The 113,104-nt window shown below is 37.3% G+C and overlaps 7 protein-coding genes and 1 long non-coding RNA gene across 13 annotated transcripts; 5 read left to right on the forward strand and 3 right to left on the reverse strand.

Annotated features, from left to right (window-relative positions):
* Window positions 1–9,176: 9,176 nt before the first annotated feature.
* LOC136253329 (uncharacterized) lies at window positions 9,177–10,334 on the reverse strand. The gene has a single exon (XM_066045974.1). The coding sequence runs from the start codon at window positions 10,145–10,147 to the stop codon at window positions 9,302–9,304; it is 846 nt and encodes a 281-aa protein (XP_065902046.1). The 5' UTR covers window positions 10,148–10,334; the 3' UTR covers window positions 9,177–9,301.
* A 13,574-nt stretch (window positions 10,335–23,908) lies between these two features.
* Window positions 23,909–62,484, reverse strand: LOC136252407 (uncharacterized). 2 transcript variants are annotated; one of them, XM_066044837.1, is made up of 10 exons: window positions 62,274–62,484; window positions 61,641–61,693; window positions 49,661–49,724; window positions 39,714–40,208; window positions 39,408–39,599; window positions 36,054–36,248; window positions 35,818–36,006; window positions 33,230–33,424; window positions 25,856–26,035; window positions 23,909–24,437 (listed from the first exon to the last, which is right to left on the reverse strand). In XM_066044837.1, exons 2-10 carry the CDS (start codon window positions 61,644–61,646, stop codon window positions 24,001–24,003), a joined length of 1,953 nt encoding a protein of 650 aa, XP_065900909.1. In that variant the 5' UTR covers window positions 61,647–61,693; window positions 62,274–62,484; the 3' UTR covers window positions 23,909–24,000. The 2 variants fall into 2 exon arrangements, with proteins under 2 accessions (XP_065900909.1, XP_065900911.1); XM_066044839.1 differs by lacking the exon at window positions 61,641–61,693.
* LOC136252412 (uncharacterized) lies at window positions 62,478–69,385 on the forward strand. The gene is made up of 2 exons (XR_010699544.1): window positions 62,478–62,616; window positions 69,015–69,385. It is a non-coding gene; the product is annotated as an uncharacterized lncRNA (long non-coding RNA).
* Window positions 67,768–72,842, reverse strand: LOC136252410 (uncharacterized). Of its 4 annotated transcripts, XM_066044843.1 has the most exons (11): window positions 71,976–72,842; window positions 71,667–71,774; window positions 71,534–71,615; window positions 71,246–71,358; window positions 70,969–71,112; window positions 70,536–70,672; window positions 70,223–70,490; window positions 69,020–69,437; window positions 68,844–68,962; window positions 68,196–68,582; window positions 67,768–68,142 (listed from the first exon to the last, which is right to left on the reverse strand). In XM_066044843.1, the coding sequence occupies exons 1-5, from the start codon at window positions 72,745–72,747 to the stop codon at window positions 71,009–71,011; spliced, it is 1,179 nt and encodes a 392-aa protein (XP_065900915.1). In that variant the 5' UTR covers window positions 72,748–72,842; the 3' UTR covers window positions 67,768–68,142; window positions 68,196–68,582; window positions 68,844–68,962; window positions 69,020–69,437; window positions 70,223–70,490; window positions 70,536–70,672; window positions 70,969–71,008. The 4 variants fall into 4 exon arrangements, with proteins under 4 accessions (XP_065900915.1, XP_065900913.1, XP_065900912.1 ...); XM_066044841.1 differs by having other exon boundaries at window positions 69,020–69,338; window positions 71,534–71,774; XM_066044840.1 differs by having other exon boundaries at window positions 67,769–68,142; window positions 71,534–71,774.
* Window positions 72,843–73,301: 459 nt separating this feature from the next.
* On the forward strand, window positions 73,302–75,455 carry LOC136252411 (uncharacterized). Its single transcript, XM_066044844.1, has 14 exons — window positions 73,302–73,640; window positions 73,696–73,725; window positions 73,785–73,832; window positions 73,945–73,985; window positions 74,160–74,252; window positions 74,314–74,364; window positions 74,419–74,463; window positions 74,511–74,552; window positions 74,608–74,658; window positions 74,710–74,766; window positions 74,841–74,873; window positions 74,924–74,956; window positions 75,005–75,227; window positions 75,274–75,455. Exons 1-14 carry the CDS (start codon window positions 73,508–73,510, stop codon window positions 75,372–75,374), a joined length of 981 nt encoding a protein of 326 aa, XP_065900916.1. The 5' UTR covers window positions 73,302–73,507; the 3' UTR covers window positions 75,375–75,455.
* Window positions 75,456–86,887: 11,432 nt separating this feature from the next.
* Window positions 86,888–100,084, forward strand: LOC136253459 (opioid growth factor receptor-like protein 1). Of its 2 annotated transcripts, XM_066046143.1 has the most exons (8): window positions 86,909–86,984; window positions 88,216–88,241; window positions 89,453–89,652; window positions 89,983–90,066; window positions 90,124–90,196; window positions 96,781–96,926; window positions 98,446–98,757; window positions 99,720–100,084. In XM_066046143.1, exons 3-8 carry the CDS (start codon window positions 89,581–89,583, stop codon window positions 99,888–99,890), a joined length of 858 nt encoding a protein of 285 aa, XP_065902215.1. In that variant the 5' UTR covers window positions 86,909–86,984; window positions 88,216–88,241; window positions 89,453–89,580; the 3' UTR covers window positions 99,891–100,084. The 2 variants fall into 2 exon arrangements, with proteins under 2 accessions (XP_065902214.1, XP_065902215.1); XM_066046142.1 differs by lacking the exon at window positions 88,216–88,241 and having other exon boundaries at window positions 86,888–86,984.
* Window positions 100,085–103,243: 3,159 nt separating this feature from the next.
* On the forward strand, window positions 103,244–109,094 carry LOC136252796 (uncharacterized). Its single transcript, XM_066045363.1, has 12 exons — window positions 103,244–103,369; window positions 105,461–105,545; window positions 105,592–105,681; window positions 106,529–106,627; window positions 106,684–106,785; window positions 106,956–107,290; window positions 107,677–107,733; window positions 107,799–107,878; window positions 107,931–108,078; window positions 108,146–108,189; window positions 108,249–108,276; window positions 108,347–109,094. Exons 1-6 carry the CDS (start codon window positions 103,244–103,246, stop codon window positions 107,264–107,266), a joined length of 813 nt encoding a protein of 270 aa, XP_065901435.1. The 3' UTR covers window positions 107,267–107,290; window positions 107,677–107,733; window positions 107,799–107,878; window positions 107,931–108,078; window positions 108,146–108,189; window positions 108,249–108,276; window positions 108,347–109,094.
* Window positions 109,095–110,637: 1,543 nt separating this feature from the next.
* LOC136253002 (TNF receptor-associated factor 4-like) lies at window positions 110,638–112,252 on the forward strand. Its single transcript, XM_066045590.1, has one exon. The coding sequence runs from the start codon at window positions 110,700–110,702 to the stop codon at window positions 112,116–112,118; it is 1,419 nt and encodes a 472-aa protein (XP_065901662.1). The 5' UTR covers window positions 110,638–110,699; the 3' UTR covers window positions 112,119–112,252.
* The last annotated feature ends 852 nt before the right edge of the window (window positions 112,253–113,104 follow it).

The following is a 113,104-nucleotide window of genomic DNA, read 5'->3' on the forward strand; positions in this document are numbered from 1 at the left end:
TGATTTGTTTCTAGCTGATCTCTCTATATAGTGTAACTTGATTGTAGCTGAACTCTCTACAGGATGGTTTCTTTGTAGCTGATCTCTCTACAGGGTGACTTGTTTCTAGCTGATCTCTCTACAGGGTGACTTGATTCTAGCTGATCTCTCTACACGGTGACTTGTTTCTAGCTGAACTCTCTATAGGGTTATCTGTTTGCAATTGAACTCTCTAAAGGATGGCTTCTTTGTAGCTGATCACTCTACAGGGTGACTTGTTTCTAGCTGATCTCTCTACATGCAGGGTGACTTGTTTCTAGCTGATCTCTGGATGACTTTTTTCTAGCTGATCTCTCTACATGGTGACTTGTTTCTCTCTATAAAGTTATCTATTTGTAATTGAACTCTCTACAGGATGGTTTCTTTGTAGCTGATCTCTCTACAGAGTGACTTGTTTCTAGCTGATCTCTCTACACGGTGACTTTTTTCTAGCTGAACTCTCTATAAGGTTATCTGTTTGTAATTGAACTCTCTACAGGATGGTTTCTTTGTAGCTGATCTCTCTACAGGGTGACTTATTTCTAGCTGATCTCTCTACAGGGTGAACTTGTTTCTGGCTGAACTCTCTACAGATGATTTGTTTGTAGTCGAACTCTCTACATGGTGGTTTCTTTGTAGCTGAACTTTCTACAAGGTAACTTGTTCTAGCTGAACTCTCTACAGGATGGCTGAACTCTCTACAGGATAATTGTTTTGCAACTGAACTCTCTACAAGATGGTTTGTTTCTAGCTGATCCTCTATAGCGTAACTTGATTGTAGCTGAACTCTCTACAGGATGGTTTCTTTATAGCTGATCTCTCTACAGGGTGACTTGTTTCTAGCTGATCTCTTTACATGGTGACTTGTTTCTAGCTGATCTCTGGATGATTTGTTTCTAGCTGATCTCTCTACACGGTGACTTGTTTCTAGCTGAACTCACTATAGGGTTATCTGTTTGTATTTGAACTCTCTACAGGATGGTTTCTTGTAGCTGATCTCTCTACAGGGTGACTTGTTTCTAGCTGATCTCTCTACAGGGTGAACTTGTTTCTGACTGAACTCTCTACAGAGGATTTGTTTGCAGCTGAACAGTCTACAGATGATTTGTTTGCAGCTGAACTCTCTACATGGTGGTTTCTTTGTAGCTGAACTCTCTACAAGGTGATTTCTTCTAGCTGATCTCTCTACAGAGTGATCTGTTCGTAGCTGGACTCTCTACAGGGTGATTTGTTTGCAGCTGAGCTCTTTATATTATGATGGTTTTTTTGTAGCTGAACTCTCTACAAGATAACTTCTTCTAGCTGATCTCTCTACAGGGTGACTTTTTCTAGCTGAACTCTCTACAGAGTGATCTGTTCATAGCTGAACTCTCTACAGAGTGATATGTTTGCATCTGAGCTCTTTATATGATGGTTTTTTTTGTAGCTGAACTCTCTACAAGGTAACTTCTTGTAGCTGATCTCTCTACAGGGTGACTTGTTTGTAGCTGAACTATCTGCAGGGTGATTTATTTGCAGTTGAACTCTCTACAAGGTGATCCTTCTAGCTGATTTCTCTACAGGATGACTTTAACTAACTGAACTCTCTATAGGGTGATCTGTTCATAGCTGAACTCTCTACAGTGTGATTTGTTTGCAGCTGAACTCTCTACATGGTAGTTTCTTTTGTAACTGAACTCTCTATAAGGTGATGTCTTGTAGCTGATCTCTCTATGGAGTTATAACTTTCTCTATAGAGTTATAACATGTTTGTATAGCTGAACTCTGGTTTTTTTAATTGGTTGCTGAACTCTCCAGCTACACGGTGACTTGTCTGTACTACAGAGTGACTTGGTTGTAGCTGAACTCTCTACAGAGTGACTTACTTGTAGCTGAACATTGTATAAAGTAACTTGTTTGTAGCTGATGTAGATGAACTCTCGACTGGGTAGCTTTTTTGTAGCTGAACCCTCTACACAGTGACTTGTTTGTAGCTGAATTCTCTACAGGATGACTTGTTTATAACTGAATTCTCTTCAGTGTGACTTATAATGCTCTGAATCTCTACAGCGACATATTTGTAGCTGAACTCTCTACAGGGTGACTTGCTTGTAGTGAATTGTCTATAAGATTAACTGTTGTAGCTGAACTCCCTACAGAATAATTTGCAATGTAGTATAATTCTATAATGGAGTAAGTTATAAACTTAGCTGAATGCTCTATTAGGGTGACTGTTCTATTAGAGTATCTTGATCTCGCATATGCTACACGTAGTTGGCTTTGGAATCATAACTCAGTAGTATGTAATCCGATTCTTCTGCACTACTGCAAGAACTTTCTATGATAATTATTCCAGCTACACACCGATTTTCAGCTCATTGCTCTAAGCGGTTTGCCTGGTAGGCGTAAAAACTACTAGTTTTTTATTCATAAAAATCGATCGCGTAATTGTTACACAGGTTGGATTTTGTGTCATATCTCGATGGCCCTTAACAGGGGCGGATCCAGAGTTTGGAAAGAGGGGGGGCACCTTTCTGAAAAACAGTTGACCAAAAAAACTTGCTGAAAACCAGTTGAAGACCAAAAAAAAAAAAAAGGTCACAACAATAATAGCTAATTATCCTTACCAACTATATCACGTCTGTTATGTAAAATAAAATCCTATTTATAGCTTCATAGGTAAGCTACACTGCCTCATGAACATTGTGACTGCTTTATTAGAGTAATTTACTGCTCTATTAGAGTATCTCGATCTTGTATGCAATTTCTTGAAGGGGGGCGGGGGGGGGGGGGGGGGGGGCATTTGCCCCAAATGCCCCATCCTGGATCCGCCACTGCTTAACTGGATTCCTTTCAAACCACAAAACGGCACTCCTACGATAGTTACTCCATCTACATAGCAATTTTCAGCTCCTTCCTTCAAGCGGTTTACCCTGTGGGCGTGACAGACCTTCGACCTTATTTTACGCAAATAATCGGTAATAACTCCGTGAATGTTCATCGGAGTTCTACCAAATTTGGTACTGAGATTCGCCTTAATGAGCCCTTTACGTACCCCAAATTTCAGCCCGATTGGAGTACGAATTCATGTATTATGGCGGATTTTGCGAAGTGTGCGAAAAGAAGAAGTAGAAGAAGAAGGGAAAAAAACCCAAACTTTGGCCGCTCGTATTTCGGAAATGGCTGGAGCAATTTTCTTCAAATTTGGAATGTGGACTCCCCTATCTAGCCGACAGTTCTGTAGCAACTTTGGTTTCAATCGGATAAGGAATCACGGAGCTATAAAGGTGTGAAAATCGCGTTTACTTTCTTCCTGTAAATATACTTACGGTGTGGCGCGCCGGCTTCTTGGGTCGTACGACACACTACCGTGTGTCTTGATCATGAATTATTAGAAATTTTTACTAACAGAATAGAAGAACATCCATTATGCTGCAATAACTCAGGGAATGATTTTTAGCAATAAGAATTGAGGAATATTCTAAATTAAATGGATGAGTTCTATGTATAACTGGTGCAAAATATAAGTTTGGATTTCACCGAAGCATTTCAAGCCTAAAAACAGCGAAAAAGATTGAGTTACTCTAATAGAGCAGTCACATATTCCAATAAAGCAGTTAACTGAGTCCATATTTCTAATGTAGCAGTCACTTTTGTGAAAATCCTAGCTAGTGTGCTTGTGTTAGGCATAAATTTCAGAAGATTAGCTAATATTAGAAAAAATTGTAATTTGCATAAAACATTCTCCTTTAAAGGTAACTTTGAAAATTAGCAATTGGCAACTATGATTTCACCCTGACTAGCACTTTTGCACCAGTTGGTGGCATACATTGACACAGTTAATTATATCAAAGATAACTTTGCTCAAAATTGGGCCTACATAATTATTATTAGAAAGCTGAGAACATGGAGATCAGTGAAAATCAATGCTTACATTTATACAGATACCTACATGTTAGTCAATTAGCAGTCTGAAAATAACAGTCCATATGGTGCAAATTTCTCCATATGTCAGCCTCTTATTTACAACAAACACTATTTCTATGTTCTCACGAATCCATTGATAGCCTCTATAGTGCTAAGAAACTTAATTTGGCAGATAGTTATTGCATGAAACAAAGTGATTTATTAACATTAAGATGTAGGGTATAGCTACATATAAAAAAATCACAGCTATGTATCTATGTACATATATGTATTCATATTATTATCTAATACAGTTAATTCAAAGATATCAGCCTAACAATCACCAGCACTGTTACTGTTGTCATTTTCGAGGCATTATACAGTGCGATAGTACTATATATTAGGGATCATGCAGGAGCTTTACAGTTTAAAGTATTACCCTAAAACCAGTCTCTATTTCCCTTCATGACAGCTTAGCAGCATTGATTAGGCACAGCCAAGCTCAAACATGTCTTCAGACTAACCCCAAACTCTTTCTATATCATTTTAAAAATCTTGAATTTTATGCTGACTGACTGACTGACTGACTGACTGACTGACTGACTGACTGACTGACTGACTGACTGACTGACTGACAGCCAAGTATAACTTGACATACGGACTTGATTTTGCTAACCGCAGACATACAATACATGCATCATGGGCTTCCCTTTGTCTTTGTGTTCTAGTTCTCTGCTGACAATGCAAGGTGTCAATTCACATTATATAGCATGATACGGCTTAACTGTGGCTGTGTAAGCTTATCGTCAATATTTTCCATAGCAATATGATTGTTAGTTGAGACACTTCTCATGCTGTTCTTTGTTTGCAATGCTGTGTAATAGAAAAAGCATAGCTGAACATGAAGTGTAATGGCTACCTCCATTTTGCTTCATAATTGATAGTTGGGGCATGCGACCAGACATATATTTGTCAGGTGCCCTTCTTCCTTTTGATGCAGTATATGCGTGGGTTCACCAGTCATAATTCTGCTACAAAAACAGTCCTACATTTTTAAAATCCCTATACTTCAGTCTAATACAGTAGTGAAAAGAGAGGTTGCATATATGCTGCAGTGGACATGTAATCCCTAATTCAGTTGTGGTTATAGACTGAATGAAGTATAGGGATTAAATGTCCACTGGTATATATGCAGATGTATAGGCAACCTCTTTTCTTTCACTCTTCTTTCACTCTTCTTTCACAACTTCTTATATAGCAATTCCCTACTTTTTGATCCCTAATCAACTTCAAAATTTTCATTTTTCCTTCTACTTGTATGTTTAAATCTTCATGTGTACCACACAACTATGCAAGGTAAATTGTTGCAATAACACTAGCATTTAGCATGGAGCAGTTACTTGTAAGTCTGTCATTAAAAACATGTTGGCTAGGTATTTTATTACTGTGCCAAATGTCCTTGTTTATTTTTGTCATCTTCTGGATAAGAATCACTCCAGCAACAATGGCAATATTTGGATTATTTAAATATGTGTGATATGCAATTATTCTGTCACTGGAAAGCAAATTTTCATTGGATTCACAGTTAGGTAACAGTGGATCCTATAATTTTCAAAGATTGTGTATCAATTTTAACTTGTCGGTGCATGTCTATCTGGTGCATAAAATTGCTCTTGGTGATCAGAGTAAATTCACTGTTGCCAATTGTTTATGTGAAAAGGAAACTTCCCTTTTAGGGGAGAGGTAATTCCAATTACTGTAATTTTAAAATGAAAATTATTTCAAAATTCATATAGTGCTAATTATGCTAAATATACATAACGTAAGCACATCAGCAAAAAAAATTGGCTCAAAATTTAACTGCTTATAAGTGACTGCTTTATTAGAGTATCTAAATTTTCAGCTGTTTCTTAGGTTTGAACTTTTTTAGTTGAAGTTAAATTATACTTTGCACCAGCTATACTCAGAATATATGTTCACTATATTATTATTCCTGAATTATTGCTGTACAATAGGTGTTCTTCTATTATCCTTTGTAAAAACTTTCAATTATTCATGATTAACTGTCTCACCTCTAATGAATAGAGGTGTAAAAATGTCACTAGAGAACTAGAGAATATGTTGAGTGCATTTATTAAATTTTATGTCAAATTAAACTTGATATGTTAAGAATTTTCTTACATTTTACTATCTGTCACTTTGGAATTAAAAAATGCTGACCTTGCAGGAATCTGTGCAACTGTAAACATTGATTTTCAGATTCCTCATGCTCTAAGCTTTCCAAAAACGTATAGGTTTGCTAATCCCCATAAACTTTGAATGAAAGTGTATTTTTTGACATAGTGAACCTGACTAAATCCTTATTTTAACATGTCTAATTGTGACCAGGCCTGCGAAAACAGGGCATGTGGGCACAAACTACACCCCGTCACACTAAATGTCATAACTCAATACTGGAACCGAATATTTGCATTCTGTAACTTGTATCATATTACTAATTAAATGCTCACTAAGTGTTAAAAATTTCATTGCCATAGCATATTGGTATAAAACATGATGAGTCAAAGAAGTTTGAAAAAGTAGGCAAAAATCATGTGCCCACATGCCCTGTTTTCGTAGGCCCAGTCACAATTTGTGTCAGAACTTTTTACAGAGCAATTTATGGATCAGCTGGTTAGTACACCTATACCAGTGACTGGGATACAACTATTTACATATGAATGCGTTATTTATCAAACCATTTAATGATGAAAAAGATGTGACTCTGCTGCAAAAAGACGTTGACGGAATCTTCATAATTATAGGCACAGAGGTGGCAGATAAATTTAAGTGTGTTTGCTGAATTTACAAGGCATCTCTCTTCACTAATAACTATGTTCTAAACAATCAGATCATCTAACCCAATGACGCATTCAAATATCCAGGGACATCTCTCATCAATGGTATTACCAATTAAGCCACCAGAATGCTGAGCTTTACAAAAAAAAATGGATAATGTAACAACAAGATAAAATCAGATGCGTATACAACATGCACTTGTATTAAGTATGCCACTCAAGTCTGGGATCAACACATAATTATAAATTTAACTAAACTGGTGCAGAGGCAAGCAGCAAGATGAGTCCAATCAGGTAGTTTCCAGAGTAGTGAAACAGCAATGTTGACTGTTGAACAACCTTGATTGGACCACAGTGAAATAGAGGTGTAAAATAAATACATTATATATAATATCCCTTTTGGAATTGTCCACAAACAAGAACCAGCTGCAGCCATAACAATACCTTGTTATTTTTACTACAACCCACCAACAATAGACAACAGCTACCACCCACTTAAATTTATACTGCCAACAGCCAATAGCTACCACAACCATGGAAGAGATTTTTACAGAATTGCTTGTCAATGAGAAAGACCTATCCCCCTCGATTATGACAAAGACTTTGTAATTGTGACCAGATTTTACAGAACCGAACCAAATCGCACATCAGGCAAAATCAAACTAACACCACCAGTGGATAGCTACACTATCGTACTACAAGTTTTGACCCTCAACACTACTCAAACTACACGAGGCTGGTTTTAATAGACGTCTTTTCTGGGTGGTGTGGAGTGCCCAAATGGCGGTTTCAGGCCTTGCGAAGGACCTGGCTTGGCAAGAATCAGTGGTTTACTGGTGGACAGCCTTATAATGTTGGCCAGACGTGTTCTCTGTAGATTTTGCTACGTATCAGCCACTAAGGAGCCAGCACAGCCCTGTAATCTCGTGTCTGGACTCCAATCGTGGTCTGCCTCCATTTTGAGGCCTATCTTTTGCCCTCCCCGCCACCCCCAGCCTCCACCCCCAGCCTCCACCCCCAGCCTCCACCCCCAGCCTCCACCCTCAGCCTCCACCCCTTTGTGCCGGAGCACTCGTGATACTACTTCGCTCGTCCAACTGCTCAGATTTTCTATCTTATTTGGCGGGAAACTGTACAAGCAGCTACAAGTACTGGAAGTGGCTTGAAAGGTAACAGATTGATGCATCTTCTGTGTAAATTTCATACGCGTGCTTGCTGTCCTTGGAAAGTTATGCTGGCTTCAATTCTTTAAAACCGTTTATCTCGAAACTTCTAATGTGCGATTTGGATCGTTTTTCCAAAATCCAGTCACAATAATAATTATTAATGGTGACTTTGTAATTAATGCATACACATTAGCTAGTTAAATGTAATACTTGCCCAACCCATAATCATCCTGTACTGGGGATACCCCCCAGGGGATACAAAATTCATATTATGCCACTTACACAATTGTGACTGCATGGGTCTGTGAAAACCAGTCTTATCACTCATGTCATTAACACAGCAAAAAAAATTAACACAGCAGATTACCATTAACACAAAGCTACATGAATAAACTATCAAATTTCATTACCAAAATCAGCTAGACTTGAGTGGTATGCTTTTGCTGGCTGCTTTTCCCAAGCACAGTGGAGAGCCATACGACCTGTACAGGGCCCTAATGGAGCTCTGGGCAAACTGAAAAAGAAAGAAAAAAAAGCCAACCTGGGATTGGCTGTACAGCAGCAGCATGGCTGGTGTTGAATAAAGACCTGTGCTGTAAATATACTTTGATTTTAGCCAGTTTTGAGACCTGAATGGCCCATAACTTGGCCTATAGCTAATTCATCCCTACACCTTCCTTTTCAAAATCTTAAACAGCCTCTATAGGCGATAAGACTGGTTTTCTCAGACTGGGAAATTACAAAACAGTTTCCACTTTAAGTTCTACCTGTTATGTACTGGGGTGTAGCTTGTACTATTTTCGCAGGGAAGCAGTAAAACCCGGAAAATGGAATAATGGAATAATCAAAAATTAGATTCTAACTAATTAAAAGTATGCTTTCTATAGCGTTTTACACTCCTTGCTTCATAGCAACTCTACAGTCGCTTCCCATTTTCACAGGCCCAGTCACATTTTCATGGTCTTCTTGTTTGCTTGCTGTGTTAAAAAATATCACATAGTGTGGGTTAAATGATAATTATACTTTAGTAATTATGTCATTTCTAATGACTTAGTTCTCTGTGGAGCACAATTCCCTTTTCCTTCTATGCAGCCATATACTGTATGTCATGATAAGCACTTTGCAGACTACAGTAATGTATGATCATGAATAACCTTTCACTGCATATGAATGGTTCACTCTCAGCAGTACTACTGTCATTGTAAGACATAACATGAGCTCCCTCCTATATGTCCTCAAGTATTAACTTCTTACAAAACAAAATGCCACACATAGTTGACTGAAAGTCTAACCTTCAAGGTTCAGGTAGTGGTGCACCCTACATGGCTACTTGCACATATTAATTATCAAATATCTACATCACACACATTTAGTACAGCATACGGTTGGTGTACTTCATTGTATGTACAGTATTAATTGGTCGATGAAGACTGCTTCATCCAGGAAATCTTGGTTAGTACAGATCCTCACCTCCACATCATCCACAGTAGCCATATCCAACTCCTTATAGAACCATGGTAGGCTGGAATTATTACAGCAAGTATTACCAGTAGGACAGTTTAAACCATCCCACAAAGGGTCGGAGAAGTAGTATTCAGATACGTTCCACCTTCCACTGTTAATACCAGATTCACAGTAATGGTCAGGTCCGACAAAAGAGGTCGGTTGGGGTCCAGGATTAGCAGCACATGGGCAGTTACCAGCATTTGTTGATTCAATACCATCATGGATTCCAGCAACATACGACCAAATGTGTTGACGTGGATTACCATGAGTTATTGATAGTCCGTCTGTATGATTAGCCCGAAATGCATCAGGTGTACCTTTTTGGTAACCTCTGGCCATTCCACAAACTTTCTGGTAACTTATTTCTTTAGAGGAGAACAGTATGGGATGGCATCCAGCATTGTCACTCGGTGATCTACAGAAACTGATACCATCATGTGAGCTCTTATTCCATCCAATTGGGCATTCATCTCCTCTGGTTATGTTAACACTAGCAATTCTAGTCCATCCACCAATATTACCACATACTACTCGTTGCTCCATATCACAGTATACATTACGAGGAGGATTAATAAGCCAATAATATCCTGACCTGTTGTGAGTTTGTTGGTTCCAGTCATAGATCTCCTCACAAGACTCTCCAGGATTGAAAGGATGACTAAACTGATAAGTATCACATTGTTCAGTAGCTGTTACTAACTTGCTAGTACAATACAATATTACTAGTGCTAACATTCTTGAACATTCTGAAGGCAAATTCTTTTGGGAAATGTATAGAAGCCTTGAGTATATATAGTACTTACCCAGTCACACAGTATAGTTTCAACTGTTTATGTATCTGTATAGACTTAAACTTTGTACTAATATCAACGTTGAAACCGGGTCACTACTGCTGACCCGGATGCGAGCCCGGATGACCCACTGACCGGGATTAATTAAAGCCGAGGCGTGTGATAAGAGCTATGTTTCGGCTAGTCTCGAGCGATCGAGCGAGACTACGTTTTGAGCGTTCGATTCGTGTTGAGTCAATATTGCAACTTCAGCCTAGCTGTAGGTTGAAGACCAAAAAAAAAAAAAAAAAAAAGTTTCCACGTCGTCAAACGAACAATTTCGTTTCTCACGTGATCCAATCTGGTAAACCGGGTCCGACGGATGACCCGGAGAAAATGTGACCCAGTTGACCCGACCCGGTTTCAACGCTGACTATAATATGTGTGCATTATATGGTTGTATTGATGTTAAACCATGTATGACAGTGGTGATGATTACATAGACACACTGTCTATACATGTAATCCATGTTGTAATGACTCAGTGATGGTTTACTCAAGTGCAAGTCCAGATGCATTCATAGCTTGTATGCGATGCCCTTCAAATATTATATGGACAAAATAAACCATTTAGACTTGAAGTGTAAATGTGCAGATAAAAAGCAGCTTAAAAGTGTCTGCTGAAATAAAACAGCAATGCTTCAGTCATACAGCGAAATTGAATATAATTAATACAGAATAGAGCCACTAGACATTTCCCTTTTTCTAGCCTGTCACTCCAACATCTTGTTTCTTCATAACCAACAGATTTAGTCATGAATTTGATGAATACTCCATTACAGTGTGTGAATACTGGCAGTCATCATGGATTTTGTTACTACATGCTTTTAAACAAGGCGGTTTTAAATCACCACTCAAGTGGAATACAGTAGTACAGTAATGTTATTGTGGTGTAGTTTTAGTCCATGCATAGCTACTTCTCTTACTTTGTGTAATTAAAATATTTCCAAAAGTACACAGGAATTCCTTGAATTGTACTGAAGCCATCAAACTGTGAACTCTTCCTCAGTTATCTCATCACTCACACTTTTTAATTACTGCATGTGTATTAGGGCTGGGGGATAGTATGTGCCTATCGGAATATCGGGATAGTATCACTATCGGTATCGCCTATATCGCTTGAAAATTTACTATCGGACAGTAATTAACAAGTATAATATGGAGAAATATCTGCAAAATACTTTAAAATAATAACTTTTGGAACAAGAAGAAGCATAAAAGGCTGTTTAATATCTTATGTATAAATACATGCATGGGTACATCCTTCCTTACAAGATTATATTATATTATTATTGATTAGCAAAACCCATTGGGTAAATCGCTAATGTACAAAAACAAAATTTTAGTGTCTATGCATTTTGCAAACGGTTCTTGAAAGTAAGTAAGTCTATATTGTCAAGATCTTCCATATCTAAATTGTTCCAGTCTGGTATTGATCTTGGTAAGAAAGAGTTACTATATCGATTTGTTCTGGCATACAACTGTAATAGCTTCAAGGGATGGTTTGCCCTGGTACTTGTTGCAGGAGATAACACTGGCAGATACTGATTTGGAACATAAATTAATTTGTTTACAAACTTAAACAACAGCATCAGACGTGCCTGTTTCCTACGATCTTCCAGTGTTGGCCATTTTAATTCCACTAACATTTCAGTTATGCTGTCTCTATGATTCCTTCTCCAAGGTCTATTTAACACGAAACGTGCAGCACGATGTTGTATCATCTCTAACTTGTGAATGAGTGATTGTTGATGTGGATCCCAGATAGAAGAGCAGTATTCAATAGATGGCAAGACGATCTGTTTATATGCATGTTCTTTTAAGTGAGGTCTTTGCTTTACTACAGATCCTGATCTGGTTCAATCCTGCCAACCTTTTCCTGGTGTAAGCGACCATGACATAGTCAGGGGCGTACCTACCATGTAGGCAGGTGAGGCAGCTGCCTCACCAAATATTGAAGTGAGAAGCTAGTAGTGGACTTTTTGATACTTGAAACTTAATGTTACAACAATTTATATGTTATTTAGTGCAAGTTACCATGGAAATTAGTACGAATCCATCCATAGCAGATTACCCTCGCTACTGCTTCGTTACAAACAACAGTTGGCACTTATTAGAATTTTTTGAATGGTTAGGCGGTTCTTTTTGTTGTTGTTAAAAATGGATGATCAGAGCGAGGACCACATTGAGTCACAATCATAGGCGTAGCAACCCTGGGGGCAAGGGGAGCTGGAGCGCCCTTGTGATTTTATGATTGTAAATTCAAAAACGATCGAGATACTCTAATAGAGCAGTCAGTTACTCTAATAAAGCAGTCACAGTATTCAGAGAAGCAGTGTAGCAAACTATGAAGTTGTGAATAAGGGTTTTTATGTGCTTTATCAGTGATACAAATTATTATTTAGCAGAGGGCAGCCAGTCTTAGTAGGTTTTGACTTTTTTTTTTGCTCTTCAACACTAAACTAGAGCCCCACTATCTAAAAATATCTTGCTATGCCTATGCTCATAACAACCAAAAAAGAAGCACCAAAAGACTATTCTACATTTATGGGGTGAGTTTAGTTAATTCTAGGTATTAACTTTATTATAATCAATTCCAAAGTATTCCATTATAAGCACACCGACAATGCTAGTTTGCATATAATAGGCTAGTAATAACTAACTAATCTAGAGAATAGCTAGTTTATGCTTGTAGGGTCTGCTGCTCATTCTTCTCAGCCTGAGTCAACACCTGAGCTTGAACAAAGTGCTTCTTTGACAGTTCATAACTCCAAGGGGGTTACAGAAGGTACATAAGCTATTGTACATTCAGCTATATTGTACATAATAATTGTATTAATTTTCATTGTATTAATTTTCCAGTGCACATTCTTTGCAATAATTATTACCATAGTATGACTAAAATTGCCTCCAGGTTCAAACTTGAAACATCTAATTTGTAAAAATTTCCCTGGGGGGGGGGGCATGCCCCCAGACCCCCCTAGAAGGCAAAATGCTTTGCATTTCACAGAGTGTGCTTCGCACACTGTGTGGTCACTTCTACTACCCTTAGCAAAATCCTACATCTGCCCCTGGAGTCTGCCTCACCATAGATATTAGAGTACTCTAATATCTATGGCCTCACCTATTTAAAATTTCTGGTTACGCCCCTGATAGTGTTATTAAAATTTCAACTTCAAACTATTCCTCCTAAGAACAACAGAAGAAAAATATACCTTTACAGCAGGGCAAATTGGGATGCCATATGTGAAAATATTGTTACCATTTTGGATCAGTATTTTCTACAAAATCAAAACTCTACAAAAACTGTTGAAGTAAACTGGTCTTTCTTTCACACTCACATTACAAAATTAATTGATGAACACATTCCTAGTAAATATGTATCTAACATAGGGTCCGCAATCCGAAAAATCAACTTCTACAAATCAATCCCCCTACCATTGTGGGATGTTCATTGTAGTATCCCATTGCTTGATCCACCATGAAACCGGAGGCACGATTATTGTCTTCACAGAAATATTGTTTTCAGTATTTCGCAAGATGCAAACTTTATTTTTAAAATTTCGTGCTCCACACATAGGACCGGATGAAACTTGCTACTTAGCCAAATGGTATCCAGAGTTGTTGTAGTTGAAAAGTACTTACAGAAATAAGTAAATGACTCGCTGGGTGCCCGGCACAGGGTTGCTTTTTTTGAAAAAACAGACAAAGAGATACAAAGTTTCGAATTCAAACTGCCCTACCACCCAGGGCAAGAGAAGCCAACTCTTCCTCATAGTGTTTCGATACGGTTGGGTGCATAGTCTGTCTATGCTGTTAGTTTGGAAAAGATCTGAGACTTCTCACCATCTGGGTGACGAACGTCAAAATTTTCTGCAGCATCAAAGAATTGTGTCGCGCTTTCTAGCCAATTCCAGCGCCTCTGCAGCCACAACAATCATCAATTATAAACTAAAACTATGGCAAAAGATGTCCCTGAACGTTTGGTAGCAGCGGTTGTCAATTATTATTTCATCCACGGCTTCCACGCCTCGTTCTAAGCTATGCATCAAGGGAGGCAGCAAAATCGTCCAAATTTGACTTCACCTCTTACGCTCCACAGCGGCTTCAAATCTTCACTAGATCACCCTACATCACCATTATGCTGCAAAACATCCAAAAATAAACCGAAAAAAGCACATAATCGGTCATTTTTGATTCGAGCTGGGTGGAGCTCCTGGTGAGCTGCTGGTATACTGCATCATATGAAATCACAGAAACACCAACTACTACTACTACCAAACGTTTTGATCCATCATTTATCATCATTCTAAACAAAATTAAGTGACCAGTGTGGCATCAGAAGTACTGGAAAACACTTTGGTACCATTGAGAGAATCCCTTGAAATGACGCACGAAAATTTTGACGTTCTTCACCCAGATGGTGAGAAGTCTCAGATCCTATCCAGACTAACAGCATAGACAGACTATGCATCCAACCTTATCACATCACTATGAGGAAGAGTTGGCTTTTCTTGTCTTGGCTGGTAGGGCAGTTTGAATTCGAAAATTTGTGTTTCGTTTTCTGCTTTTTGAGAGAAAGCGACCCTGTGCCGGGAACCCAGTGAATCATTTGCTTATTACTGTGCGTACTTTTTAACTACATTAACTCTAGATAATATCTAGCTAAGCAGCAAGTTCTATCCTGTTCTTTGTGTGGAGCACGAAATTTTAAAAATAATATTTGCATCTCACGAAATACTAAAATCGATATTTCTGTGAAGACAACAATCGTGCCTCCGGTTTCATGGTGAATCTTGCAATGGGATACCACAATGAACATCCCACAATGGTAGGGGGATCGATTTGTAAAAGTTGATTTTTCGGATTGCGGACCCTACAGTCTGACTAACAAATACAAATCGTCCCTGGATGTCAGCTTCTCTAAAGAGACTCATCAGAAAAAAGCAACGACTTTATAACGTTGCAAAGCATTGCAACAGTAATACTAAATGGATGGAATACAAACACATTCGTCAAAATGTGCGCAATCAAATGAGACAGCAGCACACCAACTATCTTTCCAATGCTTTATTCTCTGATGACACAAATGGTAAAAAGCTCTTCTGGTAAAAATCAGAAGAAAAACAATATAACCATTACTAGTCTTAAATCCCAAACTGGGAGCTTAGTCTTTGACTCTCAACAAAAATCAGAAGTACTTAATCATCAATAATATTTCAAACTTTGTTTACTACTGAAGACTTAACAAATTTCCCTCACAAAGGCCCATCCGACTATCCGCAAATTGACGACATTGAGATTACTACCTTAGGTGTATGTAAGTTACTATCAGACTGCAATCCACACAAATCAGCTGGTCCTGACAATATCCATTCATGTTTTCTGAAGAACACTGCCAATGAAATAGCACCTATGTTAACACACTTATTTCAATCCTCACTAAGTACTGGAATCATACCATCCGTGTGGAGACAAGCTTATGTTACACCAATATACAAAACAGGATCAAGAAGTGATGCCAGAAATTATCGTCCTATATTTTTAACATCCATAATCTGCAAAAATTTAGAACATATAATATGTAGTCACATAATGAATCATCTTGATACCCACAATATTTTATTGAAACATCAGTACGATTTCAGATCTAGACACCCATGTGAAACACAACTCCTAACCATTATTGACGATTTTGCTAAGGCTATAAATGACAAAAAACAAGTTGACACCTGCATGCTTGATTTTTCCAAAGCGTTTGACAAGGTACCCCACCAACGACTCCTGCAAAAACTTGAGTTCTATGGTATTACTGGTGACACTTTATCGTGGCTTGCAGCTTTCTTATCAGATCGTTCTCAACAAGTAACTATAAATGGTGCATTATCTTCCCCATGCAAGGTCAATTCTGGAGTACCTCAAGGGTCTGTACTTGGCCCAACACTTTTCCTTGTGTACATCAATGGCATAGCTAATGGTATACAAAGCCAACTTCGTCTATTTGCAGATGACTGTATAATAATATATAGAACCATAAACACTCCCGAAGACCATACAACATTACAACAAGACTTAAACCAGCTATCCAAGTGGGCTACAACCTGGCAAATGGAATTTAATATATCCAAATGTAACATTTTACGAATATCACATCTCCACACTACAAGTAACTACACCTATACAATGTATGAAACTCAACTAAAGTCAGTGAAAGAACATGAATATCTTGGAGTCTGGATCAATGAAAAACTGTCATGGCAAACTCACATCCTGTATACTTGTAACAAAGCAAATCGAACACTGGGATTCCTACAAAGAAATCTAAGAACCTGCCCTACTTACTTGAAAGAACAAGCATACAAACAACTAGTGCTTCCACTACTTGAATATTGTGCTCCTATTTGGGACCCTCACCATCAAACAGACATCAACAAACTAGAGTCAGTTCAATGCAGAGCAGCAAGATTTGTTCTCAACAAACCATGGAATAATAATTTGGACAGTGTAACTGTGATGCTAAATGATTTGAAATGGCCAACACTCCAAAGTCATCGCAAATATCTTAGATTAATCCTACTATTCAAAGTTGTAAATCATCTTCAATTAATACCTGAACAATATTTACCCTCACCCGCAAGACTGACATCAACTAGATCAAATCATCCCTGGCTGTAAATTTTACCACATTCAAACCTCTTGTGATACTTACAAATTCTCCTTCTTCCCCAAAACGATACCTGAATGGAACAGTCTCCAAATCAATAACATTAATAACCTATCTCTTGCAGATTTTAAACTTGTATTAACTAATAACTAAATAAATTTTTGTATTAGCGTTTACCCCTTTAGGGGCTCTGCTAATTAATAAAATGAAATGAAATGAAACAACTCTCTTTGAAAGCAACTAATAGGAAATAGGTAAATTATCACTATCATTTTACTATCGTCTATTGTGAACAGTGTCTTGATATCGTTCGGACAGTGAAAATTTCACTATCGCTCAGCCCTACTGTGTATAATTATATCTATCTTTTTAGTAGTTACCCTTTTCTGTTTTGTACAGTAACTTAAGAACTTGTAATTTCCTCGTATATAGCCATATTCTTTTTACTGTGTCTTAACCTTTGTATTCATTGTGTGTATGTTATACTTCAGTAAGTTCTGATATTGACTGACTTGTGAGTAGGAGTGACTTCTCTCGAGTCTGAGCTTTAGTTTGGTGACCCTGACAGACAAACGGTTCCTGTTTTTCATGATGTCCCAACCCAACAATGCTACCATCTGTTTGCAAAAGTTGTATGCCCAATATATGTACACTGTTTAGTGCAATGTTTCTAAAAACTCCAGGATCCTACATTTGAACAATTCAATCGTACAGTGTTTGATGTCCTGGCATAATTAAGTTTATCTCACCCAGGTATCAGAGCCATATCCAATGCCTGATGGCTTGTTTTTTCTGGCCAGGAATGGACATATGCTGGTGGGTTTTCCCACATATTCAGTGTCAATGATCCGAGATTCATTGCCATGCACAGTGTCACACCACTTGCAACATTCAATGCTCCAGATGCTTTAGCCTTCTCACAGGTCCCTAGTGGGATGGCATTTAATAACAGATGGCTATTTTGACCAAATGCACATTGCTGGACCTATTAGGACCACTACAAACATCACAAGGTTACTTACGAAATGACAGCGTAGAATTAAACTTGTGTTCACACATTTGACTTTATATACTTACCTCCCTCACACGTGCACTTGCATGACATATTCCGGAAAGAGGTTATTTTCTGTCTAAGTTACAAAGCTCAACCAACATAATACACATTCATCAGATGGCCAGAACCAGAAGCCAATAGATATATCACATCTGAGACTGTAGCATAAGCCGTTCATTGGTGGTTGGATTGCTAGGTTTGGCATGTCATCAACTATCACCACTGACAGAGGACATCAATTTGAATCTTCTTTATGGACACAATTAAAACTCCTTAGTATACAACAAATTCGAACAGCATCTCATTTGGTGAGCTAGTAGAGTGATTTCACTGTCAATTGAAGAGTATTTACCAGACTGATACAGTACCTCCCACTGGACCAAAGCATACTCACACCAGGACCTAAAGTACACTGCTGTTGAGTTAGCACATGAGACTACTTGCCAGGTGAATTTTTCATCACATAAACACAATATATACAATTTATTAATAGTTTTTGGGCTTTAAACAGACATCATAAACATATACTTTGGACATTTCTTACAGGTAACGTTCTTCATTGTCTTGACAGATTTACATAGACAGCAAATTTTCATCTGATACAACTCTTACCTCAGACATTTCTCTTTCATCAGACATTATTACCACCACACATTCAATGTCGACACCCTACCATCTACATCATCACAGCAAGGTAACTAAAGGTAACTGTCATTGTAGGACAGTGTCTGTCATGTCCATTGGCTAAGGCAAATAGCTGACTACAGATTACTCACCTAGCAGTTCACTGGGGGAGGAAATTAGTACATAGCAATATAGTTGCACTGAAGCCATCAGACTGTGAACTCTTTTGCCCAAACAACTTATGCACACACTTTAGTTGCTATTGTGTGTTTACTTTTAGTAGTTAACCATTTCCATTTTGTAATTGCAATTTCCTTTACCTTACTGTATTCATGAACTTGTAATGGCCTTGTAATGAGATTCTTTTATTGTGTCTTTGTCCTTTTCTATACAATGTGTGTTTTGGTACTTTACTATTAACACCAGTGTTGTTATTGGTTGACTTGTGTGTTGTAATATGATTTCTCTGAAATTCGACCAACATCCTAATACAAGTACTACAGCTAGTTAACTGTTATAGTATGTACATAAACTAAAAATACAACGCCAAAAGTTTTCTTGATTAAGTCAAGTGCTGGTTATTTAGCAACACAATAATTTCATCAGGTATCTGCAAAATGGTAATACATAGATTGCATGAAGGGATGTTGACAGTAGTGATAATATATGTACTTAGATTGTGGAATTCTTCCAGTAACTTTGCTTTGCTATTTTTGCTGAGCAACAATGTCACTAGGAGCTTGAGGTGCTTTGTGCTGGCATGCAGTAAAAAAGAGATATGTTTCCATTTATGAAAAGAACAGAGCCTAAAAATGATGTGTAGAGCTTTTTAGTAGGTGACATCATTTAAAAACTTGTAGCTATTATTGTGGAATATAATTGTGACTGGATTTTGCAAAACCAACCATATGGGCGCAAGAACCAAAAGTGAGATAACACCAGCATGAAGTTGCTGCACTGTCAGGCTAACAATTTCAATATGAAACTCGCCTACAACTTGTCAGGTCTGCTTTTGGTGGACAGTTTTCTGGCAGCCTGTATAACCACGCCAGATGCATGTCTGTACAGGTCTGTGAACAACAGGAAAGTGCTTTGGGGTGTCCATACACTCTGGACAGATGAGCAGGGAGCTGTATGTGCGATGTATGTCTGTTTTGTGACATTTCAGTCAATTTCCTGCCTCTGATGGGCTGTTTTGTGGTCTGGTGCCTTCAATTACCATCCTCGTCCATTTTGTAGTCTATCTCTTGCTCGCGCCGCCACCCCCCACCCCTTTTTGAGGACTCGTGATACAGAAACACTGGTGAAAAAAAACTTATCTAAAATGAAACTCTACAGTAATTACCTTGGCCACCAGGTACTTTTAAAGGTTATGAATTGTTCCACCTTTAGTGAAATATACATACGTGTAGCTGCCAAGGCTGGTGAGTAACAATGCTTTAAATTATTAAAAATACGCTTTTCTCTGAATCAACAATGTGCCCATAGGGGTGATTCTCCAAAAGCCAGTCACAATTGTGCATTAAATGTGGCACTGCAGGATGTGCATACTGTGGGAGTAATCATTCAGACATACATGGGTGGAGAGCAAATTGGGAACAAAAAATGATGTATTTATTCTGTGAATGATATCGCACTAGAGAAGGCTAAAGGCCTGTGAATACAGGGAGCCAGAAATGTGTATATAGCTGAAACTTGGTGACATTGGATTGGGAATATCAAACTTCTTCAGTTTGCTTGGAGGAACTGATCCTTTTGTCTTAACATAAACATTCAATTAATGATGAATAAAATTATTTCTGTTTGGTTACTGCCAATTCAGGGGCGGATCCAGGGAGGGGGCTGAAGCCCCCCCCCCTTCATATTTAGGCTTTACTTGATCAATATGTTGAGTAGTAGGCATGAGGCTATTATGCTCCAATAATTGAGCATTATGCTTTTGAGCAGTGCTCAAAAAATCACCTATTATGCTTTTGAGAATTGCCCATTATTCCCAAAATTATGCCACCACAATCGGCTAATAATGCCAGTTTATTGCTGTATCAGGCCATTTTCATTGATGTTTAAGCTTCAAATAGTCTTGAATTCTTTAGCTGGTTGCTGTATTAGAGTATTTCGTTTCAATGTGACTGCTTTATTAGAGTAAACAATATTCAGTGACTGTTCTATTAGAGTTTCTGACTGCTCTATTAGAGTATCTCAATCTTTTTAAACGGAATTTTGTAATCTGCAGATTTTCCTACTGTTAAAGTTTTATAATCACCTCAAAATGCTTGCATAATTCCTGATTCCCACACATACCTATTATGCTCGAAATTATGCCGGCATAATCGCCGCATCCCTATTGAGTAGTATAATGAAATTTTGTCTTAGCATAATTATATGATCACTAATAATACAAATACTCATAAAACCACCTTATAAACATCTTTCCAAGGTACTATCAGTGGATTTATGCTAAAGTTTATGCAACAAGAACCCGAATCAGCATTGGAGGTGTACAAGATCGAGATACTCTAATAGAGCAGTCAGCTAACTACTCTAATAGAACATTCACTGGAAACATGTAGTTGGTTCTGTTATGGAATTTTTCCAAATCTGCCTGCACCTAAACGTACAATGAAGTGCATTGGTCTGTTTAAAGGGCTTCATTCATCTACTTGTGTAGTTAATATGTATGGCAATACTTAATTCAGGTACACAATTTCCATTGAAAATACTCTCAGATTCAATCCTGTATTGTTCAAATTTCAAAATGTTTCACTTTCAACATTCTTATTCTAACATGCACCTATTCAGTGTTGTGCAATTGTGAGAGGGGTGCATCATGTACTTGGTTGTCTGTACCTACCCAAACTTTTCCATTAGCAAAAAGCTTCAGAGAGCAATACCTATAATCTAAAGGCAGTATATAAAATATCTACAGGCAGAAAATATTATGAATTTTATGTGGAAATATCTCCAAATTGCAGTATTTTAGCATCTATTTTTCAAAATTTTCCTGGGGGGGCATGCCCCCAGACCCCCCTAGTTCCAGCATGCAAAGCTTGCTGGGAAGTATGCTTCGCACACCTCTACCCAAGAGATTAAACCTTCAGTTAGCCCCCCCCCTTTTATAATCCTAGATCCGCCCCTGGCCATGTGTCTTGTATTCCATCCATTTTGTTCCAGTGGAGTGGCCAGTAATATTCATAACTATGCATATATACAGTAGAAACACTTTGCACAGTATCATGAACGTACATTGTATAGACTGATGTATGAACTTAGTCTGACAATGAATCATGTTCTAGAGGCTAATGTGTCATATTTGTCACCAGTATAGTGGTGCAAAAAAGTTTACAATTTCAGATAGTCACCTAGCCACTTATGACATAAAGTGGCATCTACATTATTATTGCTGATATATGAGTATAATAATTTTGAGACATGTACACCCTGCAGTTACCCATTTTGGATTACAGCACACATATAGTAATTTTACCTTCTAAAAGCAATAACTGTATATATGCTTTAATTATCATGAATATAGTATAATGGCAAGTTACAAAATTAATATATTTAAATATAATAGTGGCTTGAGGCTATAATTATGAATTTAACTTTCAGTGTATAGATTTTTTTTTATTTGAGCCTGCACACCATAGGCAGTGGAAATAGGGGAGGGGGCATGCCCCCCCTCACTTGGACAATGCTTGCAAGAAAAGGTCGAGATACTCTTATAGAGCAGTCAGCTACTCTAAAACAGTTGCCTTAATTTCCTTTAAAAGCTGTAAGTAGCTAAAACATAATAAAAAACAATAGTCTAAAATGGGCTTCTATCTGGGCTTCCAGACCCCATGAATAACAATAGTTAAATGCTTCAAATTACATTAGGTAAATTTCATTGTCAAAGTTAACCCATTAATTCTATCAAAGTTCTTTGATTTGGTTACTAAGTTATGCGCTTATCAATATGCAATGTCATGTCCTACATATACAGTACCTACCCCAGGTCTAGAAAATATGGTTAATTCTGGTTGCAAAAGCATATGCCCCCTCTGGGGATGAGTTAGGGTGATGAAATTCCTTACAAATCCTCACCCATTGCCTGACCTGGGGTTGGTGGGTAGTGTTGTTCCAGTACTCAGTACTGGAACTAAAATAAGTATAGTTCCAGCCCTTTTTATTCCAGTTTTAGAACTAAAACTGGAACAATAATTTTGCTTTTCTTAAGACTGCATGGAACTGGAACTAGAACTAGAACTATAAAGAAATTTCATCAAGTACTGGAACTAATACTGGAACTGGAATTGTTCATATAACCATACTTTTTGCCAGTTAGATTTTATGCTTTTACAAGACCGCAGAATTTTTTTCTACTGACAAAAACACAATGTAGACTAGTATATAACTTCATGAAAAGCTGTATGTATTACAACCATGTATGCATGTGCTAAATAAAACACTGCTTGAAACAACTGAATAGCTAATACAATGCTGGCTCAGTCACATTGTCATGTCTGGGTTCAGTGTTTGATAATTAGCTATACAGGTCTTTTTGTACCATGCCACCATTCAGACTCATTGCACCTCAAAGAATTTGAAATAGTGGTATTATATAGTTGTTTCTCTAATAATTAACTACATACATGAAACAATTAAATCTGGCAAGACTAGCATATAGCTTATTAATGAGTGTAGTAGAAACTTTATTACAGATATACTATAATGTTATAATATGGAGGCATCGGTTTATTTATTATAGTCTGTTTGCATTCACTTGAGTCCTTTCTTCTTGTTAATAACTCTTGTTATATGGGTCAGCTGCCCAAAAATTTATAATTAGTAGGACGGTGAAGTGTTTAAGTGCCAGAATTGTTTATGCTGTTTATCAAAAAAGTGCTTTGATATGGGCAACAATGAGTTGTGATGCTTTGAAAATATCTCATAGAGATGATTCAGGTGCGCAAACATGTTTACAACATGAAAACATGCTTGTTCCAGTACAAAACCATTGGGAGTGAACACATGGTCACCTCTTTGATATTTGGCAGGGGTTCAGGTGAATGCGTACTGACTATAGTATTGTGTTTAATTTAATTAGCAAATTATTCTGATCTAACAGCTCAGCAGTTTTAACTCTATAGAAATTTAAGAGTCTATTCTGTGTGCATGCATGCACGACCACATTCACTACTTGTTTATTTGATGGTTACACTTTTTATTTTGCTAGCTGCGTGTCTCAGTACTATCATGCATGTGTCTTTATTGTGAGTGTCAATAATGAAATACATACGTAATAGCAGCATGCACTCATAAGCCAAAATGCAGTGGTGGACCATGTTAAATATATAACATATCACATGTACATAATAAGTGTTTACATAAGCATATGTATATATATATATAGCTATACTACAGTAATATTCAGGGATCTACTTTTTTGTTTTTACATTACCATAAGCTGGTTTAGTAGTAATGGTAACATCAGAGCCTGGAGTAGTTTTGGTGTTAGTTTCCATCCTTGTGACTACTCCATATGATGGATTAGACTCCATAGTAATGTCACAACCCATGTTACTATTACCCTCTCCTCTGATTACTCCATATGGCTCCATGTAGACATGATTTTCTCTGTCATGATGTGATGGGTGATTAGTGAATTCAGTGGGTCGGGCATAATCATACTGATCTTTAGTTACATTCCTGTTAGGTTTTTTCGAACCATATGATTGATTAGATTCTATAGCAATATTAGAACCCTGTCCTGTGTATGACCCATATGATGGATTAGAGTCCATCTTGATAGTATCATCACGGTGCAATTGAGGTAACACTATCTCACTATAATGTTCTTCCTTTGTGTTCTTTTCTGTGTATTCCACAAGTGGGAGAAATAATTCATTATAATAGAAAAATATTTTGCACAAACAATGAATTCCACTTTATGGGACAGTGTAAATGTGTCTAACCTAATGTTAAATGCAAGGAAACACTTGGAGAAGCACCATCATTAACTTAAAAATCATGAAAACCCACTTTTTGGTCTGCCCTCCTCCCTGCCTGCCTGCCTGCCTCCATTTGCGGCAAAAATGTGAGTTTGAATTTTGTGTGAAAGCTAGGTTATCTCAAACTTGGTCACAAATTAGGAATTTTAAGTTTAAAGAAATAAAAAAAGTAGTGAAACAAGGGAGGTGGCTAACACCTGAAGGTACGTATACATGTGGGTTTTTAATCCCTGACTCAGTCTATACTCATGGCTGAGCTAGGGATTAAATGTCCACCAGTATAAATTATTTTCACATGCAGGCAACCTCCCTTGTTTCACTCATTTGATTTCTTTGATCCCTAATCAAACAAAATTTCTGATTTTTCTTTGAACTTGTTTTACTTTTCTTTAACATGACTGGTGAATCTGCTCATACCACCACACTAGAAGAAAGAATGACACCAGGTTTATTGTTGTCATTTGAATGCATGCCCTATTAATTAAGTGAAGTGGCCATAACGCTTTGTTTTCAGCTATGTTCAGCTCATTACAAAATGAAGAACACTTAGTCTACAAGAAAGACTGCTGCTATCAATCCAGTCACAACGGAAAACTCAGACAATTTGCAGGGAAGCTGTCGCATGGAACAAGCATGAATCAATGCCTTGCACTGTCAGCAAAGATAAATGGGACACAAAGGAGGACACAGGTAAGTCCAGGAAGCATGTATTGACGTACTGTGGTATGTCGCACCTGTCTGGTTCAAGCAATGTTGAACAGAAAAAATCAAGTTTGTATCCTTTACCATTACTGAGTTACACTTGTTTGAAGGCATCAGTCAGACAGCCAGTCAGTACAAAATTCCACCAAGTCATTAAAAATTGTAGCAACCCATTGGAAGAATTTCAGGTGATACTGAAGGCACTTTTCAGCTTGGTTATACCTAACCAATACTGCCAAAGTGCCATGAAGGTAAGTGAGGCAGGTTTGGTCAGAAAAGCCCCAAACTTTCATGATCTGGCCCTAATAATACAGTTACTGTATAAGGTTACCCTAATGATCGGTCAATGGAAGTTTACCATGCATATAAATACCTCAAATTTGGACTTGGGCTATATTAAATATAAACTACCTCTAATCTCTGACTTGGTATGTATAAAAGTGAAATGCTGTACATATTATGTGCTGCAAACACACATATTTACATATGCATCTCTTAAGTGTGTGACTAGCTGCAATCTTATCATCATCTACACCATGAACGGCCTAATAATTATTTACGGTACATATTATAGTCTTACCATCATATATGTTGCTAGTAATCCCAGCCTTAACAGGATATGACTTCTTCTGATGTGATCGTCTTATATAAATCAATACAATTAACACTACTATAATGATGAATACAATAACTGTCAGTCCTCCTACTGTTCCACCAACAACAACACTAAGTGATCCTTCACTGTCACTTGCTTGAGATACTGGATGATTTAAAAAAATTACACTAAATTTACTGAATATGTTACCTAATTTTAAAAACTGTCGATATCCGCACAATTTTCAAAATGCATTTTATTTGTTCTTTGTTTTCTACAGGAACAGAGGAATGGACTAGCTAAGTTTCAGCTTCATAAGTTAAGCAGCGTTGGAAATACAGCACTAGACAGCCGGACGAGCAAATAAACTGATAATGACTGAAGTTATTGAGAAAAAAATCTACAGGCTCTTACATAAACCATCATAACTTACTGATACAATAGCGTACGAAATTAAATTTTTGCTCATTGTGTTCGCCATGAATTTGTGCATCCACCAATGAATAGATTTTTCCCAGGCATGCTTCTGTGTTCGAGAAAAAAAGCAAATTCACTGAAAAACGATCGTCGGTAAATTCTTTCGTCAGCGAAACGTAAACAAATGTCTATAACTTTGAAATCCTTTCGTGCATGGAGATGAAACAAAGATTTTTGTACTCCCTATGAACAGGAGAACACGATGATGCCCAGGATGTATCCATTGGAGGCTTAATTCGCCCACCAGTGAGGCGATAAAAACTTAAGTAAATTTTTTTTCTGGAGCTTGCGTTTTTTCCCCATAGTTTGGGTCCGCAACGCGAAAAATCGATATCCTCCAATCAACTACCTAACTATTGTCATGTGTTAGGCTAAGTGTAACTTGAATAACACCAGCGTGGCAGCCAAGTTTGTCACTTTTTTCTGGTAGAAAACGATACAGATGTCTTAAAATCACGTGATTTTTCGTTGCAGCAGTTCGTAGGGTTCTTCGTATGCCACGATATTCACTCTCAACATTGTTCAAGTAGTCTATCATCAACTCAAAGTATTGGTGGTTTGATTTTATTGGTTGGTTTCTGGTTGCAGCACGATCTGTGCAGCTTTTTGGCGACAGACAAAATGTTTCTTCCTCTGGAGCACAGGACAAGCAGAGCAGCAACTGCGCCGTGGGTCAGCAATGGCCAGTACTAAGTAAAGTACCTGCATGCGGAGTATGGTTATAATTGAAGCTTGTTAGCCATCTGGCTGAACCATCTATATGCTGAAATTCGGCCAAAATGACGCGATTTTTGTAAACAAACCAGAGGCGTAGCCAAGGGGGGGCAAGGGGACGCATCTGCCCCCCCCCCCCCATCACCGTAGTGGTTGTTGTTTTTTTTTAACCTCCGTCACAAGCTTACCAGTATTAAACTGACACGCAAAAGACTAAATTATGTGCGCTACTACGCGGTATCACCAGAGGTTGCTAGTGAACGCGCACACACAACATTCAACTCGCTCGTGAATCCACCGAATGAAAATATTAGAGACACACTTCTAGATTACTCACGTGATAGAACATTTTCGAATCTGAAGAGTGCCCCGCTCTAAGGACCTCGCCGCGGCAGGAGTCGCAACTCACAAGTGACAAAGGAGACCAGATGACGCTACGAACCTACTGCCTACGAGGTGATAAAGTGTTAAATGTACCAAGTTTAGTTTCTCGAGTCGATCACACTAGATTATTATTATTATTATTATCAAATTTACCACAATGGAAGGCATACACAAAAGGCAAAGCCTGTACAAGGTGTCAGCCACAAAAAAGAACACTACAACTACAAAAATATACAACAAACAAATAATTACAAAACTGCACAACAATACAAAAACATCAATTAACACACACATAATGGTATAATGAATGCTGGAAGGATTTTGGATTTGGATCATTGAGGATCGATCTTTGTACGGCAGTGTAGTCTATTTTTTACTTTATCAGTCAGTCAGGCAGATCAGTCACAAGCTTTCAAGTTCTACTAGCAAGAAAGACAGGTGGGATCAGTTTCATGCAATACGTGGCATTTGATTTCGCCGAGTGAAGTGAGTGAACGTGTCATCCTGTCAGCAATGTGCTAGGACTGCAGCAAAAGCTGTGGCTAACGTAAAGTAATTTGTATTAACACTAAAATATTAACAATATAGCTCTACCGGACTGTGGATGAATTTGTTGGAGTACAGTTGTGGCACGTTCGATGATGCTCGACGAATTATACCTCCATTGAATCATTGATACGTGATAAGCAATCAGTACTGAAATAGTTACGTAGCTAGTTGTGTAAGCTGTAATAATACAACACCGTATGTTGGCTAGCCCACCATTGGGTCATTAACCCTTTTTGCAATCATGAATAATTTTGAGCGTTTCGTGGGGGCATGCCTGCCCCTCCATCATGTTCTGGCTAGCTACGTCCCTGAAACAAACACCAGAATGGTTGATACATCAGTGAGACAGTCCAACTTCTGGAGGCATGGGTGCCTCCACCACTGTGGCTTACAAGCGCCTGGCCTTCCTCCTATCTTGTAAGTGGAAATCACCCTACTGTAGGATGATGAGCTGGCTTCGCTGCCGTCTTGGCTTCTCCTTATTGCACTCTGCCATCATGTGCATAAGGGGTTCTCGTTCTTCCTCTGGTCATCCCTTTAAGGGTCATGCTCCAGCATCAGTTGACCTTGCACTGGGGGAGGGGCGTCTTGGGGCTGTTTAAGCCCAATTTCCTTTTTTTCTATTCTGTGTTCTGTAGGTTCTGTTTCTGTAGGTGTAGGAATAGGCTAAACCCATTTTATAGAACATCTTAGTGTAGAGTAGAGTGTGGTGGATGGGAGTGCCAACTAGGGCTGGTTCTTATTTTAAAAAAAAAAAGAAAAAAAAAGAGGCAGTCTCCAAAAGCAAGGATAAGAAGCTTATAAACACCTAAGAATACGGCTATCTCGCCCAGTAAACACATAGAGCAATCCAATGCATGAAATAGGCACTCACGTGATCGATACTCAAATCTCGGAAAATACAACCATAATCCATTCCAATGACCTTACAATCACTTGGAATCAAGTGACAATCAGTTTGTGTGCATTAGGTTCAGCATCTCGATTAGCCCAGCAGTCTGAGACTCTCCCTATGATGCGATCACAGCATAAAACACACCTGCACTGGCCCAGACCATGCCTGAGCAAACAATTAACACAAATATTTAAAAAGGAGCACACTGCGTGGTTCCTATTCAGAAATGAAAGCAACTTCATGGGTATTTCCGCAATTTGAATGTCAATCACGTGAGTGTCTATTTCATGCATTGGATTGCTCCGTGCGTTTGCTGGGCGAGATAACCGTATTCTTAGGTGTTTATAATCTTCGTATCCTTGCTGTTGGGGACTGTCTCACTGATGCATCAACCATTCTGGTATTTGTTTGCAAAAATCGCGTCATTTTGGCCGAATTTCAGCATATAGATGGCTCAGCCAGATGGCTAACAAGCTTCAATTATAACCATACTCCGCATGCAGGTACTTTACCTAGTACTGTTCATTGCTGACCCACGGCGCAGTTGCTGCTCTGCTTGTCCTGTGCTCCAGAGGAAGAAACATTTTGTCTGTTGCAAAAAAGCTGCACAGATCGTGCTGCAACCAGAAACCAACCAATAAAATCAAACTACCAATACTTTGAGTTGATGATAGACTATTTGAACACTGTTGAGAGTGAATATCGTGGCATACAAAGAACCCTACGAACTGCTGCAACAAAAAATCACGTGATTTTAAGACATCTGTATCGTTTTCTACCAGAAAAAAGTGACAAACTTGGCTGCCACGCTGGTGTTATTCAAGTTACACTTAGCCTAACACATGACAATAGTTAGGTAGTTGATTGGAGGATATCGATTTTTCGCGTTGCGGACCCTACCATAGTTTTTAAATGCGTTTTATTACAAAAGTACTAGTGTATATATATCAACGGTTTTCCAAATTCGGTCACATATATGTAATTAATCACACCACTATAATCATTGAAAACTATACACAGCCATTACATATGTACATTACACATTTCACTTGACAGAATTTTCTACTGACAGACTGAGTTTCTTACTGATACTGTCAGACATGCATAACTGATACTAAGCTTCCACCAGCTGTAGAAGACTATATGTGACCCGGTCTGCGAAAAGGGCTCTTATAGCCTTTCCAATTGCATATATATGGTAACCCATAACTTGACTGGTGAATATGGTACAAGCCTACAATTTGGTCACTCAACAACCCTAACCTGGCAGTAGCTGTGGGTGTAATTACATGGTGATAGCTTTAGTAGAGTAGGAGTTATGATTAGCCAAACATGGATAATTGGAAAGGCTATAAGAGCCCTTTTCGCAGACCGGGTCACATATTGTTTTATAATAATATCACTCCATGCTGTAGGATTTACAAAAACAAACCATGCAATTTGAAATTGATTGCACTCCTTCCTATTGGAACTAATGTATGGCAAACTAAATCATTAAGTATGCAATTACAATTACTAAGAGACCACTTTAAAGAGGTTTCAACTCTCATGCTTTAGGCACAATCCTCATGATTTAGACATAATCTCGTGATCTCTTATCCAACATTTATTTTGTAATCTCAATCTGATAGTTTCCTCTGGATTATTCACTGACTACTCTTCACTCCAAGGTTTTTGAATATACTTGAAATTTGCAACTCAAGACCGCGCAGCGTGCTCAGGACTAAAAACTAAACTCTACTATATCAAGGGGTGCTCAATGTGTTTGAGGAAATTAAATTTCTAATTGCTCAATGTACAGAGTGTGCACTATGACATCATCAGTTATAAATAACTGTCACTATGGTAAAATTATCATGCAATACGGTCAGTATGGGATAGAGAAATTCAACAGCTTTCTTTTGTTGTGTGAGTTAAAGTGTTTTTGTGTGGAGTTTAAAATACATGCATTTTCCATTGGCGAAGGAATGGCAAGGAATGATGAGATATTTTGTAATATTGGCTTTGATTCTATGGAATACTAGAGAAGTTGTAGTATTACAGAGTTTATTTGATTACTTTTGTAATGCTCCCATAGAGCTCACAGTAAACAATTTCAGATTATCATACAGTACAATAGTACTGTATAGTAGGGACAGCGGCGTGGCTCGTGATATAATATAACCCAAAACCTGCCTCAATTTTTCCTCAGAACAACATGACAGTATTGGTTTGGTAAAATTAAGCCACAAAGTGTCTTCAGATTGACCTGAAACGTTTCTGTCAAGTTGCTACAGAATTTTTAAAGAAATTATTCAACAGAATTTTCTAATGCCTGCCTGCCTGCCTGCCTGCCTGCCTGCCTGCCTGATGCCTTCAGTCAAGCATAATGGAAAACTGGCTACAGCTATATATACAGCCCTAAATCTTTCACAGAAACGTTTCTAGTTCACTTAAGAAAAAACCTTTGGTGCATTGATAAACATACAATGAGTACACTATTGTGTTACCTTTTATCCTAAAGGTTTTTTTACCATGGCCATCAGTCAAGGTTCTCTGCTGATAGCATTAATAAACTACAGTAGGGCTTCCATCTACAGGTGTACATTGCATCTAACTATGCGAATTGCACCAAACTATTTGAACACACGTTGCTCAGTGTTTCAACTCATATTAAAACATATGTATGGGATTTGTAAAATCGAGCATTTCCAGGTGGTCAAAACTAAAAGTTTCCAAAACACGGAGTTTTATCCAAATATATTGCAATCTATTAACTGTTTTATATCCTTTTCATAACCTCAGCTTGGTACCACAGGCTGATATCAAACAGTATATGGCCATACCATTTAAACGAATCCAGGGGAAATTTTTGAGCGCTGCCCAAAATTCCACCTTTAAAAATCATCCTAGAGATATCTTATGAGATGAAAATCACCTTTACGGAATATTACTACTGTAGTCCATATAATACATAAAACAGCATTAAACACAACAAAACACTAACAGGTGGCTGGATATAGAATTTTTTTAAAAAGTATGCCAAAACTTGAATTTTAGACAGACTGATTGCTGCCTGACTGAATGACCACAGCCGCAAGCCTGGAGGCTAAACAAAGCAGTGCAGGCCACCATTTTACACCACAATAACAAACTCACCAATGGGATGTGCCTCTTGGGGTTCCAACAAGTGTGTGCCCACTGTGTCTTGTCTTTTTTTTTTTTTTTGAATCAGGCTGCTTGTCTTTCATCCAACGAAATCATATCAAGGCATTAATTTTCTGTATCAACACATTAGCATAATAGATGCCAAAAGATTATTTAAGGCGCTTCAACAATGCCACTGTATGGAGGTACTGGTACTAGATAGCTTTCATGATCACCGCTGAGGTCACAAGATCACACCCATTCTTTATTCTATATGGATTGAAACCACGATGACACACCCTTTTAATGCTAGCTGTATTTCAGTGACCACACCTTCAAGTTTTAAGGCTGACTCAAGATACTCTAATAATCAATCAAAACCACGATGACCATGTCCCCTTTTGTGCAAGCACATATCTTTGCAGGCTGACTCGAGATAGATACTCTAATACAGCAGTCACCCTAATAGAACAGTCACATTTGTATATATACGTAGCTAGCTGTATGCCTTAACAAAAAACTAAACAAACTAGTATATTAAACGTCATCAATTTAAAAATGAAGTAGGGATCCAAGTGATAAAAGCAGTGAAACAAGTGATGAACGATGGTAGCTATTACAACATAGCTCGGTGAGAAATCCCTACTTTGGCATTGAACACAAAATGATTGCTATGCCATGCCAAAGTAGGGATTTATCACCAAGCTATGCTGTAATAGCTACTATTGTTCATCTCTTGTTTCACTACTTTTATCGCTTGGATCCCTTCATTTTTAAATTTATAATTTTTAATATAATAGTACCAATAAGACTTTTCTATGCAATATACAGTACCTTGATAATCTGACATTTCCACTATTTTAACTTATATAACACATTTTCTTGTCCTTATGAATATTGGGTTATAGAGGTTTCACTGCATATATTATTAGTTCTCGGTCATTGATTCTTATGATTTCTACTAGGCCTGCGGCACATACAACTAAGTACAATCACAATGGGATAACCTATATACCAATACGGCATGTACGCACAGTGCATAGATAGCAAGGAGCGTGTGAGTTGGAAAGATACACATACACAGTAACACAATTCTTGAGGAATTGACTGATGTATAAACATGATCACGCATAGAATCATAGATATGTTATACATTCAAATCTTTATGCCATTATAAAGCAAAAATTTCAATAGTTATACAAGTAGTTGCATACCTTCAATTTGACTACAAGAAGTGTCACTACCACTCCAGCTCCCATCATTCTGACAGGTCTTAGTGTCACTACCAGTTAACTCATAACCAATGTTACATGTGAAACTACAAGTGTCTTCGTAGGAAGGAATTCCATTATCTCCCAGTGAACAAGTGATTGTTCCATTATTAGGAACAGCAAGTAATGGACAAGCAACTAAAAATTATAACAGCAAGTACATGATATGTATACATAAGATATATATATCTAATCAAAAACAGCCAAGCTGTAAAAAAAGGAGTGCGGCCCTTGAAAAGGCTATAATGAAAAAAGATGTGAAATCCAAGGTGGCGGCCAAGAAATGGCTGTGATGGTAGGTTAATGGTAAAAATTTTAATAACGACAATTCAGGTGAATTTTGTGCCAAGACCAAGCGGCACCAAATTCACCTGAATTGTTGTTATTAAAATTTTTACCATTAACCTACCATCACAGCCATTTCTTGGCCGCCACCTTGGATTTCACATCTTTTTTCATTATAGCCTTTTCAAGGGCCGCACTCCTTTTTTTACAGCTTGGCTGTTTTTGATTAGATTTCACTTCTTTTTGTATTTGCATACCCCAAAGCCGGCCTATGGCCAGCTTTGGGGTTTTTTAACCTATATATTTTTCTTTACCACAGGAAAAAGAAAAAGATGAAGCAGATTTTATAAATACTTTAACTCATTCTGATTTTATCAGTAAATGTACAAATTATATATATAATGCATATATCAAGAGTTCATTATATTATGAACTCTTGCATATATTTATTATATGCCAATTAATCCCCACAGGATAATTTACAGCTGGTCTCTCTACTAGGTGGCTTGAAATGTAGCTGAACACTCTACAGGGTGATCTGCTTGTACGTAGATGAACGCTTTACAGGATTCTCTCTACAGGGTGACTTGACTCTAGCTGAACTCTCTGCAGGGTTATCTGTTTGTAGTTGAATTCTCTACAGGGTGATTTGTTTGCAGCTGAACTCTCTACAAGGTAACTTCTTCTAGCTAATCTGTCTACAGGTTGACTTGTTTCTAGCTGGTCTCTCTACAGGGGATTTGTTTGTAGCTGAATTCTCTACAGGGTGATTTGTTTGCAGCTGAACTCTCTACATGGTGGTTGCTTTGTAGCTGAACTCTCTAAAAGGTGACTTCTTATAGCTGAACTCTCTACAGGGTGATCTTTTCATAGCTGAACTCTCTACAGGATGATTTGTTTGCAGCTGAACTCTTTACATGATGATTTGTTTGTAGCTAAACTCTCTACAGGGTGATTTGTTTGCAGCTGAAATCCCTACAGGTGATTTGTTTGTAGCTGAACTCTCTACAAGGTGATACTTCTAGGTGATCTCTCTACAGGATGACTTGTTTCTAACTGAACTCTCAACAGGGTGATCTGTTCATAGCTGAACTCTCTACTGGGTGATTTGTTTGCAGCTGAACTCTCTACATGGTGGTTTCTTTGTAGCTGAACTCTCTACAAGGTAACTTCTTCTAGCTGAACTTTCTACAGGGTAACTTGTTTTTAGCTGATCTCTCTACAGGGTGATCTGTTCATAGCTGAACTTTCTACAAGGTGATTTGTTTGCAGCTGAACTCTCTGCATGGTAGTTTCTTTGTAGCTGAACTCTCTACAATGTGACTTCTTCTAGTTGAACTCTCTACAGGGTGACTTGTTTCTAGCTGATCTCTCTACAGGGTGACTTGTTTCTAGCTGAACTCTCTACAGGTGATTTGTTTGCAGCTGAACTCTCTACTTGGTGGTTTCCTTGTAGCTGAACTCTCTACAAGGTAACTTCTTCTAGCTGATATTTTTACAGGGCATATTTGTTTGTAGCTGAGTTCTCTACAGGGTGATTGTTTGCAGCAGAACTCTCTACATGGGAGTTTCATTGTAGCTGAACTCTCTACAATGTGACTTCTTCTAGCTGAACTCTCTACAGGGTGACTTGTTTCTAGCTGATCTCTCTATAGGGTGACTTGTTTCTAGCTGAACTCTCTACAGGTGATTTGTTTGCAGCTGAACTCTCTACAAGGTGACTTCTTCTAGCTGAACTCTCTACAGAGTGATTGATTTTTTTTGCAGCTGAACTCTCTACATGGTGGTTGCTTTGTAGCTGAACTCTCTAAAAGGTGACTTCTTCTAGCTGAACTCTCTACAGGGTGATCTTTTCATAGCTGAACTCTCCACAGGATGATTTGTTTGCAGCTGCAAATATTTCAAAGAGGCTCTTCTCTTCAAAAATAAATTCCCAAGTCCTGCCATTTTTTTTAAGCAACTTGCCTTAACATGATCAAACATTTTGGCGTGGACATGTAATTTCTTGTACTTTGGCTAGCTCAGTATTAGTGATCCTAATGGCTAAACAGTATCTTTCCTGCATCAATAACATATAAACAGCTGGCCTGGAACTGCCACTATTGGTAACTGTCTGCTGCTGTTCTAGCATAGCCATGATTGAGCTGGTGGCTCTCTCAGTGGACAAAGGTATATTGTGTATACTTTACCATCAAGGGAAGGACAAGGAAGTAATTGAAATTATTACCAAATATATACAAACACACCTTTTCTACACATAGTCTCAGTACCACTCCAGCTCCCATCACTCTGACAGGTCCTAGTGTCACTACCAGTTAGCTCATAACCAGTGTTACATGTGAAACTACAAGTGTCTTCATAGGAAGGAACTCCATCATCTTCCAGTGAACAAGTGATCATTCCATTATCAGGATCAGTAAATGATGGACAAGGAACTACAAAAAACAGTATGTTGTTTCCATTATGATTATTTAAAACATACCTCTTCTACACACACCATCACTACCACTCCAGTTCCCATTACTCTGACACATCCTAGTGTCACTACCAGTTAGCTCATAACCAGTGTTACATGTGAAACTACAAGTGTCTCCCTCATAACCCGCTCCTACTCTACCAGAAGTACATAATGTTGTCTCTCCATTTGATGGTGCTGTGAGGTCATCACATTGAATATCTATGATGATAAGTAAAGAATAAGAAACACAGAGTGAAAAAATAATCTGCAATACATAGCTATAAAACCATTCACAGTGGCTATATACTATGTATCACATCTATACTTCAATCCACTATCTAAATTCAGAATACAAATATAGTGCATTGATGGCCTTTAGGTAGTATCATACAGTATGATAGCACTGTATAGTAGGAACCACGCACTGTATAGTAGGAACCACGCACTGTATAGTAGGAACCACAAAGGAGTAGGAGTGGCTCATGAAAAACATCACCCAATAGCCAGCCTCACCTTTCTTAGATGATGATGAGGCAGTATTGGTTAGGCAAAACAAAACCCAAACAAGCCTTCAGATGGACCCAAACTGCAGTTGCTACGGAATTTTCAAAAAAAATATTTAACAGAATGTTTTACTGACTGAATGACTGAGTAACTGACTGATAATGCCTTCAGACAAGCGTAACTTGACAATGGCTAAGGCTATGGGCTTGATATTTTCACTGTTCAATGTCACTTCAGCCTGAGAGGTGCCTTTTGGCAGCATAAGCAACCAATTATCAAACGAGGTTCATACTTTACTGCATAAAAATCTCCAGGAAAGTAGTGTCAGCCTCAAATTTTCACCAGGAGGTAGCACCGTTCGCATAGAAAGTTTGACCAATAATTTCCGATTAGTGTCCGAGTTATGAGTGGATTTCTGCACTCCATATAATATGAATTATCGAACACTGGAACCTATTATCGAATGCCCATTAATTTCCGTTGATCAATTATAAACCGTTTAGCACCTTTTCTATACTGGTGACCTCAGTGCAATCTATACACTCTTAACTATTATATCAATATCTTAACTGAAGTACCATGACATTGTAACTGAAGTATAGTTTTGATACAAACATGCACTTGTGAGTTACAACGGTGAATCGTTTAGTATAAAATGCGTACAGTAAAAATCAGCAATAACACAGTAGTCTTATCATCCTTGTTCACAACAACCCCTTCTTTACAGTCTTCATGGATACATCTTTCACTTGGAAAATGATAAACAGTTGACCAATTCTTCTGCAAAAGTCACACTAGAGTTGTATTTCTTTCATGGTGATTCCTGTGTTCTTTTTCTTCATTTCTTCCTGGGTGATGATGAGTATCAAGACTTTTGTGGTGTCCACACATAAACTCCAAAGGATGGAAAGCTCATTAAAAATAGGCTACACTAATGGAATTCCCCATATAAATACCTTACAAGTATGCAGAATAATATTGTAAACTTCCGAAACGTTACGTGATTTCAATGTTTGATAATAGGTCACTTATGCTACCACAGTACGTATAATGCATTCTTCATGGACTTACGAGTATCTTCCTTTGTGTCCCATTCATCTTTGCTGACAGCGAAAAGTGTTGATTTGTGGCAGCATGTGATGGCTTCTTTTTGAAATGGAAATCGTCTGTATTTTTCATAGTGGCTACTGTACTTTGATTGCAGAGGTGCTATTTGAACAGTACTTGAATTGTATTGCTGTGTAACGAGTTGAACATAGTTGACAATGAAGTGTAATGGATCCTTTACTTTTCAGACAATAATTCAGCTCCATTATTTTTATTTCTTTTGATGCAGTACGACCAGTCATAATAATTATTTACAAAAAAAGTTAACGAACAAGTAAAAACTGAAAAACAGTAGGGATCGCTAGGGATTGCTAGATATTTGGATTGTCCTTCATGTAAGCTTCAAGGCAATGTACTTTGTTTTGTAATTGGCGCTTAAATCCTGGGTGAAACTAATAAGCTGCAGTTTGGTGTACACTACTTCACCAGTCTTCACGTACATAATTGTACTATTAATAAAACAATGAGTGAGTTATATATTGAGATCGATGTACGTATTAACCTCCCCAACAGATGAATTTTGTGTTTTAGTGGCACTTAAAGTGCATCCAACCTCCTCTGGATTGATAGGTTAACTGTAGCTATAGTTTGAACTGTTCAACCCACATTTGAATGTTTGTTCATTTGATGAATGAACAAACCTTTGAATTCACTTAAGTTTGTTTGGGCCCTAGCCTGGACACAAATTATTAACATGCTTAAGGTTACACTAGTGAAATAAAACTTATTGATTTAGGGTTCCCGTGAAAAAAGCAGTGAAACAAGAGATGATGAAGGAAAATCCATAGCTACTTGGAATTTTAGCAATGTGGGAAAATCCTTACTTGGCATTGTATAAATTTGTAATGCTAAGTAGGGATTTTCCCACATTGCTACAATGCCAAGCTAGGGATTTTTCATCATAGCTACCATCATCTCTTGTTTCACTGTTTTTTTTTTTTTTATCACTGGAACCCTACTTCAATTTTAAATTAATTTAATCTTGATTGTGCCACTCAGCTATTATACAGTAGATCAAGCTAGTGAGCATGGCACAATTCCTTGTTTTCCTATGGAGCTACACTGTAGATCGTTGTCGTGGCATGTTCTGATCTTTTAAGAGGTCATGGCAATTGTTTTATATAAAAACACAGCTTAGCTGCTACCCAATACTATAGTCTGTTAAGTGCCTCAAAATGGCTTAGTGGCATAGCTTTAAATGGGCCCTTTAAATGTGCTGCTTGTAAAGTGTTAATATGGAAAGTGTTGATACGAATGATTAATGACTTAGTATGGTTTGCTGACATGAAAAAGAAGACTACCATTTAATTGATAATAAAATGAATGGCAAAGTGCAGAAAGTAGATATTTGTTAGAACTACAAAAGGCACATCATACTAGTGAGTTTGCTGTTGTGATGTAAAATGGAAGCCATGTACTGCTTCACTAATTTGGCTTCTAGCTTTGCAACTGTGGTTAGGCAGGCAGGCCAGGCCAGGCCAGGCCAGGCAGGCAGGCAGGCAGGCAGGCAGATGAAAATTCCCGTTATGGCTACTTTTTTTGAAACATATCCAAATGCCAGTAAGTGTTATGCTGTAATGATGCTGAATGGAGTAAGACTATAATAATAATTTTAAAGAAGATTTTTGCTGCATATTTCCATGATGGTTTTTAGATGTGGTTTAGAGCATGTCATTTTAGGGGGACCCTACTTAAACAGTAATAATGTACTGAATTCAAAATGTTTTCTGCAATGACTACATTGTTAACTATAGCATGATATTGTACCAGTACATCTTGTCTGAATACCACTCCAGCTTCCATCACTCAGACAGGTCCTTGTGTCACTACCAGTTAGCTCATAACCAGTGTTACATGTGAAATTACAAGTGTCCCCCTCATATCCCACTCCAGTACTACCAGAACTACATGATGTTATCTCTCCATTTGATGGTGTTGATAGATGATCACATTGAATTTCTAACAAAAATAAAATATAAATTATTAATTTTTTATAAATTCTGTAACAGTGCATAGCAATTTTAGCAACACTAAAAAACATGGTGTACATATCTACAATATGCACATATTTACCTAGTGTAAACTGGATTATTGGTTTTCGTGCACTACTAATGATGTCAGCATCAATAAGATTAAGTGTTATAGCAGAAGATCCATTGAATACATATAGCATATATCCAGCTGTTGTAATAACTTGAATTCTATAACGAGAGTTGCGTAGAAGGTAAAATGCAATAACATCTCCTGACTGAAATAGTGTTCTATTACTGCCAATGAGAAAAATGTTTGCTTCTAAAATGTTTGCCCCTGGAAGTTGAGAAATGTGACGTGGCAGTATTTCCACAGAAGTGACTAAACTATAAAATAGTAAACCTGGCAATGGTCTCCATATTTCAACATAAGTACTTGCATTTCCATTACCATTAGATGTTATCCCAACCCTGATATTGGTTACTCTACCATTACAAGTAAAATTGAGATGTGGAACAATTACTATTCTGTGATCACCAATTTCATCACTACCAATTTGCTGTCTATCATCAACATCACCTATGCAAGTCTGCCCACCTAAACCACACAGAAGTTAAGAGCATGCGTGCCACATTAAGTTACATGTAAAATTGAATAACCTGGCTTAACAGTACACATTATGGTCAGTGACGGATCTAAAACTTTATAAAGGGGGCTTCCAGTTTATAGGTGGACATATATATGGCCATCATTATTAAATTCCTTGTTTCCCATCACCGCCCGCATCAATTTTTAGGTAGCTGCACGTGAATGCAATATATCATAATAGAAGGAGGCACAGAGTGACCAAGCTTTAAGGTAAATGTATTAGCTGTGCATATAAACATAGCCGAAGGGTGGAAATCCCTCCACTCTTGTTCAGCTAGGTGCATGGGTGTAGAGTCCTGGCAGCCTTCAAGATCGAGAGACTGAAATAACAAGAGTCAAGTGTATAATAATCAACAATGATAATCACCTCCGGCCCACATCAATTTTTGTTCCATTGGATAATGGGAAACAAGCAGTATAATAATGATGGACTATATACTCATGGGTGAGTGTGCTTCACCATGCATACGAAGCATGCATGTGCTAGGGGGGACCCCCCAGGAAATTTTTGAAATTTAGATGCTCTGAGACTGCATTTGGTATCAATTTTAGTGTGAAATTAAAATGTTTATGGAGTCTACGGAGTGCTAAGCATGCACGTGCACATCGCTTATTATAGGCGCACGTCACAATAATTAATTAAAATACTCAACTGTTGCATAATCATTTTTCAAAAGGGGGTTTCTGTGGAAACATTGAAACCTCACTAAATCTACTACTGATGGTAGTGTAATCAGTACATAATTTTGTGACCGAATGTGCGAAAACCCAACACAATTGTGCAAGCCTAAATTTTACAGTATGAATACAATGGGTGAAATACTGTATAAACTTGTGTATTATTAATGAGCACCAGCCTATTATGCTTTTCATTTTACCTATTATGCTTTGCTGCAGTGCTCAAAAAGTTTACCTATTATGCTCACAATTATGCTCAAACTTAAACTTTTGCCTCAACTTTCATGTTTAATTAACAGTTTTGCACTTCAAGTCTGTATATGGATAACGATAACTTTTGGCTTGCGAGAAATTGTTCAAAGGTAACCATTTAAAAAATAATTCATTTAGCAGCTTATTATATCAAATGTTTAAATTGTGTAGCTCATTGATTCATTAGAATTATTAATGAGGGTACACACACTACTACTTCAATTCTTTATAGGAAAGTACACAAGAGAGTAGCTAAGTATTTATGTCAATCTTTTTCACTGATATAATTATAACAATTTACAGTATGGCAAAAAAATCTACCCATTTTGCTAGTATTATGCTTCATGCCTCAAAGCATCTATTGTGCTCCAAATTGTGCCAGCATAATAAGCTGGTGCCTAATTATTAATGCTTTGTTCTTAGTGAAGAAGAAAGGGTCTAATAATAAAAACCTGGAAATCATCTTATTCGCCTACCCAAAAATCTTTGTTTTGCTACAGTACACTCAGGATCCATAAGTTATGGTTTTTTTGTTTACATACATCACATCAAAGCAATCGATCATTCTTCCCTGATTTCCCTTTTGTATAAATACAAGGAAAAATTTACACAGCAATCGATTTCCCTATTGATGGTGAACATGATGGTACAAATTTGATCTCCATATCTCATTGTGTTCGTACTGTATGTTAACACCGAGCACCTGTAATTTATTTTCCCTTACTTGCTGTACAATTTATCTATCTGTTGTAGCTATTTTGTAGGGTTTTAACTCCCAAGGTTATTGCCAAAATAGGTGCCCACTTGTCTGAGTAGATTGTAAATATTCGGGAAGTCAAAAATGTGCAATAATTGTGTTGGGTTTAGCAGGTCCGGTCAAATATGTCAATGTTTTTTAGCTTGCTGGGTGATTAGCCATATTCTATACAAAAAGTGGCTGCTGTGTCTCACCGTAGCATGGCCAACAGCATGTACTGTTAGGACATAGTTGGGGTCGTTACTTTTTAAAAGTAATATATTACTTATCAAGACACAAGGTAGTGTGTTGTGTGACCAAGAATGCTGGCACATCGCACTGTGCATAATATATTGAGAAAACATGATTTTTACATCTGCATAGCTCCATGGTCTTTTCTCCAAAGCACACCATTTTTGTATTATAGCTGTCTACAAGGCATGCAAATTTTATTAAACTCACTCCAGTTATTCATGATATATGAGTGGCTAAAGTCTCATTTTTTTTCATTTTTTCTTCTTAAGGGGCCTAGATTATTCTTTTGCTGTTACTTATTTGCTTTTCTAACCATCACAAAACACTGCTCCAATAGTTAGCTAGTCTATGTACACACCAAAGTTCATGTTATTCCCATCTTTTCACGCAAATAAATGTTCATAGCACTGCATGTGGACACTTATCAGATCCTAGTATGTGAATTCACCAATTCACCTTTATATACTCATATCTGTACCAAATTTCAAGGTAATTGTATTATGTACTTTTGTATTTTGTAACAAGTTTTACGAAGTGTGTGAACAGAGTTACAATGGTGTAGCAGACTTATGGTAATATTTCATGATAAAAGTATGACATTTGGCACAGAATTACAGTATGACAGGCTCTCAGAAAGATTTTTGATATAGGGCCATCCCAGATTTGACCTTTGGTAACCTTTACAGCCATTCTACTGAAAATTAGTCATTTTTATCTTTATCTCTCTTAAATTTCAATTAATTAAAGATCTCACTACAAACAACAACTTGGCTTTTGTTTGAAGTCAATAGCATATTTTATTCTAAGTTTGCATACCATAAAGTGATTATAATCCATCCACCCAAGTACTTTAATAGGAAGGTGATTTTCAATGCCTTACTGCTACTATTTAGATCTGGTAACACTGAAGTAAGTGAATACTACTTACTGTAAAACCTACATGTTTGTTTGTTGCTATGGAAACCTTATCACAGTGTCATAAATGATATTGGATACACAATAACTTTTATCATAAAATTCCTGGCACATACCCTGCACCACTGTGTGTGCCTGGCCTCCTGAAATTGTTTTCATACAAACAAGCCTAACTGGAAGCTTAATACAACAAGCCAATAATTATACAGAGTACTTTTAGCATTAAAGATTTGCTTATATGGATGAGGAGAGACAATAAATTTATACAAACAAGCAAACAGCGACAGACTATCTAAACCAAAACAGCCAAGCTGTAAAAAAAGAGTGGTCCCAAAAAGGCTATGGTGAAAAAAGATGTGAAATCCAAGGTGGCGGCTAAGAAATGTCTGTGATGGTAGGTTAATGGTAAAAATTTTAATAATGACAATTCAGGTGAATTTTGTGCCAAGACCAAGCAGCACCAAATTACCATTAGGCCTGCGCCTATTATGCCAGCATAATCTTGAGAATAATAGGTCATCAATTTAGTGAGAATAATTCCAGAATTATAGGATGGTTACAGGTATAACTTCAGAATTATCGGACGTCCACGGGAATAATCGGTGGAATTAGGGGATGTGTCTCTTCTTGATTAGCTAGAAGAAAGAGTTAAGGTACTACAAATGATATAAAGCTGACATTATTATACGAATTCTGGCTGAAAGGGAGCTGAAAAGTCTCTAAAAGATAGATATACTCTAATAGAACGCTCAAATACTCTAATAGAGCCGTCAGATCGTTTCATGTTAACAATCTGCAGCCATGTAACTGCATGGTTATCTGCAATTCTGAAACTTGTACATCTTATGCCAGTGTATCTTTTTCAAATCTTTGAACATTGTTATCTACCTAACTTTGCAGCTTTACAGTAGCTATACAGCATATTATTATATAGCACACTAATAATTAAATACACCTGAATTAATACTGTAGATAGCTATTCCAACTCTGTTGTAACTACTTATAGCTAGAAAAAGATGTTTAAGGTGGAATGCTTCACATCATTATGGCTATTAATAATTCGGACAAAACTACTTATAGCAGCATCTTGAAATCTAAGCGACTAGCCACAGAAACTGAATGAGAATAATTATGGAATAATAGGCTAGATACAAGAATAACAAAAAGAATAATAGGAGAATTTTTTGGGAAATTCTGGAAAGAATAATAGGTAAAATTTTGAGCATAATAGGCTCAGGCCTAATTACCATCAACCTACCATCACAGCCATTTCTTGGCCGCTGCCTTGGATTTCACATCTTTTTTCACCATGGCCTTTTTTGGGGGGCTGCACTCTTTTTTTACAGCTTGGCTGTTTTGGTTTAGATATCATTTCTTTTTGTACATATTTGTATACCCCAAGGGGTTTTAACCTATCGTTTTTCTTTACCACAGGAAGAAAAAAAAAGATGTAATCATAATCAAGATTTAAAACAGATTTTTACTACTTAAACTATTTTTGATTTCATCAGTAATTATACAAATTATTATTAATTGCCAATTGTTTCCTACAAGATAACTTGCTTGCAGCTGATCTCTCTGCTGGGTGACTTGAAATGTAGCTGAACTCTCTACAGGGTGATTTGCGTGTAGCTGAAGTCTCTACAGGATTCTCTCTACAGGGTGACTTGTTTCTAGCTGAACTCTCTATAGGGTTATCTATTTGTAGTTGAACTCTCTACACGGTGATTTGTTTGTAGCTGAACTATCTACAGATGATTTGCTTGCAGCTGAACTCTTTACATGATGGTTTCTTTGCAGCTGAACTCTCTACAAGGTAACTTTTTCTAGCTGATCTTTCTACAGGGTGACTTGTTTCTAGGAACTATCTGCAGGTTGATTTGTTTGTAGCTAAACTCTCTACAAGGTGATCCTTCTAGCTGATCTCTCTACTGGATGACTTGTTTCTAGCTGAACTCTCTACAGGGTGATCTGTTCGTAGCTGAACTTTCTACAGGGTGATTTGTTTGCAGCTGAACTCTCTATAGGGTGTCCTGTTTATAATTGAACTCTCTGCATGGTAATTCCTGTAGCTGAATTCTCTACAAGATGATTTGTTTCTAGCTACACGATCGATCTCTCTATAGGGTAACTTGTGTGTAACTCAACTCTCTACAGTATAGTTTCTTTGTAGCTGAACTCCCTACAAGGTGACTTCTTCAAGCTGATCTCTCTACAGGGTGATCTGTTTGCAGCTGAACTCTCTACAGGGTGGTTTTTTTGTAGCTGAACTTTCTACATACAAAGCGACTTCTTCTAGCTGGTCTCTCTGCAGGGTGACTTGTTTCTAGCTGAAACCTACAGGGGGATCTGTTCATAGCTGAACTCTCTATGGTGATTTGTTTGCAGCTGAACTCTCTACATGACGATTTCTTTGTAGCTGAACTCACTTCTTCTAGCTGATCTATCTACAGGGTGACTTGTTTGTAGCTGAACTATCTGCAGGTGATTTGTTTGTAGCTGAACTCTCTACAAGGTGATCCTTTTAGCTGATCTCTCTACAGGATGACTTGTTTCTAGCTGAACTCTCTACAGAGTGATTTGTTCATAGCTGAACTTTCCACAGGGTGATTTGTTTGCAGCTGAACTCTCTACATGATGGTTTCCTGTAGCTGAACTCTCTACAAGGTAACTTCTTCTAGCTGATCTCTCTACAGGGTGACTTGTTTTTAGCTGATCTCTCTACAGGGTGAATTGTTTCTAGCTGAACTCTCTACAGGTGATTTGTTTGCAGCTGAACTCTCTACATGGTGGTTTCTTTGTAGCTGAACTCTCTACAAGGTGACTTCTTCCAGCTGATCTCTCTACAGGGCGATTTTTTTGTAGCTGAACTCTCTACATACAAAGCGACTTCTAGCTGGTCTCTCTACAGGATGACTTGTTTCTAGCTGATCTCTCTATAGGGTGACTTTTTCTAGCTGATCTCTCTACACGGTGAATTGTTTCTAGCTGATCTCTCTACAAGGTGATTGTTTGTAGATGACTTCTCTACAGGGTGATTTGTTTGCAGCTGAATTCTCTACATGGTGGTTTCTTATTAACTGAACTCTCTACAAAGTGACTTCTTCTCGCTGATCTCTCTACAAGGTGATTTGTTTGTAGCTTAACTATTTGCAGGATGATTTGTTTGTACCTGAACTCTCTACAAGGTGATGTCTTCTAGCTGATCTCTCTACTGGATGACTTGTTTCTAGCTGATTTTTCTACAAGGTAACTTGTGTCTAGCTGAACTCTCTACAGTGTGATCTGTTAAGTTTGTAGCTGAGCTCTCTCTTGTTTCTAGCTGATCTCTCTATAGAGTTATGACCTGTTTGTATAGCTGAACTCTTTACAGGGTGGTTTGTGTGATTGGTTGCTGAACTCTCTACACGGTGACTTGTTTGTACTACAGAGTGACTTGTTTGTAGCTGAACTCTTTATAGAGTGACTTACTTGTAGCTGAACATTGTAAAAAGTAACTTGTTTGTAGTTGATCTCTATAGGGTAGCTAGCTTGTTTATATAGATGAACTCTCTACTGGGTAGGTTCTTTGTAGCTGAACTCTCTACACCATGAGTTGTTTGTAGCTGAATTCTCTACAGAGTGAGTTGTTGTAGCTGAACTCTCTACAGGGTGACTTGTTTATAGCTGAACTCTCTTCAGTGTGACTTGTAATGTTCTGAATCTCTACAACTATGTATTTATAGCTGAACTATCTTCAGGGTGACTTGCTTGTAGCTGAATTGTCTATAAGATTAACTGTTTGTAGCTGAACCCCCTACAGAATAACTTACAATGCAATATAATTCTATAATGGAGTAAGTTATAAACGTAGCTGAATGTTCTATTAGGGTAACTGTTCTATTAGAGTATATCGATCTCGCATTTGCTACACGTAGTTGGCTTTCAAATCATAACTCAGTGATTTGTAATCCGATTCTTCTGTACATCTGCAAGGACTTTCTATGATGATTATTTCAGCTACACACCGATTTTCAGCTCATTGCTCTATAGTGGTTTGCCTGGTAGGCGTGAAAACTAATAGCATTTTATTCATAAAAATTGATCGCGTAATTGTGACACAGGTTGGGGTTTGTGTCATATCTCGATGGCCTTTATCTCAATTCTTTTCAAACCACAAAAAGGCACTCCTACAATGGTTACTCCATCTACATACTGTAGCAATTTCAGCTTATTCCTTCAAGGGGTTTACCCTGTGGGTATGACAGACCTCCGACCTTATTTTACGCAAATAATTGGTCATAACTCTGTGAATGTTTATCAGATTCCTACCAAAGTTGGTACTGAGATCTGCCTTAACGAGCCCTTTAAGTATACCAAATTTCAGCTAGACCGGAGTATGCGTTTGCAATTTAAGGCAGATTTTGTAAAGTGTGCGAAAAGAAGTAGAACAAAAAACGAAGAAAAACCCCTAACTTTGGCCGCTTGTATCTCAGAAATGGCTTAAAAAGTGATTTTCTTCAAATTTGGAATGTGGACTCCCCTACCTAGCCGGCACTTCTGTAGCAACTTTGGTTTCAATCGGATAAGGAATCACGGAGCTACAAAGATGTGAAAATTGTGTTTACTTTCTTCCAGTTAATATACTCATGGTGTGGCGTGCTGGCTTCTTGTGCCGCACGACACACTACCGTGTGTCTTGATTTAGCGATCACTACAAGTATCATCAAATTCCTTCTAAAAGTGTATACTTACACTTTACCAGGTTTTTTTTTCTGAGCAGGAGGACAGTTTACATGATAGCAAGTCCTTCTCGAGACCAAAAAAATCATGCATGTACAATTGTTATATATATATAGCTTATGAGTTTGATTCAGTGGTTCACTAATAGCAAGCAGCTAAGCAACAAATTTTAATGAAATCGTTCACTTTGTGATAAAAGCACCAAGTGGAAGTTGAATAAGATATACTAAATTGTTTGAGATACAGTGCCATGTCAAAATCATTGCCCTAGAGCATGTTTTGAAACTTTTAAACTACACTGTAGGTTATAAGCCTATTTCTAGCTAGTCAGAAAACCATACAAGTGCATCCAAAATCTTCGTTTTTGCTTAAATAGCATGGATGTATCTCAAATTTACAGCTGCAATCAGAAAATGTTTCAAAATGTAGTAAAATAATCTGTTTTTGAACACTTCTAATGGAGCCAATATTTCAGTGTTAAAAGTACAGGTACAATGCAATAGAAATACTACATTGCACATCTATGGCTTCATATACCATGGCCCTGCATGCTTCTTAACATTGCTACCTAATGACCTGGATGGGCACCTCTCTTGATCAGCTTTTGGATATGACCAGCCCTTGCTCATCTATTCAGATGCCAAGTTTCAGTATAATACCATTGAGCCAGCTCAGAGCATTTTATGGCTTCCCCAATACATTTTCTATTGATCATACTTTTCAGGTTCTTTGAGTGTGATATGATTGGTAATGTTAATGGCACCGTACCTAATATGAAATAGTATGAATTAAGCAAATGTTGTACCAGGTTTGGTACTTTTATCAAAAAGTGAACGATTTTTACACTTAGCCACCCTACTATCAGTTAGTTACTGGAAAATGCCATTTAATATTTTTCAAAAAATTGCAACTTGTTGAAAGAATTTCAGATCGATCTGAAGGCTTGCTTGGGCCTAACCAATACTGCTTCATCATAATCAGGGAAAGGTGAGACTGGTTTTTGGGTGATGTTTTTTCATGGGTCATGCCCAAACCTTTGTGGTCCCTACTATACAGTACTATTGTACTGTATGATATCACTATACTACAAAAGTAATGCACTTTTTCAAAGTAAGGACCCATTACATATTACCAGTCCATGAAAAGTGATGCTTTCCACAGGCTGTATGTGCACATGTGCATGCAACGTTGGGAGTAACACATTACATATTAATAGATTACTAGTTTTTATACCAAAAAGTAATATACGTAATCAGCTTTTATAGATCAAAATAATACAATATAGTGAAACTCTCTAACTAGACATGCACCAGAGTGGATAATACCATCTTAAGTTATACATGGAAGTATTATGTCATGTGACCAAAGAACTCTGTCTATATACTGTACAACACGAGAGTGCTACGTATTATCAGTCATGAAAAGAATAATTCAATGCTAATATACTCATAGCTCCATATCTGTCCATATGTTTCATGCTTAAACTAAAAAAAAATTCACAGTAGATTTCTCCTCTAGATCTAGCTACAGTAGTCCACATACTGATTTTGACCACACTTCTTTTAGCTATTCCCAGGTAAGGATACAACATATTATCACACAAAAAAATTTTTAATAACTTTTTTGGTCTCTTTATACAGCATTATTAAAACACATTACTTTGTCTTTTACAGGAACACTATTAAAGAGAGCCCAGAGATATGTTTAGTACCAATGTTGGTTATAATCTGATCAGAGCTATGGACACTTAAATGTTGACACATCTACTGTGTACAATGCAGAGTTAAAACTAAAGAAAATAAGTCTTAAATATACAGTAAATGATACCACATGTCATCCTTACCTGAATACGCCACAGCACACATCAACACTATCATACCATAGATTAACTCCATATCACTAGCAGGCTGTAATGTGTATTATGCATATACATATATTGTAATTAATATGACAAGTATACATGCTGTAAAAGATTCTAAATACCAAAAAGGATTCAGAAAGTTAGGCACCTCAGACCTAAGTGGAAGCATCTCCACTGAGTGTCATATGGCCAATACATTCTGGTGTGTGACAGATATGTACGTGTGTATTTTACAGGAACCAAGAAAATGCTATTTTCATACTTTTGTACCTTTGTAACTGCTGAACGGAAATAGCCCATATTTTCAGCAAAAATTCCTCAGGCTGGGACATCTTCCATTCCAAATTTGAGCCAGTGATTATTGAGATATGTGCTTTCAATTATTGTTCTTCTTTTCTTTTTTCACAACACTTACAAAATTTGCCATAGCTTGTGAAAGCCTTGTTGGATTCGTTTTTGAATTTGCAGGATGTAAGGAGCATATTATAGCACATTTATCGTCCAGTTTGTGTACACATTGGTAGAAGTAGAATAAAGTTATAAGCAATTTTCCAAAATTGCAAGTGTGTTTTTTGTCACACACCTACAACTTAAGAATCAGCAAGCAGATAGGCTAGCCATCACAGCACGGACCTTTTGCGATCAGGGCCGGTTCACTTTTTTAACATTGGGTGGGCCAAATTGTTATATACTCAACAGTGGTAAAAGTCACTGTAGACTGCGCTTGCTCATGTGAAGCATGCGTTCTCTAGGGGGTCTGGGGGCATGCCCCCCCCAGGAAATTTTTTGAAATTTAGATGCTTGAGAACGAAAATTATGACAATTTGACAGAAAATTTGTCAGTATTCACTTAGCTAGTATCCAGTTTAAAAGTTATCCACATAGCTACTGCTCTATTACAGAATGATATTTTTGATTTTTCAACAAAATTTAATGTCAAGAGATCTTTAAGTGGTTAAAACTTATGTTACAAAGTGACCAAACAATGACAGTCTGTGTTTGCTGTCAGAAACAAATTCTTCTGCAACTTCTAGCAAATCTATCTTATCTAGAAGTTCTTGATGTACATGCAAAAGCATTAAATTGTTCAATCTTTCTTGGGTCATTGTAGTCCTTAGGTATGTCTCAAGTATTTTCTTCTCCCTGATAGCCTTCTGGCAAGTGTGGCAAAACACTGCATCGAGCTCTATATCATAATGAAGAAAGCTAAACTCAGTAAACCACGAATGTTGGCAAGAGCGATTCCTTAAACCATATGACCTTGTGGGAAACCTAAAAGTAGTAGGAGGATGAAATGGTTTATCCAGTTCAATGTCAACACGTGTTGTCACATTGGTAGACGTTGACGCCATAACCTAAATAAAGGCCAGGGGCGCTACTTTACAAGTGTGAGATAACAATCATGAATGGTCTGATTCAAAGAACAAGGCCTCCTACAACAACTACAACAGTCTACAACTACAACTATGACAAACAATGTCAACAGCAGCTGTTACAAGGAGAAACATGAGTCAGCTGGTTCGCCAGGTTCGGTGACGATTGGAAACCAGGCATCGGAATAAAACTAGTATGTATTGCTCAGTTAAAATATTTTAAGGGCAGGAATTATTGGGTGGGCCATGGCCCACCTGGCCCACCCTGCTGAACCGGCCTTGTTTGCGATTTGAAAGTACTGAGAGTAGTAGTTAAGGATGTATAAAGCAAAAACCAAACATGTGAAACATGGGTAATTGAGACACTCAAATAGAACAGTCACCAAGAAGTAAAAAAAAATTTAGACCGGAGGATTAGTTCCTAGGATTACACTGTAGGTCACATCTCCTTGCCACAACATGGCCAGGAGGTTTTGTGTAGGGACCCGCCGATTATGCTCATAATTTTACCTATTATGCTATGCTGCACTGCTCAAAAATTTATCTATTATGCTTAAGTTTATGCTCAATAGTTACATATTATGCTCAAATTATGCCCAATTATTTATGCCTCAGTTCTCATGCTCTGCTAATAATTTCCAGTTTATGGGTAAATAATAAGTGGCTGAAGCACAAACGTACTTGTCAAAATGCATATCACAGGAAAGATCAATATACTCTAATAGAACAGTCAGCTATGTGATTGCTTTATTAGAGTTACTGAATGTTCTATTAGCGATCTTTCTGTGGTACTGTACCTATTTTTATAAGCAAGACTTCATATACTTTTACAAAATATTCTACCTATTATGTTAGCATTATGCTCAATGCTTTCAGGTATCTATTATGCTCATAATCATGCCAGCATAATCGGCGGGTCCCTACTTTTGTGATGAACGGCTAGTACTCTTTGGCTTAGCTGTGAATGTAGTGGTTGTCTTTGTTGGGTAAACTATGTCTGATATCTGAGCAAAAGCAGTCCTCATTCGTTCACATTGACTCTCCAACATCTTAATAGTATCTGCTTGTTGTTTCCTTTCTGTCTCATGAGAACGTCGTTGTTTATCAAGCTCATGATAGTAACGATTCCTCTCTAGCCGATATCTCTCCTTTGTTTTCTTCACCTCCTCCAGCTCCTTGCTGTTGTTGTCAAATGCTTGTTGTAGTTCAGCCATTGTGTCCGTAATATCATCTGTGTTGGTGCGTTGACGGAGTCGTTGTAGTTCTCGTCTTAATGACAATAATTCCTCTCTTTCTTCCTTCATAGTCTGCTCTAGCAAGTTGTATTTCCCTCGTAGCACTTCAAAGTTATTTCTCTCCATCTTCGCCCTTTCTTCTAACTCTTTCTCACAAGCACTCGGTGCCATTTTGCTCTGAGATAACAGGTCATCGTAGTCTTGTGCCCAACGTTGATTTCTCTGGCACAAGCACATGACATGGTACCTCCTTGCAGACACCAGTTTATTGACTTGAATTTGTAGAGACACTAGTCCAACAGCTCCTAGTGCTGTAACCACTGGCTGTGTGCCCATCTCTAGGTTTCTTGCATGGTTCTTCTGAAGTGATCAATTATTGGTTTGTCTTAATGCTGGCAGTAATTCTTTCCTCACTAAAGATAATTGTGCCCCATGGTCCAGAAAACCTCTAGTTTTCACTCCATCTACTATAAAGTCTACCTTATAAGTTGGCCATCTCTTAGTACAAGACTGTTCTGGGGTATCTTTACATTTTGGTCTATAACTGTCACCATGCGCATCCATGGGTCCTTCTGTACTTTACTGCTTTCCTCTGCAGTTTCCTAGCTAGATAGGTTTTCTGGGCTAGCCTGTTCCTCTTCTGTAGGCTCCTCTACTCTAAGCTCTTCCATTGTCACTCTTTTTTTTTACCCTTTAGACAGACTTTGGCTAGGTGGTCCTTCTCCTGGTAATTGAAACACTTAGTGTACTTCAGACTCATTTCACTCCCCTGTCTGGTTACTGTTTCTTTCATCTGATCCTTCTGAGTTGCACCTGTCTTTACCACTGGAGGATTGTTTGGTTTGTGTTCAATGATTGTTCTTCTTGGTTGACTCGTGGCATCTCGCTCCTTGCCACAACAGCTCCTCTCCTGAACAGTGGCCTCTGTCCTAAGTAGCTTATGAAGGAAATCCTGCACTGACCCCACTGTTGTCTCTTTATTCTCTTTCTGCAATTCTATGGGTGCCTTGCTCCATATTATGGACTCAAGAACTTCATTGGTGAGCTTGGTGGGGGCCATCCACTGGTAATCACACATGGCATCAAGTAAACCCTGTGCTGACCCAAACCGAGTGTACTATAACTTGTGGCACCTCTGATATGCTGTACGTGGGTCTACGTGCACTCCATATTGACCACAGTATACATCACTACAATTCTGCTTCAGGATTCAGTGGTTAAGGATATGGACTTTCCTGGTTCAAACCCTGGTAAGTTTCATTTTCTGTGCACATTTTTTACTCTGAGATGACTGCTCTTTAGAGTATCTCGATCCACAATTTTACACTTATTTAGTTTTTGCTTATAACTCTGTACCATTGCTTTTCAAACCATTAAAAAGGCACTGCTATGATGATCAGCCTATGTGTCCACCAATTTTCAAGTTAATCCCATTCTCGGTCTACCCTGTATCCATGACAAAAACTTGATCTTTTTAAAACATTCCTAACTCAGTGGATATTACTTTTATCAGCAAACTTAAGATATTAATTTACCTTTATGTGCCCCTCATTTGTGCTGCAGTTTGTGACAATTGAGTTACTTAGATGTTTGAGTCTTATAAAAATTTTTGCAAAGTATGCAAAAAGAATTCAAAGTACCTGTAGACTCCCACTGAAGAAGAAAAATCACAAATTAATTTGAGCATCCATAATTGCAAGCGGATGGTACAAATTTAATCCAAGTTTCTCTATAGCCTACCCTATGTGGCGGACAGCTACAGTATAATGAAAAAATGGTATGCTTTGAAGAAGGAGTCATGGAGCTATGCATTTGTGAAATAAACTTCCTGTCAATATACCCACAGTATAGAGCGCCAGCTTCCTTAGCTGCACAACACACTACCATGTGTCTAAAGTACAAAAATGTTGAAAACAATGTTCAGGCTCACTCAAACCAGGGACTGCTGTACCCATGCAGTCTACACTGCATTATGATTAAATGTCAACTAGTATGTCTGCTGGTGTAGGCAAATGTACAAAGGTAAGTCCATGATGCATGCATGCATTATACGTACTGTGATATACGAAAAGAAACTTGTCGGGCTGAAGCGTCCTGCCTGTCTGCTTGCCTGTCTGATGCCTTCAGACAAACATACATAACTCAATAATGGCTAAGGCTATGGGCTTGATTTTTTCACTGTTTGACATCCAGGTAGGCAGGCAGGCAGTCAGCCAGTCAGAAAATTCCATTGAATATATATATATATTAAATGTAGCAATCTGTTGAAAGCATTTAGGGCCATACTAACCAATATTGCCAAGATGCTAGGATTAGTGCTCGAAATAATGTTTGGCAATTGGACGTTATCCAGACAATACACAGAATGTTTGAATAAGTTTCTATTCATCTGGACAAATTGTCCAGACAAAAGAGAACCAGTGAAGATACAGCTGGAAACAGTTGCGGAAGCACTAAATTGCATACATGTAGTAGCGAAGAAAAACGGTGGAGAAGTGAGTGTCTGAAAATGATAAAAGTCTTCAGATAATACGATGGTTGCGGTTTGAAACAACATCTGGTGATCGGGAGCATGTGACCATGCTAGACTGCGAAGTTTGCTGGAAGTTAAATGATAAGTTATGCTCGATGTGAAACTATAGGCTGGCCTTTATTGAATGCATGACCAATACTCTTGCTTTGACCATCAAGGATCATGCGGCAACCGATATGCACAAGCGAGCAATGGTATTGGAGGCCAAGGAGGCAGCCAGTAGCTTGATGGAATATGCACATATTGCAAGGGCAATGGCTCAAGTCAACCTTTATGAGACTACTAAGTTGAAGATTAAAAGAAAAATGGATATTGCTTACACAATCACTACAAACATTTAAACCTTGCCTTCACTAAGTTGGGAGTTATTGTGAGCTTGAAATTATTGACATAGCTATAGCTATGACTGTTTATGACCATCATATCACTTACGGTGATTATCAGTTTAAAAATACATGTAATAGTTGTATCATGTACCCAAGTGATTTACCTGATATGTACACCCAAGCTCAAGGGCCGTCAGGCCCGAGAGCGTGGGTGTGCATATCAGGCAAATCACGAGGGCACGTGATACAACTGATATGCACCATTCCAATGCAGGCCAAGAGCCTGTGGGCAACTAATCACCTAAATCAATACGATACCGACCACCGAATTCATTATATAGACCAACTTGTGAAATTCGATTATGGGACAGCAACAACTAATGTTGTGACTACATTTGTTAACATAAATGGGAAAATCCTACGGATATCACGGAAACACTCAGTTTAACAATTTTACAAATGTTTCAAAGTTGCTACATCACTTAAACACTGTTTACACAGTTTTCTAAACATCTAGAGGGGTAGGCTTCGCTATAGAGTGGTTACCTCATGATATACGAAAAGTGGGCGTGGTACACAATCAAATACATGGACAAGCACTTGTAAATTACCCATGCCACTAGTTCTCACCTTGAACTTTCGTTTGTCAATTCATAGGGTGGTAAGGGAGTCGAATTGCCTCCGTCTGAGTGCTGTAGGATGGAAAATTGACTTCATGGTTTTCATCGTGCGAGCAATAATAAACTCCCACAATCAAATGCTGCCAGGATTCTTATAAAAACAAACCAATGTTACCTCACCAGATATCAAGGCCATGGTTTAACTGAAATAAACCATGGCCAGCCTAGTCTGGTGCCGCCTGCCCTTCGTAAAAAGTAAGGGTCTGGTGAAATACAAATACACTGTACCGAATCATTTCAAAAGGAATTCATTTAGACAACGAACATAATGCTTGTTACGTCAGATGATTGCACTTCAATTCGAACAAAAGCATTGTGTTGCCAAGGCGATTTGTGTGAACGTCATTGGCACGCATTAATTGGCTACTGCCGAATCTGGGCAGTAGAAATGATTTATGCATCTTTGTGTGAATTTCATATGCATGCTTGCTATCCTTGGCAAGTTATGCTGACTTGAATTCTTTAAAGCCGTTTATCTTGAAACTTCTAATGTGCAATTCGGATAGTTTTTCCAAAATCCAGTGACAATTAATCATACATCTGTAATTCCGTATATGGTAAATGTTTGTAAGTGATTCACAGACTAAACCTACCCTTTTAAAATGCTTCCAGATGTGATCTCAGAAATTGTAATTAAAAATTTTCGTGGAGGGGCATGCTCCCAGACCCCCCTAGAATCTTTGCATGCTGAAGTACATTTTGAATGTGACTGGACAACCACAATTAATGACAGGTCATTGGTAACTTTGTCCAGACATTTTGGATGGTATTGTGATGCTGGTTTTGGGTGATATTTTTGGTCAGTATATATACATATATATTCTGGTGCAGTAAAACTAGAAGTTTCATTTATAGGGCACAGAATAAGTGAGGTGAACAACTAACAGTAGCAACAGAGTGGGAAAGGGTTTGGGCGTATAGGTGTGGAGGCCCCTGGTTTGATATTTTTTGAGATGGTATCAATTTTGTAATGACTTGATGATGCTTATTACAATTTGACTGGCACTTGCACCCATTATTTGGTCACCAACTTTAATTCACCCAGACTTTTTAAGGCCATATAATTTATAGGTGCAGTTGTTTTGCTGGTGTACATAAATTCAATGAAAGTATTAATTCAAACTACGTAGGTAGGGTCTTGGGTTTAGAGTAATGCATGCTAATGGAATCGAGGTACACCCCATGGTGAGTCACAACCTTCAGTGTCATTAACAAGTGCGTTGCACATTACTGTCACGAAGGACCTCCATCTGGGCCCCTAGCAGATCAAGGAATTTTGTGTTGAAATAAACTCCAGTTAAGAGGCAATTTTCCATTGGTCTTTTGCCACCAAGTGAATGTATAATATTGGCCCAGTTTGGTTGTGATTTTAAACAATTATGACAGCAAGATGAAGACAAACCACTAGTGATGGTGGCCGATTGGAATAGTAGTAGAGTAGAATATCCATTGGCAAGAGGGTACAGTGGTGAGTAAAATTGAGGAAGTGAGCCCAGTGGACCAAGCTGATCCTGAGGCATTAGTACCTGATACATCCGTGAGGATATGTAAGAGAATGGGAGAGGATTGTTCAACAGATGAGAAGCAAATGCTGACATGGCTTTTATTGACAAAACACCCGGTGTTTGCCCTATTGATGGTGAACTTGGCAAGACAAAATTATTCATGTACAACACAAGATAGAGATGAAGGAAACAATTCCCTTCAGTCTCGTAAATTGCCATATGATTTACGTGCAGAGCTGGAAGCACAGTTGACCAGGCTGGAGGCAACAGGTCGCATTGAACAATTATCTAGTCTGTATGTATCAGCACTAGTATTGGTCAGAAAGAAAGACTACTGGGTGTGTGTTGATTATTGGGGTATCACTGACACAATCCCAGATTATTACCCCATTCATTGAATTGATGACTTGATCAGCACAGTTGGTAGGCAGAATGGCAAGTTGTTCATTACCCAGGATTTGATGAAGGGGTATCACCAGATAAGGATGGATCCTGATTCTAAGTGTAAGACAGCATTTACGTGCTACATGGCAGTATCGGAGGATGCCTTTTGGATCAACAAATGCTCCTGCGACGTTCCAACATGTAATGAATCAACTATTCAATTGTAATGTATGGAGCTTTGTTTTTGTATACTTAGATGATCATTAATTTTGTTAATTGTGTCCAGGTATTTCCATTAGCATCTAGAACACATGGAGAAGGTACTGACAAGACTAAAGGAGGCTGGGCTGAGACTTAGACCTAGTAAGTGTGCCTTTGCACAAGAGCATGTAGAATATCCGAGTCCTAAGGTAGAAGCTGTCCACCCCAGTGTTGTAGAGATGTGAAGGGCTTTCTGAGACTCGTGAATTTTATAGAAGGCATGTGCCAAATCTAGCTGCTGTGGCTAAGCTGCAGACAGCCCTAACCAGGAAGGACGCTACTACTGGAGGAACTGTGCAGTTTAATTGGAGTGTGATGGTTGTGAAAAGTGCTTTAAAGAGAGGTTAACAACAACACCTGTGTTGTCCACCTGATTTGTCGAAGCCTTTTTATGTATGGACTGATGCTAGCTCATAGGGTTTTAGTGCTGTGTTAGAACAGTTGGATGATCAAGGCCAGAGGCACCCTATTGCTTATGCCAGTAGGCAAACTAACCCAGCAGAAACTCACCGCAGAGTTAGACATAGTGTACTCTGTACAACATTTCAAAATGTACTTGCTTGGAAATGAGTTTACTGTATACATGGATCACCAGGCATTAGTCAGTGCATTCCTGGTGCATTTAAGGAGTCAGACCAAGGGCTGTTTGCATGATGGTATCAGAGGTTGGCCAGGTTCTTGCCGAAGATGAAACTGGAGCACCAGGGGCGTAGCCAGGATTTTCCGGAAGGGGGTTTGGAGTTTTAAGTGCACAAATACTTTTTGGGGGAAAGTATGGGCACTTCCCCTGAACCACGTTTGAACAAAAATGATGCATACACAAAATGTATCCTTGGGCAGTGACATCAAAAGGTGCTGTTTGTGCATCTAGCACCTACACACTGCTGTTTATGCAGCTTATAGAAACTATAAACCTATTATAATACTAATCTAGACACTGACATAATATTATACTGACAGCCAACTTCACTGAATTTCTTAGCAGACGGGCACATTCCAATTCCTTATAGTTCGCAATACTTTCTCCCAGGTAGACTATACATTATTTGTCCTCCTGTTGACTTGGCTTGTACTCCAATATATTATGCACATCACATGCCCACAACATGTGACAAAACATTCGTCATGTATATATCCACACAAAAACAGCCAAGCTGTGAAAAATGTTATTCCTATACTCGGTTTACCCTGTAGCTGTGACAGAAGTTTGATTTTTTTTTACGTGAATAAACACTTGGATATTCCTCAGATTCACAGCAAACTTGGTACATAAATCCACCAGTACATGCTCTTCATTTGTTGCCAGTTTGTAGCACTGTATCTTCGAAAGTTCAAGGCTTCTATAGCTGAAACTTTGGTTGACCATTCCTTTGGCTATCTAGATAAAGACAATTTAAATTTGAAAAATGTGCTAACATATGGGGTTCTTGCAGATCCAGCCACAATTGATCACATGATGCATTACTTGATTCATCGTTGATCCAGCTTTTAAAATAATGAGATGTGATCCTCAAAAATAGTACAGAGTCGCACCAGTGTGCATGTAGCTACTGGAGAGCTCAGGGCGAAAAGATTTGGTGTGATTTTCAATTTATAAAAATTCTGCTTCTGAAAGGGGGGTTCATCCGAAAAATCCGAACCCGCCCTGGCTGTGCCCCTGAGCACAAATCTGGTATGTTAATGCTGCTAATGCTTTATCCAGAGCCTCATTACCAGATGAGCAGTTTACTGAACAGCAGACAATTGCACAAGATGGTGTAGTGGTAAATGTGACAGCCAGTGCCAGATCCGGTATGGAACAGGTGCAACAAGAACAGAGACAAGATTCTGTCTTGACCAAGCTGATTGACCACCAGAGACAGGGAAGATCCTAATGAATCCCGACACATATTGACTCAATGCAAGAAGGGATGCTGTATTGTGGATGACATCTTGTATTACAAGGGGACAGACATGCCAGGACGACGCTGTTCAGTAGTCCTCAGCCACCTGAGGGGGAAGATTCTGGATGAGCACCATGACTCATGTTTCACTGGACATTTTGCAGTCTATCTTGAAACAGACACGCTTTAGTCTTCCAAAACTATCTGAGCAACTATGCAGTAGTAAATAGGAAGGCCAGGACTGTACCAAAGTGTTTGTTAGACCTATTAACCTGAAAACATGGAATACCAATGTGAATAATACATGATAGGACAGCAGAGTTTCTGCACAATGGAAACAGCACAGCTAGATCAACTGCCTACCTCAGAAGGACACCCTCAGACCGATGGTTTAGTTGAATGTTTGAACAGAACATTAAAACAGATGTTGCAGAAGCTAGTGAGCAAACGGATAAGGATTGGGACAAGAAAATTTGGTCCTATGTTGTTACAATCCACACAACACCACACTCTACTCTTCATCAAGTAAAACACCTTGGTGCATATCAAATCTACCAGAGCATTATGTTTTAATATGCCCCAAGTCAGGTACCCTGTGTTAGAAATTGACATCAGGAAACAGCTAGCCAGAGAGCTGAAACATGCTCGAAAATTAGCAAAGAAGAGCAATTAAACTGCACAAAGGACACAGAAACAATATTATGATAAAGAGGCTAAAGATGTAGAGTTATAAGAATGGAGATTTTGTAATGAATGTGGAACAAAGGTTTCGGTTAGACAGAGCCTACAAGGGACCATTTGGGATTAAGTCATTGACTACTACTAAAGCTGTCACTGTGTCGAAGGATGATGAAAATGCTGAAGAGAGGAATGTTTCCAACGGCTGTCAAAGTACAGACTACTGGAGATGGCTAAAGCCACCCCCTGGGTGGGACACTCAGGGAAGCTTAAGAAAAGAAACAAGTAAGGAAGAAAAAGCCACATGTACAAGGGTCTGCACAACAGGAAGTATCTGTTGTCAATTTGCCAGAGGCTGTTTCCACTGATTTATCACATTCCAGGTCCACTACTTCTGTAGGAGTGGATGTACTGTGAAGTTACCTGCCAGGTTTTGAAAAACATTTTGCCCTGAAGGCTCAGCTTGGAAAAATGGGGGAAGTTGTAAGGTATGAAGTGATCTGGAGAGACATGGAGCAGAGCAGACAGTCATGGAAAGTGCGGGAAGCGGTCTCATGCCAGGAGAAAGATTGAACACTGTCTTGCTGACAATATTTAGGGATCGTAGATAGAGAATTTGTGACTGTTGTATGATTGACACAATTATTTGTGAATTAATAAAACCAGCATCACAACTACATAAAGTTTGGTTTAAAAAGTTCGGAACAAATTAGGTGATTAGTCCAATTAAGATCAAAGCAATTAAGCAGCTGCAAAAATATATTATTGTTTTTGTTGCATGATAAAATGAATCTTCCGTAGACTGTAGTAGCAATTCATGATGGAGCATTGAACTTTTGTTGTAAGCATACAAAGTTTCTGGATTAATTATGGAAAGTTGTTTATTCAACCACTGACTTTGGCATCATTTTGACAAGCTATAGTTTACACTATCAGTGTTCACTACATGGCTTGTTAGAATCGTTTAAGTATAGGAGACAATCTGGCAATGAATCTGCTAACATGTCACAGGATATAAGAATTGTCAGAATGCTCCATAAAAATGTTTTGCAGATGATTGAGTCAATGTGTATTGTCGACAAATGGATTTTTTTGCATACCAACCTTCATTTGGTATCATCCTGTTGGCTGAGAGCTGTTCTTGAGGTGATCATGACCTACAAAATTCAGGTCATTACCTACCCCTCAGTATAAGGCGTCAACAGATTAGACCACTCAAGAAAATTCATCGTCTTCCCACATGGTCATTCATTTTTGCAGTCAACTGAACATTTATTCATTATCTGTCCTGTGATTGCATAGCAGTAACTAGTTTAACATTCAGAAAGCCCATTTAGCTAGCTTTTCACTGTTCAGGTTCTTAGTTTAAATATTTCTACTGTATTCTCACCAGTAAGTTAGTTATGAATTTCGATAATCAGTGGAAATATCTATAATGGATAATGAAACACCCATATGCGTGTAATTTTGAGGTCAACGAAATGGGAAACAAGGAATTTTCATGGAGTGGCCTTATAGAAACGATTCAAATTTAACCAGTGAACTGGAGCAAATCTCTGCAAACTTCTTATTATGTTATTTAATAAGCATCTATGTCAGTATTGAGGATCTCTCAATAGAGGGTTCCATATGACCCCCAATCCTGTGCAGCTGTAGAGAGTTAGTCCAACATGAAACTGACAGCAGTGTAATAGCAAAACGTCGATTTTTACAATGCAACCCTAATTACGTACTTACTGTAATCCTTAAGATGCAATCAGTGAAACAAGGCGGAAACACGGTAGTTGAATCGCGATTCAGGGCTCACTCCTCTCTGCTTTCTAGTTACTCACTGTGTTCTCTATGCTCACTGTGTTCTCTATGGTATGTTGTAGCAATCAGTATCTTGATCAATATTGCAAATCGCCGAGTCTCGCGTAGCCCTGTAGCCAGACCCTCCTAACGCGCAGGGCGCTTATAGAATAGTGCCTAACTGAGACCATAGACGAACGAGGAGTTGAACTCCTTGGTTGAACCCGAGGTTGAACCGCTGACTGCTGTGTGGAGTGTTGATTTTTAGACTCAGGCGTTAATAAGAAAGGTAATTGTAAACCTAGTCTGGTCATAGATAGTATATTCTACGTACCATAGAATATACTATCTATGATCTGATCAATGTTACTATATAGTTGTGTGGCATGTCTCCTAGCTGTGTAGCCGGCTTAATTATGATTTTCGCTTAGGTTCCCTTGGCTAGTGGTGAAGCACCTCGTACAGGCTCTGCCTTCTGTGCAAACCCTCCAGTGCTCAACTGGTAGACTTGGTAATAATAAAATAAAAAATGACAACCACACGGCAACCACAACAGATTCTTAGATGTTATGTTGAATATATTCTTGATCCCAAACTGCTTTTTTTTACTTTAGATTGTATTTAGGTGGGGTCTGTTGTAGTTCCTATACTGAGAGAGTGGCTTAATTAGAACCTTCAATATTAGGCCAGGCAAACTGAGTAGTAGACTCGAACAAATCCCATACATATGTTTTGATATGAGTAGTAGACTCGAATCCAGACCCGTATTTTCCCATTAGTATCAATTTTTGATGCGAGTGGGCAGTCATTTTTCATTATTAATTATGATAAGAAGCACCCAAAATCACAGCAACAACAGGGGCAGGGCATCTGTTTATTGTTTTACAACTTGGGCCAGGCAAACTTGATTAATTGTTTCTCATCCCCACCCACATCCCTTTTTACCCCACACCTCTAAGTTCATTATTGCTGTTATCAATCACGCACACATGTATTTTGGTTCCAAGGAGGCTGACTATCATTTTACAGTTCACTTGCACCTCACAAATGGTGGTAAAACATAACTACTACTAATTAAAAGGCTGTAGCTAACCTTTATAGTAACAGACAGCTTGATTTGGAGTATTTTCTTTAATAATGAATAATGAAAAATGAACTTCCACCCGCATGGAAATCCGAATTTTTGTGGATGAGAAACAATTAAATCAAGTTTGATCAGACAACATCATAGAAAGGCAGAGGAAGTTGGACATATTCAGTATTCAATAAATGGAACAATGAAGCTTTACTCTTCTCAATAAAACAATACCGTAGAGTCTGCTTGTTAGGCGCATATGTCTAATGAAAGTTCACGAAAACAAAAAATTGTGATTAATAGCTGTTAAGTGCATGCGTCTAATAAATATAAATTGTTGTGATTATTATAGATTCACTCTCTTGGGGTGGTATAAACTGTAGTCATTACACGTACCAATACCATATAGCCTAAATGTTTCGAGAGGCAAATATTTCGAGGTTAAGCAATGTTGCTAAAATAAAATTTTCGCGGATTTGCAAACCCTCCCAAAATGTATTAGATTATATGGAGGTCTAAATATTTCAAGGCTAAAATTTTTGCTGGTAACCCCCAAAACCACAAAATCAGCGAAAATTTCCCCCTCAAAATGTTTAGGCTATACGGTATTTTGAGTCCAGTTTTTGTGCACTGAATCCTTTGTGTCAAGCATACAACAGAAGACCGCTTCACTTAGTAAGTACAGTAAAGGCACATATTTTGGCTTTGTACTTCGTGAAACTTCGTGCTGTACACTATTAGCAAATCTCTAGCATTCTTCTCTTGTATAGGTTGGAGTTACATGTTCATCCACATGCGTTTATCAACCATGATTGAGTACGAGAAATGGGTATGCTCTTAATAGGTAATATTATGTGCTTAATAATATATACGTGTGCTTAACAACCAGACTCTACGGTATTTACATAGTGGTATGTCCCTGGGAGCAAGGTGAATAGCATCATCACTTTTTCTTTCACTGCAAAAAAGAAATCTATTGGAAGTAGTATGACTGATAGGATCACATAGTGATCTGCAATACCAATAATTATTGTCAATGATCTTAGATGTCTAAACTTTGCCAAAGAACCCTAGGGTACGTGATGTCCAACTTTACGTACCTTATATGGAGCAATGTCATTAGCAGGCTACGTATTTTGTGGTTTCAGTTTGTAATCAGCATAAAGCATCTAAAACACCCAAGTGATATAACGTGGAATGAGCACACACACACACACACACATGCACACACACACACACACACACACACACACACACACACACACACACACACACACACACACACACACACACACACACACACACACACACACACACACACACACACACACACACACACACACACACACACACACACACACATCATTCACTTGGTCCAAGATAATGTTTTGCATATTATCATTGTACTCTCATTAGGTGATTTGTTGACTTATTTTGTTGGCTTCTTTGAAACTTTTTTGGCCTTATTTGCCATGTTTTGTCCTATAAGCCTTCCATTTCTACTTTTGTTTCTAGATTCGTCACCAGGGTGCCCCCACTAAAACACTGCTTAAAAAACCATCATAGTACCATACACTAAAATGGCCTTTTTTGAGAATTTTATTAAGAACTTTAAACATAATCTCTATTCCTTTTGTAGTACATCAGTTACAAAACTGGATGGTGGTGCAATACCAGTGGCATCAATAATATCATTGTGCATGTACAGGTGTAGATTACTGTCGGCAACCTTACCACACTGCCTAGTAATACAAGCATAGCACAAAAAAAGTTATGCATAACATAGATATGGTTGCACTGTAAACAAGGACCAATGTATCATAAAACAGGTCATTTATAAGGACCATTAACTGCAAAGCAATGACAATGCAACAGATTAAGTGTTAACAACATGGGAGGTGGGTACCTAGTAGTACTAGATATATTTATTAATGTTCATTGATGTGCAAAACAGTTCTGTTGTTACACCTGCAATATGTGTATATATACCTATCTGTTTAATGTCAAGGTAACAACATTCTTATACTGTATTGCCTCTAATTATGGTTTCATTTAGTGACTGGGTAGGTACATAACCTCATAACCACAGTAGTTTTAATAGACATCACTTCAACTGAAACCTTTGGTGTCACAACAGTAGCCATTTCTAACTGAATAACCTCAGATTAGTCTTATGGGTGGGCCAACAATGTGGATAAAGTAGTCACAGTCAATTAATGTATGGTACACTGTAACAAAAAAATAGTGCAATTGATTTAAAAATCCAGCAATAAATTACAAGATAATACTTAAAGTGTTTTAATCTCTCATGCTTATCTTGAGTTTACGAGCTACACAACAGACTATGAAGTATGGTTTCCATGTCTTGTTTTCTACAGCAAAAGTATACAACTGATTGTAGATTGATCATTAAGGATCATGGTCATGCAGCCCTGATTATTAATGGTGTGGCAGCGTGTTCGGACATGCATGGTTGCACTATAAGTGCAACTACAAGTATCTACTCCTTCTTACACTACAAAAGCATTTCAAATAATTTTATGGTATCTAAATAAGGAAAGTGCCAGTATGGAAAAATAAATGCATTGGTATGATTTGCTTTCATGAAAAAGAAGACAACTATATGAAGATAAAAGGAAAGGCAAAGCATGAAAAGCAGACACTTGTTGGAACCAGAAAAGGTACATGCCACATGTGAGACTGTGAGTTTGTTATTGTGGTATCATACAGTACGATAGTTACTGTATAGTAGGGACCACAAAGGAGTAGGCGTGGCCCACGGAATAATATCACCCAAAAACCAGCCTCAATTTACCCTGACAACGATGAGGCAGTATTGGTTACGCCCAAAGAAACTTCCAGATTGACCCAAAACGCTTTCAACAAGTAAGTTGCTACGGAATTTAAAAATAATTTATTTAATGGAATTTTGTATTGACTGATTGTCAGACTGATTGACTGCCTGATACCTTCAGACAAGCGTAACTTGATATCGGCTAAGGCTACGTACGGGCTTGATTTTTTCACTGTTCGATGTCGCTTCGGCCCGACAGGTGCCTTTTGGCATATCGCAGTATGTACAATGCATTCTTCCTTTGCATCCCATTCATCTTTGCTGACAGCGAAAAGTGTCGATTTGGTGGTAGCACGTGATGGCTTCTCTTCGTAACGGAAATCGTCCGTATTTTTCGCAGTGGCTATTTTCATTGCAGAGGTGCTTTTCGGACAGGTACTGCTGTGTAACGGGTTGAACATAGCAGACAAAGAAATGTAATGGATACTTCACTTTTCAGACAATAATTAATATAACTGGGGCGCGTGGCACCAGTTCTTTCTTTCGGTATATGCATGGATTGCAGAGGTGCTTTTCGAACAGTTCTTGATCTGAAATGCTGTGTAACCGGTTGAACATAGCTGACAACGAAGCGTAATGGATACTTCACTTTTTAGATGATAATTGATATAGCTGGGGTGTGCGGCACCATTTCATATGTGGTATGCATGGGTTCACCAGTCATAGTAATAATTATTTACAAAAAAAGTTAACAAACAAGTACACAGAAAAAATTGGAATTTTCAACTAGAGTAGGGACCATAGCACATCGATAAAAGTACTAAAACAAGTTGGAGTAGGCACGATATTAAATCACAGTAAAACAGTAAGAAGTGTTATATCCCTACTGTGCTCAAGATACCATAATGGAAATGCACAGTAGGGATATAATACTTCTTATTGTTTTACTGTGATTTAATATCGTGCCTACTCCACCTTATTTCAGTACTTTTTATCGATGTGCTATGGTCCCTACTCTAGTTGAAAATTCCAAATTTTTCTTTGTACTTGTGAAATAGTGGCCGTGTACTGAATTTAGCCTCTAGCCTTGTTACTGCAATCAGGCAGAGTGGCATACCAAAAATCAAGGTGGACGATTTAAAAAATCAGTAGTTTCCCTTCTGTAAATATTTTCTTGGATTTGATGTTAGGTGGTGTACTAAGGCTATTTCATAAAGGTGATTTTTGTCACGTGTGATGTTTCTATCATGGTTATAATGACAACATTTTGGCGTGCTCCATTTATTTTAGGGGGGAACTACTAAACAGTATGGAAGTGCTGTGTGATTCCAATTGTATTGCCTTTAATTGTATATTTGACTGGCTTTAAGTTTACATTGTGGGTTCAAAAACTAGTGTAGCTATTTAGTTTAGAATTCTTTAGAAGTGCAGTTTGGTGAGTAGACATCATTAAATAGCCATTGTTGCAATTCAGGATTGGAGTTTTTTGTATACGTAAACTGTAAATGTCACTTAACAAGGCAGCTTAGATGTTCTCAAAGTCAGTACCCATATGAAAAAGACTACCTGGTTACAGAACTGTTACAGCTTAAACTTGTCTGTTGTGGGTCTGTTGTAGGCTTGTAATACAGGAAACATGGTAATGACATGGTACATACATGTTCCACTATTCTATGTTAAAGGAGTCATAGCAATGTGAAAGGTCTGTAGCCAGACAGTGCATATTGTGGCTTCAAACTATGAGCATATGTACAGCTTCATGAAGGTACTTTTTAAAACTTTTCAATGATCTACTATTACATAACAGAATTGTTTATGCACATTACTCATATTCCATACTGTTAGGAAACATGCTTACAAAAACAAGGTTAAGTTCATTTTGTGCATCTATGTAAATACACTTGTCTATGATTCTTGATGTATCTATAAGAATGGTATCTTCAACTCTAGATAAAAATCATAAAGTCAAAGGCAGGTAGTACTTGAAGCTGTGACTGACCTTGGTGGATGGCACGGTCTATAATGATTATGGAAGTTGTTCATTGAAATCCAACCGCTGCAAAGATTTTCTGTTGATTCCAGAAGAGGTATTATAACTGCAAAGCATCCAAGTGATAACATGACCAACTTTTGTAGCAAACCATAGTGGACACCATCATCTCTTTCATACATGATGCAGTAATCTATTCTTTTCTTAGCCTTTGAAGCTGAACATGTTGTTACTGTTCGACAAGTGTTTAGTAGGTACAAGTGAGGGTAACAGTTGTAAGCTGACAATGTTATCCCACTCTGTCTTAGTAAGTCTAATTCTAGTGGTTGTAAGTCAGAATCTCTGCATGGATTACCAATGAGGAATATTTTATCTGTCACTAAAACCTTTCCTTTCCTAAGCGAATGTATAAGAAGATATTATAAGTATAACAGTACGTACGGTTAGCCTATGTGTTACTCCCACTAGTCCTGTTCTAAAAGCAGATTTCATGATTTTAAGACAAGGTTATAGGATTAATAGTGCCCAATGTCTCCTAAGAATTAGGTCATTTTTCAGTTTGTGTGGAAATGTATGTACATTGTTGTTGAAATTTTGTTTGATTTGCAAAATCCACAACAAAAAACATGAAATTGTTATTTATGGCAAAGCACTTACATATTGTGTCTCTGTTTTGAGTGCATTCTTAAATACAAATCCAGTTCATGGCTGTCTGGTACAAGAGTCAGTCTTGCAGTATCCGATAACATTTGCATGTCACGTACTCTCTTTACTACCTGTTTGTATGTTTATTAATTGTAAGTACTTTTATAAATATACCACCCTTAGCTTACCTGCTTCTCTACTCCTTGTGATCCATGAAAAAGCTTAAGGATGTCACCGTTTGCAGTTTCATAAGGAAAACAACTATTTACGAAGAGTGGACCTAAACCTCTGACAACTTCAGGAAGATGTAACATTGAATGTACGTTTGCTGACATGTGGTGTTTTCCTATGTAAAGAGAGCAAATTAATGTGCCTTTGTATATAGGCTATTTTTGTGTAGGCACTTACCATACAAAGTAGAGAACAAGTAATAATATTTATTTAACAACAAAGAACTTTGCCTTATATCACACATCCTGACAACATCCTTAAGTAGCAAATAAATAGCTTCGACAAAAAGTAGATGATGTTCATAATAATTTTTATCAATCAGACCGTACAATACAAATGGAGAGTAGTGCAAAAGCCATGCACGGAGTTCATGAGCTAGAAACAGCAACATTATTATGTCATCATTTTGCTAGTACACTATATAATGTAAACGTCTCTACATATGGGCGTTATGTAGCAACTTTAATGATAGTTTGTATGGCTTACATAGTACCATAATCATATAACTAAAACACTGCCAACCACTGCATGAACATAATTAGCAGGAACCATGCTAAGACAATCAGTATAATATAAACTACACCCAGGCTTGTTGTGCAGCTAACAATGAACCGAAAGTGATAAATAGCTGTTGTGCACACAGTTGTACCAAGAGGTAATAAGCAAGGTTGACAGTCCCTCTCTATATATTAGCAAGAGTTAATGATGTGGTAGGTGCAAAAGATGATCCCACACAAAATGAATTTTGTTAAATGGTTTCAGTAAGGAAGGGGGTCAAAGGTTTGTCAAAACTCAAAAGGCTTTGAGCTAATGTGTGGTCAAATACAAAGCTATCCAGTCTAATATAGAAAGCTTAAAAGCCTTTTGACTTTATGGGTACATTTTCCTAAGACTATGTATAATATATATATATATATATACAGCAGTTGGGTACATTACTCTGTCTACCATACTGATATTATTAACCCTTGGTTGTACTTGTACCAAGTCATGGTTGTTTGTTGAAACCAACTTTATATGTAGTATGGCTGCTGATTAATTTCCAGTACCCACTAAAATAATAACCACATCCTTGACAACATGAATTGTGCTGGCCATGCAATGATGCAGTTATTGAGTATTATTTGTGGGTTTATTACTAGTAGTACATGATTTTATACCTTTCCAGAATTTCCTGGTAGTTTTAAGACTCCGCGGAGTTCTTTTGATTTCAACAGGTGGTTTAATGGTGCAAAGCCGTTTGTCTAAATCATCAAATTTATTGCCAATATACCAGAGCTCCTTGCTGTGCTTTGATTCTAACCACAGCTTTAACACCTGTCTACATACACCTAACAAAGTGGCATGCATGTAGTCCACTGCACTACCACGAATGATATCATAGCATGGAATTGCTCCTAGCCATGAAGGTCCCTTTACTCCACATCTCTATAAATGACAGCATTATTCTTGAACAATTGTTTTAGAACGTACTGTGGAATCTGGGCTATCTGAGGTTGTAGCTACATCAATGGTCATTTGGTGAGTCCGTGGTGGTCCACATGGATCATCTTCTATATATGGATATACTTGAATGGTACCACTGCTACCGTCACAGTTTATTCTGCAACCTATAATTCATGAAAACGTATTTGTGTAGCTATGCATGCACATGAATTATTTTGCTTGGAAATACTGACACATGCATGGACGTCAGTCAGCAAGTAAACTAAATTTATTACAAAAAGTACCCACTGTAATGTGGTTGCACTAAATGAGTCTGAGTAAGGCTAAAATCATTTATGCAAAACAGGCAGTTAGCTAACTACATTTATGCTTTAATGAGTTTCAGGTCAATGTGCATGGACTAATGCCTACCATAAACATTGTATTGGACATATCTATATACACACTTATGTTTCATAACCTTTTTGCAAACATCTACTACATCCCCAGTATCCATTAAATCAAAGTTGAATGAAGTTTAACACCAATGCTTTTGCTGGCAAATCTGACACAAAGCACAGTAGAAACGCTTTCCAGACAAGCTGAGACTGGTTAATAACAATACCTACAGTATGTAGCAAACACATGCAGGCAACTACATAATATACTGCAATTGGTAAAATGTGACATATATCATGACCAATTTTCTAAAGTCACATGCACGAGCACACACTCAGTGGACATTATTTATAACTAGCCTTCTTGTTGAAGCTTCTGTAACTCTTTGGCAACTGGTTTCAAAAATATTGTCATGTCGGGCTTCACAGATCCATACCACAACCCAGCAAATACACGGTTTTCTTGAACAAATCTACAATAAATCATATATCAAACACATAATTATAAACAAAAATGAGCAGTTTAATTAAAATTAGTACTTGTACATCTGTTAATATAATATTCAGCAAATGCATTTAAGTATAGTTTACAGTATAGTCATACATACAAACTATAAGAATATATATTCACATACAGTACATGTATACCTCAGTTTGAAGGGTAGCTCATTTATGGATAAGTATAGAGGCCAGAATGAGTAGCCAGATGAATGAAAAACTGGAATGCCATCTGTATTAAGTGACAATGTAATATAGTTTTTGATCCCTTTTGCTGTATTACTTGACACTAGATTTTTGTACAAGTCTCCAGAGGTTATATCTGTATACTTATCCATTGAGATATGATCCAATGCTTTATGAAATGTGTCTTCAATTAGAGAATAGTTTCCTAGCAATACCAATAATATACATCATGCATAAATGTAATGCATGTATGCATGCCGGCGTACAGTAAAAATTTAATGATTAAGTACAATGTTTTACAATTAAACTTGGTGTTTTGAATTGAGGTGGCGATTGCACCCATAAGGGTGATTTTTCAACATTCGGTCATCTATGGTATCACTTGATGGTATAGTTATCAACTCACTCTTGATGATCTTTTTTAATTGCTGCTCTATTGGGATCTCAATAAATGATGACCGACTGTCATTGCTGACTAAAGCTGCCTCACAGTCAGAATTAGGGCATAGTGCACAGTTCACTTCTACTTCAGTTGTGCAGCTGCTGCAAAAGTAATGAGTTGTGTGTACATAGCCAGTAACAAATTGATCTAATGACTTTCTTAAACAATACACTGACTCTGCACAATGATTAGGAGTAGGTAAGTGAAGCTTAAGCAACTTTAACAAGTCTGCTAGTGCATCATTAGTCAACTTATGTTTCATGCTATATTTCAATATAAGCACATTGCTTGTTAATGTATTAAGTGAAGAACCTTCAAATAGTTCCAGGTTGGTTACTGTTGGTTCAGATATGTGGACGTCAGCATTGGTGTCAGTGTCATTGATATCATCATTGTCACTCTCAGTGTCATCACTGTAGTACATGTGGTAGTCTGGTTCTCTACAATCTATACAATAGGAGTGGTTCGCTAAGTGGTTATCTCCAGCCTCATCTAAAACTATACAGCTTTGATGGTGGTCAATCGGATTATGAAAGCTACCATCAAGGTTATGGCCTGTCTGATGATCGTAATAATCTTGCAATGTACTATCGTCATATTCCGTAGCCTCGAGCTCTCGATGAGTGCTATCATCGAAATCGCTCGAGATGCATTTGCTCTCCTTCCTAAGCCGATAGCGCGTTGTTCTACTGATGCACTGCTTTTTTGGTTCGCTGCATACGAGATTGCTTGCCATGTAGTATCTTAACAGCGATAAAGATTGTTACGTATCGAGCCGGTTACTGAAATAGCTATTATTGCACTGCATGAACATGCACTCCGCCGAGCAAATTGAAACGGAAACAATTTTATGCGCATAGCTACATCACAGCTACTATGCATAGTCACGTGCTCTGTTTAATTGAAAGCGGGCAGTATACGTTCAATCAAGAAAAATTGTGCAGTTTATAACTTGTTGTTTGTGAGCAACTAACACAATTGACGTAGTTAGCTACTGATTGTATATGCAGGATTGTGCTTGAGCTATTTAAGGGAAAGCAAGTGAATAGCTTCGTAGCTAAAAATGACGAAGAAGTTCGCCCTTGTGGAATGGATAGCAGACGAGCAATTTGGAACGATGCCCGTGTCAGCAGTACAGGATGACAAGCTGCATGTAGGGATGAAAACAAAGATGAGGTATCTGTCAAAGGGAAACGATACTACGACGTGGAGATTCTTAAGCTATCTGGTTTGTTAACAATTGTGTTTGTTGTAAGCTAGCCAGCTAGCTGGCTATATAGCGTGAAAAAAATCGAGTTTTATTATATACTCTTATAGGAGATTATCATTCGTTGCAAGCAGATGCCCAGAAACTAGCTGACTATGAACTCACTAAAGAAAAGTTTTTAGGGTGTGCTGTAACTTCAAGTTCATCGTCAGAGCCAGACCATGTGACAAGTGACGCTACAATTGCCAAACCACTGCCAAAAACGAAGAAAACCAATACACCCAAGTCAATGCCACCTAAAAAAAAGAAAGGAAGTACTGAACGAGAGGAAGAGATAAAACTTGCATTGCAAAAAGCAAAAGATATGGATTCAAGAGCCAGCATGATGGATATCACAAATAGCACGGAAGTGGAAAAGCAAAGTAAGTTATTGATAGGCTGCATATCAGCCATACATGTCAGTTTGGTTATATATAGCTACTTTAGCAGTTGACAAGGAGAAGCAAAGTAAGTTTGTTATTAATTGACATTAAATAATGTAAATTACGTATATGTTAACTGTATAGCAGCTGAAAGAAGGGAGAGGCAAAGCAAGAAGAAATGTGAAAACCAACGTAAGTATTTTAACAGACCTTGTGCATTATATATATATTTTATTCAATGTATGAAATTTTAATGCTGTTACAATAACAGTATGTTGATTATATTGTTGGATTTTATATATAGCAACCTCTGCTGCAAACTTCACAAGTACTGATAAATCCAATGTAAGATATCTATGTCTGCTAGGCATATGTTGTTTGGCAATATTAGATTATGTATGTGGGTAGCTACAAATGGGTGACTGCATCTAGACTAGGTATTGGTAAATTGGCTACTTTTAATCACGAATATACTTACAGCAAACCTTTATACTAACTATTATTAATGTTAATTTTTAGGTTACCTATGTATCAAGGTATGACTATGATCAATATAACTATGGAAGCTATGAAAATGACAGTGACAGCTATTGGAATGCACAAAATTATTTGGTAAGTATGCTCACATTATTTTGTTATATAGTGTAAGTACATGTTTCATAAACTTTTTCAGGATGACTCATACTATGAAGAAGAATACAATCATCCATACACTGACTATTCTGTAGGATTTATCATTAGATGATACAGTACAGCAATAATACCTTGTGTTTTACAGGGTTATAATACTTCTAGTCCATTTCCAGGATCAGGAGCACCTGTGGTATGTAATGACCACTGTAAGCTAACAATTGTTCATTAATATCACAGCATTATGATTGCTGGTCAAATCTAAGTAGTAGCTCTGGCATGGTAAGCAAAATAGAACAATACTACACATGCAATGCATCTAAGTTGTACAAATCAGGGTAATTTATCGTCATCGTCAAGCTGCAGTAGCACTACTGGAGCCTTTAAGGTTTGATGATAAACACTTCAGCATTATACATGCATTAACATATATTTGTAGTGCTCAACCAGCTCATTGTCATCCTCATCAGCTAGTACTTCAAGCAGAGCCCCAAAAGTATGTATCCATTACATTAATTTCTAACACATCCTGTGTGCAAATATTCAATTATAATGTTTATTCCATTTTAGCATTACTTGACTGAAAACTCAACTTCTGCAAAGGTACACTAGACTTATTACAACATTACAAGGTTACCATAAATATAATTTAGAGACTTCATATGGAAAGTACAGCTTTCAAAAAGGTAATAACTATTTTACAGTAGTTCTGTGACTGTCATTTACTTCAACAGGAATTGCCTCCTCCTATTGAATTAGTGGAAGGATATGGTGTGTTTATCACCAGGAGAGCATTAGATGATGCTGTAGATAGCTGCCGCCATACTGCTACCCGGTTAATGCGAAATCTTGTGGGAGTTTTCTTCTCGGATGATATTTTAAGTCGGTCAAATGCCTGTGGTGGAGGGAAAAAAGATCATATAGCATTGGATCAAGATGTACTTGGGGCATGCTACAGTGAGTTATCATACTGTAAATATTGTGGTTACCTTTTATTTTATAGAGTTTGTTCTCAATAAGTTTCCAAGCACTGCAAAAACTGACTTGAAAGATGCAGTCAATGACTGTTGCTGCAATGCCAGACGGAAAATAAAAAGGCAGTGACCTAGTGCAAGAGACAGTAACATTTGATTAGCTACTTGTTATTTCATTACTTTATTATTATAAATAAATGAATATTTTATGGTTACCTAATGAACATGTAGGGTGGGTAGTGAATGCCATGTAGGAACCTGTAGAAGCTCTGTAGAAACCCTTACAATTGCTGGTGCATTACAGAGATATAACACATATGTGACAGATAAGTGACGACCACTTGACAAAACAGAACAAGATAAGTCACAGTTTCAAATACAGACCTGCCATCACCTAGAGACAGATCTGCAAATCTAATCATGTGACAGACCTGTATCATGGTAGAAATTTGTGTATGGGTAGGTACTTGCTTTCTTTAAACTCCACAATGGAAGTTAAATAGTACCACTGATATCAGGGACACCCTCAATCTCTTCTTTGGGATAGTTCTGTGTATAATGTATGAATGTTTCACAAGCCAACACTGCAAAGAAATGATGGGAATTTAGCTTTGCTATTAGGTGAATACACCTGAATGGTACGTATATGTCATAACTTTTACCGTGCATGGTCACTGCAGATTCATCTGATATAAATTATATGCCAATACTGTGGGGTCTATGGCCTGAGTATTTACATCAGGCCAATCCCATGTGGCTATGATATATCTATAGTACTTTTCCGTCCATTGTTTTGGTGAGGTAACAACATACACTAATACTTATATGCAAGAGTTACCAATAGCCAATAGTAGTCATTTTAGCCATACGTATCTATTGGAATAAAGCAAGTACAATAATGTGTATTGTGAATTTTTAACAGCTATATTGTACCCGTATCTGTAACTGTAGGTTCTCAAGATGATTATTGTTTTGATCTGGTGTATCACTTTATTTCAGTATACCACACCAATACCACTCAGCATAGAATATGAGAGAGTCATAATTGTTGACAAAGAAGGTTGTGATACACCTGAGTGTTGTGCTTATGGGAAGCATTCTTGTTCTAGTCTTTCAAATGCTCTTGTATTAGTGATTCCTAATACTGAGATAAGAATAATGTCCAACATTACATTTCTTCTTTACATACGACGCAGTTTTGAAAATATCACCTTAACAGGATACAATAATCCTATTGTTAAGTGTGATCATCTAGGTGGGATATTTAGTTATAACTCTGTGGGTGTAACCATACAGAATATTACATGGGACAAGTGTAGGGGATTTGGTTTCTGCTTTGCAAATGTAAACATTAACAATTGTACATTTCAGCTGTTAAGGAATCCGTAATTAGAATTGAAATATTTGATTCTACTTGTGGCTACTATGATCATCACTACCCTTCTAAGCCTGAAATAAACATTAATGGTAGCTTGTTTTACTACAATTCTGATTCCATTAGAATTTGGTCATTTTCAATTGGTTACCACATTACCCTCAACAACAGTCAATACATTGGTGACAAAGGCACAGTGATTTTTAATAAAGGCACTAGCGGCATAGTGAGAATAATTTCAAGCAAGTTTGCTAATAATTCTGTACCAATTAATATGCGGGGAGGTGACCTAGTATTGGAAGGTAATGTAACCTTTAATGGCAACTTTTATCCCATCACTATAACTTCTCAAGGAAACATCAATATTTCAGGACATGTTGTATTTAAAAACAATGTAAACACCAATGACAATGGTGGTGCCATTTATCTTTTGAAATCAAATTTATACATGAATAGATCTACAGTTTTGTTTTATGACAACACAGCTGATAATGGAGGAGCCATATTTGTTGACCAACAATCAACTATCTTTGTGAACCAAACAATCTTAGAGTTTGTTGGCAACACTGCTTTGTCATATGGAGGAGCTGTGTATGTTAACTTATCTTACTATTATGATGTCTTTTGCAGATCGTCTGATCCTTATACTTTGCTTCATTATTACAATATGTTGAAGGATGCATCAGTTTATAACCACAACTCTGCTGCTAAAGGTGGCAACTATGCTTATTTCAATCTTTCACAGGACCGTACATGCGGCACATATAATATACCATTCATATGACAAAATTATTTTCATCTTCAGTCTACAATATCAGCCTTCTAGATGTTCATGTTTCAGCTAGTCAATCAAACTATAATTATGAATATGGCTCACTCTTTTTGTGGCCTCATGATTTAAAATTTCGAGTTGTTGCAAGAGATATTTTTGATAACAATATTGGTCCAGTTAATGGCACATTATCCTGTGATGATCAAAATTACTTACATATGCATTGTTATGACTACCGTAATCACTGCTGGGGAAAAAATGATCACTTTAACTACACATTTGACATTGATGCAAGAGTAATTTCTAACAACAGTGCTATCTGTTGCTGCTGTGCATTTTACAAGACGCCAATTTCTCTGCATCTCACAATAAATGTTAGTGGTGTAGTTGACTCGAGATCCGCAGTGATAAAGTGGAGAGAACTTGAGAATCAATGTAATGATATTATGCATTACCGTGATGCCAATGGTACTTGCAAGCAATTGTCATGTGATGCTCAACTGCCTGTACTAGGAATGTCATGTCCTAATGGATATTTTGTGGTTGTACCAGGTTATTGGTATAAGCAGGGTTTCCACCGTTATGTTAAGTCTTGTCCTCTGGGCTTTTGTGATCCTGAAAAGTGGATCAGCTCAATACAATTTCTGAATCAGTCATATAGTGAAGATTTTCAGTGTAGTCCATACCGGACAGGGTTTTCATGTGGAGAGTGTTTTTCATGTGGAGAGTGTAAGCGTGAATTTTGCAATGCCATTCAATATGGTACAGCCAATTGTATTTCTTATTCCAGTTGTTTGACTTCATCAGTGAGGTCTAGTTTGAAGGTGTTTTTGTCAGCCTCATTCTTGTACTGGTGTCTGGTACTAATATTGATGTTAGTTTTATTGCACTTTCAGTTTGATACAATTGTAGGATATGCTTTTGGTCTAATCTTTTATTATGGTATTTTGGAACAAGTTGTTTCTGTATATAATGAAATAGTTCGAACAGCCATCTGTGATGTAAGTGCAAGTGACAACAAAGACAACTATTACTATGATCCTCATTATACCAATGCTTATCATGGTTGTTTTGCTAAACGTTTTGATTTCTCTGTTATCCTTCCATTGTTTTCAAGCTTGGGTAATTTAAAACCTCCATTTATGTCATATTTGCATTTGTGCTTTCGAGATTTTGACATTTTGGATCATCTATTTATAGTATACTTCCATCCCATACTTGTAACATTCATAGTAGTTGTAATTTCCATAGCATCCAGATATTCGGTAAGAGTAGCACGAACCACCAGCAAAGTTGTTAACAGTAAATCCATTTGTTTACTGTTATTGTTATCCTACAACTCTATTTCATATACTTCAGTACAATTGCTAAGACCACTACCATACTTTAATAATGCAAAACTTCCTGATGAATATATAGAGGGATCATCATGGAAGGCATACTGGTCTCCATCTATTACATATTTTCACCATCATCATGGGTTTTACGCTAGTGTGGCTATACTACTTGAACTAACAGTTGGACTTGGTCTCCCTGTAACCTTGATTTTACGACAATACAGAATTAAATATCGCAATACAAACTTAATGAACATCAAGCCAATTGTTGATCAACTACAAGGTTGCTACAAGGATGAGTGTTACTGGTTTGCTGCTTATTACTTGATGTGTCGGCAAGTGATTTTTGCTATAGACCCATTGTTTGATGCTTTTCAATCAGTTTTCTTCTTTGGTGATGATAGCATCTCAATAAAGCTGATTTTATTGCTGTTTGTGCTCAGTGTTATTCTAGTAGTTCACTTGTGGTTTCAACCATACAGAAGAAAAGGTTTAAATGTTTTAGACACTGTTATCTTGATGTCACTAATTGTGTTACTTGTTTCTAGTTTGGATGGTAGAAGTTATAACATAGCCGTTGTATTTTGGTTGCTCCCAATTATCTTCTTCATAAACTATTTGAGCTTTTCTACTAAGTACAGACATCTAGTAGCACTGCTCAGTATTTGTGTGGTAATTGCCTTAATAAATGCACTGACCTTTGCTTGGTTTTATTATTTTGACATTCTTGACATGTTGTCTGTACTAGTTTCATTCATTGTTCTTGCGACATACTTAAGCTTACTATGTAAGAGAATGAGATACAAACGTAGAACAGCTGGACATATGGAAATCAATGATGCAAGAGAATGGTGATGATTATTCTGGTTAAAAATATGGATCTACAAGTTCATGTATACCATTGTGATTTTGTGACTTATAATTTTGATATGATATGCTGTTTATATTTCAGCTGGGGTTAGCATGTAGTAGATTTTTAGTATGTGTAATAGTATACTGTATTATTGTAAAATTAGAATACATTAACATTTGATCATATTCTGATGAATATTTGATATACCTTACTAGCACTTTGTACTCTGTATCACTTTGTGTACATTATTAAATAACGCTGGAGTGAAATACCTGTCATTCAATACCATACAATACGATAGTAGTTAGTGTAGTAACGATCATGAAGCCAATTTGAGAATTTCTCCCCAAAAAAAATCACCCAATTAAAAAGCCACCCTCAATTCTTCTTTACACCATGCATACACACAAAATTTTTCAGTAGCTTTCATGTCACAGGAAAGAGGTGATGTTTTCAATTACTTGGGAAGTAACTGAAATTTGATTGGTTTTTGTAAGGGTTCATTAGGCACAATCACCCAACTCCTCCTTTCCAACCAGTTACTGTGTATGAAATTTAAGGTAAAATGTGTGGGTGAGACAAATTGGAAAACCTTGTTACTTTAAAGCAGAGATTTGTAATTTCAACAATTACAGTATGTTATTGTGTTACTATAAATTATTATGTGCAAAGGGGTAGGCACCACCAGGTTACAATAGCTATAATATTATTTGTTGAAGTTCACAATCACAGTTATAATAGATGATCTTCATTATTGGCATTAGGTGAAGTCAGACTTCATTGGTAATTGAAGGACGAGTGTTGTATTGAATGGAACATATAACTAGCTAACATTTTATGACAGAGAGTCAAAATAGGGATTTGTGTGGTGTCACTTTACCACTCCAGTCACTTTACCACTCTAGCTAATCCATAGGGGTGGCTAGTATCTATATAGCAAAGTAGATTAATTCATCTCTAATGCAGACCCCACAATTTTCCTCTAAGAGCTCCTCTGAAGAGTAGCAATATTGACCATCAACTTCATCTTAGAGTGATATACATCACTTATATTATACCACAACTGCGTCAGATTTTGCTGATTATAATATATATTTAGATCTTTAATAACTGTACCAGTGATGGTGATTCTGGGAGAATTTCAAATTAATGGAATTAGTTTTATTTACTGTAGCATAGCCTTTTGCAGTACACCCTGAGGATCTCATAAACACTTAGTTTTAAAAATCCATAATAGGCTAGGATGGTGGAGTCATAAGCAATTTTGTCCTTTAAAATATAGGCAAAATTTTCTCCATATCTAAAAAGTCCCAAAGATGGCACAATTGAACAAATGCATATAACTTACTGCGATCTTTGCAATAACATTTTAACTTCTGTTTTCTGTTATAAATACCTTAATACATGCACCACAGTGTAACCTTCCTTGTAAGACCCTCTGAATAAAGGTCACCTCCATAGAAATCTACTAAATAGTTGCATGCATTTAGCATCTTGCAGATGGGAAAACAGCATACACATGGTGAAGTACAACCATTCTGTACCAGTCACCTCCACTCAGAAATACAATGTGCATGCAAAGCAAGGAGTTGTACTGTTGATTTATAGCTGCTTATATGATTATTTTTTCTCTTAATGTACAGCTCCTTGACAGCTACCAAAATGGTGCATCAAGGAGATGGGCAATTTGTAGTGCAAATTTACTGAATTTTAGCATAGTAATAAATTATTGAAAACTACATGGATAAAAATGCTCACCTTGGTGTAACTAACATGTGCTGGGTCATTTCTTGTAAAGAGAACATAACATTGTGGTGGTGGCTATATTGCAAAATAATCTCATAATTGGCATAAAACTCCACACAAACATATTTGCAGCAGAAAACCATTGCCAACTTTAATTTCGGTGGTCATAAGGCTATGATTCAAGAGACAAAATAATGTATTGGAGACATATGGGAATGTAAATATAAGGCAACATAGTACAGCAGTGAATAGAGTGCTGCTGCTGAATAGCATCAAAAGTTGTCAGCCACTTAATATCATCTCATTTAGCATATTGGACATATCGGTCTGTATTGGAGAGACTGCTATAAAATTAATTTACAAACTTTTGAGACTGCTTTTTGACACACTCTTTGTACTTCATACCTTGAAGCATGGCAAAAATATACAGCAGTAGTAATTATTTGTATGGTATCATTAAATTTTGTACTTGTAGCTATGTGTCTATTTTTGTAATTACCCTTGTAATTCCAATTTCCTTTAGCTTATTGTATTCATGAACTTGTAATTGCCTTGTAATGATAATTATTCATTTTACTGTGTCTTGTCCTTTTCTGTATATCATTGCGTTTGTTGTACTGTACTATTAGTACCAGTGTTGTTGTTGATTGACTTGCGAGTTGGTTCATTTCTCTGAATTCTAGTTTGCAATTGGCGGCCCATATCCTAATACGAATACTAAAACATACAAATATGGTGATTTGTCCAGGTGTTTGGAATGGCTAAAACAATGCTCTATTAGAATGTCATGATGACTGTTCTATTAAAGTATAATATTATGATGACTGCTCTATTAGAGTATTTCAACCTTTGTGCAAATTCATGCCGGACCAACAATGTGCATATGTTACAATCAATAAGTTAGAGAGTATGCATGCTACAATTACTAAGTGTGAACAATAGGTTACAGTACGTATGTTACAATTAATAGTAAGTTGCATTATATTACATATACAATTACTACAGTATTTACGTAAAAAAGAACCAATAAGTAATAAGTCACAATATGTGTGTTACGTGTGTTATAGCTAATTACTAGTTATAAACAATGAACAACTTTAATACATAATTGATTTGTGAAACAATTTAGAGTACTAGCTTCAATAACAGTGATAGGCCACAAATTCATCACAAAATGTTTTTAGAAAGTTCCTGTACGTTATGATAATGATTAGTTCTAGCAGTATAGGTACATTATAGTGAAAAGGACTATAGCAGTTAGTAGGGGATGCCATTTAAAAGCTTGTAAATTCAGTGAGGACTACACTGTTAAAAATAAGGAGTAACTGTTACTCCCCTAGGGGAGTTCCCAGTGTAGGGAGGATTTAATACCCCTATATTTTTGTGGAGACTAACTAACACCCCACAAAGGAGTAACAGGAACCCTTTGAAAAATCTATTGTAGGGAGTTCTAGTTACTCTAGGAGAGTTCACAAAAGCATGCAAGGCGTTTTCTTTACTCCATGAAATTCTGCAAATAACTCCATATAAAATCTCAAATGATGTTAAAGACATACAGTAAAACTGTAACAAAATATTTACAATATCCAGCTTTATAATATTGGAAAGTCCAGTTCAAATACTCGCACTTGTTCTCAGAATCATGGTAGGGTAATTCCAGGCACGTTTCAAATACATAAGCATATCAGCTGCATCTTAATGCCACATTTTCAAAGTCTAATATATATATATATATTTGTAAATGTACAAAATCATGAGTATATTCGTACATATGTAGTTAGCTACTTATTTACAAATTTATATAATTAAATAAATCAAGAGATGGAGCTTGGATAATATGATCATCTAGTTGGTTCCATATACTAATCAAATGTACATTAAAATTCTGCCATCAATTTAAAGTATATAATTCTGACTATTCAGTGATGAACAGTTACAGGCAAACTATGTTTTTAGTATTGTTTACATTCATAGCTAATAAGCACATGGGAGGGAGTAAAGATGAGGTGTGTCAGAACAAGTTTGGATATTTAAACTGGGATTTGCAAAGTCTTTCATCATGCCATTTATCATCTTATTTGTACTTAGCTTTTGAGTCTTTGCATAATTATGTTTATTGGTGTTTTGTGCTGTACTTTGTGGTATTGTCCTTTGTCGTTATAATGTGTATTAATGTTGTTTTTGTATTGTTTATGTCAAGGGAAGCATGAAGACTATTGTTTCACAAGGGTAGTGCAGCTGGTGAAAACTAACATCGGTTACTTAGAACAAATTTAAGTATAATTGATCCAAGTGCACCAACTTCAACGGTCAAGTCTAAATACTTTTCTACCATGCTTACTTTTCCTTTGTCAAAACATTTTGGTACATGTGTATCAAACAGGTTTTCCTTGATTGCTTGTTAACATTAAACCAAATCAGGCCATCAAACTGATATCAAATGATCAATACAGATATTAAGCTTCAACTGTTCTCATGCAGTAGATACTAAAATACCCTTACATTCAGTCGTTCTGTCTTTGCTAATGGCAAGTGTGGCACATTTATCAAACCCAAAATTCATTCTATAATCTTTAGAAATGAATTTACATGTTTATTAGGTCTGTAAGACCTACAGCCTGTTCAAAGAAGCATGTTTAAAAAAAGTTGGAGAAAGTAGAAAAGTGGACCTGGGCAGCCTTGAACCTGCAACCATCCGATTTATGTTTACATGCTTACAGGTGGTCAGGATGTGTTCTCCTTGTTAATTGTATTGATCGTTGTTGTCATATCCACTTTTAGGACCTTTAAGTCATTCAAATTATATACAACAAATTAGAAACAACAAGGTCATCAACCCTGAATCCCTAGTGGAGATCACTCAACAGAATTGACAAGAGTCCCCTTGAAGTATTCCTGGTTTCACAGTTACATACCCAAGAGGCTTTCTATTCAGGGTATCAGCAGGTAGAAACATACTAGTCATAAGAAATATATGAACATTATCAGCAATCTTGTACATTATCAGCACTTCTAAAGCAGTGGCAGATCTAGGATTTTTTAAAGGGGGTTTCTGAAAGTTGGTATAGCTGAATAAAGAATCTGATAACATTTCTCCAGAAATTTTTGAGATTTTAGAAGCTCTGGAATTGAATTTTAGGCTACTTGTAGTTAGCAATTGCAATAAATCCATGCATTGCTTTAAACTGTAAATACTAGGCAAAGATGGTAACTATAAGCTGTAGCTTTGATTGTTCTATTAGAGTAGTTACTTGACTGCTCTATTAGAGTATATTGATCGTTTTTAATGCAGTGGGGGATGAAAAGTGAAGGGTTTAATAGCTATGAATGGTGTTAGTTAAGTGCAACTGCATGCATACTACTGAAATACAGTGGTATATAATTGTTCACTATGACAAAATGTCAATACAACAATGTTTATGCATTTAGACTGTCACTGAGCTAAATTTAAAAGGGGTTTCTGTCGAAACCCCAGAAACCCATCTGGATCCGCCACTGTAAAGCCCAACAATGTGTCACAGAATTGTCAGATCTATCCAAGTCATTCTCAAATTTTGGCGATTTCTCTTAGTAAGTAACGTTACCAACTTGTCTACTGGTCCTTAATACTTTAACTTCTTTTCTTACAGTCTTTCTGTTCCCATGACCAAACTATATGATCTGCTCTAGATGAAATTTAATGTCATCTGCCAATATTGAATCAGATGTAATTAACTCCGAGACACTTGACAAACATGTTTTAAGGTGGTAATTACTCACAACACTAGGATCAATGTCCTTATTTTCATGGTCAACACTGTCCTGCCATGTGTCAGCCACTATATGGAGTCCCCACCATCAAATCTGGACCATGAGATAGCAATCAGCCAATCTGTGATTTGAATTTGTTGAATGCTTTATTTTAGATACCATCTGGGCCAACAGCTCCCCATTTCTCGTTGAGAGGATTAAGATCATGAAATTTGTCAGCCATACTTACAATCAAATCAGCCTGAAAATTATGGTGTCTGTCATTTTCCCACCATGAATTCCAGAACTGGAAGACTTCATTCATTGAGAAACTCAGGAGAGTATGATTGGGTATAGTTATCATGCCCCATAGATGAAGTAAAATGCTCAAAGAACCTCATTGGTCATCACAACACTAATGAAAGCTTTGATCCCTCTATATTGCATGCCAGAATTATTTTGTTTCATAGCTAGTCACAAGTAGAGTGACTTCATTACTCAAGTCTTATTATGCAAATATGATACAATCATTCTATCAGGAGCTTATAAACATTAGAGGTGCAATTAAGGCAGTGCCAAATGTCTCACATTTATTGTGCCCTGTTCTATTGATTCTGCAGCAGCCCGTGATACATTGCCATTAATCTATATAATTATTTAGATCTCTTTATTACCATATTTCATGTGTTGGAGAAATTTTCATGAGTAAAAATAATAATCTTTTTCACCTTTAGGTTTGGGCAATGAAAAAATTAAACAATAAACTACGTATATAGCAGAGTAACTTTAGAAGAAAATGAGCTATTCACTTTAAACGAAAGTCAAAATAATTGTTTCTTACATCAACACCTTTACATTGAATCAGGGTAAAATAATGCCTCAGGAAGATAAAAGCAAAAGTGATGAAGTCTCAATACAAATATGGCAGTAAAGGACATCGGTCATTGGTCAAATATCAATGGCACTAAATTGATGTGATAAGGAGTGCAATTTGTAGGAAAGTTCATAATTGTATCACAGAGTGCTCCAGCTTTTTGCTCTACTAATATTCATTAAATTAATCATCGTACTATTAATAATCTAATTCATTTTTCATACAGTTGGTAATTGGCATAAGTATTAATGATCTAGTATGCAATTACAATCACTGAGGGGGACTGCTGTACACAGAGGCTCCAATTATCATGCCTTACCTCTATAACCTGCTACCACTGTTTACTACACCAATAATACTTTTTCTATGTATAATTACTACCTCACATCCTCATTTATCTGACAAGTTTTCTTGTATATCAGATTACGGAGGCTTCACTGTATTCTAAGTTCTTGTTTCCACTAGGCTTGCAGGCACATACAACCAAATACAATTACCAACAGGACAACCTAATAGAACATGTACTGTATGTACAGTGCATAGGCAGCACAGAATGTGTGGGTGGGAAAGATACACATACAGTATCACAATTCTATACTTATAGTAGTATACATTACAGAAAGTCTCACTACCGGCCATCACTCTGACAGGTCCCAGTGTCACTACCAGTTGAGTGGTACATGTGAAATTAGCTAAACTGTCTTCATAGAAAGGAACTCCATTACTTCCAAGTGAACAAGTGATTGTTGGGAACAGCAAGTAATGGCCAAACAACTAAAAATTATAACAGCAAGGACAGATACAGTGGTTTTAATTTAATTCTTGCATGGATGAACAAATTAATTAACGATCCCGTGGAATGATGCAATGAATTTGGGTCACCCAGGTGACCCAACTGAGCATGTTACTGTCTGTAGGCAAATGTGTAGCCACACCCATTAGTCAGCAAGTGAAACGTGATAGTATACGTAAATATACGTGTTTTCGGATTCGCTTGCTTTAATTTTCTGACTGAAGACCTAGGCTTCTGATGAACAGGATCAACCAATGGAAGGTACACTGTTCTCTTACATTCTCTATACCCGTGTTCGTTGTACAGTAGCCACCGGTGTGAGTTATAGTCAAGTAAGGGAGTGGATTGGCGTAGAGTAAGGAACTGAGGTCCTTCGCTTTTTCTCAGTTTCGTGAGGGGGCGAAAAGAACGGATTTGGTGGTCCAATGCCAACAGTGGTGGATCTCCAAGACAGTTTTGTCACAGATACGGTCATGTCTATCTAGCGTATTAAACACTTAAGCCAGGCATACTTAATTAATTTTCTCATCGATCCCCACCCACATCACTTTTCACTCTACCGCCTATTGCTGTGCAATCACAGCCAGCTGGCCGCAAATGTCTCTTACACCTCAGAGGTAAATCATCAGACGCATATGACTAGAAGAGACTTGTAGCTATGCAGGAGCTGATCAAGATTTTTGGAAAGGCGGTCAAAATGAAATCATATACAGGAAAGACATGCTTTAGTGTGAGAAGCACAGTCACTACTCACTAGCATGCGAAGCATACCAACCTATAGAGGCATCAGTGGAGGCATCTTCCCCTGAAAATTAGACCCTCTGCATGAGATTGATCTCAGCATGATTTTATTATGAAATTTAGAATTATTATGGTTGTGTACCACATGTTGTTTTGATTTTGTGTGTGTGTGTGTGTGTGTGTGTGTGTGTGTGTGTGTGTGTGTGTGTGTGTGTGTGTGTGTGTGTGTGTGTGTGTGTGTGTGTGTGTGTGTGTGTGTGTGTGTGTGTGTGTGTGTGTGTGTGTGTGTGTGTGTGTGTGTGTGTGTGTGTGTGTGTGTGTGTGTGTGTGTGTGTGTGTGTACTTATAATTAGCTCACTGATCATGTTCTCTTTATTTTCATATTGTCTATACATAGCTAATAGCCTACATATGTTACCAAGAGTTCATAATAAACATAATGAGGGTTACTTAGTAAGTCGAGTTGAGCTGCTAATTCCAGTACTTAACTGATTACCACACAAGTGGCCTCTGCATGCTACATCTGGCGTAGTCGGCCATAGTAGTCTTGTTAGATGTGTTTGTCCATTGTATCTGTGTAATTCTTTTGCGTAGCTTGTTTTTTTGTATTTGTGTTTGCAAAGGCCTTTTTGCCTTCTGTACTTACCTTAGTAACTCTTTCATTAAACTAATAATAATAATTAATAAAGTGTTCATGCTGGCATACCCAATAAATTAATTACTGTATACACAGCACCTTGTGTTTGTTTAGTAACTTTCTGAGTGGAGCACTTCTCTGTAAGTGCAGTGATGCTAGAAGTCCATTTCACAAAAAAAACTCACCCAGTGCAGCAAGTTCCCCATACTGTACATTTTGTATTGGGCATTTTGGTGCCATGTAATAAATGATGCAATAACTTGTGACACATGGCAGATACCTCATATTTCAGACCAGATTTGGAAAGCGCAGTGAATAGTAAATGAGCTATAGCACTAGGAAATGTATCAAAAACAAAATCATTCTGTATCTGGCAAGTTGAATGATGGATATTAGGAAGGAAACGTTCTGCTGGCATTCCAAATGTCTTGATTACCACTACACTGATGTTACAATGAAATAAATACATTGTAAATTAGCTCTGCAGTAGGCCTGAGTCAAATATGCTAATTTTTCCCAAATGCTTTCAGGCATTTGTACCTGTTATGTTCTTCAGGTGTTCCCATTATGCTTGCATTATGCTCCTATAATTATTATAATTTAGCAACACTTCTTACAGAACATTTTAATCAATGAATGCCCTTAGAGTATTTCACTACAAAATTACTGTTCTATTAGAGGCTATCGATCTAAAGAGCTATTTACAATGTAGTTGAATGCTCTATTACAGTTCGCAGTTTCCACTGACTGCTCTATTAGGGAGTATCGATCTATTTTCACAAAACTAAGCTGCATAATTTGAAATGTCCACCTAATATTATGCTAGCATTGTGCTGACAAAGCACTCCAGCCTATTATGCTTTATTATGCTGGCATATTTGATGCAGGCCTACTCTGCAGGTTAGTTTGTGAACTTAACAGTGTTTCCGTGATTAAGTACAATAACGTCTGTTTTGTAGCAAACTTCTTCAAAGAGCATTATAGTTGGTTTGATAAAATTGTATATTGAAAACTGGAGCTCTTCATAAAGATTACACTTATAGATATTGGTTTATAGAAATATTTCTAAGAGAATGTCAGAATTGTTCTTAAGTGGATATAATTTTATGTCCTGTGTTATGTCAATTTTGTGTACAGTGTACATAATGCCCTGATCAAAATTACTAATGTTGGGATTCATCAATAAAAGTATTGAAATAAGAGCATCAATACAATGTAGCTTTGTGCTACTTTGGCACTGACATCCTGTCTATTTCTCACCTACAGTAGCTACACATATACTGTATGTTGCATTTTATATGTACCATCACCCATTAACTACTTTGTATTCTTTGAATTGCTGCTACTATAGAAAGAAACTTAGATAGTGACAGCCAAGCCACAGTCTACAGTCAAGTTACAAAGATCTTAGACAGTCAGGCTAAGGAGGACATCAATGGTGCTAAGTCAGCAGATACTGACATAGTTAGTGACAAAGACATGGACAGCAGTGATGATGAAAAGAGCAATGTTCCTAGACCATGGGACCGGTTTTGGCGATCTGACGATCCGGTATGACTATGTAGTGTATCTCTCTATCAACTCTATCAGCTGTGGCTGGGGTTGATGGGACATAGTTTGTACATGTATGTGTACTGTATGTAACTAAAGTAGTACTGATAAAGTCAGATTAGGAATCCAAGGATATTTCAGGATGATTACCAAATTTTGGTGCATATGTTACGCCACGAACCATAAACTGTTTTAATAGAGCATAGAATACTAATTGTTGCTGGTTTAAAATGATACCACCACATTTTTTGTATATTATTTCATATACTGTACCATTCACTGTTTGCTTATTAGGTGCAGTTTGCATGAACTTTGTGTGTTCATTTGTAGGTGAAGAAAAGAAAGATCATGATCCCTCAGAATCCGTCAACTTGGAGTGTGCAAGACACAGTGGCATACAGGAGAGGTTACCCTGTAAGGGTACATCTGATTGATGTGTTGCCATGGTGTTACTGACTACTTTGCTGTTAGGGAAAGAAAGACAATCCAGCACTGAAATATAATTTGAAGTTTTATCAGAACAACATTCCATCAGCCCGAAAAGGTAGTAAATACACCTGTGTTTGCTGTGTGTGTGTGCGTGCGTGCGCGCGTGCGTGCGTGCGTGCGTGCGTGGGTGTGCGTGTGTGTGTGTGAGAGAGATGGGCAGTTTGCATTGGCAAGAGTTCGACTGTCCATATCTCACTCAGCAGGTGATGGTACAGGTGGTGTCCAAACAGACACTTAATTTTGTGAGATATGAGACAGCCTGCTGTCCTGCCCTAGGAGGATTTGCCAATGCTGACTCATAGCACCTGGATAGTGCACAGCTGTCCCAGTGCTTGTTCACTGGGTAGGCATGACTGTGCTAAGGCTTTGCGTGACCAAGTCTTGTGTGAAACTAATTAAATTATGGGCTATATATTATCTGCATAAAAAGATTGATGATTGTCTTTCTTTTTTATAGTCCCAATGGTATGCATGTAACATTCATATGTATGTTTACGATGTGGTAGACGTAAACAAAATTGTCATAATAAAACCACCTTCATGCAAGTATGCTCAAGTTACTACAACAATCATGGTGAACAGTTTAAGCTAATCCCAACACTGTAGTGTACATAGACTAAGGAAGTTATGGCTACAAATGTAAGCACATGTAATTTACTTCCAGTATAATCACTGTACATCTTTGCTGTTCCTACTAGTGCTATACTGTAATTCCAAAACTACTCACAACAGTAAGCTGAACTTTGGTGATCCATTCCTTGCACAAGAGATAATGCCTGAGTAGAAAGGAATTTGGAGTTGTGTAAAGTAGCAGGTTTTTGCTGCAACTTGAGTAGACTGCCAAAGTTTCAATCTTTTATGATAAATAAGTTTGAATATAGCACTAGACATATGGAACAGCAAGAAGTTTGATTTGTACAGAAACAATTTGGAAAATAAATTGCAGGTATTAATAATTATGACTGCTACAAGCTGTAAAGATGGGTCTTTGCTCAATCTGTTCAACATTGAATGGCCAATCTATCAAGATATTGTGGCTTCTGTGTCATGTAGACCTGAGTTGCATAATTTGGGGCATAATGATGCACAGCTGGGCATAATTTGAGTGAAATTTGAAGCATTGCTCAAAGGCTTAATAGGCAATTTAAAAGAATAATAGGGCTCGGGCCTACTGTCATGTGGAACAACAAATGAATGATGATGCTAAACTCTATTTTTACCATGAGCATCCAAAACTCACATGTATTTTGTTGTATGCAACTGAAACAAATAGGCATTTTCTTACTCTACAAATCCAGTGGTGTATAGACTTATTGATTTATAGCTGCATGTTTCACCACATACTAACATGATTACATATTCTTATAAATTTCATGTGTTGCCCATTATTTGACCGGATCTGCAAAAACCCAACACAATTGTGCATTTCTTCCAATTCCTGTTCATTAAATATTTATAATCTACTTAGCCAAGTGTACCCTCTGGCAAAGTGTCAGCCTCACATGCCAAAATCTTTTGGAGTTACAGCCCTACAAAGTAGCAGCAACAGAAAAATTGATATGTACAGCAAGTATAGGGAAAATATATTACAGGCGTTTACTACAACGACTATAACTTACAAATGGATTGATGTACAGACCTGAAATTTTTGCCATCTAGGGATGAGCCAATTTTCCCACCTATTTTTCTATTTTGTTTAAAATTTCTCTATTTTGCTGACCATCAATCAAAATTAATTGCAGTATCTCAAGGTATCTTGATCACTAGTCACCATTCCCATAAGCATACATTGTCCTAATACCATGCATGGCTGTTCTATTAGAGTAGCTCAATCCTTTTCATACAACAAAACTACTAAGTTGCCATTCCTAACTTGGTGCCCATTTTTCCAATTTTCACCTATTTTTCCAGCATTTTGCTGTGCTTTTACCAACATATTTTTCTAAATTGTATAATTCGTATCACCATCGTGTTCACCATGAATAGGGGAATCGATAGTTGGGTAATTTTATCCCTTTATCACCTTCTTCACTGCATACAAAGGCAAAAATTATGAAGAAAAATTGGTCACATAAGATCGCTTTGATGTGACATAAACAAACTGTGTATCCTTGGGTCTACTGCAAGATTTTCCAACACCTCTTGACTAGGCAAATAAGATGATATCCAGTTTTTTATTGTTAGTCTCTTCTTTCCCTAAGAAAAAGGCATTCAAAACTGTATGGAGTTTTTTCAAATTATACGCTAACATTTCACACATTATAATATTATGCTATATACTGTAAATTTAGGCTTGCAAGATTGTGTCAGGCCAGTTTTTACTCAGCTGTTCACATGTTATATGTATACGTAGGTGAAGTTATGCATTGTACAAAGAAAGAGTACACAAGTCTTAATCATGCTATTACTCAGAGAGGCAAGCATGAAATAGACCATCTTGTTTGCGTGGTCATTGAAGTTCAAATATCATATTTTATTTTTGTAGAGTTATGTGTGTCACATAAACATTGTTTGTGATGCAGTTGACATAAACAAAACCATGGTCCTTTCTTTGTTTAAAATTCCTTCATATGCCTTCATACTTGTATGTGCAAGGCTAAACTGTACCTTGTTGCATTATGTTATCTGTATTGTAGAGCGTACTTTTCTTTTTTTGTAACAGTGTGCATATGATAGGTTGAAAATGAAGTGTAATGACCACTTCTCTTAGATTGGGACAGCATTCACAATCACATGCAAAATTAATTAATTTTATAAGCTGTCTGGCACCATTCTTTTTTTTTTGTTTGATGCAATGCGGTTTACCAGTCATAATTGTGATACAATATTTATCGAGAAACAAGTACAGGAATAATTAGAAATACTTTTTAAGTTCAAATAGAGTGAACAATTAAGGCCTCACAGCAGATCATGACCTAAACTACAGACTCATGTGAGTGGTGTCTTCTCCACTCACAAGGGGCACACCGGCTTACTGTGGCAGCCAAGTATACAAAATCTGCATGCATCTGTTGTGAAACTATTAATTATCAAGCCACTGTGTGTGCAGCATATGACTGGATAGAATTGTATTATTGTATTAATGCTTTACAGTGACCAGCACTGAAGGTCTGCAGCAACATGTGCTGCAGCCTTAGGATTACCTAACCTAATTACAAGCACTTACACTTACTGACTTATAGCTGAAAAGGTGTAACAGAAAAGGGGCCAAAGTAAGGAAAAAAATCCCTCCAACCCCAGGAATCGAACTGCAGGTCACCCAATGTCTAGTCGGGGCCACACTCAGTCTCCTCCAGGAGGGATGGATTTTCTTCCTTAATCCTAAAGTATTTATTGTATTAATGCTTTACAGTGACCAGCACTGAAGGTCTGCAGCAACATGTGCTGCAGCCTTAGGATTACCTAACCTAATTTCAAGGACTTACACTTAGTGACTTATAGCTGAAAAGGTGTAACAGAAAAGGGGCCAAAGTAAGGAAAAAAATCCCTCCAACCCCAGGAATCGAACTGCAGGTCACCCAATGTCTAGAAGAAACCTTTGTTGCCTCTGTGGGATTGGTTGTGAAGCTACACAATGCTCCTATAAAAATTGAATCATACGGAGTTTATATGAACCATTAATTTGTCTACTAACTTAACCCAATCACCAGATGACCGGTTGTATGGCACCATCCCTACTGCTCGTATATCCCATAACCACTGGACCCATTCATTGATGCTGATATTTTATTTAATGCCCTGTTTTGTTTTAAAAATGTATTGTAAATGTGTGCACTAGTTCCTAAGAATTACCACGTGCAGGCTGGGCTTTACATTGCTTCTGTAATGCTAGAAGTCTCCTGCAAAGTAAGGTGACACACCAACACCTTCACCACTACAGTTTACCATACCTGCTAGCAATGTTTTCAGAAGTGTTGTGAGGGGGCCCTGCATTGAACTGGAATTCACACAGACTGGGCAACAGAAAATTGGCAGAACAGATTAAAAAAGTACAATAACATAAAACATGCAGTACACATTATATAAACGTCTTAGCTCACTTAGCTAGCTAGTGGCATGATAAGGAAATGTGATCTAAGGAAGTAGTCACAAAAGTATTTGATTCATGTGGTACATACAAGTGATGTTTGTCTTGCACACCATAGTAGCTGAGTTGTATGGACATGACATTCTAAATATGAGCAATAGCATCTAATACAAGAACAATGAACAGTACAGTAAAATTCATATCAAGAAAGAAAACTTAGCAGGAATTATTGCCGAAATTAATAATAACGAATGAAACACAAATTAACACAAAATAAACCCTATAGCAGACATTTTGGACCAAGAATTTTGGCAAGAGGATTCTACTACTGTGTCATTATTTCAAAGAGTTTTAGAGAGACTTCATTGGAATAACAAGCAGCTTAATAGTCCTGTCTAGCACTAAAGTTTTGTAATTATTAGGGGATAATCTGACACCACTATGACATTGCTTATATTATATATGTATAGCTAGGCAGAGATCACAGAACTGAAGACATTTTGCTGAGTACTTGCTGATTTATGTACAGGTAATCGCTACCGTCAAGAGTTCATAGCAATAATTGTGAACTCTCACTACATACACCAATTTTCGTCACTTTGACCAGACGTAGACAAATACCCATAAACTACATACCCTTTTGTATACTGCAACAAAGCAAAATATGTTGGAATTTATCTTGAGTAGTCGAATAAAATGATATCCAGTTTTTATCATTAGACCCTTTCTTCACTTAGACAAAGTATTCAAATAAATCAATGGGATTCTTTAATGATATGCAAGTATTTACCCATCGTAATCAATGTAAAATGTAGGCTTGCACAAATATGTTGATTGTAAGTAGATCCAGTTACATTGTAATATTATAATATTTGATTAGTCACACTTGGAAAGGCTATAAGATGCCCAGGTCCCATTTGCAGATCTGGTCACTTTTTCCTTGTAATTATAATCCATGCAAAAGCAGCCAAGCTAGTGCGAAGCCTGGGCATGGGTGAAAAAAATTGTGAAATCAAAGGTGATGGCCATCATGATGACAACCGGTGTGAGTAGGTCTTGATCATACGTAGTGTACTAGCCTGCTAATCAGTTATAATATTGGCATCGATTTGATGGAATACCAGAGAAGTTACAGTGGTATTGTATTGTGGAGTTTATTTGATTACTTTTTAAATACTTAATAGACTTCACATCTAAGGATTTTAAATAGAACACATATAGACTGCTCTAGAAAAATACTAGATTTTCCATTGGAAGATCTATGAAATTATTATTGGGTATATAGGTTTTAGCTAGAATTTTCATTTATAAAGTAGAAATTAAGTGAGGTGAACAACTGTAAAAACATTTGCTCAGTGGTTAAGGATTTTGGTGTGCAATGTGGAGGTCCCTGGTTCAAACACTGGTTTGAATGCTGGTAAGCTTTACTCATGCACCTTTTTTCCTGAGGTGACTGTTCTATTAGAGTATCCCAACCCTGTGATTTACAGTTGTTTGGTTTTTGCCTTGTAACTCTATAGCTATTAATGCGATTTCTTTATAACCACTAAAGGTTTGAACTACTATGGTTAGCCTATACACATACCAATTTTTATGTCATTCTCTTAAGCAGTTTATCCTGTAGGCATAAAAACAAGTTGGCTTTTTTATGTAAATAATTGTACATAGCAGCTCCATGACTCTTTATCAAACATGGTACATGATTGTGGCGCTATACATTCTTTAAGTGTACCAAAGCTCAAGAAACTCGAACTGTTTTATAATGGCTTTTGTAAAGTGTGCAAAAAGAATAATCTAAGCCCCACAAGCCCCCTAAATGAAGAAAAAAACAAAGAAAGTAGACTAAAATTTGAGGGCTTGTATTTAACGATTACATTAGGCTATCTTCCTCAAGTTTGGTATGTATAAAAATCATTCCAATTTAGGAAGGGAGCATAGAGCTATTTATGTATACATGAAAATTACATTTTCTTTCTTCCTGTAAATATACTCATGGTGTGTTGTGCTGGCTTTCTTGGCTGCATGACACACTACCACGTGTCTTGATTAGAGCAGTCATTGAAAGCTCAACAATATAAGTAAGTAAGCTGATTTTCAAGTTGAGAATGAAGTTAATTAAAATGATAATTTTAATGTAGTTTTCACATACGTAACTGAAGAAGCAGCCTACCCAATTGTCATCAATATCTAGGAACCAACTGTCCATGTCTCGCACAATTGGTGAATTTTCTTTCCTTTAAATTCTGTGTTTATTTACTCACATTTTTTATTGTCTGTTCACCTTCACCTATGTTCCATGTCACTAAATATCACAGTGAAATACTTGTTATCTGTCTGATGGTTTCATTCTGTAAGAACTGGCCCCATAATGGCATTACTAAATGCTTCAAATATTCTACAGTGACAAAACTTACTTGTTCTGGCTTGTATTATAATGAACTTTGCTTGCAATAAAATTGTAATAGCTTCATAGTGCTATGTGGTATGTTAGCATATTAGCAAGTGGCCTGTTTAGCAGAAATTGATAAGGAGAAATGAAACTTGGCTAAAGTGAAGATGAACAGATTGGCATGTTCATTGTTGTACCATTGTGAGTGTTGTTGTTTCAACAGGTGATTACATTGATAACATACATGAACTGTGGTGGGGCAACTACAATCATTTGGAGTGGGACCACAGTTACATTGGGTGGTTGTTCCCCATCAGAGAGAAAGGATTAAACATGCATGCCCATGAGTTGCAGCTTCATGAGGCTAAGGTGAGAAGATTGCATTTTAATGCTCTTATTAGTGGAAGCTGTCAACATGTGATTACTGTACTTACTGTGAACTGTGTGTAAAGTACATATCATGTAGCTAAGGGTTGTAACGAGCTTGTTGTGATAGGTCATGTTAGAGGGACCATGGCTGCTTGATGGGTCTATCATAAGTACAATGGCTAAAGGTACTGTGCAGTTAAGTAAGTACAAATGAATTGGCCCAGGAAAAGATGATGTTGCTATAGAGTAAGTAAAATTGATGGAGGTACATTGAGGTAAACACTAGGAGGTTGCATGTAGGATGGAGTCGGATAAAGGATGGCTTAAATGTTCAGGACTTGGGTGTTTAAGGGTCTGGATTCCGATTGTTGGAACTGAAATTAATTTATTGCAGTAATGCAAAATTTATTATACAGTGTAGTACATACGAAGCAGCAAGTATAAGTATGCAAATATGTGAATTTTGGATTATCACTTAGAGATAGCCTATTGGAAAAAGCCATAAGGGTTTTCAGTATGGTAAATTACATCCATGACTCCATACCTCTGTTACTAAAATTCTGCTGCCCATTGGTCTATCTGTGCAACTGGATATCTGTAATGAAGGTACTGGAGCAACGTGCTGAGATCAGTGAAATGACATGAACAATGTATGTACTGCAAAGTCCAGCAATGAACAGGACTGTGATCTTCTAAACACTTACATCATTTGTGGAGAGCACTAAAGAAGAATAGACTTCTTACTACAAAATCCAAACTGGTTATCACTTAGGTGACCTGATTTCTCCATAACAGCTAACAGCTTGCGGTTTCACATCTGGCACTCACCACATTTGGAATCAGCACAAAAAAATGGTCTAGAAAAAGTTATAAAGTAGTTTATACTCTAAAACAAGGCCATCTGAGGACTACTAGCCTACAAGATCCATCAACTCACTAGTATCACACAGGTGCTGAGGGTGTACAGAATCTGTAACACTGCATGTATTAAATTCTTTTAGCATGTTTAAAAGGTTTATAGTAATCTGTGCTTGTGGTAGTGTAGATATCCTCTGCACATGCACTTATAAATGGATACACACTATGTGAAATGAAGTCTGGGTCCACAAGCGAGGACTACTGTATAGAACAAAGTTAGATATAAACTTTTTACTGTTACATAAATGTACATAAATGTAAAATCGTTATTTCTGTGTCTGCTTTTGACTATGTCCTTTTCTCTTCAAACAAAACTTAATTTGTTTTATTAATTTGAAACCATGATTGACCAGCATATAAAAATGTCTCAGGGAAATAAAAGACAAAAAATTAATGTTGAATTTTCAATGCAAAAATGGTTGCTATAAAGGTCATCAAGTTCAAGTCTGTGGTGGCACTATATAAAAATGTCCTAATTATGGAGAGCAATTTGTGTGGAAAGTTTCAAAATGTGCCGCTATACCACTCTATAATCAAATGCCTTGAGTGTTATCTTTCCAGTTGCTATAACATTTAGGATATCTCATTGTTTCACATGCAGGAAATCTGCAAGGACAAAGTTGCTCATGGTAGGGTACTAAAGTCCTATAAGATGATGTTGGATTTCTATGGGATGAGGTTGAAGGATGATAAGACTGGTGAAGTAGAAAGAGCTGATAACTGGAAAGAACGTTTTAGTCATTTAAATCACTACACACGTAACCACTTGCGTATTACAAGGATACTAAAATGTCTTGGTGAGATGGAGTATGAGCACCTGAAGTCTCCTTTCATACAATTTGTGCTGAATGAGATTATTGTTGAGCAAACGTTGTACAATTGTCTTCAAAGTTGTATCGACTACTGGCTGCAGGTATGTGTGTGTACTGTGTAATGTAATGTAGTGCATAGGCAGTGGAGACGGGAGGCCCCCCCCTCCCCCACACACACTTTTATTGGACAATGCTTGCAATCAAGATACTCTAATAGAACAGTCAGGATCTAAATACTCTAATGGAGCAGTCACAATACTCGGAGAAGCAGTGTAGCAATCTACTTAATTACGTATGTGTAGTTATAAGTAAGAGATATAGTTGGTGGAGGGCAGTTATTGTCAGCAAGTAGTTATCTTTTGTTTGGTTTTCAGCTTAGAGCTGGTCTGGCCACCTCACTCTTTGGCCTGCTCCACTGCCCCTGATGTATGTACTGTGTACACTGTATGTGTAGAGTGTGTGTGTGTATGTGTGTGTGTGTGTGTTTTACACTACAACATCAGCTATGTTTTATAATCTGCTATTGCTATGGCATTTATAATTACCACTGTAGCATTCTTAGAGGTCCCTAGTAGGATAAGATTACTAATGAAGTTTTTCACCATTATTCAAACAACTAGGCTTGCATCAAATATGCCAGCATAATAGGCAGGAGTACTAGTGTATACCAGCTTAATAATAGGTGGATACTTCAAACTTAATTCCATGAAAACAGATCAATACTCCCTAATAACCAGTCAGTGGAAACTGCAAACTGCAACAGAGCACTGTTAATAGCTCCTGATACTCTCTAATAGAACAGTCACTTTATAGTGAAATACTCCAATAGAGCATTCACTGATTAAAATGTTAAAAGATAATTTTAAGGATCATAATGCAAGCATAATGGGAACACCTGAAGAGCATAATAGGTGAAAAATTTGGGAAATTCCTGAAAGCATTTTGGGAAACATTTTAAGCATATTTGACTCAGGCCTACAAAAAACACATAATAGAAACAGAGTATGTATGCATGCAGTTATGTATGTATATAGAGTGTGTACTAATCTATGGTTTATATTAGGTCATTAGGGATGATAAAGAAAGAGAAACTCTTTTAAATAGTGCAGAGGAGTTAGCTAAAACAACACAACCTGAGAAAAAGGAGGCCAAGAAAATATTACCACCAGGAAATGATACACAACCAGAAATAGACGCACAAATCAAGAAAGCAACAAAGTCTACGCAAGCATGAGCTAGTAAACAAACACAGGCCAAAAAGAAAAAAATAGTTAAATAATATACATGAATGCAATATATTATTATTATGCAACAATCTAAGTTTCAAGCTACATACTGTAACCCGTTGTATTATGTATGCGTATATTATCCACCAGTATATTAACATTAGAAGATGGTGTAACTAACACATAATGTTTATTACAGTAGGACCCTGATCATCTAGTAATGATTCTCTGAACAGTAATTGTTCTATTTGAGTATTTAATCAATGAGTGCAAGTTCTATTAGAGCATATGTATTTGAGCAGAGCTGTGTAATGGAGGTCCCACTTTATAGAGCTACAGATATTAGCATAGCTGACAACAAAGTTGTTGGTGACTTGGCAAAATAATTCTAATCATTTGAATAAATTATCAGTTGCTATAATACCACCCTCACCAATCGCAAAGTGAAAATTATGCAAGATGCATATGAGCAGGCCATCACACTTGTTGGCCGGAGCGGGTTGTTGTTTGATGGCCTTTCTGGCCATCTTATCTACTAAAACCAAATCAGGATTTCTACCATGATCAGTAATGTTAATCGTAAAACAGTTTATAGCCATCTTCTAAACTGAAGATGTACCAAGTTACATGTGGTACTATTGGTCAAACGGTGCAAAATTGGCAATCGATTCCTCACCTCTAATAGTGAAACTTCATGCATCAATGATGAAGTTCTGCTTTGTTTTTTTTATCATTGTTTGTTTGTCTGTACGTTAGTCCTAAACCCTGTTGAATGACCACAATAAATACCAACTGGTTATAGTGATCCAAGTAGCTAGTTGACTGATTATATATGTAGCTTATTTTCCAATTAATGCTTGCAAATGACCCTATACAAATGTATCTAACTTGATAATGACTCTAGCTGAGTGACACGTTCCTATATAACCTAGGATAGCATTACCTTGCTCGTGCTATATGAAAAATAAAACACTCGGCACTTGTCCTTGATGCTAATAATGCACTCGGCTTCGCCTCATGCTTTATTAGCATCTCAGCCATGTGCCCCGTGCTTTAGTTTTCATATACATGTAGCACTTGCAGCAATGCTTAACCTTCCACTGCTTCTACAATGGATAGTAGAATAATTGTAGTACCCAGTGATTAGAGCTTTATCCATCTGCTTTAGTGTTAGCTACAGATGAAGGCTCATTTGCTATAGTAATGACAGAACTATCAGAGGAATTAGACATTATATCCTCAATTGACTGAATAGTAATCGACTCACTGGAGAGTGCACTTCTTCACTGTAGTCAATTTGAAGAATTGTATTCATTGTTTGAATCTCTTTTGACAATTCTATGATTGCTGATATATACATATATGAAATCCTTGTTTGTATAAGGAATAGATATCCCTGTCTGACTTGCTGTAGTTTGCCACAAGTTGACTGAACAGCTGCTATTGTTCATAAAAGTACAACCATTCAAATCATTTGATAGCTCATACTGATACAATAACTTTTGCTGTAGTATATAGGACTATTTATAGCACAAAAGTAAAACCACAAACCATAATTTATAGCTGCATCACATGAAATCATTACTTATCATTAGTTAACTCCACACAGAAAGTACACCAATAAACCAAACAAGACTACTTGACATCATTCTACGTAGTGTTTTGGTGCTACGTTTAAGGCTACTTTCTAATGTACTGTGAAAGTGACTGTTATGGCCACATCAAATCATTCAGTTTGTATAGTCGTGTACATAGAAACTTTTGGTGTAGTAAATTTGTAGACTTAGTAATACCTGCAGGCTCAGCTATATAGCAACTTATTCCTGAAGGATGCATACTCTAATGATGGTACAATATAGAAATCTTGCACAGGTTGACTATTTCTTTATAAGTTTTCAGTAATTAGATACCTCACAGAATAGGGGACCAAGCTTGCTATAACACAACATAATATTGTGCACTAGTGTTGATAGTTTTAAGTTGGTTGCATGCATTGTTATATTTGGCATGATACATATTATCAATATAGTCATTAAGGTGTTTGCATATTGTTGATCCAGGATACAGCTCAGTTTCATACAGGGCCAAAAAGAGCTTCCTACTATATCCTGTGGTAGCTAATAAACACATTGTTAGCAACATACAGGGATTTTCTGGTCATGTAGCTTCACCATACACTAGGACTCGTAATTAACACGAGTTTCACAAATTGTTAGCAGCCGGAATGCACACAAACTAGTTTAACAAAGTAACTCACGAGTAGATCACCGCGTAGTTTGGCATGGTAGATGTTCATTGTGTATTTTGGCAGGTTTTGTTACAACCCATAATCAATTCTACTGTGACACATGTTGAAGTATTTCCGTGATACCTCCAGGCTTACATCAACCAACGTAACAGCAATGTTACCTTCTCCCATCCATCATTGAAGCATTTAGGTAGGTCTATAAAAGCAATCTAGTGGTAGAATTGGTATTGTGGCACGGTGTATGAGGGCTATCAGCCTTCACCAGCTTGGGTGATTAGTGGTACCCCAGGGTACACATTTTCCTTTGATCTCGCCCACGCAAAGTTTTATAAATATACGATAATATCACTGCTGAAGGTACAGTATTAACTGCATGGGAAGGATGTGGAGCAGGAAAAAAACAATTCATCCAATGTAATCCAAAATTGTATTTTCCATAAATTAGCTGGACAGTGTAAGGCATTCTCAAATGTTTTAGGAAAACAGTTGTAAGGCATTCTCTAATGTTTTAGGAAAACAGTTGTAAGTTTATAAATATCAACCAATCATAAAAGCCACGGTTCTGCATGCGCAGTGCATTGTTCAACTAAACTTGAAGACAATTCTGAATATCATTCATCATTAACAAAAACACTTTTGGTTAAGTGCATGCAGCTGCTAAAAGTGTTTTATACATTGGTATAGGAAAAGACTTCTCACAGATATTCCATTAAGCAATTCTGGGTTTGTTAGCAACCAATCTACAATATTACGAACCAGCCTCACCTCACTGGTAGTGTGTTGTTCGAGCGAAATGAGCTAGCAATAGTGGTATGATTTTTGGTAACATTTCAATCAATCTCAATTGTCACATTTAATGTCCAACCTGTTGTCAACTTTCATAAACAAGCAGTTTTGGTTTGGATACATGAAAGGATTATTTGTTAATTTCAGAGTCATGAAAGTTAAATATAGCTACTATACTCATTAAGCTGAAATTTTTGTGGTGTAGGCCCCGCCACATGATGAGATGATAAGGGCGAATTTAGGGGGGTGCCCTCCAAAATTTTACGATGTGCTAGCTAGAAAGATATAGTAGAAGGTACAGTACAGGTACATCTAAAGCATGAAAAAATGGAAAGAGTTAGAGGTGAAGAGCTAATCTCGTCTAGGAATCAACATGAGAGGAAAAAGGGGTGGCTACCACTGCTAGAAAATAATGATGTCAGTTTGTTAAAGTGGCTCACAATTGCTTATTTGGTAAGGTTCAGTCAATATTATTGCCAAATTGAATCTCAGAAAGCTAAATTTGTAAAATTTTCCTGTGAGGGCATGCTCCAAGACTTCTAAGATAACCATGCTCCTCATGCTGAGTGTTCTTCTCACACTGCACTACTAGTTGTATCAACCAGATGCCACATTTTTTAGCCCCACTATAAATGCCCAGGCCCTAGCTTAGCAGGCCCCCTTGAGAAATCCTAGATCCACCCCTGCTTTACTAAACCATCACATAGACTGTGTTATGGAATATTGTACACTCATAATACTTATTCTGGACTATATAATAATATTTTTATATTAAATATTTTACCCTGGACTGCAAAGTTGTTGGAATATTTCCATCCTCTGATCTAATTTCATTAGAAGCTTTGATTTCTGTTTATACTGCTACAGGCTGGTATACATACTTTGACTCAACAATAGTAACCATATAAACCAGCCACCCACAAGCACAGTGTTGGTATGGTTAGGCATCACTGTCAACTGTCCTAGTAAATGACTGGATACACTTGATGCTCCTATTACTGTTTACTTATTTGCTTGGTACTTGTAATACTGCCTCATATTACTGTTGTTCTAACCTTACTGCACTATGGTCACCTACACATGTAGCTTTGCTGCTGAATAACTACTATAACACAAAGCAGCTTAAACGTCAAAAAGCAGCAAGCCAGCTAGGAAGGAAGTTGGTATCAGTCAATCAGATAGTCAGTCAATCACCTACCAGCCAACAGCTAGCATGCAACAACCAACCAGTTAGCTATAGTCAGCAGCAAACCGACTAGTCAGCAGCCAACCAGTTAATCAATAGCCAACCAGCTGATCAACAGCCAACCAGTTAGTCAACAGCCAACCAGCTGATCAACAGCTATATAACCAGTTAGTCAACAGCAAACCACTGGCCCAGCTGATCAACAGCCAACCAGCAGGTCAGCAGCTAATCAGCTAGTCAATAGCTAACAGTGGCTGACCAGCCACCAGAATTAGTAGCAACATAACAGCAAAATTTATAGTGTGAAGTACCTACAGTAGCAACAGGAACAGTGATAAAAAGTAATAAAGGTAATATAAGCAACAGTAAAGTTCTGCAAACCTTTAAGGACAGCAGCTGTACACAGTAGAAAATTAAAAGTTTTGCCGTGGAATTGAGAGGTGTCTGGGATTAAGGTTCTAAATTAAATAATATGTATTATGGAATATTTACTTGTATACCTTCTTATGTTTAACATGTTGTTCTTGCAGTTCTGTGGCTCTGTAATTATTTTGAGTGCTAGTGCATGTTCTCTATCAAGTTGACATACATACTTTTTCACATGCTATAAATTTATATATTTTATATACTAACTATAAACTTCAAACTAGCATGTGTACAGTAAGTGATCATGGCACAAGTGGATATATATATATGTGTATGTTTTTGATGCATGTGACCCGGTCTTCAAAAAGTGGTCTTAATAGTCTTTCCAAATTCTCAGGTTTGACTAATCATAACTCCTCATGTTTTCAACCCATCACCTTCATACACCAAACCATAGTTCTATGTTTGGGTATATGGGACTAAATTTCAGGGTGATACCACATTCACAAGTCAAGTTACAGGTTGCCAAGTACATGCAATTGAAAAGGCTATAAGATCCTTTTCGCAGACCAGACCAGCATCTGAACCAGACAAATAACCACTACATTACTTTTATACCTCAGCTATGATATATTTAATAATCATCTCTCATATATGCTCAGACTATGAACAACAACCACTACCAAGTGAACTCCAGTGATGGAAAAGGAGTCTATAATGTTTTTATAATAGCACAAGAATGTTCTCAACAACCAAACTGTACTCCTCAGTGTACACAGTTGGCTTGTGAATATCTATGCCGTCACATTATTACATGTACTAGCACCGACTATGTTCAAGGACATTTATGCAAACACTGTCACAAGGTAAAAAGTGTAAGTAACATTTCCTGAATGTCAAGGAATTTTCCACATAGTAAAGGAAAGCACACTATTATGTAATGCTGTGTTTGCAGGTGAACATAATACATAACCACTGTGCAAGTACCTCAGACAATATATAGTCAGAGTCTAATTGATGCTGCTGTAATTGCTGGCCACCATTATGATCATATAAGTGTTGTTGAATCTGATTCTGGTAAAGGATCATCATCTATATGCAGATTATATTTATTGTAACACAGATGCCAGAAGTGATATAGAAGCTCTGCTACAACAACAGCAAACTATTAATGCTGATGCAACCAATAGAAATGAAGAGAACTGTACTGCAGGTACAAGCTCAACACACAGAGTACTGTACGTACAAAGCCTATACACGACTCAGATACATGGTAACAAAAAGATATAAGGGGGAAGGGGACAAATGTAACAACAACTTTATAAAATACTGTACTGGCAAACATAACATCATATTTCAAATGCTAACCAGACCATTATACGTAAAAGGTTATTGGATGCGCATGTATGTTATAAGTTGATGGCAAAATAACCTATTTAGTTTTGATGTCTGCACCTACCAAGGTGAAACAGGACATTCACTGCACTTTGTCATTTTCAACTCTGTATTTTAAACTGTTCTGTTTTTGTCTGTTGTTGTAATTATTAATGTGTTGTGAATGTACATTTGTATGTTTGTGTGGGGAGCACTTTTGCAGGCAATGCTTTCTGTGTATCCCTGTATTTGACAAAAATTGATAATATCATCTAATCTAATCACAAGTTACATGCATAGGTATTTAACTTTCCATTACGCTTAGTGGATAATACATTTGAAAGTAAATACATATCTAGATATACTGTACAACTGGCTGCAGCCTCCTGATGGCTGAGGGTGTATACGAGTAGCAGTTTGTGACATAAAAGTAAAGTATACCACTCCCCTTTTACTGCAAGTAATGAACCCTACTATCTGTTGATCAATCATGGGCTAAAATTTGCACTCAGAGCATGTCATCAAAAATATTTTAAATGTTCAACCCATTTAATCCTGACACCTTGATTTTCAATAATATCAGTTGTGATAATTATACATTTCTATATGTTACATTCACCTTGTTATGCGTGCGTACATATAAGTAGCATTGAATATAAAATACAAACCTTACCAACCTTGCCTAGGTACACAGGTAAACATACCACAAGGTAAGGATGATTCCAGGCGTGATCTGGTTACCAGTCAGACCAGTCCAGTAGATGAATTGGACGCTAATTCCTCTGGTAAGCAGTATATCCACCATCAGCCTTTGATGGTGTTACAGTATTTCATCATGCAGACACCGATGGTATGCTGCATGAAGATCCAATCACAGCACAACAGCAGGATGATGATGTTAGCAGCACTGATGTTCCTAATGTCAAAACAAAGAAAACATCAGGTATACAATATGTAAGAGCATATACAATCTATTACTGCTGGTTAGTACATGTAATACAGTACACATGCACACATTTGCTGTACGTTGAATACAACTACATGTACTGTAACTCTAAACACACTATTCTTCACAGTATCTCATACACAATGTCATAATAACATCTTTTGCAGCAGATATTGCTGGAAGGAAGAAAGCTATTCAACTTTATTTGGATAAAATCAAAAAATGGAATAATTGTAAAATGTATGATCAGCATATGTTGGACCATGTCCTCACAATATTGATGCAAGCTGATGCCAGCTGTAGAGTGTTAGAAGAGAATGACACCAACATCAAGGAATTTGAAAAGAAGGAAACCTTTGCACCAGCACAAAAAATGAGAAACAGTTGGTTTTCAAGAAAACGTGTGGAAATCCAGGACGAAAGAAAAAACATACACCTTTTAGGTAACAATAGAATTGCTACTTCGATAAAGGTGTGACATGCATTCTGTATAAAGGCAACCTATAGTACGTTCACGTTGAGCTGAATCCTCAAAAACATTTAATAATTCATGGATGCAATTACACATGATCTTGAAATTTGGCTCATTTGTAGTACTGCTTGATCCGCTAAAAATATTTCAAAATCTTTTTGTTCAAATGTTTGACATAATATTTACGGCCAATCAAAATTTTCACAATACATTTCCTATGGGGAAGCCATATAAGTACATTGTCCATTACAGCCCTTTCCCGAACTTGTAATGGAGCCAAACCGTACGTGTCTGTTGTTGACACCTTTGCTATTACCAATAATCATCTGGTTGGCTGAAATGTTAACTCTGTCGAGAAAAAATCCACTTTTAATTTTTAGCTGTTTTTCAGGATTCAGCTCAACGTGAACATACTATAGTCAGTACACAAGAAGTACTCTTTGGGAAAAATTATAAAACAATGAAAATATTGTGTAAGCCATACTGTACTTTTCTGCAATGCTTACTCACATACATTGTTCTCCCCTCCCACCTCAAGTGTACTGACAGAAGCGAGCTGTAGTGATGATAAACAGGCATCACATGTCAATGATAAAAACTCAACTGTGAAGAGTAGTGGTATGTATATATGCTTGATATAATAAGTATAAAATTACACTAACCTCCAAAGGGCTCAAAACAACGTAAACGTTGTAACTCGTGTGCAGGATGCAGTAGAGATGACTGTGAAGATTGCTCCAATTGTACAGACATGCCTAAATTTGGTGGACCTGGAAAGAAAAGGAAGGCATGCATCCTGTGTAGATGTATGAATATAGGTGAGAATGACAAACGTAACTATACTAATTGTAAAAAAAAAACAACAACATGTGCATGGTAATGCAGCACAGAGCAATTCCTTGAGAGAAGAAACAGACAATCAAATAACGGTACATTACAGTATGTTTTATACATTGAATATAATTACATTCTTTTTGCACATGATTAGATTAAAGAAGGAAATGCTGATAATTCTGGTAAGAACATACTTGATGTCTCTCATACAGTATGGCTTAATGTACACTATAAATTTTTTGCCTTATGTAGCACCCAACAAGGTCTGGGTTGATGCGTCAATATTTCTGGAAGGGTTGGGAAGAAGAATTAAAGTAACACGTGGTGATGGAAACTTCCTGTTTAGATCAATATCAATAATCATGTGTGGCAATGAAGACAATCATTAGTTTATCCGCAGAACACTAACAACGTTCTGTACCCATAACCAGAACCTATTTCAGCGTTTCTGTCACCCAACTCCCATTAAAGACCACATTAATGGCATGATGTTGGATAGAATTTGGGGAACAGATCTTGAAATCCATGTGGCTGTATCACTATGGCAGGTCAACATTTACGTGTGTCAACCAAATACCTCAGATTCTTCATTCATACTCATGGATTTGCTTCAAGCCATTCGCACAAACAGAACTAGTATGCTGTGAAGAATGTTTCCAAATACCACGTCCATCAGGAGTACTCCACTTTGAGTTGTTTTATGCATCCACGTGTCACTATGATGTGATTGTTGGGGCAAATGGATACGTTCTTGACTATCCACCAAGCATGCCAGAACAAAATGAAGCATATGTTGATTTAATGTAGTATGAACTAGTATGCTAAACAGTTTACTGTAGCAATTGTTGAACAATATAGTACGCTGAACAGTTTTTGTAGTTATAGATATACTAACTCCTGGGGTTAGTGTATCTAAGGTGTAGTATGCTGTTAAAACTGTTCAATAATTAGAATATGTAATGCCGGCACATTTCAAATAGAGCTCTGGCCGTGCGAGACTATGTAACTAACACTCACTGTATTTTACGCACCAGCATATTCTTGAACTCGTGCGGCTCACTGGTGAGGGAAATAACCACTTAATTATATATATATATATATTTATGATTGTAAAACTCACAAATTTGAGTATAAAAACAATGTCTTTAGATTATTAATTACTGTTTTTCATTGAATGTGTCAGTGTTGATTGAAGAATACTATCAAAATCATTTAGGCCACACCAAGTCAAACCTTAGTTTCTGGTCACCCGCCCGCATGGTAAACCTGGAACCCTAGTTTATGAGGACTATTATTAATATTACAGGTGCTTAAGTGCATGTGACCCAGCAAGACACTTATTTTTTACTGCAAAAGATCGAGATACTCTAATAGAGCAGTCAGGGATTCCAATAGAGCAGTCACACTACTCTTAACTCTAATATTAGGTATATATGCCACACTAATAAAATGTTTCTAACTATAGCTAGTTTTGTCCTTGATTATATAGCTGTTCAGATTATAACTGTTACTAATGCTTCTGTAACCAAAGTAATTTCAGTAGCATTAACTACTAGCCCATGCAGATGGGCCATAGCTTTAACTTTATAATTCAAATGTAGTCCTCTAATGATTAGTCTAGTAACTTCAAATTCCTTATCACTGAACACTACAGGGGTATGGAAAGCTGGCAACATTCGGTGAGCTTAACTAAACTTAAAACTTTTCCATAACTAAAATTAGATTGGCAAGTAGAAATCCTTATAGTTTAAACATTCCCAGATGATCACTAAAAAACACTAGTCTGGAGCACTCAATGACTCAAAACTTTGACAGTTACTTTTCTCAAGGTTTACTGAATAGAAGGCTGGAAACGCATAGCTAGTGGGCTAAGACTTCACATTTGAATGAAAAATTTCTGTGAAAATAGAAGTTAAATTTCATTTTGGATCATGATCATTTGAACAACTTAGCTATAAGTCATAGTAATACTTTCCTGACATAGCTAATGAGACATTTATTTCACCTGGAAAGCATAAGTAGCTACATGAGCAAAACATTTCCTATAGTATATTCTCAATAAATAAATAAATATACTTAAATGCTATACATCAGTGTATAGCTAGCCATGATCCATCAACAACTTTCCTAGTGCATTTTTTGCCGAAGCACAACTACTTATGTTGTTGGTTAAATTTAACTAAAAACAAAATCAACATGAATTTGCTAAATTGAGCAAATAATAATACCATACGGTATATTGTCACAGTAGCGAATCTATAGTCCTGAAGTCCTGATCATCCGCCCGCCCGCATCCATTTGTATGCTTGGGAGTGACCAGAAACTAAGGTATGACTTGGAGTGGCCTTAGGGAAAAAATATCATTGATTGGTAGTTGATTCCATAGGGTAATTGATCTTGGGTAAAAACTAAATTTGTATGCATCAACAGTAGCAGATGGTTTGATGAATTTATCCTGGTTTCCTCGTAAACATCTAATTGCTCTATGTGTAGCCCCATTACGTAATTACCATGAAACGGTAATTTACGATTGGCCGCACGGAATGAATGCCTTCGCATAACAAAAATTCATAAGGAATTGATCCCGCCCAGAAGCAGGGTTGCTATGTCGACGGCCTTGCAAGAAGTTGGCGGATACGAGAACACGTTTATTGATGTTCCCCACGAGCGGTATATGTGTAAAATATGCCTCCATCCCTGCCATGATGCTTACCTGAGTGGATGTTGTGGTCACAACTTTTGTAAGTCTTGTTTGGATGAGTTTAAGAGGATTGCGAGATCTCAGATATGCCCATTTTGTCGTAATGACGAGTGTACTACATTACCAAACAAACTAGCTGATCGAGAGATAAGAAGTCTTCAGGTGATGTGTACTAACAAGGAGAGAGGTTGTGAGTGGCAGGGTGAACTGAATGACATCAACAGCCACCTTAGAAACAATGATGGTTGTCAGTTTGAGGATGTGAAGTGTTCCAATGAGTGTGGGAAGATGTTACAACGACAATATCTGACCAGTCATGTTGAGAATGAGTGTCCTGGTCGTATTGTTAAATGTGAGTTATGCCAAGTTACAGGTAGGCATCGGTTTATTGAGGGAGAGCACAAGGAACATTGTCCCAAGCTTCCCCTACCCTGTCCCAACAAGTGTGAGGTAGGGAGTGTCCCTCATGAAGACATGGAAGCACACAGAAAGGAGTGTCCTCTTGAGATGGTTCAGTGTGAGTACCACAATGTGGGGTGTGAGGAGAGGATGATGCGTAAGAGGAAAAGGAATCATGAGGAGGAAAAAATGGAGGAACATTTACTAATGATAAAATTTAAATTAGCTAAAACAGAAGAGAGCCTTGCAGCCACTGAAGCTAAACTAAGTTCCACAGATGCTAAACTATTTCAAACTGAGAATAAACTTGCAGCCAATGAAACAAAGTTATCATCCACAGAAACTAGACTTGACAGTCTTGAGGTAATGGTTCATCGCTTGATCAATACCACTGGAACTTCCAGTAATCTCATTGAATCAACACAATGGTACAGTCATTTAACCACCTTGACAATGAGGGTTACAGGTATCACTCAGGTCTGTCCTGTGATAGTAAAGATGTCAAACTTTACTTACTATAAAACGAGGGGTATCAATTGGTACAGTGAGCCATTCTACTCACACGAAACAGGGTACAAGTTGTGTCTGCTTGTTTATCCTGACGGTAATGGTGATGGCAAAGGTACTCACCTGTCAGTGTACCTGAACATCATGAAGGGTTCACATGATGATGAGCTAACATGGCCACTGAGGGGAAAGTTTGAAATTACTCTGTTGAATCAACTAAACAACAGTGAGCATTGTTCAAGATCAGTGATCATCAATAATGATCATAGGTATACTGGTAGAGTGACTTGTCGATACAGAGCCGTTGGTGGATTCGGGGTTTCAAAGTTCGTCTCCCATGAAGACCTCCTCAAAGTTACTATCAAGTGTCAATACCTCAAAGAAACCTGTGTCTTCTTCAAAATTAACTTGCTTTAGACAAACAGCAGAAACCACTATAGTCATACACATCTAGGTTTAGATTATGTACTTACATATATCTGAAGTGTATAGCTGCGCATGCATGCATTGTAGCATTTTGACATGTTGAGTTTTAGAGTTGAATAGTGTTATGGAACTCATGATAATGTGTTTCCTTATAGTTGCAAACAGGACCAGAGCCCATGGTCCAGAATTGGCCAGACCACCTTTCAGCTACTTGGTTCTAATAGAGCAGTCATCAGAATAATTATACTCTAATAGAACAGTCATCACAATACCAGGATACTCTAATAGAACATTCAGTATAGCCATCATTATTACACTGCTTGGTCTATGCCATTACATGCATGTCATGCATTTGCAATTACAACCTCAATGGCTTCTCTCAAAGAAGTAAGCTTTTACTTGGAATTATTATGAAAAAATTAATAGGTACAAAATTACCGGGATATATAAATATATATTTGATGTTTACAAAAGGAGAAAAAGGCTTTGTGTGTAAAATAGCTTCCAGATGTCATCTATTTTCAAAAATTTCCCTTGGGGAGCATGCTCCCAGACCCCCCCATCCCCCCCAACTTGGCACAATATCACACGAAAGCAGATAATCTAAAGATCATAGTAGATCAATAAAAAGTAGCGTGCATGACTTCGACCTCCATTGCAGTCCATGGATGGCTGGACCACTCAAAATCTCTGGCCCTGGTTGCACAGTATAACCTGCAGCTGCTTCTCGAATTTTTAATTGAAGTGACATGTACATGGAAATGTGCCATGCATACTTTCCTCTGCATATCTTGGGAAAAAAGAAAACTGGGTGTAAACAATAAGGGGACTTGCATACTATGTATGTTAGGTATATAATAGGCAAGCTGTTTTTAAAAGATGATTTTGTTGTAGTTATGTTTCATTGGTTAGCCATACAGTACCGGTATAGCATTTAGAGGTGGATCCAAAGTGTGTTTTTTATGAGGTTTCCAGAA

This window comes from Dysidea avara, chromosome 4 (assembly GCF_963678975.1).
Source record: "Dysidea avara chromosome 4, odDysAvar1.4, whole genome shotgun sequence".
Lineage (NCBI taxonomy): Eukaryota > Metazoa > Porifera > Demospongiae > Dictyoceratida > Dysideidae > Dysidea > Dysidea avara.

What these genes read in the sequence shown, in the direction of transcription:
- LOC136253002 (XM_066045590.1), top strand. Translation starts at nt 110,700, where the DNA reads ATGTCGACGGCCTTGCAAGAAGTTGGCGGATACGAGAACACGTTTATT.
- LOC136253329 (XM_066045974.1), bottom strand. Translation starts at nt 10,147, where the DNA reads ATGTTAGCACTAGTAATATTGTATTGTACTAGCAAGTTAGTAACAGCT.
- LOC136252407 (XM_066044837.1), bottom strand. An exon ending in GTGTGCTGTGGCGTATTCAG is followed by an intron (nt 40,209 to 49,660) that starts GTAAGGATGACA and finishes TGTGTGGTTTAG; the next exon opens with GTGGGCAGACTTGCATAGGT. An exon ending in TACTAGCAACATATATGATG is followed by an intron (nt 24,438 to 25,855) that starts GTAAGACTATAA and finishes TGGAATACACAG; the next exon opens with AAAAGAACACAAAGGAAGAA.
- LOC136252796 (XM_066045363.1), top strand. Translation starts at nt 103,244, where the DNA reads ATGGAAAGAGTTAGAGGTGAAGAGCTAATCTCGTCTAGGAATCAACAT. An exon ending in GGCTCACAATTGCTTATTTG is followed by an intron (nt 103,370 to 105,460) that starts GTAAGGTTCAGT and finishes CAAGTACCTCAG; the next exon opens with ACAATATATAGTCAGAGTCT. An exon ending in TGAAGAGAACTGTACTGCAG is followed by an intron (nt 105,682 to 106,528) that starts GTACAAGCTCAA and finishes AACCTTGCCTAG; the next exon opens with GTACACAGGTAAACATACCA.
- LOC136252411 (XM_066044844.1), top strand. Translation starts at nt 73,508, where the DNA reads ATGCCACCTAAAAAAAAGAAAGGAAGTACTGAACGAGAGGAAGAGATA. An exon ending in CACGGAAGTGGAAAAGCAAA is followed by an intron (nt 73,641 to 73,695) that starts GTAAGTTATTGA and finishes GGTTATATATAG; the next exon opens with CTACTTTAGCAGTTGACAAG. An exon ending in GCACTACTGGAGCCTTTAAG is followed by an intron (nt 74,659 to 74,709) that starts GTTTGATGATAA and finishes ATATATTTGTAG; the next exon opens with TGCTCAACCAGCTCATTGTC.
- LOC136253459 (XM_066046142.1), top strand. An exon ending in CATACAGGAGAGGTTACCCT is followed by an intron (nt 90,067 to 90,123) that starts GTAAGGGTACAT and finishes CTTTGCTGTTAG; the next exon opens with GGAAAGAAAGACAATCCAGC. An exon ending in GTATCGACTACTGGCTGCAG is followed by an intron (nt 98,758 to 99,719) that starts GTATGTGTGTGT and finishes GGTTTATATTAG; the next exon opens with GTCATTAGGGATGATAAAGA.
- LOC136252410 (XM_066044841.1), bottom strand. Translation starts at nt 72,747, where the DNA reads ATGGCAAGCAATCTCGTATGCAGCGAACCAAAAAAGCAGTGCATCAGT. An exon ending in ATTAAAAAAGATCATCAAGA is followed by an intron (nt 71,775 to 71,975) that starts GTGAGTTGATAA and finishes TGGTATTGCTAG; the next exon opens with GAAACTATTCTCTAATTGAA. An exon ending in ACAGAAGCTTCAACAAGAAG is followed by an intron (nt 71,113 to 71,245) that starts GCTAGTTATAAA and finishes TACATACTGTAG; the next exon opens with GTATTGTTATTAACCAGTCT.